Genomic DNA, 144179 nt, shown 5'->3' on the forward strand with positions numbered 1-144179 from the left:
AGCACATATACATTTTTCCATTCTCTGATACCACTTAGAAAACGTTTCAGTCCAAGCTTCTTTCGGGATGTCACTTAGTGCACTCTCGTATGCTGCAGTGGCCTCTTCATCTGACGAAAACTGCTGCCCACGTATTTTTTCCTTGGTCTTATGGAACAGAAAGAAGTCACATGGGGCCAGGTCAGGTGAATAGGGGGGATGAGGTAACACTCGCACCTTTTACCTTTACAAAAAGTCCATTGTTCTGGCAGTCCTGTGTGCAGATGCATTGTCATGATGCAGCAGAAGGTGCCCACTCTGGGACTTTGGGTGCTGTGACCTCCAAGTGGCGAAGACTTTGGGAAGACAGTCATTCACATAACATTCAGCATTGACTGTACGACGTGTGTCCAAGGTCACAGAGGTGAGGTGCCCCATTTTCATAAAAAAAAAAAGTTGCCACCATCTTCTTTCCGGAGCTCCGACTTCGTCGAACTTTTGTGGGTGGTTCCTCTCCTGGAAAGCACCACACAGAAGACTGTCTCTTTGTTTCAGGGTCATAATGGTAGACCCATGTTTCATCACCTGTGACGATATTGTAGGTGTATTTGGACTGCCCTCCATTGAATTTTTCTAGCATGAAGTGACACCAGTCCACCACTCTCTCCTCCTTTTGGCTTTCTGTCAGGGAATGTGGCACTCAACGGGCACATCTCTTGGTAAGGCCTAAATAATCTTGAACAATGGTCTGCACTGCTCTTGACCCAACATTAAAGGTCCTTTCAATATCACAAAATGTAAGATGTGGATCTGCTTTGATCATTTCCCTCACAGCATCAATGTTTTCTTGAGTCACAGCCGTTACTGGGCGACCAGGATGAAGTTAATCTTCAATTGACTGCCGACCCCTTGAAAACTCGCGAAACCAATTTCCAACTGTGGCTCTAGAAAGGGCAGCCTCACCAAAAACGCGCAGAAAAGAAGAATGGCATTCTTCGGCACTTGATTTCTTTTTATAATCATAAAAAGTCATTGCTTGAAAATTGCGGCGCGACAGATCAATCCTGAACCATGTCTGACTCAGCACTGCCTGTGCTTTCTTCCCTCGCTGTGGAGGAACTACCGCTAGGAGTTGTTGCGCGCGCATGTCGAAAAACATCGCTCTTTCAAATGAAAATAATCCCATTGTTCTCAGAATTACAGATTACGCGCTGCTAAAAACTTTCGGCATAACCTTCGTACTCCTCCAATTGCTTCAAAATGATTAGTCCCAGTCCGTTTATTGCTTCTTGGCCACCACTCCAGTATAATGTGTATCCTTTCCTCAGTTTCTTCCTTCCGTTACTTGTCCATTTCACTACACTCAGCTCCATCATCTCCACTTTTCCATTTCACTTCACTCAGCCCCATCATCTCCACCTTCTCCTTCTCCGTGAAATCTACTACTTCCTCCGCCTTTCCTGTTAGGGCCATTAGATTTGCTATTCCTATCTTAATGTTGGTTACTGGTTGCCCATTTCTCACAGTTCCCCCAGTACCCTGAGGACTACGTGACGCCTTAAGCAGGGGACGCCCTAGCCTTTTCAAAGGTTCATTTCCTAGTATCAAATCTTATATAGGCTATTATTATGATGGGGTCGTCACTCCCAAAGGCATTTTATACCTGTAACTTTTACTACAGTGGTTACACAAAACAAAGCACTAAACACTCAGAGAAACATTGGCTGAAATTACGCGGATCTCCACCGACCAAAGCATACGTAAATATCAGTAGGGCCAACTAGTGGACAATAAACCAGGAAAGTGGAAACAGCTAGGACCTACCGAGAGCATGGACATGGCTTAGATTGCAGATTCAGAAATAAATCAACCGTGATCCTTAGATTTGAAAAATATTATTTACAAATGAATTTTACAAATACATTCCAAACAAACCACCAACTTGCAACTTACGAACTATATGCTCCGTGATACACATCTTGGAAGTTCTTTGATAATGGCTTCACTACAAGTTTCAAACTTCAAACCAACTATACATCTAGTTACAAATCCAGTTGTACAATGCAATTTAGTGTGATTAAAAGCAACGTAAAAAGTAATTACAATTTACAGTGAAGTGAACGTACTCTCCTAAACTCTAGCGTACATCAAGTGACACTGAACTACCAGAGGCAAACCGCAAGGTAAATATATTAAACTACAATCTACATATTTAAGTAAAACAAGGAAAGGGGAATGCCTTGAAAACAAACAGGTAAGCCCAGCTGAAAGGCTAAGGCGTCATACATAATTAATTTGACGAATCTAGGTTAGACTAGGGCAGACTCCTATACGAAATAGCAACCGAACATTACGGAAATTTTAGCTGGAACGGAATTCAAGAGTACTTACCCGAAGGTGGCCCATCCTGGTAGCGATGCGTCGCACACGACGTAAAACTTTAGACAGACCAAGACAGACTAAACAGACCGAATTATCACGAACTAGCTTCGCTCTCTATATATAGGTAAACCCTGGCCTTGGAGTAGCCAATCAGAAAACATGAGTCTGCCCATCCCCACCTAGTTTCACCAATCACAATTCCTACTTTCAGTCGCGAACTTTAACTAAACTTCTCAAATACGCATGTTCGCGAATCTTCCATTTCCAGAATAGTTAGAAAATGCCTTCTAGAACACATAACCAACAAAAGGCAACACAGCCTGTTCAAAAATTCATCTAACTTTCTGGATACTTCCATTAAGTACAGAACTGAAATCTACCTTTTACAAATATATATGTTACAAATATTACACAGTACAGGTTAGGTCATTACAAATAAAACATATTACCACACTTTACAAATAAAGTCTTCAATAAACATTTTCCACTTCCACTACATTGTTCACCTGTGACAATACCTAATGCCATGTATTATTCCAGGCTGCTCCACTGGAGTACAGACGCCTTCTGTAACCGCTCCTCTGGAGTACAGATGCTACAAGTTTCCCTCTTCCGTCACCAATGCTGTACCAAAGTCCACCTTCTCTGCCACTGATGCCTTTGGGGTCTTTACCTGTACCCTGGGCTTGGGTCCTGACCCCTGGAGAGAGGGTGTCCCAGTATTTTATATATATGCTCCTTATACTTTCTTTTTCACATAATAAAGCAAGTTGTAATTGAACAGCTTTGGCGCAGGTGCCTATACCCAAGTCACACACCCCATTTCATGTGTCCAGGTTCAGCGTTGAAATTTCGATGAATCACGGACTTTCCATCATTTTAAAACTTTGCCAATTTGGAGGTCCCAAGTCTGTTCTGTTGGCAAATGAGAGAAGACTTGCTGATCTAAGAATTAAAACTTCATCAACTGATCTAAGAATTAAAACTTCACCAATGTGGAGGTTCCAAGTCCATTCTGCTGGCCAATTGAAAGAAGACTTCTTTGCATATATATTTAAGTAAAATTTACAATTCCACCTATTCAATACAATATACTTTTGCAATGCAGTTTTTTAGATTACAGTTTAATATTTATTTGGTACCAGTTTCGACCCTGTCCAAGGTCATCATCAGCCATAAACATTCAATTATACAATTCAGTCAAAAGGTCCTAAAACAATACATTTTTAACATGACTTTTTAGTTAAAAATAAATATGACATAATGATAAGACACAAAGATGATAAAAGCACATGTATTTCAGTATTATGGCAAATTGAATGCCGTTATAAAGTAGAAGACTTCTTGACCATAATTTTAAAACTTCACCAATCTGGATGTTCCAGGCCCAGTCTGCTGGAAACTGAGAGAAGACTGGCTGACCATAACTTTAAAACTTCACACCAATCTGGATGTTCTGATTCCACTCTGTGGGCAACCTCAGAGTAGACTGGCTGGCCATACCTAATTTTAAAACTTTGCCAATTTCTAGGTTCTAAGTCTGTTCTGTTGGCAAATGACAGAAGACTTGCTGACCTAAGAATCTGGAGATTCCAAGTCCAATCTGCTAGCAATTGAGAGAAGACTTGTTGACCATATCTTTAAAACCACACCAATCTGAATGTTGTTCTCTATTCTGCTGGCAACTGAGAGTAGGCTGGCTGACCATAATTTTACAACTTCACCAAGCAGGAGGTTCTAAGTCTGTTCTGTTGGCAAATGAGAGAAGACTTGCTGACCTAAGAATTAAAACTTCACCAATCTGGATGTTCTGATTCCATTCTGCTGGCCACTGAGAGAAGACTGGCTGACAGCAGCAATTATTATTCAGTGCAAATCCATAGTTGATGTTGATATTTCTTGAATGCACAAAGCCATATCAGGTCATTCAAACAGGAGTATTTCAGGTTAACAATACACACACACAGGCGCGCGCGCGCATGCACACACGCGCACGCACACACGCACATTACTGAATAATCATACCAACGATATTAACACTATATTATTTACTATAACGCACGTGTGTATACAGATAACAAATTTGCAGTATCGCCAGAATGCATGTATAATGAATAAATATATTCTCATATATGTTGAGTGAATTGCCCTTTTCCACTCTGCATTATTTAATATTTTTCGATGGATGAAAACTGATCCTTAAAATCTACCATGTGCTCACCCATAGCCGAAAACCTGTTATACTTTTTAACACTAACATGAAAATTCCTCCCTGTTCAATCAATATAACTTGAATTACGGTTGTTACACCTCAACCTAATATTGTGAACAGTGTGTGTATTATAAAAAATATTAACATTTGTGCTGGTAGTTCTAAATGCTATGTTGAAATTTTGCTTTTTGATATGTTTGTGATTGGGAAGAACATAGTTACCGTATTTTTATTTGTAAAAGGGAGATGTTTCTTTTGATTTTTTGATCTCTGATGAGAGTTGTTAACCGTTGCTAATAGCATTGTTATAAATATTGGTAATTTCTTTTTTGAAATGTTTTTTTAAACAGGGGGCTATTGATAGCTCTGAGAATTAAGCTACAAAATAGGCTTTTTTTTTTTTTTTTTTTTTTTTCGAATTCCAGGGTGTAGTGAGTCCTGTCTTATTATATTGGCCGTTTGTGTTTGTTTTCTCTAAACTTTTGTTGACACGACCTATCTTTTATAGTTGCTTTAAGATCCAAATAATTTATTGAGTTTTTGGTGTCAATACGGAGCAGCAAATATGAGATTTATAAACTGCAATACTTTCCATTGCAGTCTCAGTTGATGAACTATAAGTTCTCCAGTCTGCTGAACACTAAATATAACAATTACAACTCTATGTACACTATATGGTGTGTGTTTTATTCTCTTTTTAAAAACATGTTTTTTCTTTCAGGTATGTTATATTTAATGTTCAACAGAGCAGAGAACTTTGTTACATTGTAAAATAATAACTTGATACTCTTCTACGCTTATAGGCAGTAAGCATGTTTTGTACAATTTCATAAGAAATTAATAGACAACTGACTTAAGGGAGAGCAGCTACTTCCCATTTAAGCACACATGAATATACTACTCATAAGAGAAACAAGAGTTCTTCCATGCGTGCTTACATGGTAAGTCACTGTTTTCCGTCTCTTTCCTGGACATAAGCCTGTGAAAATCGTAGGGCTGATTGTGATTGTTTCAGTGGTTTGATACGATTCTTGTGGTGTATGTATATAATATGTAAATAGTGTATCATATTTTTGTGTACAGTGCCATAATGATGATAATAATAATCTATTTTCTGCACATATATAAAGGGTGTCTAGTAATGGCAGAACAAACCAAAGGGGGCATTAAACTTCTCTGAAATGCAAACCTAACACTTCTTATTTCAAATCCTTTGAGGTGTAGTTTTGAAGATATATCCCATTGAATTTGCGTTGGAAGTAAGGAGTTGGCAGCACTTGTGGCCAGCTCGTGTTATGGACATGGCTTGGCATGTGCTCAGTCAAGCTGTTGCCTTGTGCTTGTTTTTCTAGGACTGTTTACAACGTGTAGGTACTGTGCGATGTTATAAAGTGCAGTTTTACCGAGCTCGATAGCTGCAGTCATTTAATTGCGGCCAGTATCCAGTATTTGGGAGATAGTGAGTTCGAGCTCCACTTTCGGCAGCCCTGAAGATAGTTTTCCATGGTTTCCCATTTTCACACCAGGCAAATGCTGTGGCTGTACCTTAATTAAGGCCACGCCCGCTTCCTTTCCCCTCCTAGTCTCCTTCCCTGTCCCAATGTCGCCATAAGACTTATCTGTGTCGGTGCAACGTTAAGCAACTCATTAAAAAAATTGCTTTTTTTTTTGCCACTGGTTTAACGTTGCACTAACACATCAAACTTTTTCGGTGATGGAAGGATGGGAAAAGGCTAGGATTGGGAAGTTAGCAGCCATGACCTTAATTAAGGTACAGCCCAAGCATTTGCCTGGTGTGGAAATGGGAAACCAAGGAAAACCACCTTCAGGGCTGCCAATGGTGGAGTTCGAATGCAAGCTCACAGCTACACAACCCTAACCGCACGGCCGACTCGCTCGGTCGTTTATTGCTGTGAAACTGCACTCAACACAGAACAGTCTTAAAGAACTATATTAACATCCTTAACATGCTCAGTATTTTCCTGAGGTTGGCTTGATCTACTATTTAACTGACACACTGTATATTTTGCTCCTGTTAGCTTTCTTACATGAGCATTTACAAACAGCTAAGATTTCTCAGTGTCAACAAATGTAGAAATTTTAAGGGTTTGTATAATGGTATTGACACTTTGTATTCAAATCATATTACTTTTATTCTGTGAACAAACAAGTATTTATTTTTATATCAAGTCATTTGATAAATAATAGCAGATGTTTCAGAGGGGTTACATTCATGTCACATAGAGTACAAACATTCCATCATAATTGCAATGTCATTCACAATGAATTGAAAAGACAGCATGGTCACAGTTGTCAGTCATTCAAAGGAGATCGATAAGCCACAGCACCATATCTCGTAGAATGTCGGGCAGTAACAAGCTGGATGGTAAACTTGTCGTACATCCATTCATATTGGCAGTAAAATCATCAGTGGAACCTAGTTGATGCTGGTCCGAGAGTGTCACTTCAACCAAATGCTTATTCCATCAGACTATATAGGTAGAAAAAAAATCACCTTATCCCGTAAATATGTAGTAATGGACAGTTGTAGAATGTTGAGTGAAATGTGCATTCAATTAACCATTCACTAAATTAGTTATCCGCAAGAATGTATCACTTTGTTTAAATACATTTGTACCTCTGCATTGTTTTTTTTTCATGGAATGTCAAAATTGGAGGCTGGTATTTTGTTTCTTTTGGTTTGATGAATCCCACTTCAACTTGGATGTAGATGATGGTGGTCGCATCAGGCCTTGGCACAAGAAAGGACATATATTTGTGAATAATGTAGTTCCCAGACACCAAGTGGTGGTGTTGTTTTGGCCACCATCCTGATTCTCTTTTGTAGTTGTTGCTAGAAAGGACATCAATTGGTAAACAATAGTTCCCAGACACCAGATTTTTAGGTACTATCCTGATATCTTCTTAGTTGTTGAAGATTGTAACATTATGACAAAATTGAAAATACGAAATGCATAAATGGTAAATAGAATAAAGTATAAATAAAAAATTTGGGCACCACCTGCAAAAGATTTACAAGAATAATAACTCTGTATAGCATGAAAGCACTCCCTCTCCCAAGGCGACGGTCATCAGGCTGACGAGGCTCCAAACTTGCTTCATTACCTTACCTCTTACTATTTAATCCTGAAGTTAAATTCGGATAGTATACCAGGTTTTTGCTTACTCCACCAATAAAAGATTTACCACAAATTTCACTACATGAATTTACTCCCGGACGCAAGCTAACAGCTGTGCATTACTGGGCGAGTTGGCTGTGCGGTTAGGAACGCGCAGATGTTAGCATGCATCTGGGAGATAGTGGGTTTGAATCCCACTGTCAGCAGCCCTGAAGATGGTTTTCCGTGGTTTCCCATTTTCACACCAGGCAAATTCTGGGGCTGTACCTTAATTAAGGCCATGGCCGCTTCCTTCCCATTCCTAGGGCTTTCCTCTCCCATCATCGCCATAAGACCTGTCTGTGTCAGTGTGACACAAAGCAAATAGCAAAAAAATAAACTCTCCGGAAACAAAATTAAAACAAAACAAAACACCAACAATAATCATCACGTGATGAGACCAGTACAAACATTCACAAACAACATCTGCAAGCTGTACACCACAACTATACATGGTTCTGAAGGCCACCCTTTAAATTGATTATATCCTACAGATAAGATGACTGTCCGTTCTTAACCTTATATACATTCCCCTATGGGTGGGGGACACAGACGAAGAATACAACTACGGTATCCCCTGCCTATCGTGAGAGGCGACTAAAAGGGTTGACCAAGGGATGATTGTATTAGAACCATGAGAATACTTGTGATTAGTACCATCACGAGGGAACACCATGGGTCGCCTTTACTTGCACATAGTACCACTATGTTAGGTACACAATAGGTTTGTGATTAGTAGCAACAGAAGGTGAGTCTGTATGAATTTTCCAGTACCCATGATCAGTATCATTGTGAGAAACACCATGGGTCTGGGCGTTGCCTGTGATTAGTACCACTATATCAGCGACACCGTAGATCTGCGTTGCCTGTGATTTTTACCCACTATATGAGGAACACCACGGGAGTACCAGTGCTCGTGATTAGTACACCTAGGTGAAGAACACCATGAGTCTGAGTTTCCTGTGAGTAGCGCCATTATGTGAGTAACACCATAGGTCTGCGTTACCTGTGCGAAGTACAATACTTGTGAGTAGTACCATGTGTGGAACACGGTGAGTCGACGCTTCTTTTGATTAGTACCACCCATGGTTCTAGTTTACTAGCGATAAGTACCATTATGGAAAATTCTAAATTCCCATGGAGGGAATTAGATATTTTTCACCAATAGAGCCGTTGACTTCGATTTTGGATCCCTTTAGACAACAAGCATCCTCGATTCAGGATTGTGCTTTAGAAGCAGTCCCTTGGTCAGTAATACTATTGTTTGATAGTTTTTGGGTTGGATCCAATGATTGTTTTAAATTCATATCCATTCATTCTTCACCATCACGTTTTTTATTCTGGTCAGTGGATGATTTTAAACTTTTACTTGTCATTAGATTTCGTGCCATTAGGGGCTGATGACCTAGATGTTAGGCCCCTTTAAACAACAAGCATCATCATCTTATATACATAAGCATAATGGCATCTTTATCGTGGAATCTATTTATCCCGGGATATAACTGTATGTGAGACAAAACCCAGTCACCTCACTATACACTGTTAATCAAACAACTTTACCCTGTAAAAAACAAAAAACAAAAAAAATCTTCTGTGGACTAGATGCAAGACAAATGCCACGTCCAGTCAATAAAATTTTAAAAAAACCAAGCGCTGAACACTTAGCCTACAATTTTTTCTAGCAATAGTCAGTTCTGTGCCCAACAACGCATTATCTCCAGATTACCTATAAAACACTACCCACAGTGCATTTCCTCGAAGAGGAATACTCCAGTGTCTTACAAAAGAATACTGTATAGCATCTTCCACCAGCTGCTCATCGGGAATGTGAATTAGCGAGTTTGCACTCACTCGTCATGACTAATGGTACAGTAATGCACCCGTAAATAACTCGTACAGCAAAGACTTAGTAGTGGTAATCATCAACTGCAACCTCAATGGTCGTGAACAGTAATAGTAAACATCTCATTGCACACGCGCACAATATGCTTCCTCCAGCACTCTGTAATATGGAACATGTTAACGCCAGAAAGCACAAGAAATACTCAGCGATGTATTTACATATGAGGAAGACTGGACACCGATTTGAATCTATAGAGAAAGATCTGACAATAATTAGGAATATTGGAAAAGGGAGAATGTTAAATGAACTAGAAAGTTTGTATATCTATTTAGATCAGACATATAATAAAGATCAGAATCTTAATGATGTCACGGAGATTAAAAGCTCATTAGGCTACATTAATTAACACCTGTATTATTAAATACGGTCAGTTCAGGTAATGACCCCCTCATATATTTAATTCTTTACGCTCAAAGGCTCCTTCCGTCTCTCCGAGTATCAGGCCCGCTCCTGCCAATCATAATAACTCCTCTCCTTCGACAGCCTTGACACGTATACCCCGCCTACCCCCTCCTCCCTTCCACGTTCCTTAACCCTTCCCTCCCCCCTGAATTCCCCACCGCCTTTGTTGCATAGATACAACATGAGGAACAGAGCTAACAGACAAGTGAATGCCGCTGTAACGGAAGGTCGTGTGTAACATTTCATGGTGAATACGTCAGTACTCACTCTAATTCAGTCTAACAGAAGATCCCTCTCCTTTTGATTTCTGCTTTTAAGATTTCCTTTTTCTCCTTACAGAGAATGAATGGCCCAGTAGGCTATGAAATGTTCTCTACAAGGATCCGTACTTACAATGTGACTACACGGTATCCTGAATTTTAGCTTCACGATCTTGTACAACGGTTCCAGTTTGCACCTCATTTTACACCTACCCTAGGAGGGTTTAAATTGCTTTCACATCTAATGACAACAGTAGCTGCAAGACCACGTCTTACGCAAGACATAGTTCCTGTGCTTATGATATCACTTTTCCTTTGTTAGATCATATAATTTTACCATTGCATTTGGAGAAATATGAAATACTCAATGAGACATTCTATAAGGACTTCACAACTTCATATAAGATGAAGATCTAGTTTTAGTCTCGGAACACATGGTTTTAGAATGACTAAGTGACTAAGTTTTTCAATGACGTTTCATCACATTTTTTATTTAGTGTAGTGCAGCAAGGCCGTCCCTTATCACCTTATTTGTTTAATATCTTTATAGAATTTGCTATTAGAACAGTAAAAAAACAAAACAAATTTTAATGGTAAACAAATTCATAGTATTTACTTTGCAGACGATATTGCATTGATAGCTGATTCAGAGCACAAAATGACTAGGATGCTCAGTATACTAAACAACACGTTAGAGAAGTTCGGGATAAAAATAAACACAAAGAAAATGATGGTCGTTCAAAAGAAGAAGACAATTGAAAACAAACATTAAATTAGACTGTGAAAAAATAGATCAAGTTAAAGAATTTTGTTATCTGGGTAGTGTTATTACCAATGATAATCAGTGCCCGACAGAAGTCAAAAGAAGAATTGCTATGGCAAAACAAGTGTTTCAAAGCAGGAAAAATCTATTGTTAAATAAGCATATAGGAATTGAAACCAGGAAGAAATTTGTTAAAACCTTAGTTTCGAGTGTGCTAACTTATGGTTGTGAGACCTGGACATTGGGAAAACAAGCTCAATCAATACTAGAAGCTGTGGAAAAGTGGTTCTGGAGGAGACTGACAGGGAACGACTTGGACATAAAAAAAGACTAATATCCAGATCTTGAATGAAGTCAGTAGAGGAGAGGAAAGCTAATTTTCTTGGACCCGTCCTACAACATGACACCTTTCTCCAGAATGTCTTCGAAGGAAAGGTCCTGGGAAAGAAGTCGAGAGGAAGACCACATCTCTCATACCTTAGGAACATAATCACTCAGCTGGGTTTTGCTTCCTATGTCACGATGAAAAGGACTGCTGAAGAACGTAGGATGTGGCTAGATAATAGATGGAGTCCGTATGTCACACTTAGTGAACCAAAATTTTAAGCGTATGAGGTCACAAGGCTAATTATCTAGCTTCTTGTTTTAATATTAAAGGTTAAGATTTTAAGATTGATTTATGGCTGAAGATGCCCTATAGAAAGGGTGAAACATGTCCTGAAGGTGTATGTAATTGTATGTATTTGTAACCACTTATAAGTTGACAGTATTGAATAGGTGGACTAATAAAATACCTTTATTGGATTTTAAGTTATAATTAAGACCTCCGTAATATGCTTCCTCCAGCACTCCTTAATAATTAAGACCTCCGTCGCACACGCACACGCACACGTGTATATATGGGCTTGCTCCACGTGGCGCAGCGTCTGCCAAAATCCACTGAAAACATCTTCAAGTGTCTCTTGGTCAACAAAACCCCGTTCAAAATCGGAGCTTTTGTATTGGTTACCGAGCCGCCAATCCGCAAATAGTGATCTTGCACGTTCATTCACATTGATGAATTACCATCTTCAGCATACACTTCCCAGCCATACCCTGGGTTTCTAAACTATTTGTTGAAACACTTGTAACCGACTTCGTCTATACCGATACAGTCACTGTTTTCCATGTTGCACTATGTGCCCATACGCAATATTCCCTAATTACAAATTCTTCTTACAATATTATGTTCTTACATCTTAATAGAATACTAGCTACATCAAAATTCTACCACTCCGTTCATCAATTACTTTTGGATGACTCATTTTCCCAAGCTTGCAAGCTCACGCTGTACAAAATATATCTTGTACCAATTCTAGAATAAGAGCTGGAAGCAGCAACGTTGACTAGATCTGCACAAAGTCGCCTACAGGCTACTGAAATGAAGTTCCTTTGGTCATGTCTCCAAAAGACAAGGAGAGACAAAATAAGGAATGAAAGTATTCAGCAACAACTTGGATTGGACAGGAGCCTGTTGGAAACCTTAGAATTAAGCAGATTACGATGGTAGGACCCCAAGAGCATACTATGAAAGAAATGTTGTTGGGAAAAGCAAATTTTCAAAGACCTTGCCAAACGTGATATAAATTGGCAGCAAAAGGTAGAACATCAGCTGTGGATGGACAGGACGAACTGGAAGAGCCTCGTAAATACCCGCACCTGGCTTGCTGGAGCGGAAAATCGATGACGATGATGATATCTTAATTTAACAAACTCACATGATATTTACTACTTTATATTACAAATTATTTTACGAAAATTTCCTAACCTATAAAACACTACCCACAGTGCATTTCCATGGAGAGGAATAATCCAGAGTCTTTCAGGAGATTGTCATATATAAACATTTCCTAACCTACAATCGGGGATCATACTCTTCTGTGGTTACAAGGTACAAAGACAACACAGCAATATGTCTAAATATTCTGCAGCCTCGTTTCCTGCCATTTTATTGAAGTATCCCAAATGCCGTTTTGTATCAGAATAATGCATAAAGACCTATAGAGCTCATATTGCCCAGCATTCTGTGCAGTGGATTAACTCCATCCCTTGTCATAAAATTTACATCCTGTAGAGCAAGCACTCTTGATATTGGACTACTGACACTTAAAATGTTTAGAAAAATACCGCCAGCACAGTCCTAGAAGAATAATGTCAAAGAAACATCATTATCTTGGAATAGACCAGTACCATTGACATTGAAGCTATGGTCATCAAACAATTTTGATGTGCCCGCTGCATCTCCTGCATGCCTAACACCTTCCAAAGCAAGTACTGTAATGTACTCTCAGTTGAAGGATGGACAATGCAATAAGGGAGGGCAGCAAAAACAACACAGGCTTATTCTAAAGTGTAATATGTGGAGGAACCAAATTCTTATTTGGTTGGATGCCCTTCCCAACACGAAGCCCTGTTGCGTGTTTCTGTGTTGTTTGATAGTGTGAGGTGTTGTATGTAAATGAAGATGCGTATTAAGGTGAGCACAAATACTTAGGTCCCAAGCTAGGAGAATTTATGAAGATTCTGTCAAAATCTCCAATATGGCTGGGAAACCAAAGGTCACTACGCTGATGATTCAACAAAGGAGCCAAACTGACTGTAGCAAATGAAATGGCGTATGGCTTTTAGTGCCGGGAGTGTCCGAGGACAAGTTCGGCTCGCCAGGTGCAGGTCTTTTGATTTGACTCCTGTAGGCGACCTGCGCGTTGTGATGTGGATGAAATGATGATGAAAACGACACATGCACCCAGCCCATGTGCCAGCGAAATTAACCACTGATGGTTAAAATTCCCGACTCTGCCGGGACAATTCCTTTTCGGGTCCATTCTTAGGATGTGGCCATAGAAGTCAATTCTCCTTTTCCTTATTGTGTCGGAAATCCTTTGTTTTCCTATACAGAGTTTCATTGCTGATGTGTGAAAGTTCGTTATTATAGGATTTGAGGCCTAGAATTTTTCGTAGTAATTTTCTTTCCTTTATCTCCAACTTTTCCATTGACCATATGTAGTTGTAGACAGTGTTTCTGCAGCATAAAGGGCTTCAGGCTTGTATTATAATGTCTGATCTTGGAATTCCAGGAGAAGGATTTTTTGTTATAAGTGTCTTTCGTAAGCTGGAAGGCTGTTTCTGTTTTGGTTTGTCGAGATTCCATTGCTTCTCAAGACCATTCCAACTGATCCATTCACCAAGGTATTTGAAATCCGTGACTATCTCTAATTTTTGTTCCCCCACTTTCAAATATTTTGGAGGATTCTTAATGTTGGTTATTATTTTGGTCTTTCCAAAGGCGATTTTGAGACCTATCTTCTCTGCTTCAGCAGTTCCAAGGACTGCTCCTTGGCTTCCTCCCACGTCACAGCTAGTAAGGCCATGTCGTCTGCGAAAGCTAAACATTTGATCTTGATACCCTTATTTACCAATCCCAGTCGAATTCCACCACTGGTTGTCTTATCCCATTCTCTGACTACCTTCTCTAAGGCACAATTGAACAGTATGGGGGACAGTCCGTCACCCTGTCTGACACCAGTTTTGATCTCAAATGGAGCCGACAATTCTCCCATGAATTTGACTTTGGAAAATGTAATAGTGAGAGTTTCCTTAATGAGGTTTGTTGTTTTGTTGTCTAGACCGAATTCTTTGAGTTCAGAAAGGAGACTTTCCCGGTCTAGTGAGTCATACACCTTTTGGAAGTCAATAAAGGTGATGACGTATGCTTTTGCCCTAGATTTCGGGTATGCTATGAGATTTGTAAGGTTCAAGATTTGTTATGGACAGGATCTCCCCTTTCTGAATCCCGCTTGATATTCTCCCAACTGATGATCCAACTGTGGTTCTGTTCTATTAAGTAAGGCCTTTTTATTTAATATGCTGTCATCTGGTGTTAGGCGAAGTCTTTTCAAACAGTAGAGACTTTCTTCTTTTGGTTCCCTTGTATTTAGTACGAAAGGATCGGTGGAGTTAAAGAGTATACTAAAGGCATTAATGCGTTGAAGAACAACTTCCCAACATGAACAGAATAGCCATAGTCCTTTGAATTTCCTAGAACTGTGTAGAATGGTGTCCGGCATATCAGTAGAAATTTGTAAGATTTCTTTCAATGTGCATCTGATCATTTTATCTGAATTTTCGAGGAATTTTACAGGAATTTGCTCAGAAGGAATTGTTTGGAACTGGTAAACAAGAGGTGGAGAAACTGAGGTATTTAGAATACAGAATTTTTTATTCGTTTGTAAAAGATGTAAGGACGACAGAGATTCTAACTTGTTTTGTTAGATTAATCATTGAAGCTTGAGAGTTGAATGTGATAATGCTCTCAAAGTCCACTCCCAAAGATTTGATTGATTCTTCCGAAGAGATACTCTTGACATCTCCTCCGTAAGTTGAGATATCTTCACCAATCAACTTACCTTGAACAATATTGATACATACTGACTTGGAGAGATAATATTCAAACCAGTCTCACTGAACTCTTGAATTTCCATTCGTGCAAGTTCGGGGGCAGATTGTTTATCTTTGCCAATGATGACGGTGTCATCCGCAAAGCCTAAGACAGTTAACGGCTTAAGGTCAGGTGTTACCGAAAAACGATTTTCTGCTGCCGTAGGTTCCTCGTTGAATTCTTCCAAAATATGATCCGTTGCAAGATTGTATAATGCTGGAGATAAAGGAGACCTCTGTAAAACACCTCTTCTAAGTGGTATTGGCTTAGTTTTGAAGTGGTTACATTCAATTTGTGTTTGATTTCTTTCTTGTAATGAGACAATCAGAGAAGAAAGCTTTCAGGGAGCAGCAGAATTTTCCAATGTTCTTCTACGATGTTCGTGGCCTATGTTGTTGAAGGCTTTATGAATATCAAGAAAAATTATAGTACAGAAAGTTATTTATTTGCTGAACATTACAGGTTTCTGCCCAAATACATGTTCCCATACAAACCAAATAATAAAATAAAATAAAAGTGAAAATTTAAATCTACTATATGGGAGACCTAGCTACATGTAAGCACCACCCTTATACTATGCGGAAACTCACATGGGCAGATAACCGGGCCTCATGTAAGCTCCACCCCTATAACTCTAAATATGTTAACTTAATCTTGTGACCCCTCACACAGGCGTAACCAATGAGACGCCACACCTATAACTACTGACCGGGTGTTGTCCCACCCTGGTGAGGAAAAAAGGAACCACCCTTCCTGGAAAACAAATTATAGTAGCATTGCTGCTATTCTTCTTGGCACATTGTAATAACGACTGTAATATGGATGTGTTCAGTACTGTGCCAGGTGAATCTGTGAAACCTCTTTGGTGCTCATTAAACACTATGAATTCCCTTAACCTCTGGTCGAGGACTCGCTCGATCACTCTTCTGAGGACTGAAACAATTATGATTGGCCACCAGTTTGAGCTTGACATCTTATCTCCAGATTTAAATATTAGTACTCTTCTTGCTTTGTTGAAGCAAGGTGGTACATGTGATGTCTATAACATACGGGTAGCTATAAGAGCAATATATCAGCAACCATGTCCTCTCTGTCAACTCTCATTAACACATGATCAGGTCCGGGTGACATATCAACTGCTATTTTCTGAATTGCTGATACAATTTCCTCTTTCGATGTGATGTGATGGTATGTATCATCTAGAAATTCTCTGAGGACGGATAATTGCTTTGGATAGAAACTTCTGATATAGTCATTTCTGACAGAAAAAATACGGGAAAAATGACCTTCTATATCCTGAATAGAAATTTTGCATTGTGGTCCACTATTACCAAGAACACTGCGAACTGCTTTTCTGCTCTGATTATAATATTGATATTGCGTTAGCTGGTATTCGTATTTTGCTTGTCTCTTGGTTCTGTCGTGCTTTGTTTGCCTTTTGGTGTTTGATGATTGTGTATAATTCCTCTGAATATTTAGGTCCTTCCTATTTTTCCTCAGGTCATAATACCTGCGAGCAGGGTGCTTAGGTTCAGGAAGAATATCAATAGCTTGGGCAAGAAATTTTGTGAATTCATGTACTCTTTCTCAAAACTGATTATCATCCATATTTTTCTTAAATTTCCTTTTACATTCTGCAATTCCTGATTTTAAGATATGTTTTCAAAGGTATGTAGTAGTATAATATTTATATTTAACCCGCGTATTTGACAGACTGAAAAGCTTTTAAGTTACATTTAACTGAGTCGACACTGGGAAGTACGGCTTCCTTCTTAACAAAATAAATGTACATGACAGGATTAAACAAAAAGGCAGAGTTAATTTGGATTTTACATTCTATAAGGAAGTGAGTTAATAATTCAGCAATAGGGGAACTAGATTTGCAGGGTCATTTTATATAAAATTTTTGCATTTTTTTAAGGAAGTTACTGATTCAGCAATGGGAACTGTCTGTTTGTATATTAAACAGTCAATATTTAGAGGTAGTGGATATTATATTAAATTTAATTCATTAAGGAATTTTTGTTGTTGGTTTTTGTATTTGTTACATTGAAACAACATATGGTTGATGGTACCCCACTTCATTTTCACATTCACACATATTGTTTTCTGTAATTATCATTTTGATGTTCAGGTGTGCCAGCATGATTAACTGTAAGACAAATTATACTATTTATGTGACATCTTATGTAAGTTTCATGAGCAAACCAAGGCGGTGTTGATATTTTATTAACTGTGCTGTTTTCTCCCATATCATATTCCAATGCTCCATGAATATCATAGTCCTAGATGTGGTGTGCATTCCACAGACCTTATAAGGGATGATGTTACACCTACCGACATGACAAATGCCTCCTGTTGGACAAATATCGAACTTGATCAGCGTTTAGAGTCACAGTGTATCTCAGACATTGGCCTGCAGTGCATACTGTAAACTTGTTTGTGGTACCACGTGGAGGAAAACGTGTGGATTATCGCATAATTAAGAGAGAAACTGTCGGGAAGTGCGAGTACTGAAGACCACTCTACCAGTGAAGTGGCCGTACGCCTCAGCTATGAGCTAGCTTGAAAGTTGTAACCATTTAGTGCTGGATTATTCATCAAGGACTGTCTTGCCTTAGCTGCTGAGGAACGTAGTCCATGACAAATGTCCAAGATGTGATCTGCACTAGCAAGTCATTAACCTAAGACGTCAAATAAAAAGAACTGCACCAGATGAGCCGAACATGTCCTTGGACACTCCTGGCACTAAAACCCATATGGTTTCGTTGCATTCCGCTAACTGTTGACGAAAGTGCAGACATTAGCAATGTCATCCAGCTAGCTATTTTTGTTGAGAAGAAAGCCATTCTTTTTCACTGTCAACTCGATTAATATAATACAGTTTTCCAGTCTGTCGAAAAACTATAAGTTATGTTGGCTATTTTTGTTTGAACCTTAAAATGAGGGAGGAATTAATGTCTTGTAGATATAAAAGACACAATTCCAGGGTTATTTATATTTCAGGGTATAGAGGGAGCGTTGCAGTTAACCAGCTTACCACGGAAGAAACTGAATCTCTGGCGACAGATGTTTCACCAGCCATAATAATAATAATACTTGTATGGCCTCAGCTACCGTGTGCAGACATTTCAATTTGACGCCATCTGGCTGTCTGCTCGTCAATTTCGACGTTCCGTTTTACTCTAGGCCCCCACTAGGTGGCAGACCGAGTAAACCGAAACTCTCTTGGGCGTCTATGGCTGAGATTTAATGAATTTTGTCGGGTAAACACCAAATGTGTCACCAGAGATCTTTTACATGCCGACATCGTACGACATGGAGTGTCGAATGGACTTTTTTCCGCCCTTCAAAAATTCGACTACCTCTGCCGGGTTTGAACCCGCTATCTTGGGATCCGGAGGCCGACACTCTACCGCTGATCCACAGAGGCAGCCATGATTGGGAGAGAGAGGGGTGGGGTACTTGGTGGGGCATCTGAAGAGTAAACGTGAAAGAACGTGGTTTGAGCCATGACATTATCCTGATTCACTGTGTAATACACCAGCAGAATCTCTGTGGTAAAAGAGTTAAACTTCACAATGTTATGCAAGTGGCTGTGCAGACCACCAATGCCATCAGATGCAAGGGTCTCTGCCATCACCAGTTCAAGGGGTTCCTGGGAGACTTTTATACGGAATATGACGACGTACCTAACCACTGTGAGGTGTGCTGTCAAAGCTGCGGTAAGGTGCTCTATAGGTTCTTCCAACTAAGTAATGAAATAGCAACATTTATAGAGATTCACGATCCGCTAGTGCTCCAATTATGGAATGACACATGGATTTGTGATCTAGCATTCCTCATAGATCTTATATGGCACACTTAAATCAACTTGATGTTTCCCTTGAAGGAAAGGAGCAAAATATCTGAACTGTACGGTAAAGTGAAAACATTTAAATTGCTGGTTGATGTAGGAATACCAGTTGTCTGCTATAAATACCAACCATTTCATGCTGTTGATGACAGTAAGCCTGACTCTTCAGCCCACTGAGTGTCAACAGTATGTTCGAGTATTTTGAGATCTCCATGACGAACTTCAGTCACAATTTTTGGTCTGCAGACCATGGAACCATTTTCCGACATCTTTGCCACACAGTTCACTGTTAACTGCAATAAAATTCAAGAATAATACCAATTGAAACTTGCTGACTTATAGTGCAACAGGGAAATGAAGGACAAGTTTCACATTATGAAGACATGTAATTTCTACATAACTGATGGACTTTCTAAATCATGCTGCTCACGCTGGGTTTTTTTTGTCCCGCAGGCACACAATATATAAGTGGGCGGGTGAGCGATCACTGTGCGCTTCAGCGACATTGTGGTTACACCACAGGCTGTAAGTTCAGTAACATTGAATCATCGCTTGAATATTACGGGAATAGTGTTGTTTTTTTTTCTTTTTAAATTTCCAGTGGACATAAGTCCAGGTAATTTTCAATATAAATTATGTTGTAAGAAATTATTTCTATTCTGTTTCCACATATTGACAGCATAGAAGAAAAGTTCACTGGTATCTCAAACTATTTTTGTACTCTATGCAATTTTCACTATTTTCACTATTATAGGCTGTTCAATAATGGCTGACACCAACACTTCATTTCAAAAGATTACATATTCAAAGTTTGTCCCCTTCAAAATACTCCCCACCCAATGCTATATATTTGACCTACTACCTTTGCCATTCTGGAAGACGTCCAGGAAACCGCCTCGAAAGATTTCAGTGTTGAATTGGCGTCCTTTAAGGTCCTTTTTTGGCCATCAGATAGAGAAAAAAGTCACACCGGGCCAGGTCAGGGCTGTAAGATGGATGGGGTATTGTGGAGATAACTTTTCTTGACAGGAACTCGGTAACTGCAGTAGCAACATGAGGTCTGGTATTATCATAATGGAGCTTCCACTGCCCAGCAAGGTTCCTCCTTCTCTGTGGAATATGATCCTTCATCAGTTGGTGCAGGACGTTCTTGCAGTACTCTGCGGTGACTTTAGTGTGTCTTGGAAACATTCGAGTGTATACCATTCCCTGGTAATTGAAGAAAGTGATGAACGTGGCCTTATTTGCCGACTTCTGTACATGTGTCTTTTTAGGGGCTGGTTGGCCACGTTCCACCCACTCGCTGCTTGGTCACAGAATCGTAACAATACACCCACATTTCATCTGCAGTGATGATATTCTGCCACCAAGCTTCACCATCTTTAATACAGTGTTTTCAGTAGAGGCATGCATCAATGCGAACCTGCTTCTGTCCAGGAGTAAGCTGTCATGGTATCCATCATGCACAAACACGTGACCTGTTCAAATGCTGAGGTAGAAGTTTGCAAGTGCTCCCGACTGATATTCCAAGGATGTGTGCTAGCTGCCTAATAGTGAGACTAGAGTCAGTATGAATAATGACAGCCTCAGTGCTGATCATTGTTTCTAAGGCTGTGACAGGTGCTCCTCCTCCCTGCAGTTCAGCACCTTCTCGGTCATCTTTGAATGCCTTATGCAATCGGAAGCAAGCTTGACGAGACATAACAGAATCCCCGTAAGCTCTCTTCAACTCTCCATAGGTTGCCGAAGCATTTTTCTTCAAGCAAGCACAACTTTATTTCTTAACGCTACTCACGAAAATCAGCCATGGTGAATGTTTAGAGGCAGCTAAAATGCACATCTGCTTTGAACAGCTGCCACAGCATGACTGACTATTATTATGAAATTTGCTGGGGAGGAAGCATTAACTATTTAGTTCCTCTGTTCGCCACAAGATCACGGGTGCGGTCACTTCTACGAAAGAAAGACAGTTTGTGCCAGTCTTTATTGAACAGGAGTATGCTTTAGAAACATTCCTAATACAATGACTAAAGTGGTTAAGCTGTGGTTCTTGTTTCTTCACTTTAAACGACCTGATGAATTTATCAGAAATCCAATTATATTTACCGGGAATAACAGTTAAATTATTTATTTGAAGACGTACTCTATATCTACTTGTCACTGCATTTACCATGTTTTACTTGGATAGTAAATATCTGCCTCTTCACTATTTAGAGACTAGTTATTATGATGATAGTTTTTAAATACTATTTTCAGAAACTCAATGAACAGGGCTTATCACATAGAATTACATTACTGTGCAAAATAGGTACATGAATTCTGTCATGTTTTACCGCATTTTGGTGCATTGGATTCCCGCGTATTTTGACGTACGGAGATTTTACTGATAGGTCATTTGGAAGGTTGGCAAGTATGCAGATACATAATAATGCACCCAAGTTATGTATACCATCTCGCGCACATCTTCATTCTGATTTAACAGCTAAAGTTGTGGCTTGCTTTGGTTTCTTCATTTACTCATTCGAGACAAATATTTCAGGCTTCCTATGGGAATCAACATCTATAGCATTCTTCAGAAAGTCGATAGAATACGTGTTTGTATCACATGCTTCAGAACTTCTGGTCTTCAAAATGGAAATGGCTTCTAGAGTTCCATTGGATATCGATGGCCTGAACTGTGTCCTGTTCTTAATCAATCATTCACACTCTGCATTACTATGTGATATGGTAAGAACAGACAGCATGACTCTAGAGATCCTGTCATATCTTGTTTCATTTTCTCAAGTTTAGCAACCTGTGCATGTTTTAACACTTGTTCTTGAAAGGGAACTTGGTAACCATGTAGTCACAGGCTGCACAGAAATAGTTTCTGACTGATGGGAAAAAAACAGAGATTTGTCTTCATCTTGTAGCGCCTTTAACAATTTGAGGTTTGAATGCCAATTACCAGTTTTTCATCATCCTTCTGATTCTGGATTGGGTGATGCTGGACATCAAGCAGTGCAGACTGTCTAACTACACTTGGCTTGACAAACTTGGTGAGCATCTGTTTCAATAGGTCCATCATTAATTCAAACAGTACATGGATATATGGGGAAGCATTCTGAAGGACAGTATTGATCTTGTCAATCACATGTAAAAAAAAGGTACAAAATGTCCTATTTTAGGTCAGAGGAAAACAGCTTTTCTTCATGAGATGTAGTGGGATTCACGTTTCTGAGAAAAGGTAAGCCACGTTTGGAAGAACATGCCATTCTTTTGGCAGAAGATGAGGAGGGAGAATCACACACACTCTTCATTTGTTTGTCATCAGATCTACCGTGTCCTTTGGAAATGATAATAATAATAAAAAAGATAAATTGGCAGAAATATTTGGAGCACACACTACATCTCATCCTTAAAAAAATGAAAGAAGTAGATCCCACTGATCTAATAATCTGTCTAAACACTTGGCTAGTGATAACCATGTTGTGTACACGTTTCAACATCATCTTCGTTTCTTTTCTATACATACTTCGAAATTTTTGAAGACGTTCTTTTCTTTTGGCACTCTTCTCCAAGTAATACGAAATATCAAGAAGAATCTCGATTCTAACTGGTAAAGTTGCACCAGCTAAGTTAATTATATGGCAGCTGCAACCAATACCTAAAAAATCCTGATGAGCTTCTTTCGAAACTGCTAGAACTCCATTTTTCTGTCCAATCATAACAGGAGCATTGTCAGAACAGAATGCCACACAGTTCTTAATTTACACTTTATTTCAACTGCGATAATAGCAGCTTTCCTATGTTGCGCCTTGTCAAATCCCCTTCCAATGTTGGTGCCGATAAAAGTATTTACAATACTTTCTCGAGCAGCATCATAAAAAGTAACCACTATGGGATACAACTTGGAATCGGTATCATTGCTTCCATCTGTCGATAAAGAAAATGGACTATTCTGTAAACAAGTAACAATGTCCTGCGTTGCAGTACATGCCATTTCATTTAGGACACACATTTTAGTACGACCACAACCATACTTTTTTGCGATTTCCGATGTATTTATGAACAAAACTCCTGCATGATTAGCTGCATTCAATGAAGTGTTGTGTTCCACTAAAAAAAAGAAGTAAACAAACACTCAACATTTATTGCATCATAAACATTATCTCCAGCTTTGGCAAAAAACCTTTATTTCCTGATTTTCTTCCTTAGATTTCAAATTACCAACACATTTAACACAATGATTACTCAGGTCGTTTTTGCTGCCATGTGCTATGTTAATATCACAAGAGCACACAGTACAAAAGGCTAATTTGTCACCTTTCCTCGATTTCAGTATACATGGGAAGCTCAAAAATATAGGTTTCCCTTAAATCCTGATGATAATGTTTTTTCGTAGATTTACTTATGGTAGCCGATAAACAACGATCATAAGACAAAATAAGCAACGAATACAATTCATGTTACTCCACAATTACATAACTTCAGCTTCGCAATACGTGGCAATAAATATGAATCAAATTAAGCGACAAACATAATTCAAGTGTATTTTGTAACTACAACATAACCTATGCTTTGTAATTCGTGGTGAAGCACAAACTTATTTTTTTAAATACAGGATGGTAGATGTTATTATCGAACAAATCAATGCAGAGAACAAGCGTATGGTTATCCAAGAGTCAGTCTCTTTCAACACAAACAGATATCTATCGACTGGGATTTAGGATGCATCCTGTATTCCCAGTCGAAGACTGAGACGATCAGATGAATATACTGTAAATCTGAGCAATGTATCGAATATTCGCTGGTCACACAGCGTGTATCGGTGGCATGCGGAAGCTGGTTCTGGCGCAACTCTTAAAAAAGAGGATCTTGGTACGTAAAATATTATAGTTCATCTGTAAACCGTGAAACACACTGTCTTTCCGTAAATCACACAGACAAACCGTAAAAGTTGGCAGGTATGTATCTGACTCGAGAGTGTACCGAGGTAAATCGGACCTCCTACCACCTTTTATCCCATGTGCACATGTTCACGTTATTCACTGTGAATGGAAGACCAAACTGTCTCTTGACTCATCTGGTTGACAGATGCTCCAGCCTGTTTTTGCTCTCAGTGTACTGTGTGAGGTCAGAAGCAAATTTAGTCATCTTGAGTGTCATGAGGTGCGTCTAGTCAGCAAGACATTAGTGTTCTTGGTTTTAATATACTGTGACTTTATGTTGAAAACTTTCTCATAAAATATTGAAAGATTAAATCTGATTGGGTCCTTATATTTGTCTAAGGGCAAAAATTCTTATTAAAATTTTTAAAATACTTTTATTATCGTTATAAAATAATCCTACAAAATAACAACATGCTGTGAAAAATTCACACAAAAACACACTCTTATTCTCTTTGTTAAGGTAACAATACAGATTACAAAACAGCCAACACACTGGTTTATATGTTCTGCTTTACAGTTTTACTTATCAATGATATATATTTACATGAAAAAATTAGTACTGTATTAAAGAGACCTAGCTCAAAGCAAGGAAAAGAAGATACAAATGCTTTTATTTACCATACTTAGTTTTGGTATCAGTTCAAATGTATTTTAAAATGTCCTGTTTCATAAGAAGATATTCTACACTGATTTATATTTTAAAAAAGTCAAATCAAAATTAAACGATACCATGCATCAGTGCTTCTTATTCATACGCATGATCAATTTCAGTTTGAGGATTAAATAATAAAGACTACAAACTTCTGTCAGGCAGAAATGATCAAATATGATATAAAAGATACTTTAAGCATAACCTAGTTCAGAGCTAGGAAAGCTAGGAAAGGAAAATACAATGTACATTAATTTCATTTACCATAAATATTTTAGTTTCAGTACAAATGTATTTCACCACGTCTTGTTCCATAAAACAAATTCTATAATGAATTATACCTCCGCACCAAAATAAATGACTTCTCAGTGGTTCTTGTACATGTTGATAAGAATCAATGGTTAAGAAAGGTAAGTAAATTGATTCTAAAAACAAACAAGTAATTCATATAACTATGTTATTGTAAACTGTTCACACAAAATGATTCTTTTAACCCATCACTCCGTTATGCAATGCACCTCCTTGCCACATTAACCATTTATCAATACTTCATAAGCATCACCAGTTAAAGCATATGGTTGGAAAAAGGAAGTACCAGTAGTTCATATCCCATAATACATTAGCACTGTTTGAGGTAAACAATAATACAGTAATTCAAATTGATAGTAAGTAGCGATATATATAACTGATTACCTAAACAAGGAAAAATAATTTAGGCACTAGGGGACATTAAATACTTCACTGAATTCCAAACTTCTTAGAGAAGAAAAGAAGTTCATTTTAACCAAGAGGGCTAAAAAGCTGCTCAGCACTAGAACTATTTTTCAAGTATGTATTTTCTTCCTTTTCACCCTGTGTATTTAAAATACATAAAAATTACTTCCTAGATCAATAAACAATGTTCTGGATAATTTACAAATACATTAATATGAAAAGCACATTTATCAGGTACAAATCTGGTATATCAAATTCAACAGTTCCAAGATTTCCATGGAAGAAGGCCTTAACCCTTTTTTAATGAACAAATGCAATAAAGATTAATTATAATTAGACCCTTCCCCATGTTCTTGGTCTCTGCCACTACGGGGATCTATTGCGAAGAAATAGAGATCACAAGGTCTGGAGCTGTATCGTTAGTTGTCTCAAAAAGTAGAGCAAGTTTGAAGTATTTGAAGAAGTGCCAGGTATGTAATCTGATGGTTCCCATATGCATGCTGATATTGCAATCGAAAGGAAAAAGAAAAAAAATTATAACTTCCACTATAAATACATGACCAGAAGAGGTTGGTGTTGAAAAGAAGATGCACTATGAACTGTGCTTTAAACATCTAGAGGAGAAATGCATCATCTCTTTCCAAAATTGGAAGTTGATTGGACTGCTATTTGGTGCTGAAGGAGTAGTAGCAGAAATGGAGTTATGACTAGATTGCACAGGGATGAATGACAAAGATTCATGCAGTGGTTTCATTTTATACGTATTTCTTATAGCACCACATATTTCTTGTTGGATAGTTTTCTCTACTGCATTTTAGTAAAACTATTTATGTTAACAAGAAAGGTAGTATATTGAATTTCTTTTCATAACGGTGCCTGTTCTGGATAGCCTTACAATTACTGAAAATTTTAGCCTCATATCTGCACATTTACATGTTACGCATTACATTATTAGTGGCTAACCCTTGATCAGACCTTAAGATAAAGCCACTCCAGTCCATGAGATTTTATTTCCAAAGTAACAGCAATGGGGTACATTACTTACCCCAAATATTAACAAAAACATTTTCAACATAAAAATATCCACACAGTTTACAACTATTTATATACAGTCACATTATCACAGATTATGACAAATTGTTACAGCTATCTTTTAAATTTGTACATTTAAGGTAGCTTGTTCCATATAAACTCGCAAACTTACAGTATTTCCACTTCTCCACAACAACCTTTAAGGAATTTGTACATAAATAAAATGGTCTCTACTACAACATGGTGCAACATGGTCAGTTTTCAAAGTCACAGGACATCAGTATTACCAAAAAGTAGACTTCTCCTGCGAGTTCAGTCTTATGATGATATTACAATTTGCTTTAGACCCAGCAAAGACCTGTATGAAAAGTTGGAGAAGATCTTAACAACAATGAAGAAAAGAAGACTAGCTTTATATGGACACATTAAAAGAATGGCCCACGAAAGAATAGCAAGGATCAATTCCGAGAACAGGAAATTGAAAGTCGCCATGGATGAAATCAGCCCATCATGACTTACAAAAAAGTGGGGTTGTGATAGAAGATGCAGAAAACAGGAAAGCGATGAGTATGAAAACTGTGGAAACACAGGACCTCTCTGAGGAGAATTAAAAGGATATTCTCAGAAGAAGAAAGAGCTAGGGTGAACCAGAGAATGAAAGTAATGGGAGCTGAGTAATCATAGCACATAATTGTCAGAAACTGAGGAGGGAAAAGAAAAAAGGCAGCGACCATCCATCACTCCTAGGCTAGCTGCCAAATGCTTCAATCTCTAAACAGACAGGCACTACCAAGCATGCATTGCTTTCAGTAACTTTGGACTCTAATTTGGTATAATATTGAAAGTTCTTACATATTTTACTATATATTTATTACAAATGCGTTAAATCACTTTTGAACTATTCTGTGTCCCATGGCAAGCACATTTTAGTGTCAAATTAAATTATATATAATATCAATTTAAAAAATTTAAATCATGTATTCATTATACAGTAGTTGGTCATACATTATATTCTGATTCCAGCAGTGAACTGTGACTTTGAAACTATGTATCTTCCTTCCTATTATTGTAAAGGCAAGATTTTTGCATATAATTCTTTGTGAAGTTCAGCAAAAGTGAATTCAACGATGCAAAGTGTTGATTATTCCTCCAACTAAAGTCGGTCTTTAGAGATGCCCGCGTGCCAGCAATGGGCTCTTACCATACTAGGAAATCTTCAGTCATGAGCAATTCACATTAATCCTAGAACTGTAAAGGGTAACAAATTTTGATGTACCTTCCATTTCTGTACTGCCAGCATTGACAAAAAATTGACTTCTGACAAAAGCATGATTTTAGATCATCAGTGTCATCTGTTGACAAACTTATTAAACTATTTCATCAGAAAGGTTACTAAGTTCTATTTTTTTTAAATACTTGTTTAATGTCTCACTAACACAGATGGTTTTTGGCAAAGGAAGGATGGGACAGGGCTAGGATTGGGAAGGTAGCAGCTGTGGCCCTAATTAAGGTACAGCCCCAGCATTCACCTGGAATGAAAATGGAAAACCATCTTCAGGGCTGCTGACAATGGGATTCAAACCCACTATCTCCCGAATGCCAGCTCACAGCTGCGTGACCCTAGCCACACGGCTCTACCAGCTGCTATGTTTGTTTACTAAATATTGCATTGTCTTGTCTTTGTCAGTTATATGGAAACAATAATACCACAGAAATTAACTAGAGGATTAGAACTTCTCTCATCGAGTGAGCTGGCCTGATGGTACCTGGCATACTAAATCTCGAGTCACTTTTTTTCGACATTTTCAAAAACTGCTTTTTTCGAACATTTTTGAGAGTTACACGCTACTACTTTGCCAATGTGTTTTTGTGATGTAGTCCTACCAACCTACAGAGTTTGAATAAAATCGGTGATGGGGACATCGTGATCTCCCCTTGTCAGAACCTCACGCTACTTGCATTCCCTCCTTGTTGTCTATTTACTACTGTTCTGTCATCATCTCTCAATTTCAAAATATCTAACCTAGGCATTTGCTTAGCCTACAGCCAATTTTTTGTTCAAAACCCCTTTTGGACATTTCTCATACTAGTTTTCTTGCTAACTTTCCATATTATGAAGACACAGTTGTAGAGAAATACCCAGTAAACTTTCTTGACATACTTTATTAATCTGAGACCATGGAAGAACTGGCAAAACTGGTCAAAAATTTAATAGAAATAATGCAATAATTGTGAGATTAAATTTTCAAGAAGTATGACAGGAATGACAAGAAAAGACAGGGCAAGATATGAGGATATCAGGAAGGAAATTGGAGTGGAAAAGCTTTCTGACAAAATGGAGAGATATAACATATTTACTCATGTATTAGACCTCTCTGGCTTTTCAAACCAAAGAAAATTAAAAAATAAAGCTCACATATAAGACTCCACCCAACATAATTAGTCAAAGAAGAACAAAGATTATGCTTTGTTGTGCAGTCTTTCATAATGCTACAATAGCAGCGCAAAACTGTAGTTCATAAGTTAATGAATCGACGACAACAACACTATTACGTCACTTTAATAGCAACCTGTGTTCTCTGCATTAACCTGCTGAAGTTTGTAAATTATTGAGTTAAATAACATGGAAAAACAAGGAATGAAGTTGCCAGCCAAACCATGTAATGTGCAACCTAACATGATCATATATCATATATTGGCACAACCGAGAAACTAAACATGGCAAAAAAAAAAAACGGGGGGGGGGGGGATATTCTGAGATCGATAATGAAGTGCCGAAGTATGTAATTACGTTCAAAAATTATGGTTTGGGAATAGCTCACGATATTCTATAACTAAAAACATTGAATGCAACAAAAATAAGTTGAATCTCAGTTAGCAACAATAGATGTACTTTCCCCCCAGTTTTTGTAACAAATCTACGAAGTGTCTTTTATGCGAGAAAGAATTTGTAACAGAAAAATTCAACATATTAAAACAGGCACCGTCCAAAAGTGAAATGATCTATAGCATGCAGTGATACAGCAAACAAGTATCAAATAGAAACAATGTATTGATACCAACAGCATACATCTACTGTACCTAAAATTGGAAATAAAGTACAGCAGTAATTATTGGTAAAACAAAAACATTACTAACATGCTGTATAAGTTGCATAGTTAGACTTATTCCAATACAATGCAAAACTACAAGTTCAATCAATACTGGGTTGTTGGTAGTTTAGTGCATCTTGTGCACTTTAACAGGAATCAGTCGTGATTAGCATTTTTCAAACATAGTTGTTTAAAAACTTGATTGTGAACATTATTACTCCATCCTTCATTTCTGAACATTAATAAATACTACTAACATTATAAAAAATACTGCACACTGTCATCTGATTTACACATAAGCTATGGAAATAACTGCTATCCTTTGCAGAAAGTGTGAGGTATTGTAGTCAGAATCAACCAAGTCTGCAGCCATTGATCTCCATTTACTAGTTTTGTTTTTATGTACTCCAATCCATCTAATTTTAAGACTTTATATATTGCTAAGACAACTTTAAAAAATTATTAAATGCACCCATTAAGCAGGGAAATGCTTCCAAAATTTTAAGGGGAAAATTGGAGTGAGTCCATTGTGCAGTGGCATCCACTGTGTGAATAAATGTGGTATTTAGGCCTAAAAGTCATGTGTTTGCCACATGAAATTGGAGGTTTTCACATACTGAATCCCCCTACTTTTTACGGCTATAAAAATGGAAATGGAAAAAATGAGGTCTAAAATGCGAGTAAATACGATAAACTGAGATGGTCTGGTATTATTAAGAGGATGGAAGAGGAAGGTACCGAAGTGGATGATGGCTATTTTGCTTTACGTCACACCGACACAGATAGGTCTTATGGCGACGATGGGATAGGAAAGGTCTAGAAATGGGAAGGAAGTGGCCGTGGCCTTAATTAAGGTACAGCCCCAGAATTTGCCTGGTGTGAAAATGGGAAACCACGGAAAACCATCTTCAGGGCTGCCGACAGTGGGATTCGAACCCACCATCTTCCGGACCCAAGCTCACAGCGGCACTCCTAGCCACACGCAAACTTGCCCGCTAGTGGATGATGAAGGCTAAGACTGAAGGAAGAACAAGAGAGAGACTCAGACTAAAGTTTCTGGACTTGATCAAGAACAGTATATTTAAAGATAAAAATTTCATTGTTCCGTATTGAAAAGTATCACAGTTAAATTGAAATAATAAATATGGTAGTTCAACCTATTCAATACAAGTAAATAAGAGATGTAGGGATTACATTCTTATTTAATTAAATAAATTTAAATAAACTGTATTAAAAATTAACAACCTGCAGTATAAAAATATAGCATATCAATTTAAGAATGGATGTTAATAAATCTTAAAATTAAGCCTTAATTAACTTGTGCACTAATACAAGACCATTTGAAACTTTTCTCTTTGGTACCCAATGTGAAATAATGGTAATCTGTGTCTCCAACTATTGAAATTTACATAAATTTAAATAAATTTAATTAAATAAGAATGTAATCCCTACATCTCTTATTTACTTGTATTGAATAGGTTGAACTACCATATTTATTATTTCAAGAACAGTATAACAACAAAGAACCTGGATTGGAACACAGCTGAAGACGAGCAATGGTGGTTGAACAGAGGAAGATGGACATTGCCCTTTACATCCTGATCTGGCTGGAGCTGGAAACGAAAAATTTATTGTGGCGAAACCTTTTACTTAACTCTCCAACAACTCCCCCCCCCCCCCCCCTTTCTCTCTCTCTCTCTCTCTCGCATAAAAAGAGCCACCTACATAACTTCTAAATCATATCAATTGTAGTCATATCATACAAGGAAGGAGGCATGTACATTATATTAAATACTGTACACAAGAACAACATTGTAAGACAGAAAATTCCTGTTTCATTTTCCATGATGTTATTCTTTGAAGCCATCTCAATACCGTTCTCTAATTTGTCAAACTGTATTAAAAATTAACAACCTGCAGTATAAAAACATAGCATATCAATTTAAGAATGGATGTTAATAAATCTTAAAATTAAGCCTTAATTAACTTGTGCACTAATACAAGACCATTTGAAACTTTTCTCTTTGGTACCCAATGTGAAATAATGGTAATTTGTGTCTCCAGCTATTGAAAATGTTACATAATGACTTTCTTAGTACAGCTGAACTTTAACATTTGAATAATAATGAATTACAAACTCTTCTCAGAAAAGTAACAATATTACATCTACTCAGGATTTTAAAAAAATGACATGATATTAAAATTAAAAGGTACGGTATTACACTCATTTCCCTTTCCTTCATGACCAATAAAACCTACCGGAAGACCATAAACAAGAAATAAAGAATAAATAAAGCCTTTAACCATCATCAGAGAGATAAATTTTACAAAGTAATTGTTAAACTGTATCGTGTCACATGTATTAAGCAAATCTGTGTACAATATAACCATACCAGAGTTCTTTTTTCTAAATATTCACATGTTATTTTTCAATTGTAGGAGAACATGGAAAGTATCATGAGAGTTATAAACATACTTCAAAAACTAATCTACTAACTCTTAGAGGGCAGAATTTAATATATTAAATCCCATAACAGGTTGCCCGCGAGCGGAATTTAATAAAATAAATGGTCAGAGATCAGTGTCATCGGCACACGTAGTATTAAAAAACTCAACAGATGGCAGTAAACAACACTTCTAGATCTGGCTGAAAGGGAAATCGTCAAATAGAGTTGTTATCTCCCTGCTAGCTTTCTACAAGCTGTGAGAGGCTATCATGTTCAGTCAAGTGTGCATCACGTGTTTTGAGACCATTTTTTTGCAACCTGTAGAGCTCAAGTGCTCCGGAACACGAAACAGCTGACGAATGAACTGACGTAATTTAGACCCAGAACCTCGAAGTGCCATTCCTATATATAACATTAATACCGAGCAAGTGGCTGTGCGGTCTGGGTCACGTGTCTTGCATTCGAGAGATAGTGGGTTCGAACCACAGTCAGAAGCCCTGAAGATGGTTTTCCATGGTTTCCCATTTTCACACTTGGCAAATGTGGGCTGTACCTTAATTAAGACCACGGCCACTTCCCAGTCCTAGCCCTTTCCTATCCAATCATCGCCATAAGACATAACTTATCTGTGTCGTTGCGACGTAAAACAGACTGTAAAAAAAAAAAAAAAAAATGTATAATATTAATCAGGACCAATTTTACATTCATTTCTGACATGGTGACCATGGCTACGGAGTACTTTTCATTATATTTTGATACCGAAATTTTTGACATAATTCACCAGTAAACAGTCATTCAGGGAAACAACTCAACATCTCCGACTAGGAGATCTAGAATCAAAGATTGGTCACCTCCAACACTATCTGATATATGGGCTTTGATGGGTGTAATCACTAATAACTTAATTGTGGAATGACTCTTAAGCCTTTTATGCACTAACGTGCTGCCACGAAAAAACCGATGATATCCTACGCACCTCTGTGAAAGAGTACCTCCAATATTTAAAGTAAGTTATTAATATTAGTACATACGCATATTTATAGCTCGTGTTCAATAATTATGGATTAATTTTAATTTGCCATATTTTCAGTCTGCATACAGACATACTGTAAAACACTACTGCAAATACAGGACTAAATCTGTCAATCTAATTTACAAAACTAAGGGTAAAACTCTTGAGGGGAAGGGGGCAGGTGGAAAAAAGTATACATATATGCAAATACTCTGCATATATCTCTTTTGCAAGTTGTAACAAAAAAATTGCAAGTGCAGACATTACTCAGGATTTGGTTGTTACAGCCCTTGCAACACCGGAATTCAGTTATATTTCAGCATTGCGTAAGGCTTCAATTACCTAGCTAGAAGAGAGGTGTGAATCACATGTTAAGTATAGCTGCATGTGGAACAAGTTATCATTATTGCTCATTCATTTTTTTTTTGTTTTTAAAAGGCGGCTTCGTGTTGTTGAAGATGCAGTAAACACTAGAATCTGTGCAGCAGTAAGAAAGTACGTCATTAGTGAAAGCTGTATTTGTAACTGGCAAAAAAGCAAAACTTGACCCATAAGCCAACATTTCAAAATATCTTGTAAATTTATTTGATAATCAAAGTTCTTAATTGGTTTATACTTAAAACCACCTGGAAAAAAGTTTTTTACAGCTTAGTACTGTGGGGTAATTTTGCTCCAAGTATGGGGATAATTTGCACCAGTGTGAAATGTCAAAATCAATGAATAGCCATATCATTTATATGATGCTGAGGTGATACCAGAAAAAGTTAGGTACTCAAACGTATAAGATCCTGCACATGCCTGAATGTAATCCAGAGTGGTTTGTTAACACAAACACAAATTGCATGGGATACCTAGAAGAGCCATAAACTATGAAGAAAAAAACATTTGCTAAATCCTGGAAGACAGACGGTTTTAACATAGAAGAAGAATCCTATTTTATGTATTGCATTATGCGACTTAGTGAGTTTGGCTTCCCAGTTGATACTTTTGACCTTACAGTGATTATTATGTCATATTTAGGTAGAATTGTGAAAAGTGTTTACCTGTTCAGAGAAAACTTACTGGGAAGAGACCTGGGTTCTCCCATGCTTGCAGTGCCACTCTAAACTGATTGTATGGTTCGCTTCAAACATTAAAAGAAGTCGTTGACAGAAATTGAGCCACATAATATACTGAACTTCAACTAATCAAATCTAACCAATGACCCAGGAAACAAAAAGAGTTTTAATGAATGAAGGCACCAAGCCCCCAAAAGTCAGAAATTTATCCAAGAACAGCATTTCTGTGATGTTTGCAGAGATTAAGTCAGTGAGCTACTATCCCTCTATGTGGTCTATAAGTCAACTTGTATGTGAACTACTTGGACGGCAAATGGAAAATCTACAATAACACACCAAATGGATGGTTCGACTCTCAGACGTTTATTAACTTAACCATTGTGGTTTGATGACTGGATCAGTCGAGACACCCGGGACTACACAGAACAACATGAGGAATTTACAGCACACGATTTACTTTGGTTGAGGTGGCACATAATGGTGAACAAGGAGGGTAACAAGTTCAAACAATATAGAATGTCATCAAATTATTCACAGCCGGAGTCAATATGATAAATGTCTTCTGGGCTATTCTGCCGTGATCTACTTCTCTCATTCTTACCAGACGTTTCAAACACTGCTGCGGTAGTCATCTTCGGCGACATCGTCAAAGTAATCTATGCTGTGTCCTACAGAAAATTACTACAACAGCAGTAGTTGAAACGTCTGATAGGGATGAGAGAAGTAGACTACGGCAGAACAGCCTGGAAGACTTTTATCACATATATAATACAGAATGTTTTTGCAAAGGAAATTTAACTTGATTTATGAAAGATTGTTAAGGCCCTAGATAAACATTGTACACTCAACCACACAAAAATTGTCCATCAAAGAAGTATTTCATTTTATACATTCTCAAAATACAAGGATATTCATAAATTGTGGACAGCTGGTGGCCAAAGAGATGATACCGGGACATTTTTTGTGCAGTTGAGTGCACATATAATTTCTATTTTTATGAGGCAAGCTGAATTAACTAAATATTTGCATTACATCAGTAGCAACAATTCTGCCCTTTCTAACCGAAAACAATGATTTGCTACAAGTTACGTCTTATCTAAGTTTTCTGCTATTCGAGGTATTCTCCGTCCCACACTGAAATGGATCTTCCACATTAAAAGCTGATCTAACCGAGTCTGGATTTGATATCACAACTTTCACCATTAAAGGCAACAAAAACCCTACCCAATCTTTAGATAAAGAGAGGTAGTTTCTTTCTTTTCTTTCTTTTTAAAATTGTTTTTAAGTCGCACCGACACAGTTAGGTCTTATGGGGATGACTGGATAGGAGTGGGAAGGAAGTGGCCAAGCCTTTAATTAATTAAGGTACAGCCTGGTGTGAAAATGGGAAACTATGGAAAACTATCTTCAGGGCTGCCCAGAGTGAGGTTTGAAACCAGTATCTCCCGAATTCAAGCTCACAGCTGCGCACCCTTAACCACACCACCAACTCGCTCAGTGAGAGGTTGTTTCTGTATGAAATAAAATGCTATATGCGTTGCTAATTGAGGTCAATGACAGAAGATGTCACTTTCTCAGTAGCATATACTTGGCTGAAACTTCACTTAACTTTGTGCTGTAAGAATAAAAGGGCTTTTTAGTAACTTTATTTTCCCAAACCATATCAATTTCTTGGGATATGTATATGATTCACATATCTTCCAAAAATCTAGTATTGTGCAAGTTATTTGAAGTTAATCCATTCAACTCGGATGACGGGTTTTGCCTGCCGAGCACAGGCCGTTTCATTTTTGCTTGTAGTTTGGCTACCCCTGCAAGTACGTCAGATGTTAAGGTTCTATGAACAGCCAAGGAAAGTGGCTGTCCTATCCTCATGTTCATTAATGCTTGTACCATTGTCTTTTCAATTAACAGTAATATTCCCTTCGTTCACTATGGCCGGAGGTAGCGAATACAACCGCATCCCAAGTCTGCTTGAAAGTGTTTCAGACAGTGGATCTGAAATGAAAGGGACAATAAAGAGAGAGCATGTGACAACTCATCATCTGAATGTGATTCTGTAGTAAAATTAAACACAGCCACAACAAAAACGGAAGGATGAAGATGACTGGATACAGGTGAAAACAGTCCAATTGTTCATTCATTCATTCATCGGAAACCGAGTAGTATATCAGATTCTTCAGAATAAGTATCAGGATCCTCCATCAGAGCTTTCAGTATTTTAAGTTTATATGGACTCCCTCTTTTCAGTAATTCTATGAAAAACAACTTGTTATGGTGGGAAACAGTCGTCCGACCCCAACAGAAAAAGAAACGGGTAGATTTTGTAAGGTGGTTCGACACTAACGAGGACAAGATAAAGGCTTATTTCACTCTCTGTATTCTATCACAGGTTCGAAAGAGCTGAATTCAATTGTACTGTAGCGAAGATAAGTGACTCTTCATACTCTGGAGTGTTTTAAAGTTTACCACAACAAAAACCTCATTCTGGACAGTTATTACTAGTGAGTACAAATTATCTCCATGCTAAATTTAAGAAATACAAAAATTAAAACCATGAAAATATTCCAACCGTACGATGATCTGTGATAAGATTTATTGCTTTGATGTGCACCGTAGTGCAGTGTAGAGCTTTAAACACGCAGGCCAGAAGATATAAATATTTAAATCCAGTTTTTGGGTAAACTCAGTGGCCTTTTAAATAAAATTAAGTAAAATTGCTAAACATGACAGAAAAAAGACAAAAACCATCAAAAGACAATTGTGGAAAAGAATTTACAAGAATTAACACAGATTTAAATATGCATGCCCCAAAGAGTTCACAGTTTCATTTCAAATAATAAAAGTTCAGTTGTACTTGTTTCAATACTCTGTACAGCAGTGGTTCTCAATGTGTGTGCCGCAGCATGCTATTGTGTCCCTTGATTCACAGGGTGTGCCAGAATACTTTCAAGCCTTTGTGATGTTGTTGGTAACTAATTCAAATTATTAAACTGAATATTTGATTTGAAAACAAAACAAGATAAAATGACTGGATGACAATATTTATTTTACAAGAGATTTGTTGGCTTAAGCCTTACAATAAAATATTTGAGTTATTAATGAGAAACCAGAGCATGTCAACTGTTACACATAATAAACACACCTTTCCTCACGTTTCTTGAAGCTCTTTTTTCCCCCTATACTGCTTTCATGACACTGATACTTGAAATCGGTTCATTCTTACTTTTGTAAACATCAGCTTACTGCTCACTCATATTCAGTTTTTATCTTTTTTAATGAGAAACAATTCTCTACCGATCTTAAGTTAAATGAAAACAAAATTAACAAAATAATCCATATTACAGTTTAAGAATGGAGACCTCATACCTGCAATTTTTTCAAAATATTGTTTTATTATTTTGTTGTGGTCCTAAGAAGCCTCCAGATTGTTCTGTAGAGATCAAAACAAAATATCCAGTAGAACTGCTTAAAATGGACTAATTAATAATCATCATTGATTCTCCACTCTGGCAGGCTAGGTGCTTACAATTCCTCTCGGCTGAATTGCTAACATAGTCGAGGGTTTTTGTCAGGGTGAACTCCCTTAGGCTTTAGTAGTCCCCGACTTCATCTAATAGGCAGCAGATTGAGTAGGTCCTACTGGAATGCCTCCACCACCAACTGCACTGTTCCAAATGTCTCCTTTTCTGCCGAAGCTGCCGTTAAGGATTTTACCATAACCCTGGAATGTGGCCCTTACAAGGTGCTACCAGTCAAGGCAGTTGGACCGAGGTTTTTTAAAAAAAGAGGTTATTCCTCCATCATTTGTCCTCTGCCTTGGCTTGTGACAGATTTTGTAGGTGCAAAACAAAACTCTTAAAATAACAAAATTTTTTTAATACTTAACAATATAATTAAAATTATTCATCATCATCACTTTACAGTTCCAGTTTCCCGGGTACTCTTGGCAAGCCTCTTCCATTCTGTCTTATTGAGATACGTTCTGTTGTTAATGACATCCTCCAGTGCCCTTCCCTGATCAACAATGTCCATCCAGGGGGTAAGTTAACATACGCTGTCCTTGTTAGCTCCATCCTCATTACATGCCCAAACCACGTCAATTAAAATTATTATTAGATTTAATTTGTAACTGGCTGAATTTGTTTTCAGTTTTCAACTACACGAGAGCCTTTCAATCTCCTGTATAATCAGGTTTCCATTATGAGGTCTCCATTCTTAAGCAACAATCACATGTCTAATTTGACATGATCTCAAAACATGCCTAAACACAGGTGAAATAGCATTACAATTGCAGTTTACAAACAAACTGTATATCAGTGTATGCTGTGAACAATAAAAGATTGAGAATCACTGCTGCAGAGAAACAAATTAGTTCATAAACTTCATCCACATTGTTGTACAGTATTTTATTTACATTCTAATGAAATTCCTGAGTAAAGTTGTCTAAAACACACACATGAAACTCTACGATGTATCAGTAACAACCGCTACATTTACGTCAGAAGAAGGTTTAGTTGAATTTGATTTTACTAAGTGTTCCTTCATCAAATAAGCCATGCTTTTATCCATCCAATTAGGAATCCGGATCTGCAACAAATTCATTGCATGCAGAAATGATTTGTCTTTTGATTCAATGCTCTGAAAAGTAAGTTGAACTTGTACAGGAGATAACATTGGTTTAAAGGTGCAGGAGAATTTTAGAATGGGAGGAGGGATTTTGCCGTCGCTGTAGCGGGTTTCCACTAACACATTAGATATGGTTTCTTCTACTGTTAACACATATAGATCAGGTTCTAGTTTCAAAGTCTTCTTAATCTTTTTACGACCATCCCACACATTGTACAAGCATTCACAATAAATCGTCCTGGTAGAGAACCCTGTTTCACCACTAGTGTCTGAAGACTTTATGTGAACATCTGATGGTTCCCCGACTTTTTGCACTTTACTCAAACTTTCCTCGCTTTCTTCCTTTACAGAAAACTTCATAATTTTCTGAAATATGGTCATAAGGAGATCGTAAACCAAGGAATACCATTTGGAGAGCTTTTCTTTTCTGAGAATGCTATCGTCACTTGTTTCTCCATTGTCACTTCCTCCATTTAAAGTATAACCCAGAGATAAGTATTGTGCAACACTTACATTTATCACCATCGTAGAGGTGCTTAGCAGGAACTTCTGAGATACAGGTTTTTTGCTTACATCAAATAGTTCAATCAATACTGGAGTTCTTTTGGAATCTTCACTTTCCTGTAGAAGACTATTCATGATTCCTGCTGCACTCTGACAGTAAGCACAAAAGGCCGTTAAAGACTTAGTACCCAGTCGACCAGTTAGGTTATGACTCAGGTCAAATGGATCCTGGATGCATATATCAGATGAATACTTAAACTTCACACTATCTGCTTTACTTTTATACAGTTGTAGTTCATTAGGCAGAGTACTAGGCTGTAAAAATGAAGATTTGGGGATGGTCCTACCAATTAGCGGACAAATTACACTCCCTCCATAGTCAAACTCGGCATAATAGTGAAAGAAACCACACAATAACTCAAAAATAGAATCTCTATTCTCTGTTGGCTTTATGCAAGACCTATCCTTATTGAATTTGCACAACCAACCGTCAACCAAATCACTGTCCGTATAAGAATTCTGCAACTCGGCTACAGATGGGATGATAGGCTTTTTAAGCTGTTGCAAATAGAAAAATGACATCATTACCAAAGCGTAATTTGACATCTTTCCTGCACTTGCAAGTTCATGAATTCTCGCCCAATACTTGATGATCATTAAGTACGGTCTTATTCTTGGATCCAATGAGATGAAGAAGCGAATGAGCTGACTGTTGCATACTCCAAGAGAATTCTTAAAGGAAACATCACAGCTGATCTTTGTTGGGCAGTGGACAAACTTTATTATAGGAATCTTTGCTTTTGTCACCGCAATTATATGTGAAAACTTATATCTGTATTTACGAAGTACTTTCCTTCCAATAACCACCAGCTCCTCTGGTGGTAGTGGTCCAGATGACTTCTCTTCTGTGTCAGCAGAAGAAGCTGCAGCAGCAGAAGCAGCAGCAACAGGAACAGCACTGGCTACAGGTTCACCTGAAATACATTATTTCATAATTATATAACTAAGAGTTCTGATAATAATAATAATAATAATAATAATAATAATAATAATAATAATAATAATAATAATAATAATAATAATAATAATATTGGCTTTACGTCCCACTAACTACTTTTACGGTTTTTGGAGATGCTGAGGTGCCGGAATTTAGTCCAGCAGGAGTTCTTTTACATGCCGGTAAATCTACCGACATGAGGCTGGCGTATATGAGCACCTTCAAATACCACCGGACTAAGCCAGGATCGAATGTGCAAGTTGGGGTCAGAAGGCTAGCGCCTCAACCGTCTCAGCCACTCAGCCCGGCAAATAGAGTTCTATACGATTTCTTATCCAGATACAATTGACTTTTATAGTGCATTAGCTGCTGAAACCGCCATCGATGGGTTAATTTCATACAAATCCAACAACAAGCTACTGTCGTCTGGAGACAGAGACAGAGCAGACTTCAATTAATAAAAGGCCGGGCTAAGTGACTTAGCCGGTTAAGGTGCTGACTTTCTGAGCCCAAGTTGGCAGGTTCAATCCTGGCTTAGTCCGCTTATATTTGAAGGTGTTCAAATATCTCAAACCCGTATTGGTAGATTTACTGGCATGTAAAACAAAATTCCAACAACTCAGCGTCTCTGAAAACTGTAAAAGTAGTTAGTGAGATGTAAAGCCAATATCATTATCATTATTATTTAACAACAGTCTGTGTAATGTTACTGTTGATTAGTTTTAGAGGCTTTGGAATGCGTGCTTCAACATATGAAAGCATAATTTCTTGGAGAATTATCAGAGTTACAAAGAAAATGCATATGACCTTTTAAGTCCACATTCTGGGCTTTATTCTGACATACAACTACAATAAACCAATTGCCCATTCTTTTAGTTTTTGATAGATAAAACAAGGGCAATTTCAGGAAAATAACTACCGTCGGACTTTTTATTATGGACACTAGAGTTTAGGCTTTAATTACCAACGAAAGGATAAACCTACTGCTCAATGAGTTATACCAATATTTTCCTTGTTTTAATTCTGCATTAGAGTGTATAAGACAAATTGTTTTTGAAGTTCATTAATTTTTATTTGTGATTGTAGTAAATATTGTCCGGGTTTTTGGCTTCTTCTTTAGGAACCACTCGCTTAAAAATATAAACATGGAAAACTACCCAAGCTGGATAGGTCTAAGGCGATGAGCCAGACTAAGAGCCGTACCCTGCTCCTCCAGGTTGGGAGGTTGGCATGAGGTCAACAACCCTACCATGGAAAAAAAAACTCTTGTTACGAACCAAAGGACAGAGGAAACCGGATGGATGTAATGGATAAATGACCATGGCAATGGTAATGGCACATGAATTGGTATTTCATGACATGGAATGTAAGAACACTGAATAAACCTGGAGGATTACTGAATCTGAAGAATGAAATGAAGAAATATAACATGATGGTGGTAGCAATACAAGAGGTAAAATGGAAAGGAAGTGGAATACTTGCAACTGGGACACACACCTTTTTCTGTAGCTGTGGAAACAGAGGATATGGAGGTACAGGGTTCCTTGTCGATAATGCATATAACAATGTAATATTGAACTTTAAGCCTGTTAATGACAGAATTTGTGTTCTACGAGTAAAAGCCCGCTTCTTCAATATATCTTTCATATGTAAATATGCACCAACAGAAGATGCAGACTAAGCAGAGAAAGATATCTTTTATGAACAACTGGAACAAGAATTAGCACTAGTGGCAAAGCATGATGTTAAAGTGGTTATGGGGGACTTCAACGCCCAAGTGGGAAGAGAAACTGCTTACAGGAAAACAGCTGGTAAGGAGAGTTTGCACGAGGTTTTGAACAATAATGGTATAAGGTTGATTGATTTTGCTATGGGTAATAGCATGCTTATTAAAAGCACATGGATGCAAAGGAAGGATATAAGGAAAGTAACATGGTGCTCCCCTGATGGGATCACATACAACCAAATTGATCATGTGCTTATAGATGCATGCTTCAGATATCCTGGAAGTGGATAGTTGTAAAGGCGCAGGTGGCGAGAGTGATCATTATCTGGTAAGAGTCAAATACAGACAAAGGATAGCCAACTACAGAGAGATTAAGAGAGCTGTTATACCCACGTTTGATGATGCTAAGTTAAGAAAGGATGAAAATATAGAACAGTAATATGCAACGGTTTTGACAAATAGCCTTAATGAAGTGGAAGATTGGAAAGGAAAGAGTATTGAAGTAAGATGGCAAATGGTTAAAGGTATAATACACAAAACGGCCAAAACCGTTTTGGGCAAAAAGAAACAATCGAGGATTCAGCACTGGTTTGATAAAGATTGTAGGAAGAAGAAGAAACAGTCAGGAGACAGTTCTCTCTGAGGATGTTTGTGCAAACTTTCATGAAATTTTTATCCCATCGGTTTAGACATTTTGCCACCTTGGAAGGCAGACACAGAGAGGTAAATTTCATTTTAACATAATTTACAGAGATTTTAACCAAATTTCTGACTGTAAGTAGACTAGTAGACAAAGTAATCATTTTAGAAAGCAGATACAAAGACAGATGTAATTTCATTTTTATATAGAGACAGATTTCAACCAAATTTCTCACTGGAAGTAAACTATTTTAGGCAAAGAAAAACAGACTCCCCACATCGTTCTTATAAAATGATTTATACACTAGCGTCAGAAAGTTTAGACTCACCTACGAAAAATAATAATTTTCTTAAATAATATGTTTTCTGTTTGATGATAAGTGGTACTTTAGTTCTGTTACTTATGTATGGATGCTTTCAGCACTTTCATAAAGCTATTTCAGTGCATATTGCGAGATTTTACTTTATCTTTTCAAAGAAGTTGACAGATTTATGGTCCCCAGCTCTTACTGCCTGCTTCTACCTGGATAACTTCCGGTCCTTTCCCAGGTAGTAAACATGCCTCACTCACGTAATTACTTGGATAACTTCTGGCCTTTTCCCAGGTAATAAACATGCCTCCCTCACGTGATTACTTGTCCTTCTTGTTTCCTCGCTGTCTTGGAAGTCGACAGTTAGCCTACAGAAGTTATCCTGAGCAGTTGTATATTAATCTCTGTACCAGATTGTTTATTTTCTATACTGTTGTTATCTGGGTATAACTACGGTAATAACACACATCAAACAATCAAATATGGGGAAGAAGACTAAAATAACCCAAAAAAAAACAGAGCCAAGGCTTGTGCTTATAAATAAATAGGGTGGCCGAACCAAAAAATTGTGGAAAAATTGAAAATTTCAGAGTGCAGCGTTCGCAGAGCAGTGAAACGCAGAAAGGAAACGGGTAGTCATAAGGATCGGCTACGCAATGGACGTCCACGGAAGATTTCTAAAATTGAAGATAACCGTATTTTAATCCTCAGCAAGCGTAACAGAAGGCGTACAGCGGTAGATATTTGCTCAGAGATAAATAAAACAAGAGAACAACCTGTGTCTGTGACAACAGTGAAATATCGTCTGCTTGAGGCGGGATTGTTTGGTCGCGTAGCAGCACGGAAACCATTGTTGAAAACTGTACACAAGCAGAAAAGGCTACAATGGGCCAAAATGCATGCTAACTGGACCGCTGAACAATGGAAAAGGGTGCTTTGGACGGATGAATCTAAATTTGAAAAATTTGGTTCCAATCGTCGCCACCCCGGCGAAAGGGTTATGGAATCTTGCATAATTCCGTCTGTGAAGCATGGAGGAGGAAATGTGATGGTGTGGGGATGTTTTGGAAATAATCAGGTTAGTGATTTGGTGAAAATAGAGGGAATATTGGAAAAGAAACAATATCAACGTATCCTTTCGCGCAATGCAGTGCCATCTCAAATGAAGCTGATTGGTGAAGGATCTGTTCTACAGCAGGACAATGATCCTAAACACACCTCTCATTTGTACAAGCAGTATCTGGTAAGGAAACAAGCTGAAGGAAAATTGGAATTAATGGTCTGGCCTCCTCAATCACCCGATCTGTCACCTATTGAACTTTTGTGGGAAGAACTTGACAGGAAAGTGAAAGAAATGGCGCCAGGCAATGTGGATAGGTTGTGGCAATGTCTGTTAAAAAGCTGGGGATGCATAAATACAGAGACTTGGGAAAAATTAACAGCTAGAATGCCACGCATCTGTAAAGCAGTAATCAAAGCAAAGGGTGGAAACATTGATGAACAGGCATTGTGATTGCTTAAGATGTTGTGATTATGTTTCTAGCTCCCTGTGAATGATCAGTGTAAAGGAAAATCTAGTGAAATGTGTAATAAAACTAGTTAGTTCTAAAAACATAGGTATTTCCATGTTGATTTTCAACAAATAGCCCCTATCTTTCATGGTAAGTGAAAATCCATGGGTGAGTCTAAACTTTCTGACACTAGTGTAAATCATCATCATCATATCCCACGTCGTTCCATCTTAAGCGATGGATCAGCAAACGAGGCTTCTCCACCAGTTACTAGTGTAAATATACAAGTATATATTCGTTTATGCAAGTTTCCCAAATGGGAAGTGATAACTGACACACTAGCGTTTCATCGTGAGATCCAAGATGGGAATTTCAAAACCATTATCCTGAAGACATTCATTGGAGACATCATATAATATTAGAAAGGACATCCAAAATCCTTGGTCCACACCCAAAACAAACTAGGCTGACTCCAGAAGTAATCAGTATATGCCGAATTTCCTTTCACACAAGTTTCCAATAAAATTAGGCTATATGGAGGTGATTCTACAGAACCGAACAGCAAATGTTCAACACTCCACAGTCATCTATTCATATACACTGCCTGACAAAAAACTGGAGCACTCAGAAGGGGAGGACAAAACAAAATTAAACTTAATGTGTTGAGGGGGTATGCCATATTAATTCAGTGAGTACAATATCCAGTCAAATTTACAAAGAACTTGGCAATACGAACCCACTTATCAGTATGACACTGCACCCTGTCTGGCCTGGATGCATGCACCGATTTGGTTGGGAAGGGTGTCATAAATCCGTTGTATCCTCTCCTGAGGCAAGCTGGCCCACAACTGTTGTAACTGGTCCTTGATATCCTGGATACTGGCACTGGGATGTAGTTGGCATCCAAGATGGTTCCACACGTTCTATCGGGGCTATCAGGAACAGATCTGAGGATCATGTTGGCCACGGGAGTACCTCAACATCACGAGGACAGTTCATAGACACACGTACCGTGTGCGGACAAGCATTGTCCTTTTGAAAAATGGCACCATGGAAGTGTCGCATGAGAGATAACACATGAGGACACAGGATGTCCGTGATGTACCACTGTGCCGTCAGAGCTCCCTCAACTACTACCGCCGTGACCTAAAGCAATACCCGATGGCTCCCCACACCATGAAGCCAAGAGTAACACCACCGTGCCTCTCCAAAACATTGGAAGAATGGGACCTCTCCCCAGATCACCACCATACTCACACGATGTCCATCCGGGGTAGTGCAGAACTGCAATTCATTGCTGAACACAATGCAATGCCATTCATCAGTAGCCCAGGCTTCCCGGTCACGGCACATCAAAACCAGCTGTTTGTGTTTTGGCGTTAACGGCAGCCTACGCATGGGACAGTAATTCCCTAGTCCGGCTGCTGCTATTCTCCGGCCAATAGTGAGGGATGACACAGAACGTTGCAGGGAGTCCATTACTTGTTCTTGAATAGCGGGCGCAGATGTAAAGGGGTTACGACGTGTGTGGTGCACAATATGGTGATCTTCCCTTTTGGTGGTCAGGCGTGGTCGACCGGAACCTTGACGATGAGTATGCCTGCCCTCATGTTCCCATGCAGTCCAATGGGCCACTGTCACATCTGAATGCCCCATAAATCTGGATATTACATGATTCGACCAGCTGGCCAAACGGAGACCCACAATGAGGCACCTTTCAAACTCTGTAAGGTGCTGATAATGCTGTCTCACACAAGTATGCGGTATCTCCAATCTGACACCGTTCACGTCCCATATATACCCTACCAGGCCTGGTAACAACACTAAACACGAACACACTAATGCACTCTGGTGGCTGTTCTGCTAGGCACAGAGAATTTCAACTCTAATCATTTACATACCTGCCAATGGTGTGTACGTGTATGAAGTTACATTGATATCCGACCATTTCTTCTCGGTGCTTCAATATTTTGTTTTGTTTAGATAAAATTAGTAGTAGTGAAGAAAACATTACATTTTAATTCTATTTTAGCCAGCTGAAACTAGGAAATATAGGAATTATTTAAAAAGAGCAATTGTACAAGCCCTGTTGTCTTCAGCTAATTCTTTCCTTTATTTTCTTTAATTATTAACAAATTTATTAGCGTAAATACACCCAAAATGTCGTTTGTCGCGGCTACTCAATTTATATAGTGCCACAGCAAGTAGTGGAGCCTCCGCATGTGCTGTGAGGAAGGGTAGCAGGGGTATTTTTTTTGCCAAGGTTGAACCATGCCTGTGGTGAATCTCTTGTAACTTTAGTCTGATTTTGCATTATTTATGGTCAGCTGTTTGTCAGCCAATAATGGCTGCTTCTCTTTCAATTGAAAGACTTGTGAATTTAACCTGACCGAATGCGAGCAGATAGCACCTTGTGCGAGATCTGTCCTCGGAAGCATTTTTTTCTTGCCCTAAGTAGAATTTTACCTTTTTTTTCTTTAGAACATCTTCCGAGTCGTGACTTGAGATGGAGGGGAAAGGGATAGCTATGGTTTTCCTCTCATACAGGCTGTGTTTCAGCCATTTTAAATATATGCTTACAGGACTCTAGTTCATTTTGGGAGTGTTAAATGATTTATCTCTTCAAGTAATTTGAGGTAATAATAATGGTGTACAGCCTCCGGAGAGGCCTGGTGCGGATCTTTTTCTTGTAGACGGCCTAATAGGTGACCTGTATGTCTGTGAAGATGAGGGCCCTACCTAGGATGATTTATTATGCCACACACACCCAGCCCCCGAGCCACTAGAATTAACCAATTAAGGTTAAAATCTCCGACCCGGCTGGGAATTGAACCCGGGACCCTCTGAACCGAAAGCCAGTGCGCTGACCATTCAGCCAATGAGTTGGACAATTTGAGGTAACTGTATCCTTTCATTCTTTTCCTTTGTTTTAATGTGTGTTTGCCATGGATATCTAAAAGATGTCTTGACTTGCATTTTGATTGGCGTTGAGTGGCTCGAGCCTAGTTTTAACTTTCTTTATTTAGTGTGCGTGTTTTTGGTATTTTCCACTGTCACAGGAATGATGAGGGTTAGGGGCTTATATGTCCTGTTGTGAGTTGTGTGTGTGTGTTATGGCTGAATTTCCATGTGGTTGGAGACCATTGTTTTGTTTACATTATGGGCCTACGATGCATTGCTCAAGCCTGGAAGTCTTGATTGTAATTGTGATCATTTGCTGGGCAAAATTTATGTCCACATGAAACCGTAATTCGTGTGGTATGAATAAGTCTTGTCAGCAAGGATGTATAACTATGTGACATGTTTGGTTTGGGAGAGAAAGGCTTCCTATTGTAAACCCAGCACATTGATTTATTTTCTGGACTAGGCAAAGAGCTTAACTGATCAACGACTGCTTGGATGTACCTTGCCAGTATGCTCCTTTTGTTATGATTTTGATATTATGGGTCTCTGCATGTGTACAAGTGTAGCTTGGAAACGGGATGTATCAGCTGTTCAAACCCTTTTTCTGCCTACAAGATTTTTGTTTTTGTTGCACGTTTTTTTCTGCCGTTGATTTATTGTTCTCTATTTTATGCTTTGTATGCATTACAGGTACTTCTTTATCTGTTTAATTAGAAGGTAGCATTACCGGTACTTCTTTATCTGTTTAATTAGAAGGTAGCCATGGCAACCCATTTATTATAGTAGGGAAGTTTAAGATTTTCATGTTCTGTGCTTTCGGCGCATGACTTCTTGTTCAGACCCTCCTACTCTTTTTACGTCAGCAATGACCTTTTTTGCTTCCTTTCTTTTCTGTGGAGATTGTAGTAAAAAATAAAGAAGAGGGGTCCTTTTTGTCGTATTTTTAAGAAAAGAAAGAAATACTCGAGCATCGTTTTGGGTCGAAGAATGACATACCATAACTGTGAAGAAAAAAGAGACAAGTCAAAATATTGTATTGATGATAGAGATTGGTATTGGGCGGACAGAAAGGTAATTATAATCTATTAACTTCATTATCCATATTGATAAAAAATAAAAACATTTAGGTGGAAAGTTCCTATCTTTATATTTGCGAACAGAGAAAGGTAATGTTTTGAGATATGACTTGACCAATGTTGAAGAGGGTCTAAGAGTTTCGCAGTGTGAGTAAAAACATTTTAAATTTTGTTTCTTTTGAGGAAAACCAGAAGATGTACTTTAAAAAGGAGGAGTGGTGAAGAGACAGGCAGCGATGGAGGTCCTTGATTCACACCCCGACTCAGGAAGCTGGAAACGGGAAATGAAGATGATGATGATGATGATTCATGAGGGTCACCTTCTTTGTTTTGTTCTGCCCCTTGTTTAACCCCTTCGGTGGCGGGTTTTGGCAGACCTCCAGTGCCAGAAAAGTGAGGTTTTTTCGGAGGAATTTATTTATTTTTAGGAAGCAAGGAATGAGTAACAATTATTAAGGAAACACATTCATATATTATTCAAAGTTAATAAAAACTTACTTTACACTCTATTTACACTTTTTAGAGTAGGCCTGTGATATAGTTTCATAAAATATTGGTGTTTTGAGTAGGGCCTATACTGTCCTGTGAGCAATGCATTTTTATTTCAGGCTTTTGTATTATTCCCGTCAGCAATACTAACGCAATAAATTGCCAAATTTTGTAAGAGCTTCTTTTTCCAAAACTGTACCCTTCCATGCAGAGATTTATTTACAAGGTTTTCAATGCACTTTTAGCATAGGGCCAACGAATTTTTTTCGGTCACTGTCAAATTTACAACTTCATCTGTTAGAATCAGTTCAAAACAGTCAATCGCACTCACCTCTGGTAATAAGCTAAGCCTCACACCACGATTTCCCGTAAATGGAATAATATTAGGTCGCACACTATCCCCAGGCTTACACTTTTTCCAAACGAATGTATATTCAACATCTACCATCACCTTAGCGTCTGAGGTAATATCTTCTTCACTTTCACTAGAATTACTAAGGTCATCATCTGAAGAATCAATAGAATCATTATAGCTACTATCAGAAATACTAATGTCACTTAGTGATTCATCTTTGATGTAGTTCCTTATTTTGTCTTCAGACAAACTTCTCTTCCATTTCGCGCTCGCCATTTCTGTTTACCTCGTCAGCTGGCCAGAGGTTGTATATGTAAAGTAGAGAAGATAAGACATATTTTAAGCCAGACGCTACGTGAATACACCTGGAAATCCTCCCGCCATCTGTTGAGAATACTTGAAAACATTTTCCCAAACAATTAGAGTACCCGAGAAATTATTGGACGATCGCGAAATGAACACTGCAGCTAAACGAGAATTTCTCGGGCGGTGACGTTATGGGCAGGCGTGCGCCACCCGAGAATTTCTCGGGCGTGCCACCGAAGGGGTTAATTCTAACAAAACTTTGCATTTGCTTGTATCTCTGTTTTGATGTTATTTTACACAATAGCCTCCTACTTTGATGACCTTGGTCTTGAGAGGCACAAATCCAGCCCCTTAGTCCTGCAGGAGTTCTTTTATGTGCCAGTAATGTACCGACATGAGGCTGACTTATTTAAGCACATTCAAATACCACCGGACTGAGCCAGGATAGAACCTGCCAAGTTGGGGTCAGAGGGCCAGCGCCTCAATTGTCTGAGCCACTCAGCCCGACGAAGAGTGATCCCCTTACCAAACGTACGGCTTGTCCTTTTGTCCGATGAACAAGAAATTTCACATACAACAGTAACACACTTGAACAACTATGTAAATCAAAAGAACTTCTTAATTAACAGTGACAACGTTGATCAGCATGATCTCTTCACCACAAAGCCAAAACCAATTACTCTTGGCAATAGATAGACAAGCCCCTAAACACGTCAGCCCACACTCTATCAGCAAACAAATTCTTCCTCATGGCAGTCAATAAAAAAAATTAAAAAAAAACTGTTAGGTTTGTCAGTTTATTGAAACCAATTTATGAATAAATAAATTCAGTCCTTGTCAAGCAGATTACTTTTTTGGTTGTGAGAGTTATCCATTTATTCTGGAAGAAATACACACTCATATAAAAGTGGCACAAGGCAAGCCATATCACAAAAAACGATATTTATTGTGTGATCCATAAAACTTGAATCCACTGTATTGCTTACTTCATAATTAATTATCACTAATACTATAGTATAATTATTAAAACTGAAAAATTCATTAACAGATACACACAGTACAGTATACGTGTCGAAATGGGAAGCAAATTGAAACTTTATTTTTGTTGTAAACTAGAATTGCTTGCAGTCCTGGATGCTGATTTGTGATCTCATTTCATTCCATGCTTTCCTCATAACTATAATTGATTTTCTGTCAAATTCTGATGATTAATCTTCCTGATAATACCTAGGTTTTCATCGTCTGAATCTGTCCTGTCACTTATGTTTTCTCACACTCACTAGCATCAATTCCACTTTTTTTAAATTTTTTCTTTGGGAAAAATGTTTACAATAGCTAAAACATGAATATTTTCATGTCAACAAACTTCTGAAATGAACATCACCATGGAAATCGTGCTTAGAAGCAAAAACCTTTCTTCTTTTTCATTCCAAATCCCTCTGTTAAGACTCACCAAGAGCCCTGTGTATTCGCTCCCGACATTTATTGGCTAACATTACAAACATAAACAAAACATACGATTGCAAAAGTGTGTAATTTAAAATTCTGGATAAAGAAGTCTTTCGCTGTCGCGGGAGCAGACAAGTTCTGGATAAACATGTGTAATGCTTGGCTAAGGTTAAAAACTACCTGAAAAAGAAAACATATGATAACAGAATTATACCTGAAAAAAAAAAAAGAACAAATATGAGGTATATCTGAAAAAAAATCAACTACAATATGAGGTTATTATTATTATTAGCATATGGTGTGTTCGTGACAATCAAAATATACAAACATAATACAAAATATACAAATATACAAGTTGGTGACAGCATCAGGACTTCACTTTTATATTTTAATGTCCAAATTTTTTATCCATGCAATCAGTTCTGGTGTTACTTCAAAAAATTCCTCCACAGAGCCAGGAAATGCACGTAGGGGGCTTATTTATTCGTAAATTAGTTTCTACAGACCAAAGAACCTAACAGTTATAAATTAACAGAGTGGAAACTGAAAAGAAATGGCTTCAAATATCACAAATGTAAGTCTTCTTGTTACAAAATGATAAATATATTGAGCAATAGAAGTTACCTATATTGAGGAATACATCTAAATCGCTTCCTTTCAGGGCAAGCCCAGTAACAGTTGATCCAAAAGGACATGCAGAGCACTGAGGAAACGAGGGTCTGAAGGCAGCTTCTAAGTCACGACACAACTCTTCAAACTTCTTTTCGCTGCCAGGTGGTAGCTCCAGTTCCTTCATTAGAGCCTCAAGACCTGCACCACTGGCCAATATATTCTTCACTTCTTTGTGGTCAACATCGATAGAAGGAGGTGGCGGCAAATCACGACGAGCTACAACAAAAGTAAAATAAATCATTCAATTCACATTGAAAGTGACATAACCCAAGCCATGGAAATTGATAAAGAGAAAATAAATATTATAATTCAAATATTTTGGAACACTTTGAGAAAAATTCCACCTTTACAATACTATAAACTGTTTATTCTACTGTATTAAGAATATCGATAAAGTTAATGGGACATGTTCTGTCTCTTATTTAGAGAAATGTTCAGCCATAGAAATGTTGAACAAAACCAAATTACAAACAAATTACAAAAACGACGTTAAAAATGTTCTTTCCAGATGTAAACATATCATGACATTTATACAACTATCACTTAAATCTTTGGTAATAGATTAGTCATAAAGACAAACAGTCAAATATCCCACTATGGAGCACTATTAAATCTAAAGTAAACATGTATTTAAGTTTAAATTGAATTGTGACATTGGAGTTTTTCCTTTTTTTTCACAAGTGGTATTTTAAGTGTAAAACATCATTTCATTTTTAAGTCCTTTGATTGATAAATTGAATCTTGACGATAAATAGTTTTAAAAAAAGGCTACTATGGAGCAATGATATGTGTAAGATAAATAATTCCAGATACATATTACTCTGTCCTTGAAATTAAATATACATTTGATTTTTACAACTGATATTATTAGAGTACTTTTACAGTTGCTGAGTTGAAGTGCATTAACATGGTAGTCCTAACACGTAGGCAAACAAGCTTATACCTTGACATATTTGTTATTAAAAAAGTATTGGGTTTTCTTGGAGAACCTTATAATTCAATTGGACTAAAATCTGGGAGGGGAACTCTTCTCAAAGGCTGTTGTCATTACTTGAAGTTGGAATCTTGAACTTAGCAGCTATAGAGCGTTCCAACCTTAAATTGCAGTACAGCGTAAATGGAGCGCGCTGTTGCGAAATCGACTCGTGAAGATAATGCTCGAGTGTGACTCAAACAGTGCGTCACAGTTACACATTTTTCGTTTGTAATTTTGTAATTTTAAGTTCATTCATTCATTCATTCATTCATTCATTCATTCATTCATAAATTGATATTTGTAGCATGTTAAAATAAATACAACATACCTTAATCACTGTCGTACCGGGCGAGTCGGCCGTGCGTGTAAAGGCGCGCGGCTATGAGCTTGCATCCGGGAGATAGTAGGTTCGAATCCCACTATCGGCAGCCCTGAAAATGGTTTTCCGTGGTTTCCCATTTTCACACCAGGCAAATGCTGGGGCTGTACCTTAATTCAGGCCACGGCCGCTTCCTTCCAACTCCTAGGCCTTTCCTATCCCATCGTCGCCATAAGACCTATCTGTGTCGGTGCGACGTAAAGCCCCTAGCAAAAAAAAAAAAAAAAAAATCACTGTCGTTGCTCTCAGATAATGGACGTACACCTTCTATCATTACTGCAAGGCCTGATGTTCCCACTTTGGATGAACTGGGTTCAGGAGATGAACTTGAAGATGATCCGGAAGATGAAGAAAGTCTTATTAAAAACTGTTCATCGTCGACATCGTCCTGTAATTCGTCTGCTTTCCACAAATCTCCTTCATTTTTCTTTACTTCATTCACGTAATTTGCCCAATTGTCCACTGTGATGTTCTTATATGCAGCGGTTATTAAATTTTCCATATCATTTTTCTTGAATGATACGTTATGATACCGGATGTAGTTTTTCACCTGGGACCACACCATCTCAGTAGGGTTTAACTCGCAGTGATAAGGCGGGAGACGTAGAACCTGCCGACCTGCCGCTTTTGCCATTTCATCTATTCTCTGCTTATCATACAGAGCCCTATGCTGAGAAGCGATGTGCAACAATTCTCGCTTGAGCATCCCGTCCTCAAAAGATATTTGCTTTTTACGTAACCACTGTACGATGTCATCTTTTCGCCAAGAAGTCACCGGCAAAGGTTCCAACTTACGGAAATGATAAGCGGGATTATCCAGCACGATCACGGCACCTTCGGGAGTGTTCGGCAACAGTTGTTCCGAAAACCACTTCTCGTAAATTTCACCAGTCATTTCCTTGTGGGCGTCCGCCGTGTTTTTATGGCATAAAAATGTTAGTTCAGCATTTGGAACAAAACCATGTTCATTACCCGCGTGGACTAAGTAGAATTGTGGTCCTCGGCTTTTCGGTGGCCTAAGTCCCGAATTCACCCCTTCAATGGCGGCCTGCCGTGCACTTTTCACTGTCGTATCCTTCCAATCTTTTGTCACTGTCTACCCAATATTTACCCACGATTCATCTGTGTAAATTATAGCTTTATTTTGTGCCCTCAAACGTGTTATCTCCCTGAGATATCTGTGCCTCCAATTAATAATTTCATCGGTTTCAATGAAAGCCGCTTTATTACCCCGTCTTAAATAGCGGAAGCCTATATCATGTAAGAAGCGATACAACGTAGTTTTGGAAAATCGTGGCAAAGAATCTTCTCCATTTACCCGACTCAAAATCACGTTCAATGTCGGTGGTATGTTAGCAAATAAAAGAGAGTGAACCATCCGACGCACTCCACTTTGCACAATTTCATCATATTTAATTTTCCTTGCATTTTTCTGCCGTCCTTCTCTTTTTTGCTTTTTTTTTTGCGGGAGTTCGCAAAGGACCATGTGTGTGTTCCTTCCTTATAGCATAGATTGTTCTTTCGGAACAACCTGTAGCTTTAGCTGTTTCACTGACTGCACTAGTCACATTCATAGTCTTTAAGAAATAATCCAGGACACTCATTATAATATTGCGTTCCTTTCCGCTGAGTTTACCTAGGGAACGTTTCTTTTTAATTTGACGATCCATTGTACATCCTTCTGTACTTTTTCTTCGAACTAAGAACCCCCCGCACGAGCACAAGCACAAGCACGAACTCACAACTTAACAGACTACACAAATACAACAAACACAATCAGCTTTTTAGATACGGGTGGTCATCACGCCCCCCTCCACCCCCCCCCCCCCCCCCCCGTCGCTTCTATAACCTCTCCGATATACTGACGTGGAGGATATAGACCTAACCTAATGACACTACATAATGAATTATTCCATTATTCGATGATTTATGAAAAAATCGCTTTATATCTCTGACATACTAACTTCATTTCAGCACAATACAAAGAACACACTTTTACAATAAATCCTTCAATTAGTCAACAAATGTCAGTGAGAGGGTTGACATTGTTTTCTCTTGGTAAGATTCGGTATGTTTGGTTTGATATTTGACAGAGCACAGCGGAGACCACTTGCAACATCAAGCCGACAGCACTGCTTTGTTTTTATGACACTCAGCGTTGAAAATTCTGACTCACATTAATATGTCGTTGAAAATGGGACAATGACATGCGATGCTACTTGGCTATTTCAGGACACACTGCAAAACAGTTTACCCAAAAGTCGCCCAGTCCTAATATTTTGTAATCATATTTTAGTTTTGAATCACACTTCAAATCTATGGCTTCTTCTTGAAGTTGTACTGGCAGTGCTTCAATGTCAATGGCAAACGGATTACTTGTTTAACACCCAGGACCATTCATCTGACGAGATATCGGGAAAGTAGGAATTGAATTCTTGTGCCAGGGAATCCAAATGTGACTGTATTTGCACCTTAAGTTTATTACGATCACGTTCATTTTCCGGCAAAATTTCATTAAGGCGGTGAAAGGATGAGAAGTTGTTCAACTGAAGCCGGCGTTTCCATAACTGTATTTTCTCCAGGAAAGCTCTGATGGCATCATAAGCAAGCATAATATTGGAGTTTTTGCCTTGGAGCTTTAAGTTCAAACTGTTCAAAGCTTCAAAAAGATCGCAAAGATATGCCAATGAGACGATAAAATTGACATCAGCAAACACTTCATACACATCGTTCTTGCCTTCACCAAGAAGAAAAATTTCAACTTCAGACTTTAATTCGAACAGCCGAGCCAACATGTTCCCTTTTGATAGCCAGCGAACCTCTGTGTGGAAAGGGAGAGTTTTGTGATCGGCTTGAAGGTCAACACAGAGGGCTTCAAACAATCTTGTCTGTAAAGATCTTGTCTTCACAGAGTTCACAATTCTTATAGCGACTTTTAGAGTGTTATTAAAATCTTGGGGCAAGGTTTTGGCCGCCAAAGCCTGCCTCTGAATTATACAGTGGGTTCCCATGATGTTTGGATTTTTATCTTTGGCCAATTTGAGAAACCCAGAACGTGACCCGATCATAGCAGGTGCACCATCCGTACATAAACCCACTACATTTTCCCAGGAAAGTCTATGTTCTTGGAAAAAACTATCGATGGCAGAAAACACATCACAAGCTTTTGAAGTTGTTTTCAAACATTCGGAGAATAACATTTCTTCTCTTAAAATTCCACTGTCGACAAATCGACAATATACAATCAGTTGACAACAATGGGCCACATCAGTTGTTTCATCACACTGAATTTAAAACACTGGAGATGCTTTCACCTTCTCCAAAATTTGCATTTTAATGTCTTCTGACAGTTCTTGAAGTCTGCACTTCACTGTGTTATCGGAAAGAGAAATTTTAGACAATTTTTGCCTACTCCCTTCACCCAAAGCTATATTTGCAGCTAATAACATACACGGCTTTGCTAATGTTTCCCCAATTGTGTGTGCTTTTTTGTCTTTGGCAATGGGAAGAGCTAGTTCATATGATGCTTCCACTGCTTTCTCATTTTCTTGGTTAAAAGTACCCGATGAATCTAATTTCATATGTTTTAGCGAGTTGAGTTTAGTTGCAAAATATTCTGTGTGTTTGTCTTTTAAGCCTGAATGATTCGTGTTTAAACGTCTCTCCAAACGCCTGGGCCTCATCGCATCGTTACTCAGAACACAGTGGCAGATTACGCATTGAGGCTGTTGTATTCCGTTCCGTTCAACGACTGTGAAGCCATATTTAATGTAGTCATCATTGTACAGTCTCTTCTTGGACATCGTTTTCAATTTTTTTAAAGTCACAATATTAAATAACACAATTCACACAGTCGCACTGTTACAGCGAAGCATACACATCACTCACAATAAACAAATTGACAGACACGTCCACTGCGAAAGTATACGAGGCACAGAATTAGCAGTCGAAGGGCCTGGCCACTGATGGTCTATCGGCGATGTGTTGTCATGGCCATTACTGTGCCATCTCTGATAGGACAGTTGTACTATGTAGCTCCCGCCAATTTGACTGCAAGGGAAGAATAAGAATATGTAGGGGTGGGAACAGAGCATTCAGGGACGAGCTATCCACAATATGAGTCTATATGTCGCAGGGTGCGAGGGAAGGAGGAACTTCCACAGCATTTGTTGCTTCTGAAACTCCGATTTTCTTTGTTCTTCAGAGTTAATATCGACTCCTGACTGTAGTAACTTATTGCCAGTTAAGATCTTTGGTGAGAAAATGTCACTGTTTCATTAATTGCTGTGGTTAAACATTAATTAGTTGTAGCCCAAAATACCAGTAGGCCTACATAGAATTTCACGCTAGCCGTGGAAGGCTAACATGTTATATGAAATACATTTATTATAATTAAGCCTACTATTATTGAATTATCTCCTGTTGTTCTCACTACTAGATAAATTTGATATAATACCGACATTTATACGATTACCTCCTTCATGGGTAACAATAATACTGGAAAATGAAAGTAACTACTACATCGTTGATGAGTTGAAACATGTCGCGTATGGTCATAGTTTACTTTCACGCAAGTAGGTCCACAAAGTGTGCGATTAATCGTGCGTTGAGTGCTCTTTTTCCCGCACCTGCTCTCAGGCTACATTTTTCTCCTCACAACACAGCAAGTTTCTTATTTCACCTCCAACCTCGCGGCTCCGCAGAGGTTTGTGCCGACAGTTGACAATTACCAGTGGTTTTGAACGATTGACTTGACGCGACAATCACTTGGAGAGATTCGAAAAATGTTCATTACACAAAATTGTAATATTCGAGTTAAAATCACTTCACGCCCCCCCTGATAAAGCCCCACGCCCCCCAGGTTGGGAACCCCTGGATTAAATGAACACCATTGCACACGGCTGTCAGTATATTTAAAAGCTCAATGTTTGGGAGATCATTACTGGCCAGCCATCTGAGTCACTCGTGAAACGTAAACAAACGAGACGTTCTCCCTGTCATAAATTAAGAGATAACGAGGTAAGGACTTGAGATATGATTTAAAAATAACTTCCTATCCGAAGACCGTTTGATTCGCTTTAACCACGCCATGATCCTTCTGCACTTTTTCTTTGAACTAAGATCCCCATGCACGAGCGTGAACTCCCGAACCACACAAACGAAATACACTTGCCCTCAAGAATTGTACATATGTCACTAATATGTATTTAATCACTATTATACACACTACTGACAAAATGAGCACTGCACTGCATGCGACTGTCTGGAAATGTTAAAAGCACATGTCTGGGTGATCACTAACAGTACTTCAGCCAGCCAGACAGACAGCCAGCCGAGTCAGGCGTGAAACCAAAATTCAAGAAGACATTCTTCCTGTCACAAATTAAGAACTAAGCAAGATAAAAACTTCGGGATTGTTTTAAAAATAACTTCCATATCTGAAGTCCATTTGCCTCGCTTTGACCCCCCATACAAATTCAATAGGAAAGACGCTGGCCAGCGACTGACTTTTTCGTGTCTGCACATAAAAATCCCTGAACATGACTGAAAATAAATGCATATACTGCATTTTGTTGTCACTTAAATTTAAAAATAAACCTTTCTACATCGAGCTGAAATGTTTCTTTACCAGCAGTGAAAAAATTAGGAAAATCATGAATATAAAATAGGAGTTATGACATAATAAGTTCTATGCAATGAAAATTTTGCATTTGGCGTAACTTTCCATTATATTACCATTTTCACACTAAATTAATTTTTTTACATTTTTTTTGTTAACGGCATCATATGCGCCTTAAAATTCTATACATAACACGATATTCACCCATTTTAACCGATAACATTCTAATTTACGGATATTTGGCAAACCCGTTGCATTAGAGTAGGACAGCGCTACCCGCAAAACATGGGAGAAGGAAAGAGACAGAATTATCCCATTACTGCTGTACTGCAATTTAAGGTTGGAACGCTCTATATATTGATGACTTCATGCATTCAAAAATGAAGGTATTAGAAATTTCCACTGGAGCTTATAAAAGGGTCTAAAAGAAAAAGAAAATATAAGGAATTTTAAAAATGTCAAATGAGAATTGAAATTATTTGTGCAAATTGGAAAAGACACGTATTTCTGAGTACTTACTCCCTCACCAGTCTTCCTGTTGGATGATCAGCTTGCAGACAGCCTTGTGTTATACTGAAAACAGCCGATCGGCAGAGGCGTGTGGCAAGCATTTGGCCGGAGATAGGAGGGAGTTGAGGGAAAGAAGTAGCGAAACTGTGTATAAATGTTACGTTTTTTATTCTCTTTTGACATTTTTAAATTCATCAGATTTTTTTAGACTCTTTCATAAGCTTCACGTACACAATATGAAAAAGGCAGAAACACAGAATATAAATAAATATAGTACAATGATAATGATAATGAAAATGGCTGTATAAATAAACTACAGCCCAAAGCAGTTCTCAAACGTGGATAAGCATGCTTAGCACTCTCAACAATACAACTGTAGCACCCAAAATGGCAGGCTCACCTGTTAACAAACGAACTTATTTAACGTCAAAAACTTCATACTGAAAAAAGATTTACATTCAAAGATAAAGGGTAGGATTCTCCACCTGTTCAATACAACTTAAAATGTGATATAAATTAAAATGTCACATTATTATTAATTTTTAGGTACCGGTTTTGGCATTTTTTTATGTCATTATCAGCCTAAGGGTTAAGCAAACAAGGACATTGAGTAAATTAGATATGTATATACACAAATAAACCTTCTAAAAGTCTAGCAATTTATAATTGCATCACAACATAAAACATTTGACTGCATAAAAATCTGATATATACATTATAACAAAGTTCTAAACAAAAGGTAAAATTGATCTATGTACAGCTCTGTGCATTTCTATCACCTGGTGATGTTAAATGCTACGATTGTGTATAGGGTTACAGTAGCCAACAAGTTTGTATAAAATCTTCTGTCTTGACTATCTACACAGCTGATTAAAATTAGACTATTGACCTTGGAGCAATATATCAAATCTTTTTGAACGTTCTATCATGAGAGGTTTCAGCATACAAGGTGCATTCCATAAATAATGCGACCAAATTCATAAAAAATCATTTATTGAATATATTCATACAAATAATAAAAAATCTTCAAAATAACACCCTCTTGCGTCGATACACTTCTGGAGGCGGTGTTTCCATGCCTGGAAGGCCTTTTCCGGAATGTCCTTTAGATCAATTTAAGATTATCAAAATTTTATTAGTCAACCTATTCAATACAAATGATATTTGCAAAGTTAGGACTTACATCCTATTAAAATAAGGTCTAAAGGGACATGAGTATAAAAAGGCTGGTGATGCCCTTTTAAAGGGCGAAACATGTGTATAAAAAGGCTGGTGATGCCCTTTTAAAGGGCGAAACATGTCCCTTTAGACCTTATTTTAATAGGATGTAAGTCCTAACTTTGCAAATATCATTTGTATTGAATAGGTTGACTAATAAAATTTTGATAATCTTAAATTGATGTACATTTTCAATACGGACCAAATATGAAGTTTGTAACATGTAATGTCCTTTAGAGCCGATGTAACATGCGCCTGGATTCTTTCAATCGTGTCCCAATGTTTTCCTTTCATGACTCCTTTTAACCAAGGAAACAAAAAAACGTCAGCGGGAGCCAGGTCAGGGCTGTAGGGAGGCTGGGGAACCACTGGGGTGTTGGTCCTGGCCAGGAAGTCGTTGACAATGAAGGCGCTGTGACTCGGCGTGTTGTCGTGATGAACTTTCCACGTGTCCTTGATGTCGCTTCGGCAGCGCGAGACCCTCCTTTTCAGTCTTTTGAGCACTTCCGAGTAGAAAGCTGAGTTCACTGTAGTCCCGGTAGGTATGAATTTGTGGTGGACAATGCCTCTGACATCAAAGAAGACAACGAGCATGGTTTTGATCCTGGACTTGCTCATGCGTGCCTTCTTGGGACGGGGCGATGATGGGGTGTGCCACTCTGAACTCTGCCTTTTTGTCTCAGGGTCGTACTAAAAAATCCATATCTCATCACCGGTGATAACTGAGTTAAAAAATTACGATCATTTTCACACATTTCCAACATTTCTCGGCACCGAAGCACTCGCATGTCCTTTTGTTCGTTGGTCAACACTTTTGGGACCAGTTTGGCACACACCTGCCTCATGTTCAAATCTTCGGTCACAATGCGGAACATGGTTGTTTTTGCCATTTTTAGAGTTTGTGCTATCAATTGAAGGCTCAGCCGTCTGTCAGAGTTCAAACAATCGCGCACATGCGCCACATTTTCGTCGACTCGTGAGGTAGATGGCCGTCCACTGCGAGGTTTGTCGGTGATCTCTTCTCGGCCTTCCATGAACGACTTGTGCCATCGGAAAACTTGTGTTTTGGACAAACAATCAGTCCCAAAGGCCTGCTGAAGTAATGGAAACGTTTCGGTGGCGGGCTTCCCAAGTTTAACGCAAAATTTGATAGCGTACCGTTGCTCTACAGAACGATCCATTGTGCCGTGTTACATGAACTCAAAACGAGCTTGATGGAAACGCATGTCCTGACTCTCCGGCAGCTCACTGCCGAATGATACAAAGAGCGTTTGAAGCTAACACCACCCTCCACCTAGCCCAGCAGGTTAGAACACGCTGCGGTGTACAGCTGCGTCAGAAATAAATTCGTCGCATTACTTATGGAACGCACGTTGTATATGCATTATTAGCTAAATTTTTCAGAGTATTACTATAAAGTTACAGAGAGAAGAGCATTTTATTGTCTGATTTTGTAAAGGAGAGGTTCCTCAATGGATAATAATTGGAGAGCCATCATATACTGGTTGGATTTTTTAGAATCAAGTAAAAGGCTTTCATGGCATGTATCTTGCTTAAATCTTACTGAAATAGCTTGACTAGTAGGCAAGATACATGCCATGAAAGCCTTTTACTTGATTCTAAAAAATCCGACCAGTATATGATGGCTCTCCGATTATTATCCATTAGGAACCTATCCTTTACAAACATCGGACAATAAAATGCTCTTCTCTCTGTTACTTTATAGTAATACTCTGAAAAATTTAGCTAATGATGCATATATGCTGAAATCTCTCATGATAGAATGTTCAAAAAGATTTGATATATTGCTCCAAGGTCAATAGTCTAATTTTAATCAGCTGTGTAGATAGTCAAGACAGAAGATTTTATACAAACTTGTTGGCTACTGTAACCCTATACACAATCATAGCATTTAACATCACCAGGTGATAGAAATGCACAGAGCTGTACATAGGTCAATTTTACCTTTTGTTTACAACTTTGTTATAATGTATATATGAGATTTTTATGCAGTCAAATGTTTTATGTTGTGATGCAATTATAAATTGCTAGACTTTTAGAAGGTTTATTTGTGTATATACATATGTAATTTACTCAATGTCCTTGTTTGCTTAACCCTTAGGCTGATGATGGCATAAAAAATGCTGAAACCGGTACCTAAAAATTAATAATAAAATGTGACATTTTAATTTATATCACATTTTAAGTTGTATTGAACAGGTGGAGAATCCTACCCTTTATCTTTGAATATAACAAACGAACAACAACTTTACATGAATGACGACAAAAGAATAATAATAATTAATAATGTTTTACTGACTATTGTTGTTCGTTGAGGAGTGCTTTGTCCCTTGTTTTCCCGCTCATCTCCATCAGAAGGCATTACCACTGCATGATCATGAAGGCATCAAGTCTTTATAATCCTGACACCATGATTAGCTGGTTCAAGTCTCGATGGTGTAAAAAACAAAAAACAAAACAACTTTAACGTCACCATCAGAATGTTGGCTGGTAGGGTAGATGTGGTGGTATACAATTGCTAATCACTACATTGAGTGCCAAAAGGCTAGTACAATTCCAAACCTCATTGCTGTGTTCATATGGAACGAGGGCATTTGAAACTGCTGATGATAACAATCGGCTGGAGACATTGAGTCTTGAGTAGACCCCTTGGTGTTATTCAACAGGAACAGGCTATATGCCAACAATGGGTTTCCCCTCTCCCTCCCTCCCTCCCTCACCCCCACCACCACCACCACCACCACCACCACCACACATCTAGATGTGCAGATTTCCCATAGGCATCAACTATAAAGATCTGCAATATACCTCTCCAGAGGCCACACATCACATCACACACCAATTAAAAACTCTAGCAAGTCAATGATGGGTTCTCAACAGCTAGTACAAAATATACATAGAGAAGAGTCCCGCTTATCTAATGTAAGCGGGCGAGTGGGACGTTGGATTAGTAGGAATGTTGTTTAATACGGAAAGAATTATTATGAATGCTTACAGGTGTATTATTATTGACACAGTTAATATTTACATTCAATAAACAATACCATTAAAAATTTGAGCTAAAAAAGATATTGATACAGATTAAAATTTGTTTAAAAAAACTTTGAATTAGACTTTTGGTTGCCCAATTACTGCTTCTTTTTCCTTCCCCCCCCCCTCATCGCCCAGTTTGCATCCTCTGAAGATGTAACAGATGCTATTACAAGGGCTTTGAATTCTTCGTTGTTTGTAATTTTGGCATCACCTTCATCAACTACGTTTTATTCCTCTTCTGTTTCTTTTTCACCATTGTTAACAATGCTGACAATGTCTCCATCATTGAATCTTTATTTCCTTCTTTTTTAAAAATGTATTATGTCTTCATCAGTCCCTTGAAACTGGTTGTCAAGAACATACCTCCCGCGCATCTGCACATCGAAGGATTTGTTTCAGCAAGGGCAACATACTGTCGATGTTTTCCATGCTAATTTCTTCGTTTTCAGTATTTTTCTCTGAATCCTCACTTCACAAAATTTTCAAAAATTTTCCAATTGTACTGCTCCAACATTTTCTCCATCACTGTGCCACTATGTAAGCCATATCTTTCTGATTTAAACAACACAATTTCATAGTCACATCTACTCCTTGGTCAACAGTGCCCATCAAAGATGACTAAAGGTCTCTGCAGTATTTTCTTTTCACAATCTCCAACACAATTTGGTCCAAAGGCTGACAAGTTAGATTTTGGCAGCAGGAACATTGCTTTTATTTTTCTATCTCAAAGTTCACCTTCAATAAGATGAGTGGGAGCATTACCTAGTAGCAAAATGGTTTTACTCTTCACCCGCTTTTCCTGTAAAAACCCATAGGACAACAGAAGTTGTTTGGTGCACTAAGAGTCCAATCTGAGTTGGATGTGAGTGGTGCAGAGAATGAATGCAGAGTTTATGCCAATTCTTATGTGTAACTTTAAGAGATTTCTATTTTTAATGAAAATAGACCGGAATGTCAGGTAAGCAACTTTAAATTTTCGGTTCCCAGGACTAGCGGGAATTTGAAAATAATTTTTCAAATTCTGTTACTTCAAGATTTGTTCCAAGGCTACTTTCTGTGTTCCTCGAAATCATCTAAGGTTCAGATATAATGGTTAACAAATAAGATTTCAAATTAAGTGCATTTCTTAAATAGATGTAAGGAAATATGAATTTAGGAAAGGAAAAAAGTTTTTAAAAATAAATGGGTGCGAAGTACAAATGAAAGCAAATGAAGACAGTTCTACTACCCTACATATTAGCCCCATTTATGAGAAATTCTGGTCTCCCAGTAAACTTAATGGGAATTCCATTTACAAGAGAATACAAACTTACGAGGTGGGATAGCTTGAGGTCTGCGGGGCCGGGCCACTAGTCTTCTACCATACATGTACATTGATGTCCCGAGTACATTTCTAGCAGCTTGCCTAAAACAAAAATTCAATCATATAGGTTCTAACAAACTGCCGTACAACCTGAATAGATACGGATAATAATGAACCGATACATTTATTTTACATGCACATATCACTTAGTTAATTGTGCTTAACCATTTGGGAGGGTTTTGTACCAGTAATTGTGTGGGATGCTGACACCACCCCAGTTTTCAATTTGTTCTGTACCATGAATAGGGATAGTCTTTTATCGAATGGAATTTTACTGCATTTAGCAAAGCTATCTACACTATAACATTGCAGATAACATCTGATTATCACTCACCAGAGAGGAAGAAAAAAAAGATACAGTACTTTCAACCAAATAGTAGGGAAAGCACTTATGTTAGTAGAACCATAGTTTGTAGCAGATGTTAAGAAATCTCTTTGTTAAAAATAACAAATAATCTATTCAAACACAGTCGCACATAATGCTACATCAATGCCTCTCTCAAAGATACTGAAGGTTACAATAGGGTAGCCAACACCTTGTGTGATTTCTTGAGGGTTAACACTGCAGCCTGTGGTAAGCACATTCACAAAGCAGAGATGAGCCAAGCTGATCACACTAAACATGCAAGACAAAGAACATCGCTGAACAAAGAAAGATACTTGTATTGCATTACTTCCACAGCATTGGTGACCAGAGACGGTGGGGCGTGATAGTCGAGTCACATTGCCACTGGCTTCTCACCAAGTGCAGTCATGGTTTGAATCATGGATATTTTTTAAATTTACATAGTTGCACATGCAATGACTAGAGTTCTCCATTGATTCACTCATGGGTATTGACAACACATACAACACTGTGCCTCATCAGCTGTGGAATCTATATATTATTTTTTCTTTAACAATCTGCTTTACGTCGCACCAACACAGATAGGTCTTATGGCGACAATGGGATAGGAAAGGGCTAGGAGTAGGAAGGAAGCGACCATAGCGTTAATTAAGGTACAGCCTGGTGTGAAAATGGGATACAACGGAAAACTATCTTCAGGGCTGCCGACAGTTGGGTTCGAATCCGCTGTCTCCCGAATGCAAGCAGACAGCTAGGTGACCCAAAGCGTGCAGCCACTCATTTGGTTATATTATTATTAATATTATCATTATTATTATTATTATTATTATTATTATGATTATAATAGACACCATATGATATCCTTTGTGTCTCAATTGTTATTTTTATCATCAATCTTTTAGATGATATTTTTTTTACTAGTAGTTGAACATTGCACTAACACATCAAAGGTTTCAGCGATGGAAGGATGTGAAAGGGTTGGGAAGGGAGCGGCTATCTTAAGGGCTGCCGATGGTGGGATTCGAATCTACCATACCTTGAATGCAAGCTTACAGCCAAGCGAACCTCACCGCACAGCCAACTCGCTCCGTAGATGATGGTTTTCTTTATTATTCTTGTTATTATTAACCATATGAGTGGAAATCTTGCATAATTAATTGTTATTACCAAATTTGTTATTAACACTGGTACTTTATTATTAATATTATTTTACTAGTTTTAATATTATTATCCACGTCGATTACTGAAAATAAGTATGCACGGGTCGTTTTGCAAATCAGAACAACAGTGGTGACAGGGCCAAACCTTGATGAACACTGACTGGGACACAGAAGTTATGAAATGAAATGTCGTATGGCTGGGAGATTCCAGGATGGGTTCGGCTCGCCAGGTGCAGGTCTTTTGATTTGATACCCGTAGGCGACCTGAGGATGAAATGAAGATGAAGACAAACACATACACCCAGCCCTCTTGCCAGGGAAATTAACCAATGATGGTTAAAATTCCCGACCCTGCCGGGAATCGAACCCGGGACCCCTGTGACCAAAGAACAGCACGCTAATCATTTAGCCATGGAGCCGGACATACAGAAGTTATAAAACACTCCTGCAGAAGCTTGAACATAACTTCCTGGCTCTAGGTAAAGCAGCTGAACGCAGCTGATCAAGTATTCCACAACATTGCACTGTCAGAGAGCTAACCACAAGATAAAAAGCCTTTTTGTGATTTAAGAAAGCGAAATATAGTGGGTTGTTCTTTTCACAAAGCTTCCCAACTATAAGACATGCATCACGGATTGCATCAGTTGTTCCACAATTCTTCACAAAACCAGCTTGATTTTTGGTCAGCTGGATGATCTGACAAATCTACTTGACGAGAATGTGCTCAGACACTTTCACTGGTGTGAACCAAAGGTTGTACTGGGCGGTAATCGCCACATTCAGTAGAACGTCCCTTTTTTTTTTTGTATTTGGACACTGTGATGCTTTTGTTTCCAGTCATATGGCGTTCGTCCTTTTTCGACTCGTTTGGTTGAAGTCTTGACAACCAATATGCTAAATCTTACTTGAGAGCACCACAACTCTGCCCCGAAGTCATCTGGGCCAATGGCTTCTCCTGGCTTCATTTGACTTACAGCAGCCTTGATTTCAGCAACACCAACAAATGTGATGGGTCCCTCAAGGGCAGTACCAAATAGAAATGGAGGGTGCTTGAATTCTCCTGTAGAAATCTTCTCTAATTAACTTTACCAACATGCTTGTGCTTTCCTCCAATCAACAAGCATGTTTCATTATTAATGCAACAAAGGTGTCGGATATCTTACATTTTATGGTATCTGGATGTCCCGATCATCCTTGAGTGTCACATTTTGAGCAGATGTCTGCGTATGAAGCGGTGTTTGTTCCGGTTACAATCTTCTTTGATTTGCTACGAGCTATTTTGAAAGTTTTCCAATGCGAAGGTGTTCTGTTCTCCAGAAATTTGTGATTAAAATATTTCTTCCCATGAATTGCATCTCAGATTTCATAATTATGCATCTTTGCCGGTCCAACACAATCCTGCTTTGTAGTTCCAAGTACAGGCCATGCAGCTTCATCAAGCTTCATGAAGAGCCTTTTTCAAAATTGTCCAGCTTGCTCGATAGAAATAAAAATCTACAGTCTGTTTCCAGTCATTCGACCGGGTCAGGAATTGAATGAATGAAGCCCCCATCTAGCGGCAAGGATAGAAACTGTGCCGGCTGCCGAAGCCTATCGCCTCCTCTGGAGAAATGATGCGACAGATGAAATGATACTGGAGAGTGTTGCTGGAATGAAAGATGAAAGGAAAAACAGGAGTACCCGGATAAAAATCTGTCCTCCCTCTAGCAAAATCTCACATGGACTGACTAGGATTTGAACCACGGAACCCTTCCGCGACACCATCTGAGCCACGGAGGCTCTTGATAGATAGATAATAAAATGTATTTATCCTGGCAAAGTTAGGGATGGCTATCCCTGTCTTACACTTAACCAGTAACTAAAGTAGATTGATACACAACTACAAATCTAAACACAATAACCGATCATAAATTTAGATTACAGAGAACTATAGCTAACAGTAACTACTTATACATTAATAGTTATACGAGTCAATATTACAGAAACATAGTACAGTTTTGAAGAGATTCGTAAACACTAACGTTGTAAAAAAGAGATTACGAAACAAAGTAGAATTATTATACTTGCTGTGAGTTTTCACATGATTTGAGAAAGGTACAGGGGAAGGATAAAGTAGATGGAGTGAACAGGATAAAAGAGGAGGAGGAGGAGGAGGAAGAGGGAGTAGGCAAGTGATTATGTCTTACTGTCTTGCTATTTGTTTTTTCCATCAGATATTTTGTGCATGCTCATTTAATTTCTTGGACACTGACATCCCTCTGACATCTTGTGGCAGATTGTCCCATTAACTAATTGCAGCAAATGTGAAGGAATTACCATATACTGAGGACTTGTGAATAGGTACAGTAAGAATATGAACATTCTGTGCTCATGTTGTTTTCGTTGTGTAGAAAGAGATTATAGAAGCATTCTAGATATGAAGGAGAATTGAGATTCAAAAGTTTGTTGCAGTAAGGTTAGGCAGTGAAGATTATGTCTGTTATGTAAACGGAGCTAGCCGAGTTTGGTGTAGGACAATGTCACATGTCTGTGTTTTCAAGGTTTCACATGAACCTCACATATACATTTTGCGAGCATTGTAACTTCTGTACCGATTTGTCAGCGCCTTTGTTATAAATTATATTGCAGTAATCAAGAATTGATATAACTAGAGTATCAATGGATATTTTCTCGTTTTTAAAGGGAAATGTAAATCTGAACTTTCTGAGGGTGCAGTGATGCAAATATTCACCTGCAAGTTGATACCATATGTGCGGACCAGGTTAAATGTTCATCTAGCAAGATTCCAAGATTCTTTACAGTTTTACTGTAAGAAATGACTTTGTTGTGTATCTGTATCACTGCAAGAGTTGCTTGATCTGCTTCGGATAATAGTTGAAGATTGGCTGTAAGGATCATTTGGGATTTGTCAGGGTTGAGCAACAGTTCAATTCTCTGGTTTTCTCGTTGAATATCACCCAGAAATCATTTTTTGACCGTTGTGGTTAGGCCTGTCTGTGGTGCAAATGCAGTGAAGAAGTGGATTTTCCTACCATCTGCATAAATGGATTTTCCTACCGTCTGCATATGTAGACGATCTTCATTAAGCGGTCATCGCACTGCTGGACCGTGGAATTGGAGCCATCAAACTTTATTGAAGCAATAATGTGTACACCACTGGTTGTTCTGGGTGTAACAATGTAATTCAGTGCTCAAAACAATGTTCTGCATTTTCTGGTTTAGCACACTTTATAGTTGACTATGTGTACGTGCATTATACATTACAAAGGGCATGTACAAAGAAAGACATATCAGCTAAGCAAAAGCAACAGAAAAGCACAAAGCTTAAAATGTAAGATTTTGAACACAAAATCAATACTGCGTATAGCCACCCTGGGTCCTAGGGCATGCTTGAACATGAGGCATACTCAGCACCAAAGAATCAATGTTATTTAGGGGCAGATTATCCCACTCCTGGATAGCAGCCTCAGTCAGTTGCTGAATTTTCGTGGTCTTACCATTCGCTGTATGCCATGCATCTTAAGAAACCGACTGACCACTCTGGTTGACGGGCATGGGCATTATCATCTACTCATGTAAAGCCCTCCCCTGTTGTGGCAACAAAACCTATAACTAAGGTTTCTTTATGCACCACACAAGTCACATTACCCTGGCTAGAAACTAGAGGAGTACGCTGACCAAACATGATCCCACCTCAAAACATGATGGAATCTCTTGTTGCTGACTACGCTCCAGGATGAAGAGCTCATTCCATCTCACACTGGACTGTCTCCACACACTAATGCTCCTGCTGTATGGATGCATGCTTATCAGAAAAGAACATATGCTTCCACTGTTCCTAATGTCATGGGCTGCAAATTTGCACAGGCCTCCTTGTAAAAGTCCTCCATTGTGCAGTCGATTTTGCTCTGTCTGACCAGACACATTTACAGCGGTGGTGCACGCTTGGGCAAAGGCTCAATTCTCTAAATTACAGCCTAGGTGACACATAATATAAGGATATACAGCGATAACACCACCATCAAATTAATGTTACATATTATCTATAAATTTTATGATCACACAGCATTTTTCACAATATCCTCTCACTTGTCTGATGTTTTAAAAGTAACATATAAAACTAAATCTGTTTAATTTTTTCCACCCATGTCAAGAAAATAGAACAGTACTTAAAACTATACACTTTTCATGTAAAATATATCAAAATCAAAAATTGAAAACCATTTCCATCCAAGACAACAAATTTAAAAAGGTGAAACTCGCCAAGAAGAAAATACGTAAATATTCACAAAGATATATTTCTGTTTATTGTAAAGTCTTCTTATTTCAGCAAGATCAAATATATCAATTTTGCAAATAACTTTTGTATATAACATTGGATGAATAAATGGGGAATAATGCAAGGAAAATTGCTTTACAAGCCTTAAAGGATGCAAAAGTGCAACGAACAAAGGAACGGTTAGCAGTTTATGCTAGGTTAAGAAAAGATCATAAAGTCATTGACGTAGAATCTAAGAAACAGTTCAGAGAGAAGGAAGAGAGACTACTAATTGAGGAAGTGAAACAGAATCCATATAAAGCCCTTCACCCAAGGCAACGATCATTCCCAAAGAATATACCGATGAGTGTATGGGAGACACATCTAACTGCAATCCTACAGGAGAGAGATACACGGCCGGTTAAGTTTCATTTACCCCACACGGAGGCTAGCGTCCATTACGAGGAATTCACACTTGATGAAATATCAGATACCATCTATAACCTGAAAGACAAGAAAGCATGTGGCCCTGATCTCTTATTCAACGAACATTTGAAAGCTACTTTCCCAGTGTTACAGAACTCGATATCACTACTGCTAAACGAATGTTTGCGTCAAGGTAGAGTACCAGAAAGTTGGAAACGATCGACAATTAAGATGTTATATAAAGGGAAAGGTGATACAGCAGATCCCAATTCTTATAGAGGTATTGCACTGGAGTGTATTCTCTTAAAGACCCTGACTGCTTTAGTCCATAAACGCATTACAGAGTTCATTGCGGACAAACTCCCAGATTCTCAATTTGGTTTTAGGAGTGGTAGGTCAACGCTTCAGGCAGTTCATTGCCTTCAACGGGACATAGAGGAAGCCTTGGATCAACCTAGAGGAAAACTTCATGCCATCTTCATTGATTATTCAAAGGCTTTTGACACGATTGACAGAACTATTCTATTAGAGAAGTTACAAAATATCACCGAACATAGTTTCTATCTTCTTCCACTAATCAAAGATCTGCTCACCAGCAATTGGATAGAAATCAGTGACGGCATTGCCAGATCAGGTCCTATTTTACAAACTATTGGTGTACTCCAAGGTGACCCGTTGAGTCCGCTCTTCATTATTGCAATGGCAGACATTACAAAATCGATAACGTCTAGTAATGTCAAATTACTCATGTATGCAGATGACATGGCCTTAACATCCATCTCAGAGTCTGACCTGCAAAGTAATTTTAACAAAGTGAGTAAATGGGCAGAAGATACTAAGCTGAGACTGAATGAGGATAAGACCGTCTCGATGACTTTTAGGAGAGGAGGCAAGAAGGGAACATTTTACTATGGGGACCGGCAGTTAAGATCAGTATATCAAGTTTCCGGTACTTGGGGATAACATTTCAATCGGCTGGAAAACAATTTTCCCTTCATGTCAAAGAAAGACTAAACACAGCCATTAAAGCAATGGGTGACATCAAACTTCTCAGCAGCTTGTCACTGACGACGACCATAGAGTTGTTTCATCTCAAAGTCAGTCCAGTTGCGTCCTACGGAAGAGAAAACATATGGGTGCATCTTACCAAGGCACAATTGCAAAGTTTAGAGAATGTAAAATCAGCATTTCTTAAAAGAGTACTTTGTCTATCTAAGTACACTCCTTCGCACCTCGCTTACGTACTGACAAGAGAACTGTTCTATGTAGAAGAGCTGCGTCTGAAGTTCCTGCTCCCCACCACCACGGCGTATAAGGCACTACTGCAGGAACTTCTTCAAAAGAGGAACAACATATCGGACAATTTTTACCTCAGTGACGCAATGATTAATTTAGAGTGGATGCAAGGAGGTTATAAATTAAGACATATCAACAAGGCTCGCCGTGCATGGATTTCACCATAAACTGTGTGAATCCAAGCAATTTCATGACCCCTGCCACGACTGTAAGTGCAGAAGATGTGGTGAACTCTGTGAGAGATACCATGTACTAAAGTGCAAATTGAGAACAGAATCTCTGAGAAACTTTTGTGAGTCAGTGTAATACTTTGTATACTTGTATTCATGCACATTGTGCGCAATTAAATATTTATAAATGGGGAATAATGGCTGAAACCTGGGTGGGTGTGATGTGGGCCCCACACTGAAAGACTGCCATGTGATAACCTCCACGCCAGAATAACTCAAAGAAAATTCTATTATACATGTGACATAGCACACCGATCCCACCAAAAATAATTCGAGCAAAATATTCCAAATTCTACCACCAGTGTGTCCCTTAGTTGAACTGGTGGCCCACTCCTCACGGGGAGGATGAAATGTCAACTGGAAGAAGGAAAGGAAGACAGTCTGCCACTGCTAAGCAACTTCTGGGAAAGGTGTGCCACTCCAACTGACGAGCCTCCTGGCATGTCTGGGGTGAAATGCTTTGCACCCACAAGGCCTAATATCCCAAAATTTCTGCGATTTTTTGTTACGTGGGCATGACTTATGAGCTATAAAATGACATTTTAATATCATTTTAGCAACAAACAGAAAAAAATTAATGCTATAATTGCACACATCTCATTATATCTAATAGAATTTTTCACTGATTTCCTGTTGCTGTAGGGGTATTTTAAGATTGATCTTCATTTGGGACTGATGATAGTTACTTAGAATCTGTGAAATGGCAATGAGAAAACAATCCTTCTGCACAGGCAACGCCGTTCACAGATTCTGTTACTGTAAGCGCCCAATACTAAACTCCGTTCACAGACTCTGTTAATTGGCAGTGAAAAAAACAATCCTTCTGCAGAGGCAGTGCCCAATACTAAACTCCGTTCACAGAATCTGTTGAGTGGCAGTGAAAAAACAAGCCTTCTGCGCAGGCAGCACCACAGCTGGCTGGTACAATATGTAGTCAGTGCAAAACGAATGGAGTGAAAAACCATTAATATAAATTTAATTTAATCCAAGTCAAATTTCTTGTAGATGCAGACAAATTGATAAAAACTCAAATGTGAAGGAAATCTTTCAGTTACCAGCTCTAACAGACGGCACGATGTACAGTCACAAAAAATTTAAGGGACTTGCACAATGGGAGGCATTCCTACAACAAAAAACGGTATCGGAGCCCCTATATCTTTAGCAAAGGAAACCTCGAGGAAGAAAGCAAAACTTGCATAACAAAATTCAATCTATCATCTGGTGACAACCTGGTGAATCCTAAAGATGGATATTTAGACACTTGGAAGATCAAAGGGATATTAAGTGACCTGAAATTTAAGAAGTGATGCAATCTCCCTCACAAAGGTAAAGGATTTATACCCTTTTTAAAAACATCCAACTTCCAATAAATGGGTCAGCCATCTCAAAGGATTATCACACAGCAAATGGAGAGACAGCCTCAGGATGACGGGGAATGTAACAGCAGTTCGTGTTGTGCCTGGTAGGGCCATGGACAGGAACCACTGTTCAACAAGACTGAAACACTTGCACATGCCTTTGGTTTTTGCAAGCACAATGAAACTCTGAAAACTGCTTGATATTATCAATTAAGAACCTTCACCAACTAGGCCCTCAGAAGAACCAGATTTACCCTCCATGAAAAGACAGGGTTTGGCAGAGAATAGAAGTATCGAAGGATCGACATGATTGCCTACAAAGACAACAATGTAGTATATATAATTGATCCAACCACATGCTTCAAATCCTCTGTGAATCAACTTGATATTGTTGATCGTGTGAAGAAGCAAATATATGAGCCCACAATTCCATTTTACAAGCAAGTATACAACCTAGAAAAGATCTGTCATAGGCTTGCTGATTGGGAGCAGGGGCAAAATATCCTGAACATTTGTTGAGTTCTGCAAGACATTCCACCTACCAAAATCTTTGATAAATAACACTGCACTTTCTGCTTTACAATAATCAATAAGTATGTTAAGAAACGATCATTGGTGATTTTTAAAAAATTGGTTGGGTCTCAAATTCAAATTCAGTAGATTGTTTTATTTATTTTTCCATTATACAGTTTTAGCTGGTACTAAGTATACTTTGCCTTTTAGGCAGCCTCTAAATTGAGGAAGAGTTACTATGTAATAAACATATGTACTTCATAGATTCTGTGAACTGAATGTGGATGCTTAGAAAACCTAGGAAATACTTTAAATTACAGTAGAACATCTGGCAGTGAATAGACTAATTTTCAAGCCACCTGATATGGATAACTTAAAAATATCTTGAACATTTGTTGAGTTCTGCAAGACATTCCACCTACCAAAATCTTTGATAAATAACACTGTACTTTCTGCCTTAAAATAATCAATCTTACTAACCTATCTTTGTACTGAAGCAATAAGAAATTCTTTCCTGGAATGTGAATAAATTCCACAAGCTTCCCAAAATTTGAGAAGTAATATCGTAGGTCTTCAGATCTTACATCGACTGGGAAACCTGAAAGAAAAACAGACTGTTACCATCAGTTGAATTTAATAGGGCCATCATTTACAAATACATAACATATGTACCTTAAAACTCATTGGTTACATTGTATTTACTGGTTATTTTAAATATCTGTATGATGGTAAAGTGCACGTAAATGTTCAATACATTTACTGCCATTCATGGTCAACTGTGAGAACTGTGCAGGGCAACAACCTCTGTCAGTGTTGCCACAGAGAGTTCAAGACTCTTGGTCACGTCCTGGGAGCCTGTCCCCTTGGTAAACTTCTAGACAACTCTGATCATCAATTGCTTATGCCCTGAAAGAAAAGGGATATTCCAACTTCGTGGAGGTACCTGGTCTCTCTATTAAGGGTAGTAATAGGCAGATTGATATCAGCGCCTTTATACCGAACTCGTCTCAAGGATACATCACATAAACTCCCATTAGATTTGAGACCAATGAGAGCCAGCCTGAAAAAGTAGAAATGAATGATAAGAGTATAACAGAAGTATCATCTGAAAACCATTACAATATTTGGTTTGATGAGCGATGCCACAAGGATCATTCAACATTCTTTTCAGAATTTTTGCAAATAGTTTGGATTGTTGAAGGTCTTCATGATAAACACTGCAACAACTGTACTGATGGACTCACTCACTCTTTGGATCACAAAAATTTGCCTGTGATGCTGAATTAATAAATCTCTGGTCAGGGTACCCTTTGTCTCCATGGCAGTCGCTTACATTGGATTCTTTGAATTCGATATCAAGTAATTTAGTAAAATACTCCTCCCTCTGTGTCCAAATTTGCCCTGTATCTGTCCTTACAAATTTTGTATCTTCTCTCCTGTTTACTTTGCTTTTAACCAATCCAGACAACACTTTCTTCCTTCCTGTAACATCCTCTCGCAAGGTTTCAGTGACGTTTTCCCAGCACTTCTGTTTCTCTTCCTGCACAATCTCCTGATATGTGTTCTTTGCTTCATGATACTTTTGCCTACTCTCCATATTTCTACCTCCTACCCAGCTCCTCCATGCTTTTTTGTTTTTCTATCACTGCATCCCTTACTTTGTTATTCAACCAGCATGTCTCTTTTTCCCTGATACTCTACCACATATACCTTCTGCATATTTCATTGTTTGAACTTGGCCCATTCCTCCTAACTCTGCCAACCTCTCCTTTAGGAATTGCTTTTTCAGTTCTTCTTGGAATTCTTTTTTTTTTTTACAAGTTGCTTTACGTCACACCAACATAGATAGGTCTTATGGCAACAATGGGATAGGAAAGGGCTAGGAGTGGGAAGGAAGCAGCCCTGGCCTTAATCAAGGTACAGCCCCAGCATTTGTTGGTGTGAAAATGGGAAACCACGGAAGAACATCTTCACGACTGCCAACAGCGGGGTTCAAACCCACTATCTCCCGAATGCAAGCTTACAGCCGCGCGCTCCTAATTACTCGATCTCTTGACTTTTCTTGTGCTTCCTTTTCCTTTAATATCCATACCTTTATTTTTATTTATCTTATCTCTTTTCATTTCCCTATTTTACCAAGTCTTAATTCAGCTACTACAATTTTATGATCTCCTTCAAAACCTTCTCTTGGCATAGCTGTCATATCTTTCAATTGTCTGCGTCTCTCTCTCTCAACTAAAATCAGATCAATCATAGTTTTTGTTTTCCTTTATCCCCATCTATATCTAGTTATTTTTTGGCTGTTCTTTCTGAACCATGTATTGCCAACTATTATGCCTTTCCTCTCACAAAAATTTAGTAATAGCTCTCTTTATGCATTTTTATTTCTGTAAATGAAAGGACCAATGTCTTTACCTTGCCTGTCTGTTCCTATGTCGGCATTTATGTCTCCCACTATCAGCACTTCATTATCTTCGATGCACCTCTCCAGTTCCTCCAAAAACACCTCTAGACTCTCTTCGATATTATCTGCCTTAGGTGCATATACTTCGATAAAATCTTGCAATCCACTCCCCAAGCCAAGTCTGAGTTTCATGATTCTGTCATTTAACTGGCAGACCTTCTCTATGTGCTGTACCAAGTCTTTCAAATATAATACAATAAAACCTCATCAAGATATTTCTGCAGGGGGCAAGGAAAGAGAATGTTTCAAATGAGAAAACGTACAATTAATAATATAAAAAATGCGCCCAAGTGTACATAATGAAAGACTCATATTTTACAATAGTGGCCAATCAAGTTCATTCTCTTTGTACGGTACAGTTAGTTATACAATATCTATCACATGGCAAGTTGGAGATTTACACATGCATTTCCAATGAAGTTCTTGGAATGTTTTTATCATACATATTTTGTGGTGGTAACCATACACTGCGAATCCAATCTATCAAACAACGAAGATCTTGGTTGGTTCCTATCCATGATCGACGTAGCATTGCGTTCGGGTGTAAAACTCTGGCCATATTTCTTCTCTCTTCGCTTGTCTTTCCTTTACAACTTTTGGACAATTTCCTGTGAAAAGGAGAGGGAATCTTACGTGTAGATCTTCAGTCAAAAGTTTCTCTCATGAATTTGTATACTAGCTTCGATGGGAAGTACTTTGACAGCAGTAATAGTAACTTTCAGAAATGTGCTTTTACTTCCCCCCCCCCCCCCCCAGTGTCTTGAGGTCCCTTTGAAATATGAATTCTATGCCATAGCATAGGGTCAGAATAATTTTGGTCTAGAGGAGTTTTAAGGCAGAGGACAGACTTATGTTTTTGATGTTCTTGATATTGAATATTCCTTGCAACAGTCAGTGCCATGACTCTCTCCATGATGTGCATCCTGAAAGATTTTGTTGTAGGTTGTGGTGTTACACCCAGGTACCTGATGGCATTGATGATTTTTAGAGGCTTCTCTTTAATCATGATGACATCTTCCTGTGAACTTCTCTCTCCTTTCCTGAATACCATTTAGACTGTTTTCTCCTTGTTTATTTTAAGTTGGTCTGCCCAGTTTACCAAGACATTAAGTGATCTTCGGAGGTCATTTCTGCTCGTTGATCCGAGGGCCATATCTCAGCATAGATATATGATGATGTAGGTAAGCATAATTGTGCAATGTCAACACTGGAGATGTTGAAGAGAAGTGGCGCAAGGAGTCTTCCCATAGCAATCCTCTCTTTGTGTGATTCCGCCTGGTGATATGACAGCGTCATCGATCCTGATAAAGTTGTAACTTAAAATATTCCTTACCAGAGTAGTGGTACTTATATCTGTTTTATAGAAAGTATCAATCTGTCTATCATTTGGCGCAATCTGTGAAGACCCCATAGAACTTCTGCTTTGGTTTGCAAAGAGCTTGGACGATGTCACCTAGGAGGTTTTCTATTGCTTGTAGACAGGAGCATCCTTCCCTGAATCCATATTTTTGTTCAGGGTTTAGTGGGTCTGCAACTTCAGTGACTCTTTTTTGTTAGTTAATGGTTAGCAGTTTGAATGAATAGATTTCCAAGGCTATGCCTCTTTTTGAGTTTGTATCGTCAGTTGCACCTTTGTCTTTGTAGACTAATTTGGTTGCTGCTCCCTCAAACAGTCTGGTAGATCTCCTGTTTTAACACGTTCGCGGCCGATGACGACACATATGCGTCATGACTCCACTTTCACTCAGTGCCGATGATGACACACGTGCGTCACATTCCGCGCCAAATATTAAAGCTCGTATTTCTGCCAATATGTATGTAAACAAACAGACCTCTTATCTGTGCATTATTAAGGTGTTATTAAACATATGCGCCATCCGGGCATCAGATCAATTGTTAGTTACAATCTCTGTAGCCATTACAAGTTTAGGAGTGTTCCCATATGTTTGCTAAAAGTGAGTATGATGCTGTGATGTGCTCACTGAAGGTTTTGTCAGGTCCAGCTGTTTTATGTGTTTTCAGATGTGCGATGGTCTCTTCTGCAGTAATCGGACTGTGATACTGAATGAATGAAAACAAACAACCTGTTTTCCAGTCAGTGACCGGATCAGGGATGGAATGAATGAAGCTCTCATCTTGCGGCGAGGATAGGAATTGTGCCGGCTGCCGAAGCCTGTCGCACTCCCCTGGGGCAAAGATAAAGACTGACAGATGAAATTAAATGATAATGGAGAGTGTTGCTGTAATGAAAGATGACAGGGAAAACCGGAGCACCCGGAGAAAAACCTGTCCCGCCTCCACTTTGTCCAGCACAAACCCGGGATTGGAATCACGGAACCCAGTGGTGAGAGGCTGACGTGTTGCTGCCTGAGCCACAGAGGCTTCATTGCAATACTGAATATGCAAATCAAAACTATCCTACATTGATATGGAAACACTTGATACCTTTCTTTTCGACATGCATGCATTTTATTACAAGTTATAAATCTCATTGTTGGGCCTGTATTGAGCAACATATATCTTTCTAAAAGAATGTTTTTTTTGATAGTCCACCTTTTCAATACATTATGATTTTTATTGATTTACATAAATATTTTTACATTATTGTTATGTAATAGATAAGTAAAATTGAAAATCCACCTTCATTTCTTGATATTTTCAAACTCCACTGAAAGTGAAACTGTATTCCGGATCCAAATGGTCACCCTCATTGGAGGACGGACGATTTATTTCTTTAATAAATCTCTCTCTCTCTCTAAACTAAATAAGTTATAACATTTACTTGGAACTAGTTTCAACGCTGGTGAGCATCATCTTCAGCCAAATATGAAAATAGGCAATCGTAAATAAAAATATCATCATTATATCAATGTATATATAAACACTCTTTATACATGTTTCATCCCTTTTACTTCTGATTAATTGTGACAAGATCTTTTATTTAAATTGAGAACCTACCCTAAGTAGAACTCAGGGCTTTCAAGATTACATCTTGAGTTAAACAATTATGTTATGTTAAAGTGTCGTTCTAATTGGGACTGTCGTATTTACAGAGAAACTCTATATGTGGTTCGACCTTTGTATAATATTTCATTTGTGACAAGACTTTTTATTTATTTGAGAATCTTACAGTTCTAAGTCAAACTTGATACTTTCAAAGTTCTACCTGAGTGAAAAGAATTATATTAGATTTTGAAATTGTGATTATTTGAAGTTTTATTCTCCAGATACTTTTAGGGGCATCATAAGTCCCATATTAAGAGCATTTATATGTGCATTGATATAATGATTGATATAATGATGATATGTTTATTTACGATTGCCTGTTCTCATATTTGGCTGAAGATGACGCTCACCAGCGTCGAAACTGGTTCCAAGTAAATGTTATAACTTATTTAGTTTAATATCAGTATTGAAAAGGTGGATTTTTAATTTTACTTATCTATTATTCTCGGTTCAATACGGACTTAAAAATGAAATTCTTAAATTTAAATCATTGTTATGTCTTAAGCGGGACATGTTTCGCCTATTTTTTAAGCATCTTCAAACCCACACAGTGACAGGCGGCCAGATTTTACATAATTTTAAATATGATAAAGCAACATTCAGACAACGGATCATACAATATCTTATAAAAACCTATCCAATTTTATTCCCAAGGTGACACTCAAGTCCATGAAGATTCCAGTGAGAGCACGCACATTGGATATTACAGACTAAATAACACAAACCAACCAATGTCATCACAAGTTTTTAAAGCATATCAATCATGTTTTTATCAAATGTACAATAATTGTAAACTTACCCTTTTTTTTTTCTAGACAGAGCATTTGTATACAGGCTAAATGTTTTTATATATGGGACATGAAAACACAATTCACTAGTCATAACAATTCACATCAGCCGGATGTTTCCACGGAATACACATAATACACATAAAAATACTTTTTGTTAAAATAATTCAAGACAGCTTTACCATTTTAAGTATTTTATTATTTAAACAAAACCCAGGATCCTGGTTATTTTGATCTTAGGTAGTAGGAACAGCGACTGAAGAAAACCGTGTTAAAAAAAACAAACATAAACCTGAAGAAAAACACTTAAATACACAATCTTCTTTCATTTTACACTGCACACCCTACTTTTCCTGTCCGTAATTTGCTCTACAGTACATTACAACAGGCTTCTTCGAGTTGTCTGGTTTAAATCTGTGGCGTTTGTCTCTTAAAATTAGCTTCAATGCAGAGAATGATCTCTCTACGTCTGCGGATATGACAGTACTGTACTTGAATTCGGGAGCAAGTGTAGGTGTTAAACAATCTGGTAGATCCACATTATCAGTACCAGCCAAATATTTGTTTATAGCTATCATGATGCAGCTCGGATTTCCTTCAAAGATATCACAATATTTTATTTGCAGACGAGTCCAAGGTTTCCTGGGATACCTTTCAATTCACGTTTTACGTTTTCCATAATGTCCAGAGAATCACCAAGACGCAAGCCACGTCTTTCTGGCTTTTTGACTGATTCTGGTATGATCTGGAAGTGTGTCTTGATAAGTGTCAGTTCCCTCTGAATTGTTTCATTGCCGAAAGAGTTCATGTTTTTAATTACTTAACATTTGCTTAAGACTGCTTGTAAAACATTAAAATATGCATAATAAAAGATGAAAACATGCACAATAAATCTGGAAAATGCAATATATGCACTTATCTCAAATATATGCATATTTGCATATATTTGCATTATTAAACGTAATAATTCATCCAATTTCACCTTCAAACGCACTTCCTTGTCGGTTTTGGAAGTCTGCAAATTGGCAAACAAAATATGCATTTGCATATGTCTAGTGATAAGTAAGGTATTTTTATGTAGATTTAATACAGTGGGACCGGGCGAGTTGGCCGTGCGCGTAGAGGCGCGCGGCTGTGAGCTTGCATCCGGGAGATAGTAGGTTCGAATCCCACTATCGGCAGCCCTGAAGATGGTTTTCCGTGGTTTCCCATTTTCACACCAGGCAAATGCTGGGGCTGTACCTTAATTAAGGCCACGGCCGCTTCCTTCCAACTCCTAGGCCTTTCCTATCCCATCGTCGCCATAAGACCTATCTGTGTCGGTGCGACGTAAAGCCCCTAGCGAAAGAATAATACAGTGGGAAATGGCACTTGAAATTTATGATGTGCTCAGAAAGAAAAGCTTCCATCATGAACACACTAATGAGGTTTCACTGTATTTTCTTTACATTCCCCAGTGTCCTTTTTTTTTTTTTTAACTTGAAAATAAGCTATATATTCCTTAATTCCACAGTAAAGATCCATATGTTTTATCCATGTTAAATTATAAAATTATATTATTATTCTTATTATTATTCTATCAGAACAATTTTTACAAGAAAAAAATTTAGTCAACAGTTGAATTCTGCATCTAAAAAAAGGTCAGTCTGTCTGTCTATCTGTCTATTACGTATACAGCCCAAAGGGTGGTTTGGATCCTCAAACAGCATGATGTTATAGGGCTACAGAAAAACTGATGGTAGCACCATAATGAGGTATACAAGCCCAATGAGAAGTGCAGTTGTGTTATAGCGGCACGGCTGGCCCTATGAGAAGCACGGTTCATCACACGTACCTTAGCAGCGTCCATACTGCCAAGGCCACAAATGAAACAGGGCTACATTTTACTCTGGCCTGTGTCAAGAGACCCATACAATCTTGCAGAATTTAATTATTGTTACAAAAGCCATCAGTTCATTTTTTATCAATGCTGCTGTCTATTACAATAAACCTCCCTGTATATTTATGAACCACAAATTTTTCTCCATCGTTTCTGCTTGTGTCCCAAACTTAATGCCTCCAAGAGGGATATAACCTTTTCCACAACAAATAGAACTCACCTGTCACAAATACTCCACATTCCACTTTCTCTTGCACTTTTTCTGCATTGGCAATATGCCTCTTGCCTTTCATATGAGAGTCAAATTGAACTTTGTCTGGAAGTTGAACACTACATGTAGTGCATAACCAACCTTGGTTTTGCTTTTCTTCTTGCACATGGAAAAGAAAAATATACATAAAAGTTACTATATTTTATCATCATTACTATTAAATATAGGCTACTGCACTTTCTCGTGAACAGCATACATTCTATACCCAACGTCAATAACATTTTTAATTTTCCAAGGGAGGAAGATTGGGAGGGGAGAGAGAGAGACAACTCTTAGAATGGCTAATGACATTGCTTCTAATGCGATCACAATCAGTTTCATCAACCAACAAAATCAAAGGTTTCAACAGAAAGCTGAATTCTAGGATGTCTGAAATTTAGAAAAAGGAATCGATTAATTGATAGGCTGTGGACAACTGAATGACCTCAATGTCAACGATTTGTCAAAAATGCTAATGGTAAGATATATGGCTTTCACTACCGAGAACCTTGAATGCAGGGGCGAATGCTGGTCATGAAAGTCAGGCTTGCTCTTCCATTCGTGAAAGTTGGTGGGGTGGGACATGCATAGTTCTGAATGAATAAAATTTATAAACCCAAAAATCGCTAAATCACATGAACATTTAATCATGCATTCAAACTGGTTACGTCACACCTTCAAGAATGGCCAAAAGAATAACAATCAGACACATTTTATAATTATTAACAAATCATGACAAGCCAGTGATTATATAATTTAAAGAAGTAAACGTCAAACTATGTACACAGAAAAACTGCAACTATTTATTAGATCTTCCTACTTGAAAACAACTCTACTCTGCGGCTTCTCTTTACAAAACCATCAATAACTTCATCATAGAAAGAGGACAGTAATTTAATTTTTGCAAGCAATCCTTTTTCAATCGACAACATAGCTGAGATACAGAGAACGAACGTACATATTCTCTGTTTTTCTCCCTGTGCTGTGTCTTTAAATCTGGCAGCGCCGGACAGGGCCTACCATTCTTAATAATGTCTGTTTTCTCTTGGATAGTCCTCCGAGAAAATAGATTTGATAACAAGCTGTCAATAATGCACGGTTCGGAACCCATTGCAGCACGTCAAATCATTCAGAATAATGACCAGGAACTTACAGTACACTACTCACTGACACAACACACTAGATCTGTAGCTCTCAGACCAGAGCTTCCAACTACACATTACAAACGTGACAGCTTGCAACCGGCCTTGGAGAGAAGAAACCTGCGCGCGCATATATTTCTCGCTGTGTCGACAGCTCCGCTGAAGCTCCTAAGATACGAGCAAGCCTCGCTGGACTCGCCAAGATAAATGCAACATGCGATTTGTATAATGCAGATCTATTACAGATACGGTACATATTGTAATTTTTTTAACTCGCCTGCTTTAGAAAAATATTGCGCTTGCACAGCAAGCGTAGCATGCTCGGAGAAATCGCCCCTGCTTGCATGGTCTGCCTCACTATCAGATTTAGTAAACAGAGTACAGAAAAGAGACTTCACAGCTAGAGAAACTCTCTGGGATAATTTCATACCTTCAAGTACCTAAGTGAGTGCGAAATTGAAAGGAACAGTCTACAAGAAAGTTTGTGTGTTTGCTTCCAGCGTTGACTAACAGGAATGGTAAGTGCTTACTGGACTTCTGTGCTAGTATGTGATTAGCAGTTACAAATACCTTCTTCAAGCATAAGGCTATTCAATGCTACACATGGGAGGGTAGGGGCACCAGATCCATAATAGACTATATCATAACCGACTTCGACTTTTAGAAAAAGCTGTTTGGAATGCAAACGTTTTCCAGGGATTTACAAAATACCAGATCACAATCTAATGCGAAGTAAACTATCTCTACACCTAGAATGTCTAACTAACACCCCTTTCGTCCCTTCTGATCAGTTGTTGTCTGTTCCAGGGTATGTGTGTAAAGTTTGACATCGTGAAATTTGCTCAGCACGAACCTTATTGACAAACAACTCATCAATTACAATTTTGGCTCAAGTCCTTTTGGTTTTGCAATGTCCCTCTCTCAAATAATTCATGCTTACCATCTCAGGTCTACTTGTTTAAACACAGCTGTGTTGCATTTGAAACAACTCTCACCGAGGCAAACTTTTACCAACTAAGCACACAAGATGGTTATCTTAATTTTTAACACAATTTTAATATTGTATGTGTAATATTATAATTGTACATGTACAGTGTTTACTTATTAGGACTGCTCATTTCAGATTAATACCAATGGCAATGTCATACATGAACAAAATTCAACTAGTGAGCTTTGAATTCACTAATTATAGTAATTATAAATAGAGATTTTTTTTTCCTTTTGTAAAATAATTTGTAATATGTACACAATATTTTTAAAATGTTAATTTGATTGTATTTGCACTATATGTTGTCAATTTTAGTCCAAGGCTGAAGATGACCTACAAAGGGGTCAAAACTGGTCTTATTGTATAAATGATTTGACATCATATTAAATGGAATTGAAGAAGTGGACCTTCATTTTCATTTCTTATTAATGTAGGATATAGGAAGTGAAATTTGCCTGCATATGAATACGGGTATAAAATCTCCTTAATCAGGAAATTGAAGTACATGGATAAAATTAGTGAAAAGATCCAAACAATAGACAGTAAGCAGGTTCAAGATAAAGAAAGAGAATGGGTGGCATACAGGGATGCTTTAGTAGAAACAGCAAGGGAATACCTAGGAACAACCGTATGTAAAGATGGGAAGAAACAAACATCTTGCTGGGAAGATGAAGTGGAGGAAGATTATAAAAGTGAAAGGAAGGCATATCGGAAATGGCTCCAAACAAGGACTGATGCAAACGGGGAATTATTTGTACATAAAAGAAACAGAATAAAACAAATAATAGTCAGCCCAAGAAGAAGCCATGGGAAGATTTCGGTAATAACCTGGAAAGGTTAATTTAAAGCTCACTAGTTGAATTTTGTCATGTGAGACATTGCCATTGGTATTAATCTGAAGTAAACACTGTACATGTACAATTAAAATATTACATATACAGTATTAAAATTGGAGCTGAGCTGTGGCAGAAAACCTTTCTGGACAGTAATAATAGTAATAATAATCGCATGGCCTCAGGTACCGTGTGCAGACATTTCGATTTGACACCATCTGACTGTCTGCTCATCAATTTTGATGTTCCGTTTTACTCTAGGCCTGCTAGAAGGCAGACCGAGTAAACTGAAACTCTCTTGGGCGTCTATGGCTGAGATTTAATTAATTTTGTCGGGTAAACACCAAACGTGTCACCAGAGATCTTTTACATGCCAGCATCATACAATATGGAGTGTCGAATGGACTTTTCTCCGACCTTCAAAAATCCGACTGACTCTGCTGGGTTTGAACCCACTATCTTGGGATTCCGAGGTTGAAACTTTACCACTGATCCACAGAGTAATAAAGATTCTGAGAAAGGGAGGGAAAAAGGAAATGAATAGTGCTCTGGGTAAATCAGGTGAACTCATAATAGATCCCAGGAATTCACAGGACAAGTGGAAGATATATTCTGAAAATCTTCTGAACGTAAAGGGAAATGTTTCTGGTGACGTGAACAACGGAGCTCATGGGGATGAGGACAGTGGTGGTGAAATTACATCTGAGGAAGTGGATAGGATGGTAAATGAATTCCACTGTCATGAAGTAGAAGGAATAGACAAAATTAGATCTGAAATGGTGAAATAGAGTGGGAAGGCAAGATAGGGATGAACTAGCTTCATAGAGTAATAAGATTAGCATGGGATGTTACTAGTAAGGTACCTTGCGATTGGACGAAAGCAGTAATAGCACCTATCTATAAGCAAGGGAACAGGAAGGATTGCAACAACAATCAAGGTATTCTATTGACTGGTATACAGGCAAGGTGTTCGCTGGGATTTTGGAAGGGAGGGTGCGATCAGTGGTTGAGAACAAATTGCTTGAAAATCAGTGTGGTTTCAGACCACAGAGGATCAAGATCAGAGTTTCAGTATGCGCTAGGTAATTAAAAAATGCTTAGAGAGGAATAGACAGTTATATTTCATAGATTTAGAAACGACACATGGCAGAGTACCTAGGGAAAGATGTTAGCCGTACTGGGGGACTATGGGAGTAAAGGTAGATTACTAAAAGCATGTATGTTGACAACTGGGCTGGAATGAGAACTGATGCCTTTCTAGTTCGTAGTTTACATGGATCATCTGCTGGGAAGTATTAAGTGGCAAGGAGGTATTCAGTTAGGTGGAAATGTAAGCAGTTTGACCTATGCTGACAACTTGGTCTTAATGGAGATTGTGCTGAAAGCCTGGTGACTTATATCTTGGATTTTTACGGACAGCCAAGCGGCCATTAAGGCACTAGAAGCAGTCCGGATAATATCCAGAATTGTCTAGTATTGCCATTCACTTCTCCTGAAGCTCTCAAAGTACAACACTGTCAAAATAATATGGGCACCAGGGCATGCAGGTACAGAAGGAAATGAAAAGACAGATAAACTGGCCAGGAAAGGGCAGAAACATATTTTGTAGGCCCAGAACCTGTATGCGGGATTTCCTATGGACGGGTGCAATGAGTATGATAAGAAAATTAGCCTTCCCAAGACAAAAGTGATGTCAGTAGGTGAAAAATCTAAGAGAACTGAATGTCAGGTTGGGAATCCAAAGCTGGAACAGGTAGATAATTTCAAGAATTTAGCACAGGGCCTCTCAGAGTGTATGCACCTGGTGCACGGTGCAAAAGATGACTTTGCTTGGTTAACCAGAGCGCAGACCCCCACTCCTCGATTTGGAGCAATAGCGCCGTCTCTCTCTTTCCCCGCACCTGTCTCCCTCTTCCTCACTTGCTCTGTAGCGCTCCAAATCCGAGCCAAGTTGACCCGAGCTTAGCCGAGTAGCCCAGACACGAAGCGTTGGTCCGAGCCGAGCCGAATGGGACCGATGCACTGTGGACAGGAACACTGCGCCTCAATTTGCACGCGTGAGATTTTGGGCGTTTGAGAGGCCCTGATTTAGCATGTGCAGCAAAGCTAATGCAGTGAGTTTGCAGTTACAATCAACAGTATTCTGTAAGAAGGAAGTCAGCTCTCGGAGAAAACTATCTTTACACGCTATGGGAGTGAAAGCTGGGTGTACTCAAGATATCTTATGAATAAGTTAGAAGTAATAGACATGAAAGTAGGGAGAATGATCGCTGGTACAAACAGGCGGGAACAATGGCAGGAGGGTACTCAGAATGAGGAGATAAAGGCTCAGTTAAGAATGAACTCAATTGATTAAGCAGTATACATTAACCAGCTTCAGTGGAGTTATGCGAGGCCAATGGAGGAGGATAGGTTACCTAGGAGAATAATGGACTTGGCTATGAATGGTAAGAGAAGTACAGCGAGACCAAGACGACAATGGTTAGACTCAGTTCCTAATGATTAAAAGATAAGATGTATATAGAACTACATGAGGCCAAAGATCTAGTAACAAATACAGGATTGAGGCAGCATCTAGTAAATTCACAGAGGCTTGCAGACTGAATGCTGAAAGGCATAACAGTATTTATACTCTGCACGGCTCTACTTCTGAATTGACGTTTTGGCAGATTTTGGCTCTGTCTGATGGTTATGCGCTGAAGCATAGGCATCCAACCAATCCCAAGCTGCCATTCATATCGATTTATATCGGCAGAGCACGATCTCGAAACCTAGTTGCCAACTCTTAATATTTACATTCACCACGAGGTTAATCTATCTCGCTCAGCGTGTGTGGTATTCGGTACGGTTCACGATCTTTTACATTTTCCTTCAGTAATTAGTGTGTTTTTCATATTGTTAGAGGGTTCCAGTGACTCTGAGATCAGTGGAATGTTCCCTTTGTAGGCCATAACCTCCTTCATGGGCCAGCCATTAGCGGTGAGTGATGTTTTATTTCCTCATTCTCTTTTATTCTTAGTAATTTATTCTCTTATTAGTGTCAGATGTTGTTAAGTGTAGTTTTAGTGAATTTCTTTTCAATCCATATTCATTAGTTTTCTGAGTACGGTATCACATTTTACAAGGGCTGTTTACCGCAGTCGTATTGCATCGTCTGTTCTCACAGGCGTAGCGTGCTGGCAACAGAGGAAAAGTGATGCTCATTTGTTTAGCAAAACTTCAATTTAGAAGTAAGGCTGTGCGGAGTATAATGAATATGTATGTGTGTTTGCATGTGAAAGAGTCAATTACTTTATTACCATGGGATTGACTTTGTCAATTACAACTGTATGTTGTTTAACAACAGTTAAACTGCTCTATTCCATAAGAGCTGAGAGCATTCTTAACATACAGTATGTCAATATTTTATGCCTTCAGTCCTGCAAAAGAACAAAGCTAAAGCAAATACCTCAGCGGTGCCCTTGGGAGGCCACCCCGTCTAAATGTTATGCTGACAGACGTTAAAGCCCCTTTTTTTGTAACAATTTCTTATGTAATGATCAATGTGTGCCATACCTGCTGCTTGTGCAGCTTGTCGTTTTCTAAAATGTTCCTGTGCAGCATGTACTTTATTAAGGTTAGTCTGGTGCTTCCTGCCTGTGATGTGTTGTTCCCATGCTTTCTGGTCACACGCAAAAATTCCACACACAGCACAGTTGAACTTGGCCGACATGTCTCTAAGGACAGGCCCTGAAAAAAGAAAGAGCAAAATAAATTTATGCAGGAAATATTATTTTTAAAATGCATACAAGTAAGCAGGTACAGAAATGTATAATCACTTGTTCCCATGAAAAGAAAAGAAAAATAAATGGATAAAAGACTGTATTGATAGCAAAACTAAAATATAAAAGGATAAACTGAATGGCAGGTTAGTGTTGGAAAAGCAAAAAATACCAAGGAAAAAACAAAAGGACAAGGACAATCTCCACATCTTCATACATTCTCTCTTTCTTACCTCATGCTTTTCCCATCAATTGAGATCTGCTGTATTGCTATGTTTTTGTAATATGTCCTGGTCAATGATGTCTTGAAGTCTATAGTACAAACCTCTTCCACAATGTTGTCAATCCACCACTCTCCCTCACGGCCACTGTCCTCCTGGGTCAAGCTGGAGGGCAGTTTTATTATAAAGTTATCGTTGTTTTTTCACATGGCATGGCCATACCACTGGAGTTCAGCCTCCCTCATTTTCTCTAGGGCTGGGACCACAACAAGACAGCATTGCATATCTTCATTTAACTGATAGGATCCAAGAGAGTCAGTCCCGGTGACCACTGCAATGTTTCCATCTCCAAAGCATGGAGGATCCGTCCATGTTTCCTTGTTAAAAGGGTGAGTGACAATTCTATTCCATAGAGAAAAATTCATCTTAAAACTGTCATGCAAATTTTAGCCTTCAAGCATTCAGGGGTCCTTTTTATCACATTGGACATATCAATCTCAGTTCCTGACTCCCCACGAGCTTGCTTCTGCCGCCCGGCTTCATCAGGAGGGCAGGCTCCAACATTCGCTGAGAGTCCATCTTGAGAGGTATTCAGTCTACATGTGGAAAGAGTACAATAAGAAGAAAGGTGGATAACAAAAGGACAAAGGAAGAGATAAAAAGATAAAGATGAAAATAGGTGATTTAATTTGCATTGGTTTGTTCCTTCCCATCATTTAGCCGTTGAAAAGACTGTTGCAGGTTCCTACCAACAATCCGAACTATTATTTTTTAACTTTCCTTTTATTTCTATTGGTCTTTAGAGATGACAGGATGCTGGAGTGTTTCCCTAATAAAGAAGAAGTGTTCTAGTAAAGTATAAGAACAGTTTACCAACAAGTTCCTTCCGATGTATGAAAAACAGGCATTGAAGAAATAAAACCATCAGCAAGAAAGAGAGAATTAATTTCTGAGCTTGTCAAACATCTCCCAACACAACAATAGTAATAAGAAGCAAATCACCTCCACTACAGATTCCAGCATTTTATTTGACGCCTTTTAGACTGTGTGCATATCAATTATAATGTTCCATTTCACTCTACCAAACGGCAGAGGAACAGGAACTCTTTGCGTGTCCTATGGCCAAGTTTTAATAAATTTTGTTAAACACCAAATGTGTCGCTAGAATCTTTTACATGCCATCAGTGAATGACATGGTTACCAAAATAACTTTTTGCCTCCCCATAAACATGCAACAATCGCTGCTCTGTGATCTGGATTTAGACACCCACATTCCACTACTGATCCACAGAGGACAATGAAAAGTCAAAAGACTGATATAAACAGATCACAAGCTAGTTAGAGAGAAAGGACGTCTGGGCCTTTGTTTTACGTCACACTGACACACACAGGTCTAGGATTAGGACTAGGAAGGAAGTGACCATGACCTTAATTAACGTACAGTCTGGCGTGAAAATCAGAAACCAGAAAAAACCATCATCAGGGTTACCAAGAGTGGAGATCAAACTCATCATCTCTTGAATGCAAGCTCACAGCTACATGACCCAAACTGACTAACCAACTCATCATAAGTACAGATCAATACTTCTGTGGAAGTGGCATATCATCTGGATCAGAGCTGTCATCTCCTAGTATTGTGCTTTTGTCTGGTTTCCCCATGGGCCTTTTGGAACGTGAAACAAGAATATTTCATCCCTGGCTGAGCCTCAAATATTCTAGTACTCCATCACCAGCGATATAAAAAGAGGTTGGCAGCGAACAAGAATCGCCTTCTAACCCCAAGCTTGTGACCTTGATCCTGGCAATGTTTGGTGGTATCCGAAGATGCTCAAATATGACAAACTTGTTTCATTTAAGTTAAAGAATTGATCAGGGACAAAATTCCACCACCTCAGTATTTCCAAAAACCATAAAAGTAGTTAGTGGGTTATACAACCAACAGCAGCAAGATTATTTCTTTACAGAACAGCCCTCAATAAAGCTGCAAATAATTTGTTCTTTCCTTCTTTACCCTCTTGTATGAGAGTGAGTCAAGCAAAAATCTGAAATATATTTTTAAATTTATTTTATTGAGAAGAAGTGGTACACAACTGCATCACATTTCTATGCAGTCTCCGTGCAAGTCCTCCAGAGCTTACAAAGTGCACAGATTACCCTTTTAAAAAACTTTTTTGTCTGTGCAGCAACTCATCTACACCAAAAAAATCTCACTTTAGTGCCTCCTTGAATGGCCCAAACAAGTAATAAGATCTGATGAACACAGCAGATGTAGAAGACACTCCAAAATGCTTGTCTTGGATGGTCGTAACTGTTATGTGAGTAGTTTGGGACTGATCACTGACATACTGCTGTAAATCATCTTTTGCCAGTGAATTTCGGTGGGTTTCACACCTTAACAATTCGAAAATCAAACAACAAAAAGCTCCCGACCTTGTGAATATCTGGAGTGAGGCAGCCATTGTTACACTGGTACTTAGATGGTGTTTGCTTGTCTGCAGGTGCTGCTGCTACAGGATATACCTTAAAGCCTTTTTAACAGTACTGCTAATGGACTGAATTGTGACATGACATTTCATATTGTTATTACATTTTTAAAATTTTCTTTTGACTTACGATATGTATGCTAATCAGCAAAAGCAAGTAACTGTTGCAGCATTACTTGCAGTCTGGAGTAATAAGTGTCTGAAGTTCTCTAACATGTAATGCCATTTCTTTATGTCATCAAGTGAAAAAATTCCGTCAAACAAAAATCACTTCAAAGATTGTTTTCTGCAGTCTCATCTTCTCAAAAATTTCTCTGAATATTTGTACGTACCTGTTACAATTTTTATAAGTCTGTACACAGAATCTGTGAAGTATGGTCATGCATATGTTGCTGCCTGTGCAGAATTTTCCAGCAACTTCATAGGTACCATGTATGGAAATAAATGATGATGATGATGATGACTGTAGTTTAAACAGCCTAACATTTAGGACACTGGCTCTTAAAGATATGACATAATAATAATTTCGTGTGGCTATTTCAAGCCGAGTGCAGCCTTTGTAAGGCAGACCCTCCGATGAGGGTGGGCGGCATCTGCCATGCATAGGTGACTGTGTGTTATTATTATTATTTTTTTTTTTGCTAGGGGCTTTACGTCGCACCGACACAGATAGGTCTTATGGCGATGATGGGATAGGAAAGGCCTAGGAGTTGGAAGGAAGCGGCCATGGCCTTAATTAAGGTACAGCCCCAGCATTTGCCTGGTGTGAAAATGGGAAACCACGGAAAACCATCTTCAGGGCTGCCGATAGTGGGATTCGAACCTACTATCTCCTGGATGCAAGCTCACAGCCGCAACTGTGTGTTATTGTGGTGGAGGATAGTGTAATGTGAGTGTGTGAGTTGCAGGGGTGTTGGGGACAGCACAAACACCCATCCCCCAAGCCACTGGAATTAACCAATGAAGGTTACAATCCCCAACACGGCCGGGAATCGAACCCAGGACCTTCTGAACCGAAGGCCAGTACGCTGACCATTCAGCCAACGAGTCAGACAAGGTATGAGATGCTAGTGGCTTTACGTATTACTGACACAGATAGGTCTATAATATCCCTATGGGAATCAACATCTATAACAACAGATCGGTCTTACGGTGACGATGGGATAGGAAAAGCCTAGGAATTGGAAAGCAGCGATCATGGCCTTAATTAAGGTACAGCCCCAACATTTGCCTGGTGTGAAAATGGGAAACCACGGAAAACCATTTTCAGGGCTGCCGACAGTGGGATTCGAACAAACTACCTCAGGGATGCAAGCTCACAGCCGTGCGTCCCTAACCGCACGGCCAACTCGCCCGATGGTATGAGATGAAATGACAACTAATGTTAATTAAAATTTTAACATTTATCCACTGACAGAATTTTAAAAAATGATAAAAAATGAATATGAATTTAGAATACTCAGTGGATCTCTTATAAAATGGATTTTAAAAAATGATATAGGCATCAATAGACTGTAACGAGCTTAAAGAGTCCGTACACAGCAGAAAGTGCCGATGCTCACCAGACAGCGCGTACCGCAGAGTTTCAAGGATAGTACTCTGCTGTGTACATGCTACAGGTTTCCGGTAGAGGAAAAAAGAAACCCCCTCATTATCAACACAGCCTTCTTTCACTTCTGCCCTTGAACCATCAATGAAAATAACTACTGAATCTGGATAACAGCCAACAACAGACAGGAAGAGTCTCCGATAAATGAAACGGGATTCAGCGAGCAGGCTAGCAATGGGGCTTGTAGGGAATGGTCCCGTTGCCAACCTAACTCCGCTGTGGTGAATATTATCCAGTTTCATAAGGATGCTTTGCCTTGCTGTTCCACATGCTGCACTGCCATAGTCAAATCTGGATAAAATATGTGTCCTACAAAATCGCAGGAGCACTGTGCGGTCTGCCTCTAATGTAGTGCCGCTAAGAAACTTCAAAATATTCAGTTTCACTTTTATCTGACACATGTTTAGCTCTCACAATAATTTACTAACAAAAAGGAGCCCAAGCAATGTGTCAACTACAGGAAGGACGACCCCCGACTAAATAAAGCTCACGATGCGGGTTAAGAGTGCACTTCCAACAGAAGTGAACAGCAGAGGTCTTTGCAGTTGAAAAATGAATGCCATATATGTCCACTGTCCCACTTTCCTAATAGCTTGCTGTAATTGTCGCCCTCCGACTGACATGCTTTGTGAGTAGTAATGCAGAGCAGAATCATCTACCTATAGCGATGGTATTACTGCTGAACCAGCAGCAGCGACAGTACCATTTACAGCGCTCGCGAACACAGTGACACTGAGAACCAATTTTCCTGAACATGATATTGCGAATATGCCCTCCCTACTCGGACATGCAATAGACACAGGGACAAAAAATACAGAACAAAACCGGCAAGTTACCTCGGAATTTCCACTGATGCAGGACTGAAAGGATTCCATAAAACCATATGGTGCCATAGGCCTTTTCTAAATCAAAGAAAAAGCCACCAGATGCTGTTTTAGGAGAAATATGTCCTGGAAAGAATTCTCCAGGCATACCAATTGGTTAGTGGTGGAGCGGGCAGCTCAAAAACCTCATTGGTACTCATACAAAATTCCTCTTTTCTCCAAGCACCACAGAAGTCGGCAATTCACCATTCCTCTCAAATACAGAGGTAATCCCAAAAATAAAGTCTCCTATTTTTTAATAAATACATCCTGTTTATTTCTACAATGGTTTACATCAATTTACAGCTTGAACATTTAGCTATTTTCTACATAATCACCATTTTGGTCGATGCATTTTTGTAGACTCTGTGACAGTTTTTGTATGACCATTTCATACCAGCTCGCCGCCATGCTATTCAGCAAGTGTGGTCTTCAGTCAGCATGCATGGCACCCATCTTGCGCACACCTTCCGTTATTTCAACTTTTCTGTTAAAATTCTGTGAGCAGCGCTTTGGGAAACTTCAGGAACCAAAGTGCAGAGCATCCAGAGTGATCCGCCCTCTTCACGCATGATTGGCTCAACCTTCACGACTATCTCGACGGAAACTGACAGTCTCCCGCTTCTTTACTCTTCCAAATGGCGATGGATTTCTATCGGTTCAGTACCTTTTGCGTTCAAAAACCGAATAACTGTGCGCACTTCACACTTGACAGTAACATCCAACGGGAGCTCCATTCTCAACGGCTGCCAAGCCAAGACTGAGTGCCTCAGCACCGCGTGCGCATGTTTATATGCGAGTGTGGGAAGCACTCTTCACAATATTGTGACCAACAGCCGCATGAACAGAGTTCTGTATTTATAAAAAAATAGGAGACCTTATATTTGGGATTACTCTCGTAGCTTACACAGACAGTTAGTTAGTGAGACAAATAGGCCTGTAACTTCCTGTATACTTAGGGTTCTTTGTCAGGCTTGAGGAGAGTAATTACTATTCCCTCTCGCCATTGTACTGGAAATTCAACACCCCAAGAAGATATAAGAGGCTATCCTCGCGGAGGTGTTCCAACATCTCGTTATGGACATTACCTGGTGCAGGAGATGTATCCTTGTGCAAATAAATGAATAAATGAAACAGTATGGATGATTTTTAGGGAAGGAGGAAGATCTGCAACAGATGACAGAATTCAATACAGACTAAGAACAAAGATCTAGGAATAGCTATTTCCTTCACATACCCTTGGGATCACTATGCAAATGACAAACTCTTTCAGAATACATGTAAGAGAGAGAACAGCAGCATCTATCAAGTAATATATAAAGATAAAGACCTCCATAAACTCCCTCAAAGAGCAGCACCAAAACTATTCCACGCTGCATTCAGCCCTGTTACTACCTATGATATGGGAATTAGGCCTATTTGAGAAAAGCTATCTTTAGCCGATCTAAGAACTCTAGAGAAAATAAAGGCAAGATTCCTAAAGCGAACATCATGCATGAATTTAATAGCATTCAAACTGAGGGGAGACAACTTGACCAAAGGAGGTCGGACAGGAAAGGTGACTAAGAAAAGCCTACCACCAGGTAGAGGAAACACTACATGGATGACTCTGGTATGTATAGAATGAAGTGTCAAACGCCTGACATGATGAGATACAAAACATGTTAATAACTTATCCCAATTATTTCTGGGGTTACCGCAGCGACCTAGGCTCATTTTAGCTTTGGTCAGGTGTTTCAGCCTGGATCCCCTTTCTGAAATCACGTCATTTTTTAGATGAAAATCTCGATCCAGGGTCGAACAGGACTCGAACCTCAGCCCCACCGGTTGGGGACCCGGCAGCTATGCTAATCACGCCGATCCCCCCCCAATCAACGTAAAATTATTAACAATATGATCTGAGCTACTGTGTGCAGGCATTTTAGTTTGACGCTATTTGGCTGCCTGCTCGTCAATTTCGACGTTCCGGTTTACTCTAAGCCTACTAGATGGCAGAGTAAACCGAATCTCTCTTGGGCGTCTATGACAGCCATCAAAGAACTTTTACATCCAGACATCGTACGACATGGAGCGTCGAATGGATTTTATTCCACCCCCCACCTACCTCTGCCGGATTTGAGCCCACTAACTTGGGGTCCGGAGAATGATTCTCTACCAGTGTTCCATAGAGGGACCTAACAGATTGGTTTACACCAATCACGAAGCAACGTGAAGATGGCATATAATCCAACAGGTTACGGATACCTAAACAGCATCTGTAATAAAACCATGACTCTCGTCCCAAATAGCAAATTAAAAGTCGTTTGAAAATCTACCGCACATTACGTCAACCACGCATCGTCAGCAATGAAGTTATACCTAACCTATAACTCTTCCAATAGGAAAAGGGGGCTAAGCCAAACAAGTTTTACCTAAATCAATCTTCTCGGTTGTTTATTTTGATATGAAAGAAAAGGAAGTCAGTTTTTTATTTCCTTAATCACTTACCTACCTCAAAAACGAAGTCACAAATGTGTATTCACGAGAAAATATATTTTCATCAAAAACAACAGTTTCAAAAACATTTATAAGAAAACTTCCCTTGCATGACAATGTCTAGAACGTGGAATAATTTTTTTTAAAAGGTTGAAATTCCATTCTGCAAGGCACGTAGTTCATAAATTCCATTCGCACAACTACGACAGGTAGGTAAAAAACAAAAACAAGCATGCCATCTTATTGCTCAGAAGTGCCATATTTACTCATTGCTATTCGAGATATCGATATTGTCGATTCGACATTCCTTGAAAATGCCCATCAAGCTTGCATCACGAGAGACGTGCCGTTGCCAACGAGATATACACGGTCGGGACATAGCTACCAATTTGTCGCTGCAAAAGCGGCCCGACGGTGTTCACGGTGTGGCCGCTAGAGGTCAGGTTTCCGTTGTGTTCTTGGGTTCTTGGCGGACTTTAACATTGTGATATGCGGAGTAATTGTGATGCTGTGTTGATTTTGTGCAATTTATTGTGAAAATTGTTTCTGTCGGTGAGTGTCTGTGAGGTTGAGAAGAAGGTGCACTGTTGTGTACCTCTCTGTATTTCGGATGACACTAAAAAAGCATGAACATTGACCTTCCATAGTTTCCCTTCCGAGTGCGGTTTAAGGGAGAAATGGAAGCAAACTATTTCTAGGCAAAGTGATATAGTAGGATCTCTTTAGGTACCTAGCAATTCTTCTCATAAAACAGATTTCAGTGCAAGCACATCAATCAAACAGGAAAATGTCAGAAGCAGATAACGATGAACATACCATATCTTCATACGTCAGCCACAAACAAAAAAGGAGTACAAGTCTCGTTTCTATATCAAGGAAAGTCTACGAGTATCTCTGTGAAATCTAAAAATATACGGAAGAGAAAATTAAATATCAGATTACATAAAACAATCTATAAATTGAGAAGTTTTAATATTTATTTAGCGTATGAGAAGTAGGATACGGGTAATGAAATCAGAAAAAAAAAGTTTTATGGTATCTGAACTTGACCAGAAAGCAAACCAAATTGAAAAGCATGCTAAAATTGGTCATTTAGGAGCTTTATTCCTGTTAGAACGAATTTAATTTTTTTCTTCTTTTTTTCATCCGTTTTTTACCCTCCAGGATCGGTTTATCCCTCGGGCTCAACGAGGGATACCACCTCTACCGCTCAAGGGTAGTGTCCTGGAGCACCAGACTTTGGGTCGGGGGATACAGCTGGGGAGGATGACCATTACCTCTCCCAGGCAGCCTCACCTGCTATGCTGAACAGGAGCCTTGTGGAGGGAAGGGAAGATTGGAAAGGACAGGCAGGGAAGAGGAAAGGAAGCGGCCGTGGCCTTACGTTAGGTACTATCCTGGCATTTGCCTGGAGGAGAAGTGAGAAATCACGGAAAACCACTTCGAGGATGGCTGAGGTGGGAATCGAACCCACTTCTACTCAGTTGACCTCGCGAGGTTGAGTGGACCCCGCTCCAGCCCTCGTACCACTTTTCAAATTTCGTGGCAGGGCCGGATATCGAACCCGGATCTCCTGGGGTGACAGCTAATCACACTAACCACTACACCACAGAGACGAAGACAAATTTAATTTTACGGGAAGAAAGAAGAGAAATATGGTGAAACGACGCTAAAATATTTTCGTAACGAGCATAACATCGGTCACCAAACAGCGGCTGCAATACGAATGTCAAAATATCAGATGTGCGGAGGAAAAGATTGGATCGCTGATAATTGGATAAAGGGCGATTAAACCCAAAGTTATTTATGACCGCAATCTCGATCCGCTTACCGGATACTCTGAGGCACAATTAAAGGAATCGGTAAGAAGGGACAAACTCGCTATCAGATTTCTCTGCTTCTTTCGTGAATTACTTATTTCGTTTAAGCATATTGTAAGAAATACGCTGTAGAAAATAAGTCAAACAATTGCTCTTGGTCTATCTTTGATCTCATATCTGTTTGCTGCCTTCTGAAATTACTAGTTTTAATGAATTTTTATAGTTTTTCATATTCGAACGTGTTGTAATGAGCGTGCGAGACAGAACAGTAAAGAGAACTCTAGCGGCACTTGCCGGAAGTATCTCGAGGACGAGTCTAGTGTGTTGTATTTCCCGGCCTTGTGTATCTCGTAGGCAACGGCCGTGCTCGGTCGTAGAAAACGGCACGAAGCGGTGTGGACAGGTCGGCTGCGACCACCGGGACATCTTGCGGTGAACTTTTTGTCCTGTGTTATGTTCTGGGGGAAAGAGGCGTGTCTTGAACAGCTGTTTACTAACCGAGTACTTATAAAACTTACCGTGATAAATACGCGTAATTACATGCTTCGTTACCTTATACAACAAAAGTGGTCTAAATTATGTACGGTAATAACATTTCATAAACATCGTGTTCATAACACTTGGTTGTACAAAATATATTGTTTATACCCAGGACTTTTTCAGTTGGTTTTGAAGGAAGTGTAGATGGTAAGAACGGTAGGGGTAGACCATGGTATGAATATGACAAGCAGACTAGAGCAGATGTAGGATGCAATAGTTACGTAGAAATGAAAAGGTTAGCACAGGATAGAGTGACATGGAGAGCTGCATGAAACCAGTCTATGGACTGATGACTCAAACAACAACAACTTATTTTAATTAGTGCACATATTTTGTGTGGAGATTACGATAAATGGGATACGACTAATGTTACTTTCTTTGTATGTACCAATATTTAATAACATTCACTTAAATCGGCATACTGTACAGAAAAACGTCAATATGTTATATGTACAGTACCATTATTTAATAACATTCATTAAAATAAGAACACTGTACAGAAACACGTCTATATAAGCCAGATGTGCAGTATTTAATAATACAATTTAATACTACAATTCCTTGAAATAAATGGCATGTGGCCTCCAGAGAGGCCTGGTGCAGGTCTTTCAATTTGACACCTGATAGGCGACTTGCGCATCTGTCAGAATGGAGTCCTACCTATCATGAATTCTAATGCTCAAGACGGCAGACACACCCAGACCCCCGACCATCGGAATTAATCAGCGAAGGCTAACATCTCCAAGCCAGCGGGGAATCGAACATGGGACCCCTTGGACCAAAGGCCAGAACGCTAACCATCTTAACCTGGAGCCGGATATTCATTGGAATCAGCACACTGTACAAAAGCACGTCAATTTAAGATAGTCATAATGTGCAGGAAAATACCCCCTCTGGGTGGGGACGGTAGAATTAACACCAACAGTACCTCCTGCCTGTCGTAAGAGGCCACTAAAAGGGGAGCCGCGGGCTCTTAATTTGGGAGCCTGGGTTGAGCATTAGAATTCATGGCAGGTAGGGCTTCATTCTCACAGACGCTCAGGTCGCTTATCAGGCGTCAAATTGAAAGACCTGCCCCAGCCTCTCCAGAGGCCACGCGCCATTCATTTATTTCAATGAACTGCATTGTTAAATACTGTACATCTAGCTTACATGGGAGTGTTTCTGTAAAGTGTTCTTATTTTAATGAATGTTATTAAATACCGGTACTGTACTTACAGCCTACATTAACGTTTTTCTGTATATTATGCCGATTTCAATGAATGTTATTAAATACTCAATTGGTGCATAAAAATAAAGTAACATTAGTTGTATCCCATTACGAAGTGGTGTGGACAGGACGACTACGATCGACGCGACATCTTGCGGTGAACTTTTCTTGTCTTCTGCTGTGTCACGGCCGACTTGATGCGTCGCTCTAGCTAGCTCCTTACCGGCTTTGACAACCGGGTCCACGCACTGTAATCGGAGTAGTTACACAGCTCGACACGTAGAGCTGGCGGCCTATCTATTTGTGGCAGAAAAGCATACTTACGTAGCGCTGGCGTCCTATCTTTTGCGGTAGAAATGCATACTTCTTTATGAGAAAGGTATTCACTTTGAGTGCCGATTTATCGTAATTTAGGGTTATGGAGAATGTTACGTAAGTTAATACTGTTAAAACGATTAATCCTAAAGGTCACTTTCGTTGATATTTGAAAAAATAACGTAGTGAAATGGAACTGCGGAGAGATGTCGTAGTCCCACTGACGTTCCTTAACTGTGAGGAATAATAGTAACCGCTTTTATTATCATGGCATTTAGATACATAGCAGACCTTACTACTTCTCATGTTAATCTTGACATTTAGAGTCATTGTCAATTAGAGTTTTAACATTCTTCAAGTGCTGCTCTCAGGAAGGGGACTGGACAAAACATAAGAGTCTTACTTTTTTCTACATTCATTGTAGGGATAACGTAAATATTTTGACTCAAACCTGTTTAAATTTTAATTTCTACATATATATATATATATTCCCTTATATATACATATATAGTTTCAGATTTAGGGGCGCGCAGCTGTGAGCTTGCATCCGGGAGATAGTGGGTTCGAACCCCCACTGTCGGCAGCCCTGAAGATGGTTTTCCGTGGTTTCCCATTTTCACATCAGGCTGTACCTTGATTAAGGCCACGGCCGATTCCTTCCCAACTCTAACAGTAAAAACATCTCTTTATTGCCCACCCTAGTATACACCGTCGGCTTACAGGCAATAAAGACACCAAAACACACAGAAACAAAAACAAAACTTTAAACAAACAATATCTAATCTATGTCTCTTAAAACTACTAACTACATACCCTAACTAATTTGGTGGCGCCCCCCACGCGGATCACCAGACCGTGGGCTGCGCCACCCTACACTAAACAAACAATATCTACTATATATCATTTAAAACTACTTAACTCTATAAAACTACTTACTCCATACTCTTAACTAATTTGGTGGCGCTGCAGAGGCGGATTTCCAGACCATAAGCTGCACCACCCTTCACTAAAACTAATATTCTACTACTACAACTAACTAACAAAAGGGAAAAAAGAGACAACTGGTTGTTCGCGGTATCCCCTGGTAATGAAGGAACCCCTTCCACCCACGATACCACTATCAGCCACACCCGTGGGTCAGATGCCATCCCCACCTAAACCTCGATGGCTATGTGCTTCCCTCCCATTCTTCGCGTGGCGAATCGCAGAGGTGGATACCAGACCGTCATGCGATTCGTCACGCTCTTATCTATTGTCCCGCTTACTAATCTGAGTCGTCTTGATACACATTGCCTGCTCCCATCTTGACTCTCCATTATCTCTATGTGCGGACATGCTTGTTTTTCTCCCTTGGGATGGGTCTTTCGCACCCCATCCTTCCACCTTATATTCCCCCCTTCCTCCTCCCTTTTCCAAATCTTTCCATCTCTCTTCTTCGCTTACACCTATTCATCTACCTTATAGTAACTTATCCACTATATTGTCAACACTATGTCTTAGAGTTAATATTGTATACACCATTTAACAACACTGAACTGTCAACTGTTCTACAGTTTCCTTATTCCTCACCGATCCTTCATCTTATTTACATCTCTTAGTCTTAAAAAACTAATTAATTGCAGATTTCTTTTTGTAATTTATTCACTGTCGTTTACACCCTGCTTGTTTATTACATCCACTATGTCCTATTGTTAATCTGTTTCACATTTTTTTAAACACCGAACTTGCCAACAGTTCAACAGAGTTATCTTACTCATCACAGTTCTTTCCTCTTATTTACATCTCTTAGACTAAAGAAACACTCATTATTACACATTTCTTTACATTACCAATTCCCTTATTATCTTCACCTAGAGATGGGCCTGTCTCAGCCCCTCCTTCTATCTCTTATATCCCCTCCCCCTCTCTTTTCCAAATCTACTCATCTCTCTTCTCACCTACACTTGTTAATCTACCTTATAGTAAACTTATCTATTATAGTTAACACACTTCTTACTTATTTTCAACCCTATGTCCTAGAATTATTAGTCACAATTCTTACTTTCTTATCTGCGTCTCTTAGTCTCAATATCACTCACTAATTGTACATTCTTTACATTTCCAACTCTGTTCTACAATCCTTTCATTCTGTCACTCATTATCTGGGACATAACACCTTCCTATTGTTCACTTAATTTCTTTAAAAACCTAGCTCTAACCAAATTTAAATATTTTGATATATTTGTTCCTCTTTCTCATTCTCTGCATAGCCATGCCGTTATCTTATGACCCTTTTCGACTTTTTCTATCTCTTTCTTATTCAACACTTTCTTTTTCATCTCTTCTAATTTACATTTAGAAAATATATGCATATCCGACCATCCCTCTCCACATAAAATACATCTATCCCTATTTTCTCGACCTATCCATCCTATATTTTTTGGAATTCCCATAACCCACAAGTATAATCCTCTTTTACCCCTCCTACCCTCAAATTCGGTTCTCGGGTTCGTAGTTTCTACTAATTTATTTAATACTGATAATGAGTCCCTTTCCCTGCATTCCATTATTAAACTCTGTCTTTCTATATCAGCCACTCTCTTTTCCACCTTTCTCAATACCCATTCTTTCATCTCTCCCCATCTTTCACACCATTCTCCTAACCATATCCTTCGTAGTTTATTTTTGCACTTATTCACCCAGTACTCTTCGTTCTCCATACTTTTCTGGAACCTATACACCTCTTGTAATAAATCCCCTCCCTTTCCTTCTTCCAATCTCATCCAATACTTCATTACCCTCTTTGCTATAGTAATATCTATCGATTCTTTACATACTAATCTAGTCCCCACATTAGCAGTACAGTTAGGAACCCCCATCATAATCTTACAAAATTTTGCCACCACCCGGTTTAATTCATTTCTATTCTCCTCCAATCCCCACACTTCTACCCCATATAACATTTTTCCTTTAACCATTGATTGGAACACCATTCTCTGAATTTTGTATTTAATATCCGATAATTTATTCTCCAATACCCCTACTACTGCAAGTGCTCCTCTCCCTTTCAGTTTAGCTCTTTTGGCCTGTTCCTTCCATGTTCCGTTGCTACTAATTATTACTCCTAAATACTCAACTTTTTTCTGGTCTGATTTCTTCCTGTTCTACTATCCAAGATGTATTTTCTTTCCTTTTCCTGCATACCATTATCTGTGTCTTCTGTACATTTATTCTAAGTGCCCATCTTCTAGTATATTCCACCACCTCTTCTAGCCCCTTTTTCAACCCCCTTGCTGTTAGTGCCAAAATCAATAAATCGTCTGCAAATAGCAGTCCCGGTATCTCCCGTTTCCTTATCCAAGGGCATTGCCAGGCCTCGCCTCCATGTCTGTATAATATATTGTTTATAAACAATAAAAATAATATCGGTGACAGCTTACAGACTTGTCTTACACCCCTCTTGGATTCCTCTGTAGTTATTAGGATCACTTCGACTCCCTTTATTCTTGTATATAGGACATAATACTCCTTTTCTCCATTCGCTAGGAAATTTCGCCGATTCCCATATCTTGTTAAAATATTTAACCATCACCTTCAACATCGATTCATTTGTCCCTACTTCCTTCCATACTCTGTTAGTAACACCATTCGCCCCACCCGCTGCTTTCGTTTTTATTTTACTTAACACACTAATTGCTTCCTGTATTGTTATTTCCTCATCTAGTAACTGTACTCCTACTTGTAAATCTCTAAGGATCTATGTCCTACTTATTTCCCCATGCCAGTCTCCTCTCCCACTCAAAAGACCTGTAAAATATCCTACCCACTCATTTTCCTCTGTGCTTGTTACCTTCCCCGTAGGCCTAGTTCTCTTTAATTTGTTTATGGTTTCCCATATACTCTCAAATCTTTTCTCTTTGCAATATCTGTTCACTCTTTCCGCTTCCGTCTCTTTCCAGCATTTCCTTTTTTCTCGTTCAGTAACTTCTTGTATTCTCTTCTTAATTTACAATATTCCTCACTTTTTTCTTGTTTCCCTCCTAAACTCTGCTAGTGCTGACATAACTACCTCACGTTCCCTCTTACAATCTTCATCAAACCACCCCGTGGCTCTGTTTTTGTCTCCCTCTTCTCTTATCTTCACTTTCTTTCCCACCTCCCATACAGGGCGTTCTATTAATTTTAAAGCTTTATCTATGTCCTCTTCTTCCAACACCCTTTCAGCTTCTACCCTTATACTATCTCCCCTCTCACTTAGCTCCAATCTCAATTTCTCAATCGTAGTTTCATTCCAAATATACTTCCATCCCTCTTTATGCCTCACCCTTTTTCCTAACCCTCTCTTTACTTCACCATTACCCTCTCTTAATTTTATCCTAACCGAGCTAGATAGCTGCAGTCGCTTAATTGCGGCCAGTATCCAGTATTCGGGAGATAGTAGGTTCGTACCCCACTATCGGCAGCCCTGAAAATGGTTTTCCGTGGTTTCCCATTTTCACACCAGGCAAATGCTGGGGCCGTACCTTAATTAAGGCCACGGCCGCTTCCTTCCCACTCCTAGCCATTTCCTGTCCCATCGTCGCCATAAGACCTATCTGTGTCGGTGCGACGTAAAACAACTAGCAAATTTTTTTTAATCCTAATGGGCATGTGATCTGTTGACCCATATTCTACCACCTCAAAACTGATTATTTTCCTTAAAGCTGTTTCCGAGCTTACTCCTATATCTACCACACTCCCTCCCTTCGATGTGATGAATGTCAATTCTCCCGTACTGTCTCCCTTCATCCATCCTCCATTCAAAATATATAATTTTCTATAGCACATAGCTCTAGCAACTTTACACCATTACTATTTATATCTTTGTCTTTACTGCTTCTTCTGTACCCTCTCACTTCGGTATCCTCCCTCCCATAATTCGGTACCCTATTGCTCACTCTTGCATTCCAATCTCCTATTAATATAATTCCATCTCCCACATATGTACCTTTAATTTTATTTATTTCTTCAATCAGTTCTTCAAAAAAAAAATTATTCGCATAAACTGAATCCTTAGGATGATTGTACAAAAGGGCTAGACAAATTGCCTCCTTCTCTTCACTTCCCATTTTAACTCTATACCACACCACCCCTTCTACCTCATTCTGTATTCTCTCTACTCTCACGTTTTTTATTAAGACTGTTATCCCTCCAGGGTTCCTTCCCATCCTCCCTATTTTTTTCTTTGTGACGTTGACTACTCTATACCCATCCCATTCAATTTCTATCCCTTTCCCTAACCAAGTCTCTACTAGGGCAATGATCTCAAACTCTTTGACTAATTTCTTTATTTCCTAGCTTCCCCATCAACCCTTCAATATTTCACAACCCTATCGTCATATCTAGTTATTTTTTCCCTCCCCCTCTCTTCTTCTGTACTTCTCCACTTCCACCCGTACTCCTTGTCACTCTTTCTTGCAAGTCTTCTCCATCTCTCTCCTCTTCTTCCTTCCTCTCGTCCTCCTTCCCTTTCTCAGAGCCTACGCCTTTTTTCTTTCCCCATAAATCCTTCTAACTTAATGATCTTTCCTTATTTGGTACCTATCTTCTCTCCATTTTATTTTCTGTATTCCTTTTATTCGGGGAGGATGAATCCTTACCCTGCTTCCTATTGTCTTCAATTGCAATTTTTACTTCACTCTGCACCACTTGTGACACATTACTTGCTTCCTCCATCTCTACGCTGCACTGACTCTTCAAGGCCTCTGCAGTCCCGACCATCTGCTGGCTCTGCTGTTCAGCAGTTCTCTACTTCCTGCATCTAATATGATGTGGACTTCGCTCACTTCCGTAAGATCACTCTCCACTACGTCACTGCCACTTCTCCTTGTGCCCTTCCTTGCTACTTCCTCTGCCGTCAAGGACTCCTTCTGCTGTTGTTGGTGTTCCTCATCAAGTTTCTTTTAGCTGGCTTCTCCCCATATACGATTCCATCTTCCGCCTCCAACCACCAATTGTTGTCCTCTAATATATGCTTTAAGGCCTTGTTTTTTTGCGTCTTTTAAGTGACTGTTCAGGATCCTGTTCTCCTCGATGGCTTCTCTGTTCATCTCCCTTCTTATCCACACTTTCTCTCCTTTTAAATCGCTCGAATTTCTTATCACAATGTCAGCCATCAGCGTGGATGATAATTTCACTCTGATGGGCCTTTTCCCCTCAACTTTCCCCACACGATGCACATCGTCTATATCGACTTCACTAAAATGGATCTTCATCCTATTCTGTACCACTTCCACCACTTTGTATACTAGTTCCACTTTTGTTTCTTTTTCTTCTTCTTCTTGGACACCATATATAAAAATATTCTCTCACACTATCTTGCACACCCCTCTCTACTAGTCTCTTAGTTTCTCTCAGGTCCCGCTCCAAACTTCTTACTTTCTGTTTCAACACGTCCAACTCATCTTCATTGCATCCTTCCTCTTCTAATATCTTCTTTACGGCTTCCTTAATACTCAACTTTAGGTCCATAGTCATTGGATAGCTCTTGAAACATTTCCTTTATTTGCTCCGTCTGACAAGCCTCTCTTATCATATCTTTTATCGTTTTGAACTCTTCCCACCCAATGGAATCCACTGGACCTGGGCCAGGATTAACTTCCACACCTCCTATTATCAATAGCACCATCACCACCGCCGCCACCATCCTTCTTTTTACAACTTTCAGCTCCATTCTTGTCTCCATTTTGCTTCTCTTTATGCCATTCCATCTACCAATCGCTATCCTGTACGGTGTCAACGTATTACCCATTGCTCCGCAGCTCCGCGCACTACTCAGCCCATCCGCACTCCTTGCTGTCTCAAAGACGACTGATTTCTTCCCACTCCTAGCCCTTTCCTATCCCACCGTCACCATAAGACCTACCTGGGTCGGTGCGACGTAAAACAAATAGCAAAAAAGAAGATTTTAAAATAAATACTTAGTGAGAGGAATGTATTTTTAGTAAATACATTGTAAACTGTTCATTGCTCAGGTAACACCACTTCATACGTTGGCCTTACCATCACAACGCTAATGGTTGTTACTTGTCAGTGTTTAAATGTTAAAAGTTCATATTATCTTGGATAAAAATCTGTTGTGTTGCTGTCATATGGCAAATACGACTCCGCCTCAAGGATTATTCAATGAAACAAAATTAAGGGGTAAAAACTACCCGATTAGCTGCCACCCCCGGAGGCGAGGTTCGATTCCTGGTCCTACCACGATATTTCAAAAGTGGTTCGAGGGCTGGAACTGGGTCTACTCAGCCTTGGGAGGTCAACTGAGTAGATGGGGGATCGATTCCCACCTCAGGAATCCTCGAAGTGGTTTTCCATAGTTTACCACTTCTCCAGGCAAATGCAGGGATGGTACCTAACTTACGGCCATGGCCGCTTCCTTCCCTCTTCCTTGTCTATCCTTTCCAGTATTCCCACCCCCAACATAAGGCCCCCGTTTAGCATAGCATTTGCGGTCGCCTGGGCGAGGTACTGGTCATCCCTCATGGTTGTATCCCCGACCCGAAATCTCACGCTCCAGGACACTACCCTTGAGGTGACCGGGCGAGTTGGGCGTGCGGTTAGGGGCGCGCAGCTGCGAGCTTACATCCGGGAAATAGCGGGTTCGAACCCCACTGTCGGCATCGCTGAAAATGTTTGTTTTTTTCCATTTTCACACCAGGCCACGACCGCTTCCTTCCCACTCCTAGCCTTTTCCTATCACATCGTCGCCGTAAGAGCTATCTGCGTCGGTGCGACGTAAAGCAGCTTGCAAAAAAAAACCTTGAGGTGGTAGAGGTGGGATTCCTCGCTGAGTCCGAGGGAAAAGCCAACCCTGGAGGGTTAAACAGATTATTAAAGAAATAAATAAATAAAGAAAGAAAGAAAGAAAGAAAGAAAGAAAGAAAGAAGGAAAGATGAAAATACCCGAAACAGAAACGAAAAATTAAGATGAAAGTGCTAATTGCTATGAGCCATTCCGTAATTTTATCCTGGTCTACAGGGAATTCGTGAAATGATAGTGTCCCTTTGCCCTTTTGTTCCTGTTTGAAATACAAAAAGGCGCACAGCAATACATATTCGAATATTTCCAAAGACAGTTAAAGAAAAGCGAATCACTACACCACTAAAAAAACGAATTAGCGCGTACATCCAATTTCTGATCTGATTATTTAAAAGCTGGACAATTTTCCTCTTAACATAAAGCCTACTAACAGAAAGAAAATCTATAAAATCCCGGCTTTGATCTGAGAAGAGGGATAAAAGAAAGAAAAGTATGAAAATGTTGTCGATAGTTTTGCTTTGAGGAATATTTACGTACAATTAAAGTAAAAATGTAACATACCCTTGGCTGTGTAGTCGAGGATTTCTAAAGTCGCTGACCTGGAAATGATCTGAACTGATCTTAATAATTCTTATATAAGCGCAACGTTCCTTCTTTCTTGTACACCTTATCCAAATCACTTCTGTGACATTTCAAAACCCACAGATCACACCTACAACAACACATCGGTATTGAAGGTTAACTGCTGCATTATACAATAAAATATGCGTATTACATTTTAAGCCAGTTAAAATATGGGTCGAGCAGGTCAGAAGATTACGAAGTACTATAAAAAAATCTATTTGTCACTGGAAGACTATATATATGCAAACACAATATTACTTACATTTTCTTGTCACGAGGGTAGCGAAAGAAAGACCGCGCATTCTTCTCTACTTCATAGTTACTTCAGCCAAACACAGCACATACCTTTCCCCTCATGTTGAGAGGAGAAATCAAGGAATGACACACGCTACTATTTAATTATGTCAACTCAATGAAAACGCATAAATAACACCAAAAACTTCCACACAAATACACGTGCTCTTATGACATAATCAGCAGTTCTCAGGTCTACCCGCCAGAGAGAGCTCTAATAGGTGTCCCTCGATATCTCGCTGAGTGTCGCGTATTGCCTCTACTGTTTGGTCAAGACCGACTCCAATCCTCAGACCATACTAATGTTAGGCCTACTTTCTTTGTACCAATAGAGTATTTAATAACATTATTTGAAATTGGCATATTGTACAGAAAAAACGTCAATGTAGGCTGCCACTTGAGCCACGCCTGTATGCATAGTATTTAATAATATTAATTATTAACCTAAGAAAAATGTAGGGCCTACAGAAACACGTCCATGTAAGCTAGATGTACAGTATTTAATAATACAGTTTATTGAAATAAATAAATGGCATGTGGTCTCCGGAGAGGTCTGGTGCAGGTCTTTCGATTTGACGCCTGATAGGCGACCTGCGCGGCTGTGAGAATGGAGCCCTACTTATCGTATTATAATGAAGACGGCACACACATCTACACTCCGAGCCATCGGAATCAATGAATGAAGGTTAAAGTCCCCAACCCGGCCGGGAATCGAACCTGGGACCCCTTGGATCAAAGGCTTGCACGCTAATCATTTAACCGTGAAGCCGGAATTCATTGAAATCAGCACACTGCACAGAAACATGTCAATTTAAGCTAGATATACAATGTTTAATAACATTCATTGAAATAACCATACTGCAGGAAAATACCCCTATGCGTGGGGGCGATAAAATGAAGACGCACGGTATATCCTGCTTGTCGAAAGAGGCCACTAAAATGGGCGCCAGTGGCTCTTAACTTGTTAGCCTGGGTTGAGCATTATCATACGATAAGTAGGGCTCCATTCTCACAGCCGGGCAGGTCGCCTATCAGGTGTCAAATCGAAAGACCTGCACCAGACCTCTCCGGAGGCAACACGCCATTTATTTATTTATTTATTTCAATGAAATGTATTATTAAATACTGTACATCTAGCTTACATGGATGTGTTTCTATAGGCCTTACATTTTTCTTAGTTTAATAAATATTATTAAATACTATACATACAGCCTCTCACCGCCGGGTTCCGTGGTTGAAATCCCGGTCACTCCATGTGAGATTTGTGCTGGACAAAGCGGAGGCCGGACAGGTTTTTCTCCGGGTACTCTGGTTTTCCCTGTCATATTACATTCTAGCAACACTCTCCAACATCATTACATTTCATCTTTCATTCATTAATCATTGCCCCAGAGGAGTGCGACAGGCTTCGGCAGCCGGCACAATTCCTATCCTCGCCGCTAGGAGGAGGCTTCATTCATTCCATTCCTGACTCGGTCGAATGACTGGAAAAAAGCTGGGGATTTTCATTACATACAGCCTACATTGACGTTTTTCTGTACAGTATGCCGATTTCAAAGAATGTTATTAAATACTCTATTAGTACAAAGAAAGTAACATTAGTTGTACCCCATTTACCTAATCTCCTCCCCTCACACTAAATATATGCTCTAATTAAAGATAGGCCTATAAACAATATACTCGTATTTTGTACAATCAAGTGTTCCGAACACGATTTTAATAAAATTTTATTACCGTTCATAATTTAGACCAATTTTGTTGTATAAATTAAGGAAATTGTGATTACACGTCTCTATCACGGCGATTTTTATAAGTACACGGCCAGAAAAAAGCTGTTCAAAGACACGCCCCTTTCCACCATTACACAGCAAAAGACAAGAAAAGTTTACCGCAAGATGTCACGTCGATCGTAGCCGTCCTGTCCACATCGCTTCGTCCGCCCAACGGTCTTGTCCTTGTCAGTAGCCGGACCTAACCAATCCAGACCAATCAACGACCTATATTATGCTACACAGAATAGCTGGGACGGGCTTATATGGCTTATACAGCGCCCTTGGCTGAGAAAAGTTGCAACACGTCTGCCATGGTTTTTTTTTAGGGCGCTCGTCAGCTGTTAGCTGTCAACAAGCAAAGAGTCCTAACTCGTGTTCTGCATTTAATTGCACCAATAGAGCGAACACAACAATAAATACATCATTTTATAAGTGAGTGAGTATTTGTTTCTTCTTCCAAAAAATTAACTTCTATTCTAATTCTGTTTAAAATGGTAACTATGTAAATTAATGCAGCATGTACCCATGTCCTAACCATTATGAAAAGTAAAATAAAGACTCTCTCTAGTTTGATGTTGCATTACTCTATAAACCGGCACTTACTGTATTGAGATTTATACTCCCTGATCATTACCGCTCATTCCTTCCTAGTGCCAATTTCTGTGGAAAAGGTATAAAGATAAACATGACCACGGCCGACTTGATGCGTCGCTCTAGCTAGCTCCTTACCGGCCTTGACAATTGGGTCCACACACTGTAATCGGAGTAGTTACACAGCTGGACACGTGGCGCTGGCGGCCGACCTATTTGCGGTAGAAATGCATACTTCTTTATGGAAAATATATTGACTTTGATTGCCAATTTATCGTAATTTAGAGTTATGGAGAATGTTACATAGGTTAATACTGTTAAAATGATTAATCCTAAAGGTTACTTTCGTTGATATTTGCCAAAATGATGTCGTGAAATGAAACTGCGGGGAGATGACTTAGTCCAGCTGACGTTCTAATATTGACTCTGATTGTCGATGTATCTTAATTTAGGGAATAAAATAGTATGTTACATTGATTAAAATTGTTAAAATGATTAACCCTAAAGGCTAATTTCATTGATATGTGTCAAAATAACGTCGTAAAATCAAACTGCGGAGGATGGAGTTGTCCAACTGACTTTCCTTAATTGTGAGGAATAATAGTAAAAGTTTTTATTATCATGGCATTCAGATACATAGCAGAACTTACCACAATACTTTTGTCTTCTGATATTAATATTGAGATTAAGAGTCATTGTTCAATTAGAGTTTTAAAATTCTTCAAGCGCTGCTCTCAGGAAGGGGGCTGGACAAAACATAAAAGTCTTACTTTTTCCATATTCGTTGCATGCACAACAAATATTTTGACAGAAACATGTTTAAATTTTAATTTCAATATATATATATAGTTTCAGATTACATTTCATTCATACCTTTCACTAGAATGTTAAATACCGGGCAAGTTGGCCGTGCTAAATTCAGACAATAATTTTTACTTGAAATGCAGTAGGGTGGAACAAGTTGGCCGTACGGCGTGCAGCTGTGAGCTTGCATCCTGGAGATAGTGGGTTCTAACCCCACTGTCGGTCGCCCTGGAGATGGTTTTCCGTGGTTTCCCATTTTCACATCAGGCTGTACCTTAATTAAGGCCAAGGCCGGTTCCTTCCCACTGCTAGCCCTTTCCTATTCCACCGGCGCCATAAGACCTATCTGTGTCGGTGCGACGTAAAACAAATAGGGAAAAAGAACATGAAGAATTTTAAATAAAATTTCAGTGAGAGAAATGTATTTTGAGTAAATAAATTGTAAACTGTTCTCTGCTCGATGATGATGCTTGTTGTCTAAAGGGGCCTAACATCTAGGTCATCGGCCCCATTGCTCAGGTAACAATACTTCATACGCTGGCCTTACCGTCATAGCAGTAGTGATTCTTGTCAATGTTTAAATGTTAAAGTTCAGATTATCTTGGATAAAAATGTGATGTGTTGCTGTCATTTGGCAAATGCAACACCGCCTAAAGGATTATTCTACGAAAGAAAATGCATGGGTAAAAATACCTCATTAGCGTGATTAGCTGCCACTCCCGGAGGCCCAGGTTCGATTCCTGGTCCTGCCACGAAATTTCAAAAGTGGTACGAAGGCTGGAACGGGGACCACTCAGCCTTGAGAGGTCAACTGTGTAGAGGAGGGTATCGATTCCTACCTCAGACATCCTCGAAGTGGTTTTCCATAGTTTCCCACTTATCCTCCAAGCAAACGCCACGGCTGCTTCCTTCCCTCTTCCTTGTCTATTTCTTCCAATCCTCCCATCCCCAACACAAGACCCCTATTCAGCATAGAAGTTGCGGCCGCCTGGGCGAGGTAGTGGTCATCCTTCCCAGTTGTATCCCCCGACCCGCAGTCTCACGCTCCAGGACCTACCCTTGAGATAGTAGAGGTGGGATCCCTCACTGAGTCCGAGAGAAAAGCCAAACCTGGGGGGGGGGGGTGTAAACAGAGTAAGGAAGAAAGAAAGAAAGGAAGAAGGTAAATACCCGAAATAGAAACGGAAAACTAAGATGAGAGTGCTACCTGCTTTTAGCCACTCTGTAGTTTTGTCCTGGTCTACAGAGAATTCGTGAAATGATAGTGTCCCTTTGTTCTTTTTTTCCTGTTCGGAATACAAAACATGCACACAGCAATATATATTCGAATATTTCCTAATACAGTTAATGAAAATCAAATCACCACACCATTAAAAAACGAATTAGCGCATAAATTAAAATCCTTGTTCAGGACGAAGTTAGAGCGAGAATACACTTTGTTCGTGTTTCCATAAAATTTCTGCTCGAAGTACGAAAAGGTGCACAAGAATGACACCAGTTCCAAGATTTGTAAACATAATTTAAAAAATATAATCACCACACTACACAATAAAATATAAACTCACTAGCGCTTAACTATCAGATCTGAATATCAAGCCAACAAGCACCTCATTGCGAACACATTGCCAACATTTACGACACCAAAACAATATAAATAAAACTGGAAATGCGGCAATTTGCGGTATACAGCCAAATACTTTAATACACCAATACCGGACAGCTCTATCTCAACAGCATTGAGTGGAGTGCGACCAGCGACGGTGGTGACATCTAGCGTGTTGGTGTGAACTGCGTACTTGTCTATGCTACAGCTGAGAAGAATGCACTACACTAATTGGGAGTATTTTGTTAAAATAATTGAATAATCATAATAATTAAGAATGAAATTTTAAAATATGAAATTCCTCCTTCATAAACATCCAAACGAGCATTATGTTAGCCGTGCCTTTCGCTATGTCTTAAAAATTATAAAGCAGAATCTGTTTGAGGATCCACCCAGCCTCTGGGGAAAATATTTAATAACTACACTCTTCTCTTCTTTCTAGCCTTTTCTCAATTACATAGCGCAGGATTTTATATGGACTTAGCCTAGTTTTCCGGCCGGATGCCTTTCATAACACCAATCATATGTGGAGGGATATTTACCGTACTCACTATTGCGTGTTTTTATGGTTGATTTTCGTATGATGTATTGTATATACTTCAAGATGAGTATGAATACGAACACAAACTCGTAGCCCTCGATCTACAGGAATTAACAGACGCGATTAAAATCTCCGACTCAGCCGGGAATCGTACCTGGGCCCTCTGAACCGAAGGCCAGTACGCTGACCATTCTGTGGTGGTGATTATTTTAAGAGGAAGTACAACTGGCCAGCCATCCTCTACTACCGCTAATCAGAAGGGAAATGGAAGAGGTCCAACACTCCGAAGAATGAAAAGGGGGGGGGGGGGTGGCGGCACGAACCGCTAACCATTCAGCCAAAGAGCCAACGGGGAAAATAACATCCATGATTTATTAAGATCTTGGGAAAGAGAAGAAGCTGTAATTAAGAAACAGTAGTTTAGTCCATTATGTTGACTTTTTTTTCTTCTTCGGTACGGCCGATCTTCCCGAACTGTACAGAGCAACTCAACCTCACGCTGCTATCTCGCTTTTGCTGTTCTTTGAATTTTCTGTTTTACTTCTGAAGACAGAAACACATCATATATATAACACACATTTGGGTTACGTGAGTGAACTACGATGTTCCTGACAAGGATGAAGCGTTCAGAATTTCCTAAAGTCTCTTTCACAAATGTATGCATGAAGAATTACCATACACACGTATTAAATTAGTTGGACTGGTGCTCAAGCCTATGCCAATAATACTCTGAAATAATCTTCTTACGTAGGGCCGAGTGGTTCAGACGGTTGATGCGATGGCCTTCTGATCCAATTTGGCAGGTTCTATCCTGGCTCAGTCCGGTGGTATTTGAAGGTGCTCAAATACGTCAGCCTCGTGTAGGTAGATTTACTGGCATGTAAAAGAATTCCTGCGGGACTATATTCCGGCACCTCGGCGGCTCCGAAAACCGTAAAAGAACTTAGTGGGACGTAAAGAAAAGTATTATTATTATTATTATTATTTTCTTACAGTAAAAGAAAAGGTGAATGGATTCGAAACTCATGGCCTTCAATTTTCAATTTCAAGACTACCGCGATAACCATTACGCTTCAGGCCTACAAGTTTTCGGTTGTGAAATTTATGGCACTGTTTAACAATATGGACCCTCAAGCTTGTGTATACTAGAGTTGCATATTTGTTAATATTATTGGTTTTACGTCCCACTAACATTTCTGTAGGGTATTTGATTGAATTTCTTAATACAAGGGGCATAGAATGTAACCTCAACACAGATGCGAGGTCATTACATTTTTTAATGCGTGCGGTCCTTATCAGTTCCCATGCCCATTATCTTGCTGGGTAATTTGTTCAGCGCATAACACTTTTTTTAAAAATATAACTGCAATGTAAGATTATTTAGTGAAATTGACAAACACCGATACGTTATAAACAACACGGCAGTGCGCCAAGAATCATAGAGATGGCAATATTTTTTTGAAGAGTTGGTCACACCAAGCCATGTAGGTAGCAGCACTATCGGCTTTCTCGCTGAAAACTGCAAGCTGTCCGGTATTATCATGTTAAAGTATTTGATACAGCTTCCTGTCAGTGGGTAGTAGGCCAGCGCTCCAGCGGCATTACGGTGAAACTTTCCAATTACAGCTTTATGCTGGGCTTCACAAGCGATTGTCAAGGCCGGTATAAGGAGCGCAGCGAGGGATCCAGTCGGCCGTGACATGACAAAACACAAATGTTATTATTTTAACTTCAAAACTGTGCAGAACAAAAACATGCTTGACAGATTATTAAATAATGCACTTACTGTGGTCAAACATACCAAATTACAGTACTAGGAGTAATTTTAGATGAAATTTGGAGACGATTTTACCATATTCAGTAAGCCAGTAAGAGGTTGGAGGTGGTTTCTTTAATATGTCATGTTCAGCTCAGATGATTAGCATGGAATTCAAAAAGGTAGTACCTCTTAATTTAATTGTGGCTATCTGGGATGATACTACATGATGAGAATCTGCTTTTATAATCCAGGGGCATATTTTACATATAATGGCTCATATAACTTACACTGAAGAGCATTATGAAGATAATTATTTGGATATGATGATACTTTATTATTTTTCTCTAGATCTACAGTAATAATACCCATTTGATCCTTTAAATGAGAAAAATAACATGTTCAGCCCATGCCAAAACTCTCTCTTTCAAAGTCTACATACTGTACAGAAAAAAGAAAAGAAAAACAAAACACGCAGAGAACAAAAATGAGCAAACAAAACAATATTAAGAAAAAAAAATCAAACTTACTCCATGGACATGCCATGAAATTCCTCAGATACTCCGGAAACGTAACCCCCAAAGTGAGGGTCACCACGGTAGTCATCCTCGGCCCTTTCATGCCACGTCCAACGTCTTTGCTGAATATTCCTGTTGTCTTCCCAGAATGTGTAGTTTAAATAAACATAATTAAAGGACATAATAAAGTTGAAATAAAATCAGCAGTATTAAGAATGTCAAAGACCTTCATGCCTCTCTTAACTAGACATGCAAACCCTTGCACATTCCATTCCTCCTACCTTATTTTACTTGACCCACTCTAGGTTGCTGAGTCCAGACTGACGTTACATTCTGCCATTGCGTATTCATGCTCACGTATGCTCACGTTGCAACTTGATCCTTGTCAGCCATGCTTAATCAATTTAAATACCAAGCCATACTTCACCTGAAATTTGTCATCACGTCCACCAAACCAAAGTTTACAAACAAACACCAATTCTCAATTCTCATCCCCCTCAACACTTAAATTCTGCCATTACATATACCACCCTTTTTCCATCTCCACATTTCAGCAATAAATTACCGTCTCTACTGCAATTTAATACCAATACATCATCACTTAACACTCACATAATATAGCAATAAATAAACGTCCACCATCCATTTGTCATCACGTCCACCAAACCAAAGTTTACAAACAAACACCAATTCTCTATTCACATCCCTCTCAACACTTAAACAAACCCCACTTCTCAGTTCTCGTCCCTCTCAACACTTAAAATCTGCCATTGAAAAGTACCACCACTTCTCCATCTCTAAATTTCATATCACATTGAATACCAAACCACCTTCATTTACAACTTACTCATGAGTGCACCACTACTTCTCATACCTTTCCAACACCACATTTCAACATATACCACCTCTATTTCCAACACCACCTTTCATCTCTAGCACGCACGCATCTACCATACTCAATTTACCATACACTCATACTCATCCTATTACCCATGCACCACCACTTCTCCATACCTTTCCAACACCACATTTCAACATATAGGCCTACCACTTCTACTTCCAACACCACATTTCAGCCCTAGCACACTCTCGTCTACCATCAAATAAATCTCCATCTACAAATACCACACACTCATACACCATCACAACCTTCAAAATATCACTTCATCTTCACCTACAAATACCAAACACTCATTCCTCAACACTACATTCTTACATCTAACAATCTTTATTTTCACTACTCCCTATACTATTGTTCTTTTTACTTCTAGTGACTACACCCTTCTCATTTCTACCTGAATCCCACATGTCTGTCAGTTTTCTATACCTTCCTGTTTCTCTGCCACCTCTTTTGGCCGCCACTTCATCCCCATCTTCACTCTGTTGTGTTCTTTTGCCTCCACCTTCAGCTCCCATCATCTCCGTTAATCTTCTGCCCTTGCCTCTTTCCCAACTCCTATTGAGACATCCTCCGGTTGCCTCTGACGTCACCTTTTTACCCGTCACTTCCCTTACTTCACTGCTTTCACTCCCCTGCCTTTCTTCTTCACTGCTTATGGTAACCCTTTCACTTGTCGCCTCTTCCTGAACTTCTTCACTGTTAATGGTTACATTTTTACTTGGCGCCTCTCTCTGACCCTCTTCACACATTACACTGTTACTGTTATCTCTCCTCACTTCCCCACCTCTCGTTGCACTGCTCATTTTTTCTTCGTCTTTTTTAATCTTCATTTCTAAGTCCAGCAGTCTATTCACAGACCAGTTCCTCTTCCAATTTCTGCCTGATACCACTAGCTCTTGTCCTTTAATAGTAGCTCTCAGTCCTTGATTTATCGCACGTATCTTGTGTTTTCTGAGTATTTTCTCATTCCTAATAGCCTCCCATCCCACGTCTCTCTTGATCCATATTTTTTCTCTCTGCATGTTACTTGCATTGCCTATCACAGCATCAGCCATCAACGTAGAAAACAGTTCTACTTTGATAGGCCTGTTGCCCCTAGTTCTTCCCACTCTCTGTACGTCATCTATGTCCACTTCGCTAAAGTTAAACTTCAATTTCACCTGTATTAAGTCGACTACTTTGTAAATTGTACGTACTTTGTCTTCTCTCACCTCCTCAGGCACCCCATAAATAAATAAGCACTTCTTCCTGCGATTCAATGTATTGACATTCACTTCCGCTTTCAATTTCAACGTCTCCTCTTCCAGTCGTCCTATTCTTTCTCTTAACATTGCCACTTCCTCGTCGTTCTTTCTCACTTGTGATGTTATATCGTCCGTCATTTCTCGCAGCCATAACTTCATTTTTCCAAACTCCCTGGTTTGTTCTTGGATCATATTCTTAACTTGCTCAAAGGGGCACACTTCTACCACCGTCTCTTTTACCCATTTTTTGAATTCTTCTATGTCCTCCCATCCCTCATTTCCACTAGATGTTGGGCCTGGGTTCGGCTCTACACCTCCAATCAGTAGCAACATTATAACCACCGCCGCTGTTAACACTACTTCTCCTTTGATTACCAAATCAACTTTACACCCACCTGATTTTACTTCTTCTTTCTTGATTCTCCTCTGCCATCCTCCAATAGCCGCCCTGTATTGATCTACTCCAATCATTGTTGTCAAACTCCTCACAAGCTTCCTGCACTCAGCACTCACTCCTTACTCCCACTCCCGAGCTCTCTACTCATGCGTCCGCTCTCCTACGTGGCTTAAGCTGAACTATGAGATAATTATTTAAGAATCTAGAAATATTAACTTTCCTATCTTAGTATTTGTGTGCCATAATTATTTAGGCATACTGTATGACTATGACAGTTGTGATAGCTATGCCAGGAGCCACACTGATAGCAGCTGTAACACAAGGAATAAGAATACATTAAAATATATTTACAGACTCTCGCTGGATGAAAAGTGTCCATATTATACTGTATATCCTCAGCCCAAAGCTGGTTGGAACCTCAACACATCCACCATCAGCAGTCATGAATAGCCTAGGTGTCACTTAAAGAGGTGTTACAGGAAAATGAGGAGCAAGCTAGTTTCCTGTTCCTTTCCTCTCAGGGTCAGAAGCTGCTGTCAGTCTGCCTTGCCCACTCAAATGCATACACCAACTAACCCTATGATGAACACTTTCACCACATTCAACATGCAGACTGGCTCCATGAGGATTGGCATTACTAGCATTGCTCATGCTTCAGTCACTTTTCTATCATCAAAGTCAAGGATGAGACTCATAGTCAGGCAGAAAAAAGAAAGCAACTTGTTCTTGCTGATACCAGAAGACACAGAAAAAGTCTGGACACTGTTTCTCACCAGAGACAGTTTTGGATTGCTGATATAAAAGGATTAACAACCAGCAGTTTTCTTGATACAGGGTCGGGGAAGAGGCGAGATTTATTTATATGGCATGTTTTTAAGGTAAGATGTCCTTCCTGATACCAACCTCAGTTGAGGAGCTAATGAGTATGAAATAAATGATGGTGAATGAAATTGGATACGGAGGTGGAAGGAATCTGAATTGGCTGTGGCCTATGAATAAGAACTGTCCTGGTATTTGCCAGGAAGTGAAAATAGGAAACCACAGCAACCCATTTTCAGGATACCCAACAGTAGGGTTCGAATTCACGCATCTCCCCAATGCGGAGATTGGCTCCATAACCGTAGCGCATTAATACGTGCGGCCACTCTCCACCAGCAGTTATTTAAGAATAAAACTTGTCCAGAAGGCATAGTCTTCTGAACGAGAATATTTTAAGTATGGTATGATAGTACATTGGACGTGAGAATGAGAATAGCCTAGGCTGCTACTGTAATTAGTTGTTTAAATAATCAATATCTGAAAATGTTTATTTAATATTTCCTCTCCATATTTATAATACAATGGGATTAACAGGATGCACGCAATGACTTGACAAATTAAGTGGCTTTGGCTATCCACTTGACACATTACGTTGCCCCGCTCCCTTCCTTTCTGCCCAAATAAAACATGGCGGAGCAGCTTTCAACTTTCTTCAAAGACGGCAGGTCATCTGCCAGTCTATACAGTATAATATACGTTGTTGAGACCAATGGTGGTGTCAAGGGATATTGGAGGCGTAGGCCACTTTGCAGATCTAACCCCTTTTGCTTGCGTGCTGACGTTGACAAACCTGCCGAGTATTATCTGATGTCCAAGCCACGCCATGTTAGATATCTAACCTAAATTTCACTGGCCAGGTACGGAAGTTTTACCCCTACTGAACTTGAGATACTCAACATCAGGGAGAAAATGTATCTGACCCTTATAAAATACATGATCAGAATGAAAAACCTCTACTTTAACACGTATCAGCATTGTCTGTTGTACATTAGGCATGGACCTTGAGGTTTACACCTCGTAAGCAATTTGGAAAAGTCTCCTAATCATGTTGATGCCACGATCTTGAGGACTGATAGAAATACGACCTAATACAATTAGAACTGCCTTGTCTATGAACCTGCCAATTCTTGGTATTTGTAGGGAGGTGTGTGTGAGGAGTTGGGTCATAATGAGCAGGCTTCGGAATTAACTAAAAGTATCTGAATTAATTGTAACAAATATTTTCTTAGTAACTTTTATTTGAAATCCTTTTTACAAAATGTAATTTTTACTTGAAATTTACTTCTTGAAATAAAATTTTGTTACATTCTAGTAGGGGGAGCCTGCATGGCTCAAGTGGCAGCGTGCCAGTCTCTCACCGCTAGGTTCCGTGGTTGAAATCCTGGTAACTCTATGTGAAATTTGTACTGGACAAAGCGGTGGTAGGACAGGTTTTTCTCTGGGTACTCTGGTTTTCCCTGTCATTTTTCATTCAAGCAACACTTTCCAATATAATTTCACTTCATCTGTCAGTCATTAATCATTACCCAGAGGAGTGTGATGGGGTGAAAGTTCCTTTTCGGGATCATTGTAAGTACCTAGGTGTTAATATAAGGAAAGATTTCATAAATATGATTGTAAATAAAGGGTACAGATCTCTGCACATGGTTATGAGGGTATTTAGGGCTTGTAGTAAGGATTTAAAGGAGAGGGCATATAAGTCTCTGCTAAGACCCCAACTAGAGTATGGTTCCAATGTATGGAACCCTCACCAGGATTACTTAATTCAAGAACTGGGAAAAATCCAAAGAAAAGCAGCTCGATTTGTTCTGGGTGATTTCTGACAAAAGAGTAGCTTTACAAATATGTTGCAAAGTTTGGGCTGAAAAGACTTGGGAGAAAGGAGACGAGCTGCTCGACTAAGTGTTATGTTGCAATTTACAAACTGCATCATATAGATCCGTATCGATGCAGCTTAATTAAGAATTACTTAATTAAGTGGTATGTTCTGAGCTGTCACTGGACAGATGGCGTGGAATGACATCAGTAGATGAATAAGTATGAGTGGTGTCTTTAAAAGTAGGAAAGATCACAATATCAAGATAAAGCTGGAATTCAAGAGGACAAATTGGGGCAAATATTCATTTTTAGGAAGGGGAGTTAGGGATTGGAATAACTTACCAAGGGAGATGTTCAATAGATTTCCAATTTCTTTGCATTCATTTAAGAAAGGCTAGAAAACAACGAATGGGGAATGCGCCACCTGGGTGACTGCCCTAAATGTAGATCAGTAATGAATGAATGAATGAATGATTGATTACTTGCAAAGTCATCAAACTTATCTTACAATATTTGTCACTGCTAAGGATGTTCTTAAAACTAAACACAGGTATTCCTTCAAGTGAACCTGCAGAGCATCTTTTCAGCAAATGCACAGATATACTTCAGTTTAGCAATTAACATTTTAAGAACCAATATTATTTTATCAAGTAAATGGTAAATTACTTGAAATTCTAAAAATCACAAATAAAAATTATGGGGAATAAATCATTTTGTAAGTTCTAAGTTGCAGTATCATGTTTAGTCTCATTCAAAAACAATAGCCACTTAATGTCTCTATGTGAAAAAAACACGCACACAAAATGAAGTAGGGAATATATTTTTCTTTGCACACTTCCATATCATACCAGCCCCATGTGAAAAAATGTTAGTGATTTTCTGAAAACTGGTGTTCAGTGAAGTAACTGTAATTGTACTTTTACTGATTACTTGATTAGAAAGGTAATTTGTAATTAAGTGCAATATTTCTCAAGTAGCTGTAATTAAGCCCAATTAATTTTCCTTGTACTTTTCCCATAACTGATAATGGATATGATCCTACTATGCACGAGCTGTAGTGCTCTAACATATGTCTTGCGGATATAACCCCGTGCTTGGCTGTCATCAGTGTCCCACCGGTATCAGAGCATTTGAGTATATATATTGAGAGAGAGAGAGAGAGAGAGAGAGAGAGAGAGAGAGAGAGAGAGTGTGTGTGTGTGTGTGTGTAGTGCCTAGGAGTACTGTTTGTGTACTGCCTTGGTGTACCGTGTGTGTACTATCACGGCCTACATACTGTCTTGAAATCAGTGTGCTGAACAGCTCTCATGAGTAGAATTGGAACAGTGTTCAGTGTCATTGCTGTGAGGAGTACTGTAGTGCTGGCTGGTACTGTTTAGTTGCCGGTGTTAAGTAGTTCCCTGTGTAGAACGGCCATGTCAGCCACTGTTATGACTGTATGAATTATTGGACTTTCACTGGAGTCAAACGAATGAACAGTCATCATGTGTTGTGGGGATCACCAGCCCTGACTTCAAACCTATCTGCAAGCAGCTGTTGTGTATGGAGTGATTGGTTGCCATGATACGGAAGTACTGTATAAGTCAGGGGTGGGGCATCAATTCCATGTCTAGTAAAGGTCATGGCAGCCATTTTTGTTGCGTTAATCTTAACATGGTTAACATCACATCAGTCCTCAATACATACATTATCATTATAGACTCTTATGCCTTTCAGCATTCAGTCTGCAAGCCGCTGTGAATTTACTAAACGTTGCCACTATCCTCTATTTGCAACTAGTGCTGTGGCCTCATTTACTTCTATACCTCTCATCTTTAAATTGTTAGAAACCGAGTCTAACCATCGTCGTCTTGGTCTCCCTCTACTTCTCTTACCCTCCATAACAGAATCCATTATTCTCCTAGGTAACCTATCCTCCTCCATTCGCCTCACAGGACCCCACCACCAAAGCCAATTTATGCGTACAGCTACATCCATCAAGTTCATTCCTAAATTAGCCTTTATCTCTTCACTCTGAGTATCCTCCTGCCATTGTTGCCACCCATTTTTACCAGCAATCATTCTTGCTACTTTCATGTCTGTTACTTCTAACTTATGAATAAGATATCCTGAGTCCACCCAGCTTTCGCTCCCGTAAAGCAAAGTTGGTCTGAAAACAGACCGATGTAAAGATAGTTTCGTCTGGGAGCTGACTTCTTACAGAATACTGTTGATCGCAACTGCGAGCTCACTGCATTAGCTTTACTACACCTTGATTCAATCTCACTTACTATATTACCATCCTGGGAGAACACACAACCTAAATCCTTGAAATTATCTATCTGTTCTAAATTTGTATCACCAATCTGACATTCAATTCTGTTGACTTTCTTACCTACTGACATCAATTTAGTCTTCGAAAGGCTAATTTTCATACTATACTCATTGCACCCATTTTCAAGTTCCAAGATATTAGACTGCAGGCTTTCGGCACAATCTGCCATCAAGACCAAGTCGTCAGCATAGGCCAGACTACTTACTACATTTCGACCTAACTGAATCCCTCCCTGCCATTTTATACCTTTCAGCAGATGATCCATGTAAACTACGAACAGCAAAAGTGAAAGATTACAGCCTTGTCTAACCCCTGTAAGTACCCTGAACCAAAAACTCATTCTACCATCAATTCTCACTGAAGCCCAATTGTCAACATAAATGTCTTTGATAATAATAATCTACCCTTAATTCCACAGTCCCCCAGTATGGCGAACATCTTTTCCCTCGGTACCCTGTCATATGCTTTCTCTAGATCTACGAAACATAAACACAACTGCCTACTCCTCTCGTAACATTTTCAATTACCTGGCGCATACTGAAAATTAGATCCTGACAGCCCCTCTGTGGTCTGAAACCAAACTGGTTTTCATCCAACTTCCTCTCAATGACTGATAACCAAACTGGTTTTCATCCAACTTCCTCTCAATGACTGATCACACCCTCCCTTCCATGTGCCAGTGAATATTATGCCTGGTATACTAATCCATGAGATACCTCGGTAGTTGCTGCAATCCTTCCTGTTCCCTTGCTTATAGATAGGTGCAATTACTGCTTTTGTCCAATCTGAAGGTATCTTACCAACACTCCATGCTAATCTTATTACTCTGTGAAGCCATTTCATCCCTGCCTTCCCACTATACTTCACCATTTCAGGTTTAATTTCATCTATTCCTGCTGCTTCATGACAATGGAGTTTATTTACCATCCTTTCCACTTCCTCAAGCGTAATTTCACCAACATCAGTTTCCTCCTCCCCATGACCTTGGCTGTTTGCAACACCACCAGGAAGATTTCTTTTACATTGAGATGATGTTCAAAATATTCCCTCCACCTCTCCAGTGATCCCCTGGGATCTATTATGAGTTTACCTGAATTACTCAAAACACTTTTCATTTCCCTTTTCCCTCCCTTCTTAAGATTCTTTATTACTGTCCTGAAAGGTTTCCCTGCTGCTTGACCTAGCCTTTCCAGGTTATTACCGAAATCTTCCCACGACTTCTGTTTGGATTCAACAATTATTTGTTTCGCTCTGTTTCTTTCATATACATACAATTCCCTGTCTGTCTCGGCCCTTGTTTGGAGCCATTTCTGATATATCTTCTTTTTACGTTTACAAGCTGCTCTCACTTCATCATTCCACCAAGATGTTCCCCTTTTCCCATCTTTACACACAGTTGTTCCTAGGCATTCCCTTGCTGTTTCTACTACATCATCTCTGTATGCCACCCATTCTCTTTCTATATCCTGAACCTACTTACTGTCTACTGTTTGGAACTTCCCACTAATCATATCCATGTACTTCTATTTTCATTGTCTTGGAGATTTTCTACCCTTATTTGTTTGCAGACAGATTTCACTTTCTCTATCCTAGGCCTAGAGATACTTAGTTCACTACAGAGCAGATACTGGTCTGTATCATCCGAAAATCCCTGGAAAACTTGTACATTCCGAACAGATTTCCTGAATTCGAAGTTGGTTAAGATATAGTCTATTATGGATCTGGTACCCCTAGCCTCCCATGTGCAGCGGTGAATAGCCTTATGCTTGAAGAATGTATTCATAACTGCTAAACCCATACTAGAACAGAAGTCCAGCAAACGCTTCCCATTCGCATTAGCTTCCATATCTTCCCCACATTTACCAATCACCCTTTCATATCCTTCAGTTCTATTTCCAACTCTCGCATTGAAATCGCCCATTAGCACTATCATATCCTTGCTGTTAACCCTGACCACGATGTCACTCAATGCTTCATAAAACTTGTCAACTTCATCCTCATCTGTGGGTTCTATTTTTCTGCCGATAGTTCTTATTTTGTAAAATAAACTGTAAGAACATGCATTTAAGAGCATTTTAGAAGGTTTTTTGACGTACAAACAGAAATTCACACCTCCAGTTTTCTTTCAGATCTGACAAGGTGCTGCCGCCAAAAGGGCAGTAAAAGCAAAACTCATCCTCAGTGTAGAAAATGTAATGTTTACTTGTTTTTGAACGAAGATTTAATTGTTTTAAATCATTCCCCACTGCAAAATAGAACATTTGATCATGTAAATATGTATATTCACATGCATTGAGGTAATTTTTCTCTTTTGTAAGTAGTGAATTAAGTCCTGACACGCACAATTGTGCGGGTGCTTTTTTTCTCTTTCAGATGTTAATTTTTATTTTGTAGAATGAACTAAAAATATTTGTATTTAAGAGCATTTTAGTCAGTTTTGACGTACACACAAAAATTCACACTGCCAGTTTTCTTTCAGGTCCTAAAGGGTTATAATATTTAATGAATTCAAAATATTATGTGATGTGAAAATATGACACGTTCCTCCCATTCCATACGAAGGAAGAACAACAAAACAAAATCCACTACACTAGTTAAAATAAAACTGTTTGTAAATAAAATTCAGGAAACCTGATCATCAAAAATTAACAATGTTTCGCTCCAGTGTGGCATGTGCTCATCAGCTGGACACCGCACCTTTGAAAGACACTGGCTGGCTAGGACGCCGCTAGCGACACCACTGCAAGCTATCGTGATGAGCACAAATGCAGTGTCGACGAACTAGGGGAAAATTACATCTACTCTTGCTATACATGCCCTCCTGGACTAGCGTGACCAAAACGTAATGCTTTAGTCATATCAATCAGAAGACAGATTTTTTGTTAAAACTGTATGTCTGTGGTCAACTTAATTCGTAAGAGTCTGGATACAGTGTTATACATACATGCAGTAATCCTGAAAGATAGTTCACCATGCGGCTGTACAGTACCAGTGAAAGTGCGCTGCCTTGGGGTACTCCCGCTTCTGCTGCACTTTGCTCTGAGTTAACATGTGTTAAATTTGTATAGAAAAATGGAGTTCCAATGGTTTGGCGTGAGCAACAGAATCATTATAATGGTTATTTTTGCCCGTCTAAAATATCTGGGTTCAATAAGAAAAGCACATCGCCTATTATATATATCCAAATCTGCGTTCAGCAGTAAGTCCTGTACCACACGGAACAGATGTTCCCATTTCAATACCACCTAAGGCATTGCCAGTACTTCATGCACTTCGAGTTCAGAAGAAGACCTACATTTATCTCCACACGTAGATTACAACAATCTAAGTTCTTTGAGTCAGTCTAAACTAAATGATTTGCTATGTAACTTTGGTTTCATCATAGAAAACAGTGAACTTTTAGGCTAAAGACTGAGAGAAGACAATCTTTTAGGTCCTGGAACAACCTTCTCCTGATACAGACATCATGAAAGACTTTTAGAAAAATATTTTGAAAAGGAATGGGAACTATACTGTTCTGATATTTCTGGCTTGATTGGTCGCCTCGGAGCAGTATATGAAGATGATGATGATGATTATTGTTTAAAGGGGTCTAACAACTAAGTCATCAGCCCCTAATGATATGAGGTGAATGAAATGAAAACTGAAACTTCAAAATGTATCCACGGACTAGTCTAAAACAAATGACAATGAAAAATGATTGCAAAATAAAAATTAGTGGATCCTATTCACAATGCCTTAAGTACTGGGATGATACTAATCTAATGGGGTCCAAAATCCAGATCACAGGCCCCTCATAACGGTACTAATCACTGGTAAAGCAGAACCATGCTGTTCCTCCTATAGCAGTATTAATCACAGGTAATGTAGGCTCATGGAGTTTCTCACATGGTGGTACTGATCACAGGTAATGTAAACCCATGGTATGTCAAACTCAATGGCACCACTCACAGGTAACACAAACCTATGGTGTTTTGCACATAAGGGCACTACTCACAAGCAATGCAGACCCATGGTGTTCCTAAAATAGTGGGACTAATCACGGGCGTCGGTATTGCCGTGGAGTTCCTCACTTAAAGGAACTAATCACAGGCTATGTAAACTCGTGGTGTCGCTCACATAGTGCTACTAATCATAGGCAATGTAGACTCATGGTGTATGTTGATGATATAGTATCTTCTCCAATCAGCAGAAGATTTAGAAGAAATTTTGAATAGTCACGCAGCCGTGAACTTGCATTCAGGAGATAGTGGGTTTGAATCTCTCCATTGGTAGTCCTGGGGATGGTTTTCCATGGTTTCCCATTTTCATACCAGGCAAGTGCTGGGACTGTACCTTACAGCGACGTTAAACAAGTAACAAAAAAAACCCCAGAAATTTTGAATAGAAAGGACAGGCCACAGTTTTGGAAACTGAGTACAAAAGGAAAATAAACATACCCAAAACATAATAATGCAATTGGTTTTACATTCCACTAACTACTTTTATAGATTTTGGAGATGCCAAGGTGCCAGAAATTTTGCGCATAGGAGATCTTTTACACGTCAGTAAATGTACCAACACTGGGCAAGATGGCTGTACGGTTAGAGGCGCATAGCTCTCTCTGAGCTTGCATGTGGGAGATACTAGGTTCAAGCCCCACTGCCAGCAGCTCTGAAGATGGTTTATCCATGGTTTCCCACCTTCCCAGAAACTATCTTAAAACAATAATATTACTGACCAAGGGACTGCTTCCAAAGCACAATCCTGAATCGATGATACTTCTTGTTTAAAGGAGTCCAAAAGGTACTTATCGCTAGTACAGTAGAACCATGGTACAATATTTCTCATGTAGCGGTACTAATCAAAAGTAGCGTAAACTCACGGTGTTCCATATATTATGGTACTACTCACAAGTATAGTACGTCGTACAGGTATTGCAGACTTATGGTGTTTCTCACATAATGGCACCACTCATAGGCAATGCAAACCCATGGTGTTCCTCATCTAGGTGTACTAATCACAGGGACCCAAACTATCCCAAGGTGTTCCTCACATAGTGGGTGCTAATCGCAGGCAGTGCAGATTCACGGTGCAGCTCATACAGTGGTACCAATCACAGGTACTCTAAACCCACAGTGAACCACTCTCTCCTGCTAGTAATCACAAACCTATTGTGTTCCTAACATAGTGGTACTACTCGCAAGTAATGAAATGGTGTGTGGCCTCTGGCGAGGCCTGGTGCAGGTTTTTGATTTGGCTCCCGTAGGCGACCTGCGTGTCGTGATGATGAAATGATGATGAAGATGGCACATACACCCAGTCCCCGTGTCAGGGGAATGAACCAATCATGGTTAAAACTCCTGACTCTGCCGGGAATCGAACCCGGGACCTCTGCGACCAAAGGCCAGCAAGCTAACAATTTAGCCATGAAGCCGGACTACTCGCAAGTAAAGGTGATCCATTGTGTTACCCGCACGATGGTACTAATCACAAGTAGCTTCATGGCTCTAATTCAGTCAACCCTTGCTCACCCATTTTAGTCGCCTCTTAAGACAAGCAGGGGATACCGTGGGTGCATTCTTCGTCTGAGTCCCCCACCCGCAGGGGGTGGTGTTATGGAGCTGAGAGCAGGGTAGGTATAAAGGCAAAACCAATTACAAGTAACCACATAAGTAAAACAATTCTGGGAATTTATTGCTGAAAATCAAAACATTGTATACAGTAAAAAACAAAATATATATATGAAGTTTGTAGTTGGCTAAAGGGAGCCACTTAGAATTACATTCTGTAACATCTGTACTCTCTTAAACTTCGGTTTTCTTGGGTGCAAGTACCGTATACAGTACTACCGGCCATATTATGATGGTGAATAATGTCATACAGCGGAAAGTTAATGACGATCAACTCGATGATGAAAAGTGTTGTAAAATCTTTGCTATTGTTTTACGTTACACCGACTTATCATAGGTAATAAATTTCATATTAATCTGTATTGAAGAGAAATAAAATGTAAAAAAACTAAAGGTTCCCGCCTATTCAGTACTATTTGTTGTAACCTTAAAAAAGTTACATATATTTGTGGAAAATAGTTTTGGTCCTACCAGAGACCATCAATCAAAATCAATAAAAGTTAAGGTAAGACATGAATTATAGATAAAATTTTTAACGCTAGCATGTGTTGCTGAAATTCAGTGCAGGGCATGTAATGATTCGAAAAACACTCATCACAATCACGTATCCGGTGCAAGCTCTCAGCTTTCCACCAATTTGCAGAATGAACCTCACAGAAGACCAGGTGAACACTTAAAATACCAGCACTTGAGGAATCTTCTAGAACTCAGCTCAGCTGAAACAAGTGTGAACAAAATGTTGATGGGAAAGTGTTAAGATGTTCATTTGTTTCCAACATGAAATGAAAAAAAAAAAAAAAAAAAAGTTTTTGCCTAAGGTGAGACTGAGGGATGTGGAATGGTGGGTGACTGCTGGAGGGAATTTGGAGAAAAATAAGGGAGTTTAGAGTACTTAATTTCTTTTTATTGAAAATGGAAATAAATAGATCAAATAAAGGTTTTCCTTTCAGATATCTCATTCCCTTAAGCTTGAAATTAGGATTAAAGAATTGATCCAGGTGGATGAAACAATTCTCAAAGATATTGAGCAGAGAGCCCTTATTAACCATTTTTAAGATTTTTAGATCTTGGTCAATATTTGTGAATTTATGGTTCAAGTCCATCATATGTTTTCCCATAGCTAAATATCTATTATATTTACATGAATGTACATGTTCTACTACATTTAAGCATATAAACACCTTATCTACAGAATTTATTATTATTATTCTTTTATGACCACATAGGATCACTTTAGTCAGTCCGTCGTTCAGGTCTCTTCGAAGGGATTGTTCGGGCTTTGCGGTCCTCCCAGTACTTCTTCAGACGCTCCGATCTTCGTGCCCTTTCCTCAGTTGAAAATATGCGCATTGTTGGTTTGTTTTGTGTAAGGGTAAAGTGGAGGTTTGTATTCTTGAGTTTTGTATTCAATTTTATCTTATTTGTGGTGTCTTCTGTTGTAAGGCCTATTTCCTTCAGATCCTCTCTTACTTCTGATCCATTTACATCCTGTTGTGGTATTTTTTGAGACGAGATAGTGTTGTACTAGTTGTTTCACAAGTCTCGAATCCTGCATCCTCATGATATGTCCAAAGAATCCCAGTCTCCTCTTACGCATAGTATCTGTAATGGATTCTAGTTCTTTGTACACGACTTCGTTAGGTATTAACCGCCACTGTCCATCTTTCTGGTATTTTTTGTTGATGCAGGTTCTTTCAATCCTCCTTTCAATTTTCTGAAGTCTGTCAGTCTTTGATTGTTTATTCAGGTGAAAAAGTGTTTCTGCTGCATATGTAGCTTCCGGCTTTATAACTGTGTTGTAGTGTTTTATTTTTGCATTTATTGATAGACATTTCTTTTTGTAGATATCCCATGTTAATTTTCGTGCTTGTTGTTTGCAGGATAAAGTGATTTGCAATTTACTATTTCAATCCCAATGGGATCTTTTTCAATCACACACTGACAGTGTGTTGTGTGCTAATTAGTTCAAATATTAAAGAAAACCTTTAACAACTTAATGGGTGATCTTAATTTATACCATTAACAATATTTTTGGAAGATGAACAGTCAACAGAAGAGAAAGTGAAAAGTGGGACAAGTGTTACTTTCAAAAAACATGGAAAAGAAGGTGCATATGAAATTTTAATTCACTGTCATCTACACTTCAATGGAGAAAAGTCCAGAGAATACTTTCGTTTAACACTAGTGTTGTTTGATTATGTATTGAACTATATAAAATATTATCATCAAAATTTACATCTCATGATTCTGTGCAAAGTCTATCAACAGTTTGTCCTATTTGCTACTCCAATTTCAAGCTCTGAGTCGTCATAAGCAGAAATTTCACTGCACTTGTGAGCGTACTGAATAAAATACTGATAGAACTGTTTGGTTGCCGCAATCACTGCTATCAACAAATAATGCTAGCACCATCTTCTGTGATGGTGGCAGTCAATGCTTTCTATCATATTTCGTATCAGACCTCCCTAGGTCAACTCTTGTTCGTTTCCGACCCCCATGATATCAGGTTTGCGAGCCCTAATGTGTGTTTCACTTTCATACACTTCACAGCCCTTATCATTTCTCAAAGTATCTGACTTCTTCTATTTTTCTGCTGATTAGTGTTAACAGAGAATGGTGGACCAGTTTGATTTTCTCTTAAAATAACAATGACCACCACCACTTTCTAGTAAACCACGCAACTTTGTTCATGCGGTGACAGCATGCAGCAACATAATATGCCTGCTAGGTTATACTGGCGCTATTCGAGGTAGTGGTTGTGATTACTGTTTTAAGAGGAAGTACAACCAAAGATTTTTTTTTTTGCTAGAGGCTTTACGTCGCACCAACACAGATAGGTCTTATGGCGACGATGGGATAGGAAAGGCCTAGGAGTTGGAAGGAAGCGGCCGTGGTCTTAATTAAGGTACAGCCCCAGCATTTGCCTGGTGTGAAAATGGGAAACCACGGAAAACCATCTTCAGGGCTGCCAATAGTGGGACTCGAACCTACTATCTCCCGGATGCAAGCTCAAAGTCGCGCGCCTCTACGCACACGGCAAACTCGCCCGGTACCAAAGATTTAACCCTAAAAATACAAAGCTATTTTCAAACCACAAGCTACCAGCGGGGGGGGGGGGGGGGGGGGGGGGAGAGGGGGGATTTTGTAACCACCAGACTAAATTCATTTTGTGTGATTTGTGTTACTCTTTAATCATCATATCATATACTTTGAACCTGAAAGGACAATAACAGAACTTCATGAACTACAGCTGCAAACAAAATTATTCAAAAAAGATATTCAGCCAGTAAATTATTGATCTCGTTCATCACTGATCACACTCCTCAATATCTTCACCACATTTGGGACATACAATTGTCTCCTTACTGTGTTTCCCGCATGCAACCAGAAAAAAAATATAGAAGTTTTTTCTAACTTTGTTGTACTTCTGTTCTTTGGAATGACATTCCTTGGTGCAGAGGTGGCGACACCCTCTTCCACCATCAGCTTTCTTGGCTTTCGCTGACTGATTTATTTTACAGCTTAATATCTCTTCTATGACCAAAATTACTGGCTTCCCCAGTCCCTCAGTATTTTGAGCACACTCCTCAATGCAGGGTCTGATGATTTGAACAGCCAGTTCTCATAAATACAGTCTTTGCTTATTAGGCTTTTGTTTTATACAGTTTGGGAAATTCAGCAAAATTAGTGTGAAACCATTCAATGCCGCAATGTCTAAAAGAGTGTAAAAGGCTGATTGTGGCCATCTTCGAGTACCCCTCTCTGTGGTATATTTCTGCATCTTCTTATCCATGGTGTCCTCTCCACCCATTGTCTCATTGTAATACACGAACTACCAACGGGAGGTAGGGGGAGGTCTTTCATGCCCGTCAAAAGAAAACTGTTAGTATCTTTTACTAGAGGGCAGAACCGGAGCTCATGGCGCCCACCCCAAAGGTCACGGCCCCCGAGCCGGAGAGCCAGGAGGGGCGCTATGTGAAAGTCAAAAGCAGAAGGACACGTCAGAGGGAGCGCAAGCAGGGTAAGGAAACCCAGACTAGCGATCAACCCAATGCCACTGTCCGCTCTGAGGGGTCCCTAAACTCGACAATACAGCAACCCAAGAGACACCACAACAACATGAGAAACCATCCCATCACTATATACTCCAATGACCTCATGAAAATTGAGTCTGCGCTGCTCAAGTACCTCCCATATGGCGAAAGGAACTATAAGTTCGTAAAGCCCAGGAGGGATTCGCATGAAGCTGTCCAGCTGATACTATACTCAGAAAAAAGCTATCACCTGGCAACTATAGCACTTGATGAGCATGATATTCAGTACACGCTGCTCAACTACAGGAAGACTATGAGATATGTACTCAAAATCCCCGTAAACAAGTACAAAACCAACGAGATTAGTGACGCCATCTCGGCAGAGCAAATCCCAATCCTAGGCACGCAGCGGATGCGAACAAGGGAGGGGAGGAAACAAGCCCCACTCTACCTTGTCACGCTATCGGACCAGTCGGGAGTGGAAAAGATGGAGAGTCTGCGCACCCTCCTAAGCATGGCTGTGAAGGTTGAGCCTTACCGGCCTAAAGCCACATGCACCCAGTGCAGAGTGTGCCAACGGTTCGGTCACTCCCAGGTGGGGTGTAAGCTTAGCCACAGATGCAGGTGGTGTGCTGGGCCCCACTCCTCCCGTGACTGTCCGAATGGCGGAGACAGGGAGTATGTTAAATGCTGTAACTGCGAGGGGAAACACCCGGCCAACTACAGTGAGTGCCCTAGCCGCAGGGAATACGATAGCTCCCTCAGAGTTAAGAGACCGAAGGGCGCGAGAGAACAACAGCATGGCCGCCCCGAGGCTCAAAAACGCCCACCAGGCAACAAAGGCCCCCCCCCTAACCAACCAGACCCTTCAGGTAAACCTGGCCAACCAGGAAATCGAGGCCCTGCTAATGGTACAGGCCCCTCAGGCCAAGGCAAGACACAAAATAAACAAACAAGACAAAACAGACACCCCGAGGCTCAAACTCAACCAGACCCCACTCCCCAAGCCTAGGGCAACAGACAGCCTCAAACAACCAAGGCAGGACCAACCCCCAACCAAAAACAACAAAAGGGACACAAAGACCATGCCCAGGGAACCAGACGCCTGCTCCACCCCTCGCAGTCAGCGCACGGTAACCTGGATCACACACAAAGCATCCGCTACCCAGACCACGCCCACCACCACCAACACAACACTAAACACATCACCCCAGCCACAACTCCCAAGAGAACCTCCAGGTCAGAAGACATACTGAAGTCACTAGGTATAAATATACTGCTGACCACCCTGATCCCCACCATTCTAAACTTCTTAAAAAGGGTGGCAGAGGAGGTGAATCTCAAGTGGCTGCGGATAATAGTAAACCTCATCGAGTCATTTATCTCTATTCCCTGAAATGGCTGCACAAAATACACATCACATAAACACACACAACACACAGGGGCTGCGAGTTCTAATTTGGAACTGCGATGGAATACGCAACAAGAAAATAGAACTCGAAGCCTTCCTCGTAAAGCACGAAATACACGTAGCACTAATCGCGGAGACATTTCTCGCCCCAGGCTCGAAATTAACAGTTAAAGGCTACAAAGTACACAAGTACGACAGACCCTCACCCAGAGGCGGCGTAGCAGTACTGGTAAGAAGGGACCTAAAACACATGGAGCTGGAAATTCCAGAGCTAGTGGCAATGGAAGCATGCGGAATAGGCCTACTAGTACGTGGGACGTTAATTAACGTCATTGCAACGTACTCCCCTCCAAGGACAGTTAATACAGGTGTTCCGAGTTGATGTCTCCGCCAATTATCGTGTTTCTGGCTAGTCCTAGGAGTACATCAATGTCGCCTGTATTATTTGGGATAGGGGTTTCAAAAGATGCTTCGGAGACGTAAATAAAGCAGCTTATTCGAACATACTAAATCGTGAGATTAAAACTAGTCAAAATAATCGCCGTCAGCGCTGGGATTCGAACTACTGAAGCAGCACATTACCTGCCTGCCTTTGTTTAGCCGCTTAAAAATAATCACTACAAGAGTTACGCCAGCCTTAGAAATCTTCAAGCTGAACAACAAACGAGCACTACCTGGTATACGTTCTCTATGAGTAGATAGTCTATACTCCCGAATCAGCTGCGTATCCTTGTGCGTCAGTCCACTTAGCACCAACGCCTTGGAAACTCCTACCGGTGGAGCGTCGTTCATTGACTTCGACATTTTGTTCGAAAATAAGTTGTCTTTATATAATTGCCATAACTGACATCCACTAATTAAAAATATAAATTATGAACTGTCTCACATTTAACCAACAAGAAATGCCTTCTCTTCACTGTGCATAGGAACAAAGCATACGCTTCAGTTTACACCACTGTTGCCAACGTTGCCAATAGACCATGTTTGTCATCGGATGCAGATCGAGCAGGCAGTGGTTTGCTAATAGGTCTCTTTCCAAGAGTTGGCCAGTATCAAATACTTTAATATGACGTTGGACCAGGGAGTAAAGAATACAGGAAGATGCCTTGGAACACTGAGAGTGAAGCCAAATACTTTAATACCCTAAATTATTTGGTGAAGCCAAATACAGTAGAGACAATACGCGACACTTACGGATTTAGCCTTGTTAAAATGGGAGACAATTCGACGGTGACGCTAATAGTGACTTGATCTAAAAAGTCGCGCTAAATTCAAATATCAATGGAAATGCATATACGAAAATGGATAGATAAATTACGTCTAGAAAGAAAGTATTATTGAGATATTAACTTCGAAGTTGCTAAAGCAATTCTGGATAAATGAATGAAGAATTATTTAAAAGGTTATTATTTAAAGACTGAAATTAGACATATAAACAAGATGTGAAATTGCTTGATCTTTCATTTACGCATTAAGGTAAAAGGACCAGTAGATGACAGTGGACCAGTAGATGGCACTTGCAGATGTTAAACCAATTCTTAAGCTTGTAAGGGAATTTATAATCGTTTTCAATCAATAGTTCCCTTCTATGATTCCAGAGTGCAGCATATGAAATAAAGTGAAATATATTAGTACCTTCTCCATATTTCCAAGGAGGTTTTATAAAGAGCCGTATGAGCATTAGATGTAAAAATGGCGTCTGCTTAAAGTTAGTGTTAACTAGGAAGTAACAATACAGATATGTTGCTGGGCAGGGTTTTGTTGTATCTTGGTCATTTGATTCATTTTTACCAAATACATTCTTTGGGGAGTGTAATATTAGCATATTCGGAAGTTATAACTACGACTGAAGAAATATATTGTTAGTGTCATCTATTGGTCCCTAATATAGCTAGCGGACTAGTAGTTGGCAGGGTATGCCATCTTCTCAACCCGTCCACAAGACCTCATGGGTCTAGTAGTTGACATGACAGCCTGAATATGCATACTTCAATGTGATAGCAAATTCTGGTGAATACAGTAGTTCATATCAATCTCTAATTGGTAAATTATATTGTAGGAAGGAAAGGAAAACTTAAAGGTGATGGAATATTACATTAATGATAAGTAGCAATCTATGTACGCCTATAAATCATGACACGGTTATACGCACACTTAGGACAGAGGGTATGGCCTGTTTTGATCTATTTAACTTCAGTCGGAATTAACAGAATTTGTTAAACGTTATCAAATTTAGGTACATGTGTGTTTAAGTGCATTCCATATATACATTTCTGATAAAGTAACGTTATAGCTCAGTTGCTACAGTTTGTTGAAGGTATGTTCAATTTGCAGGTCATGCTCTGAGCTAAACATTGCTTTTGTTATTAATTTCAGAGTCCTGTATTTATCTTATCATGCCTGCCAGGGGGAAAGGATCACTTTTTAAATACTCCTTGGAGTCAATGCAAAATGCCATCGAAGCAGTTAAGAAGGACACACCATATACCACTGCAGCTACTTGATTTTGTGTTCCACGTGTAACATTGATGAACATTTGCAAAAAAATGCAAGAGTGAACAAACGCCTTTCAGAAGAAAAATGGACCCACCAAGTGTTCTAAATGAAGAATGACTGGATAGTGAAAATGTGAAAAGCTGGTTTCCCAATAACAAAAAACCGAACGCTTAGTGAGCGTGCAACGATTAGTGCACGAATTAAAGCATGACAATCTGTTTACTGATGGTAAACCTAGCAAATCCTGGTACACATCATTCATGAAGAGGCACCAGGAATTAAGCATACGCATCCAAAGCATCCAAACGCCATTGATTTTTCTAGGATTCCTTCCACTGAAGGGAAGGAAGAAGTCTGAGTGTTTCAGCAACCCAGCAGCATGTGGCATGAATATCAAGTAGCCATAGAAGTAATGGAAAAACAAATTGGTGGAAGTAAAATTGAATACTTCAAGCAGAAAAAGAACTGTGGCAGCTGTATAGAAGTCATTAAAGAAGAGGACAGAAACTTATTTTTATTGTGGAGGAAGTTGGTGGAAATTGTTGAAGACCACTCGCCTGAACCTGAGGAGTAATCTATAAGGACATACCAGTGCTTGATCCCACACCTACTGTCATGAATCAAGTTACTATTCTGGCAGTTGCAAAGGAAAACACAGCACATATACCTCAAAATGAACTGTCATTGTCAGAGGTTTCTCCTTCCACAACTCAGTCACCAACTCAAGGATCATCATCAGATCTTCAGCCCATCCCCTTAACATCAACACAGAATCTATATCCAACTGAAAATATTTCAATCACTCCAACACTGCAACCTTCACTTGAGGACAATAGGTATCATCATACCAATGCTACTGGTGCAGAATGTTCCACAAGCAATGTCCCTTCTCCCTTCAAACGAGCGTTATTTTACCCTAAAGAACTACCTTCAACAACACCAAAAAGAAAGAAAGAAAAAATTCCAAGTGTTGTGGTATCAAAAGATTGGCAGTTATTCCAGGAAAGGAAGCAAAAAGCAAAAGATGAAGCAGAGAGATTGAAAGGGGAAAGAGCAACTATAAAGAAAAAAATGTGCTGAATTAGAAATGAAAAAAGCTAAGAAGGGGCTTAAGTTGACTGAAATTCCAGAAAATGACAGTGAATGAGAAGAACGTGTTTTGACAAGTGCCCCAACAAATTTACGTAAGGGAGCTTATGTGATATGTGATTATGAGGGTGAATATTATTCTGGAATTATTTAGAAGCTAGATACAAATCGGGCATATATCAAAGTAATGGCTGTGGCAGGAATTAATGCATGGAAGTGGCCAAAATCTGACGATGTGTGTTGGTATGATAAGGAAGATATAAAGGAAGTGATTTCAAGCCCCAAATTGTACACTAACAGAGGACACTATCGAATATCAGAAATTAATAAATATCGCACATTTTAAGATATCTGGTTCAATGATATAAACTTGTTTCAGTATTGCTTTGTATTCCCTTTATTTAAAGTTTTCTATATATGAATAATTAAAAGTTTGTGGGTTAGTAACTTTTTATAAACAAACTGTCAACAACTGGTGTCATGATGTGTCAACTACTGGCGCAATGGCTAAAGACAGATGCCATCTACTGGTGACTTGTCATACCTGTTTTTCTTGTTCGATTTTATAGTTGGGAAAGAATCCATTTATTACTTTCATTATATTTTTATGTAAAGGGATTACTGAAGTAAACAAATCAATAATAAATTTAATAGTTCACCCTACATGAAATTCAATATGAATATTTGTGTCTGAAATTTCCCTTAAAGTGTCATCTACTGGTCCCATTACCTTACTTTTTTCCTTTAGCATTCCTGCCTGAACTTTTACGGTTAGATTTGTCTTTTTTCTCATTTAAAAACATTGTATCATCACATTAAAACACTTGTCAATAAAAATATCGGCACATTCCTTACACCATGGCCGGACTTTTTAACATTTAAAAGCTGAATAGTAATACTAAATTCCCATGAAGGGAATTAGATATTTTTCCACCAATAGAGCATATCAAAAGTCAGATCAGAAATTGGATGTATGGCTTTTCAGGCGTTTGCTCTATTAACCAGCATTTCGTCTTAGGTCTGACACTAGACTCGTCAGAGTGGGATGTGTCAGACCCTACCCACTGATGCTGGGGTGTATGCAGGTGAACTTATCAGAAGCCTCTTATGTGGCACAGTCTGATAACTGCATACGGGAGATAAAACTCCACAATGGAATTAATGCCCGCCTAGCAATTCCAAATAGTAATACTAAATTCCCATGAAGGGAATTAGATATTTTTCCACCAATAGAGCATATCAAAAATCAGATCAGAAATTGGATGTATGGCTTTTCAGGCGTTTGCTCTATTAACCAGCATTTCGTCTTAGGTCTGACACTAGACTCGTCAGAGTGGGATGTGTCAGACCCTACCCACTGATGCTGGGGTGTATGCAGGTGAACTTATCAGAAGCCTCTTATGTGGCACAGTCTGATAACTGCATACGGGAGATAAAACTCCACAATGGAATTAATGCCCGCCTAGCAATTCCAAATAGTAATACTAAATTCCCATGAAGGGAATTAGATATTTTTCCACCAATAGAGCATATCAAAAATCAGATCAGAAATTGGATGTATGGCTTTTCAGGCGTTTGCTCCATTAACCAGCATTTCGTCTTAGGTCTGACACTGGACTCGTCAGAGTGGGATGTGTCAGACCCTACCCACTGATGCTGGGGTGTATGCAGGTGCACTTATCAGAAGCCTCTTATGTGGCACAGTCTGATAACTGCATACGGGAGATAAAACTCCACAATGGAATTAATGCCCGCCTAGCAATTCCAAATAGTAATACTAAATTCCCCTGAAGGGAATTAGATATTTTTCCACCAATAGAGCATATCAAAAATCAGATCAGAAATTGGATGTATGGCTTTTCAGGCGTTTGCTCTATTAACCAGCATTTCGTCTTAGGTCTGACACTAGACTCGTCAGAGTGGGATGTGTCAGACCCTACCCACTGATGCTGGGGTGTATGCAGGTGAACTTATCAGAAGCCTGAAAAGCCATACATCCAATTTCTGATCTGATTATTTAAAAGCTGGACAATTTTCCTCTTAACATAAAGCCTACTAACAGAAAGAAAATCTATAAAATCCCGGCTTTGATCTGAGAAGAGGGATAAAAGAAAGAAAAGTATGAAAATGTTGTCGATAGTGTTGCTTTGAGGAATATTTACGTACAATTAAAGTAAAAATGTAACATACCCTTGGCTGTGTAGTCGAGGATTTCTAAAGTCGCTGACCTGGAAATGATCTGAACTGATCTTAATAATTCTTATATAAGCGCAACGTTCCTTCTTTCTTGTACACCTTATCCAAATCACTTCTGTGACATTTCAAAACCCACAGATCACACCTACAACAACACATCGGTATTGAAGGTTAACTGCTGCATTATACAATAAAATATGCGTATTACATTTTAAGCCAGTTAAAATATGGGTCGAGCAGGTCAGAAGATTACGAAGTACTATAAAAAAATCTATTTGTCACTGGAAGACTATATATATATGCAAACACAATATTACTTACATTTTCTTGTCACGAGGGTAGCGAAAGAAAGACCGCGCATTCTTCTCTACTTCATAGTTACTTCAGCCAAACACAGCACATACCTTTCCCCTCATGTTGAGAGGAGAAATCAAGGAATGACACACGCTACTATTTAATTATGTCAACTCAATGAAAACGCATAAATAACACCAAAAACTTCCACACAAATACACGTGCTCTTATGACATAATCAGTAGTTCTCAGGTCTACCCGCCAGAGAGAGCTCTAATAGGTGTCCCTCGATATCTCGCTGAGTGTCGCGTATTGCCTCTACTGTTTGGTCAAGACCGACTCCAATCCTCAGACCGTAATATCAAAAAATCATGGCGGCCGAAGTAGCCGAATTGCCGGTATTGGCTAACACGAAAATATCACGTACATATTATATAAACGGTGGTAATTTAATGTGATAACTATAACATCGTAGGGAAAATCACTTTTACATGTATAAAAACGCTTCGCCAACAAGTACGCACTACATATAATCAACTAGAATCACATAAATTCTACTAGAAAAGAAACCAACAAGGTGGATTATTTAGACATTTCAACTCGTCAAATAACGTTTTCTCTTCGATTTCACTTCGCTGGATAGATGAAAATACGTGATAAAATGTTAATTTACAATTTGCTTTACGTCGCACCGACACAGACAGGTCTTGCGGCGACGATGGGACAGGGACGAGCTAGGAGTGGGAAGGAAGCGGCCTCGGCCTTAATTAAGGTACAGCCCCAGCATTTGCCTGGTGTGAAAATGGGAAACCACGGAAAACCATCTTCAGGGCTGCCGACAGTGGGGTTCGAACTCACTATCTCCCGAATACTGGATACTGGCCGCACTTAAGCAACTGCATCTATCGAGCTCGATTGAAACTGTTAAAATGATATTTCTAACATCATTTTGAATGTTTCAAAATAAATTAAGGTGCGAAATTCCTCGATTTATTCGCTCTCATGAGAACTGTGAAACATAACTGGTTGCCTTAGTTTTGAAGTGGTGGATAATTTCTTAAATTCACCACCCAATGAATGGGAAGTACACCCGAAATTATAATGTTATTGACTTTACGTCCCACTAACTACATTTTTTACGGGTTTCGGAAACGTCGAAATGCCGAAATTAGGTCCTGCAGTAGTTCCTTTACGTGCCAGTACATCTACCGACACGAGGTTGACGTACTTGAGCACCTTCAAATACCACCGGACTGAGCCAAAATCGAATCTACCAACTTGGCCAGCGCCTTAACCGTCTGAGTCACTCAGATCAAGTACGCCCGAAATGATTATGTTAACCCAATGAACGGCCCTTGTAATGTTAACATAATGTTGACATATGGCATAGCAGCACTTCACACGATGATAGTGACCTTAGTAATGAAATGTTCAGACACTAAAGATATAATAGGTTCTTACCCATTAAAGAACATGAGTGCAAAAACTCTATTGACTAAACATTGATATTGAACCACATGCACGAACTTCAGTTCGGTGCAGTCTGCTTGATAACAGATAGCCACAGTATGAATCGGAAGGTGTTGGTAGGCCTACCGTAAAACCCTACGTTACAAACCCAGCTAATCCCGCTAAGTCACTATTTCTTTTGTGTAACAGTATACAGATTGCTCCATCTGTCACACTTTTAAGTTTTGTTATACTCCAAGTGGTGGTGGTGGTGATTATTGTTTTAAGAGAAAGTACAACTAGGCAACCATCCTCTATATGACACTAATCAGAGAGAAAAATGGAAGGGGTCCGACACTTCGAAAAATGAAGGTATCGGCCAAAGGAAGACAAGGCCCACGAAGGGCATGAACATGAAAAACTCCCTAGGTCTCCCTACGTAATACCGTCGGGGTCGGAAAAGAACAACAGTTGACCAAGGGAGGTCGGATAGGATAGATCAAAGTGAGGAGCCAGGCACAAGTGGAAGCAGTGCCAGGACTCAGCTGAGGG

General features: G+C 39.2%; 1 protein-coding gene across 1 annotated transcript; it reads right to left on the reverse strand.

Moving 5' to 3' along the window:
• Positions 1–38362: 38362 nt before the first annotated feature.
• Positions 38363–97577, reverse strand: LOC136883412 (speckle targeted PIP5K1A-regulated poly(A) polymerase). The gene is made up of 7 exons (XM_067155682.2): positions 97402–97577; positions 89529–89702; positions 82981–83130; positions 75104–75221; positions 64987–65078; positions 51869–52132; positions 38363–40404 (listed from the first exon to the last, which is right to left on the reverse strand). Exons 2-7 carry the CDS (start codon positions 89683–89685, stop codon positions 38816–38818), a joined length of 2370 nt encoding a protein of 789 aa, XP_067011783.2. The 5' UTR covers positions 89686–89702; positions 97402–97577; the 3' UTR covers positions 38363–38815.
• Between the last annotated feature and the right edge of the window lie 46602 nt (positions 97578–144179).

This window comes from Anabrus simplex, chromosome 11, assembly GCF_040414725.1.
Source record: "Anabrus simplex isolate iqAnaSimp1 chromosome 11, ASM4041472v1, whole genome shotgun sequence".
NCBI lineage: Eukaryota > Metazoa > Arthropoda > Insecta > Orthoptera > Tettigoniidae > Anabrus > Anabrus simplex.

Excerpts from the sequence above, each read along its gene's own strand:
- LOC136883412 (XM_067155682.2), bottom strand. The coding sequence starts at position 89,685 with ATGTCGGCCAAGTTCAACTGTGCTGTGTGTGGAATTTTTGCGTGTGAC. Across the intron at positions 83,131-89,528 it reads ACAAGCTGCACAAGCAGCAG|AAGAAAAGCAAAACCAAGGT; the intron begins GTATGGCACACA and ends TCCATGTGCAAG. Across the intron at positions 65,079-75,103 it reads TTGCTTCAGTACAAAGATAG|GCAAGCTGCTAGAAATGTAC; the intron begins GTTAGTAAGATT and ends TTTTTGTTTTAG.